Source organism: Euprymna scolopes, chromosome 6, assembly GCF_053919585.1.
Source record: "Euprymna scolopes isolate OS-2025 chromosome 6, ASM5391958v1, whole genome shotgun sequence".
NCBI lineage: Eukaryota > Metazoa > Mollusca > Cephalopoda > Sepiida > Sepiolidae > Euprymna > Euprymna scolopes.
This window is the reverse complement of record NC_136487.1, coordinates 120,998,474-121,142,652: the sequence shown is the minus strand read 5'-3', so window position 1 is coordinate 121,142,652 and position 144,179 is coordinate 120,998,474. Positions and strand designations below refer to the sequence as shown.

At 35.7% G+C, this 144,179-nt stretch overlaps 2 protein-coding genes across 3 annotated transcripts; both read left to right on the top strand.

Moving 5' to 3' along the window:
- The first annotated feature begins 17,919 nt into the window (after positions 1–17,919).
- Positions 17,920–18,363, top strand: LOC145278240 (uncharacterized). Its single transcript, XM_080130530.1, has one exon. It carries the CDS (start codon positions 17,920–17,922, stop codon positions 18,361–18,363), a length of 444 nt encoding a protein of 147 aa, XP_079986656.1.
- Positions 18,364–39,005: 20,642 nt separating this feature from the next.
- On the top strand, positions 39,006–127,547 carry LOC145277922 (ubiquinone biosynthesis protein COQ9, mitochondrial-like). Of its 2 annotated transcripts, XM_080129990.1 has the most exons (9): positions 39,011–39,116; positions 88,615–88,678; positions 93,559–93,713; positions 95,602–95,752; positions 100,555–100,642; positions 101,199–101,303; positions 102,414–102,569; positions 105,249–105,302; positions 126,592–127,547. In XM_080129990.1, the coding sequence occupies exons 1-9, from the start codon at positions 39,059–39,061 to the stop codon at positions 126,628–126,630; spliced, it is 870 nt and encodes a 289-aa protein (XP_079986116.1). In that variant the 5' UTR covers positions 39,011–39,058; the 3' UTR covers positions 126,631–127,547. The 2 variants fall into 2 exon arrangements, with proteins under 2 accessions (XP_079986115.1, XP_079986116.1); XM_080129989.1 differs by lacking the exons at positions 88,615–88,678; positions 93,559–93,713; positions 95,602–95,752; ... (3 more) ...; positions 105,249–105,302; positions 126,592–127,547 and adding an exon at positions 63,167–65,198 and having other exon boundaries at positions 39,006–39,116.
- The last annotated feature ends 16,632 nt before the right edge of the window (positions 127,548–144,179 follow it).

The following is a 144,179-nucleotide window of genomic DNA, read 5'->3' as shown; positions in this document are numbered from 1 at the left end:
CTTCCGGTCCTTGAGTTTAGCGACTATTTGGCCGACTCTCCCCGCCTCGAGGTGGCTAGAGCGGCTAGTTGCGAGGGCCGGGTGACGGAGCGGGAGGTCTTTACTGCGCTGAAGCAGGTCAGCTGTGACAGATCGCCAGGACTTGATGGTCTGCCATACGAACTGTACTTGAGGCTGTCGCCCATGTTTCTGCCTCTTCTGACGGATATGTTCAACCATTGGTTTGCTCAGGGATCCATCCCAGGGCAGGTGACCAAGGGAGTGATCACATTGCTGAAGAAAGGTGACGGGCATGGAGGGGAAGAGTTAGACGACTACAGGCCCATAACTCTGCTAAACACAGAGTTGAAGATTTTGGCCAAGGTCCTGTCGAATCGGCTGCAGGTTGTTATCGACGAGTTGGTTGAACCGGAACAGAACTACGCTGTGAAGGGGAGATCGATTCAGAACAACTTGCACCTGATCCGCATGATCCTAGAGGGGGGAATAGATGACGACACGGAAGCCGCGCTGATAAACTTAGATCAGTCCAAAGCTTTCGATAGGGTCGACCATCGTTTCCTGGCATCTGTCTTAGAGGCCGCCGGTTTTAAACCGGACTTTTGCAAGTGGATCTCCATAATGTATCGACAGCCCATGGCTGTCGTGCAAGTGAACGGAAAGCGCTCGAAACCCTTTGTTATCTCTCGGTCGGTTCATCAGGGTTGTCCGCTGTCGCCCCTGCTTTATGTCCTGGCTTTGGAGCCTCTTCTCCGCAAGCTGAGACATGGGGAGGCAAATTCGGCCCTGCGCGGAATGGCTCTGCCTGGCGGCACAGCTGCCAAGGTATCCGCGTTCGCCGATGATGTCACGATCTTCGTGTCGGGCTTCAGAGACATTGAGGTCGTGTCGGAGGCACTCACACAGTACGAAAGAATTACAGGGGCCAAGATAAACCGCAACAAGTCGGTAGGACTGCGGTTGGGCGCATGGAGTGGCAACGCAAACCTCCCTGCGCCCTTCAGCTGGACAGATGGCCCGGTCCGGATCCTCGGCGTGTGGTTCGGACCGGGTCTCCAGCTTGACAAGAATTGGTTGGAGGTACGGTCAAAGGTGGAGGCTGCAGTCAATTCGTGGCTTCCTAGGAAACTTTCCTTAAAGGGTAGAGCTGAGGCGTGCGCCACTTACGTCTTTCCTCTCATCCTTTACCGACTGGCCGTACTTCCCCTGCCTGCACAACACCTAAAAGCTCTTGTCGAACTCTTGTCCTCGCTCCTTTGGGACAGAGGAAGACACTGGGTGAGCAGACAGGTCTGTATTCAACGTCCATGTGAGGGAGGCTTGGGAATGCCGGACTTGAAGTGTCATCGAGATGCTGAGAGGCTGGCCTTCCTGAGCCACTATATGCAGGATGACCAACCGTGGCACCCCGTGGTTACTGCCGCCTTCCCCGACCTCGTTCTCGACCCTTCCATCGAGAGCCGTCGCAGGCCGCGGGGAGAATCTGCCTACATGAAAGAGTGCCGAGCCGCGCTAAAACGACTACCAAGGTCCAGTGACCTTGTGACTGCTACCCGTAGGGAACTCCACAGGGATCTAGTGAAGGAGGCCGCTGACGACCCGCTATGCGCGCGTTTGGGGTGGCAGCAGAGTGAGATCCGCTCCGCGTGGAGCTGGGCGCCAGGTTCGAGTCATCTGAACAATTCGGAGTTCTCTCTGACCTGGCGATTGGCCCGAAATGCACTTCCACTCAACAACATACAATGCAGTTCTGGGTTTCTGGAGTCGCCTGATTGTCCCCGTTGTGGGACAACGGCTGTGGAAACTACGGATCACGCTTTCTTCGATTGCCGCGAACTCCGCCAGTACTGGTCGTATGTCAGTGGGGTGACGGCTCGCATCGATCCTGAGCATCCTCGCCCAATTACTGTATCCAATGTTGTGGACAACGTGAGGCCGCCGTGGGACCGGGAAAGACAAATGGTCTACGTTACGATTCTGGCCGTGGCGAGAATGGTGATTTGGACGTCGCGTCTGCAAGGTTGCCGGGGGGTGTTGTCTTTTTCTGATCAAGATCTGATCGCGTTCTTTAAACACCAACTACGGGTGAAGATCAGATGTGATAGAAGAAGGCTGCATCGCGCGGCATTTGACAGAAGATGGATACATGTGGCAAGTCTGTGTGTACGAAGAGGAGCCAAATTTGAATACGTGTTCCCCGCCTAGGTGTGGAACGCGCAGTTCTGTAAAGATAAATTAAACAAGTAGTCTCTCAGCTAGCTGAGTGTGTGTTCCATCCCTCCCCGATTAGGAAGCCTCCAAGATCCCCATCCCCTCTTACCTGCAATTTTTGTTTTCACCCCTTCCTCTAAATTTTACCCATCTTGGAGAAAAAGAAATACAAACTAACCTCCATCCCTTACCCACAAAATTTTCTTTTCTCCATTCACCCACATCTAGAGGGCATCCCCACCTAGAGACTGACCCGCAGAAGCGAGGTTCCTTTTACAAACCTAGTGGAACGGGCAGTCTATCAACTAGACGGGGTTGGGAGGGTCCTACTAATCACCTTTTGTTTTTTCTTCCCCCTCCCTCGACACAAATGAATTATTGTTACCATTTTATTGTTATCTTTTTTTGTTTTTACACGTCAATAAAAAATGTTTTAAAAATTGGGAGTTACTAGGACATCCCCCAATATGAAAGGGTGAATGCGGTATTATGGTGAAAGAAGATACTAGCTGGGAGAAACTTTTGACTTTGTTTAGTTCTGGAGTGACAAGGATGACCAACGACCCCCAAAATCCCCCCTTTTGAGTTGGCTATGTGCCTAAGTTTTTTGTTCATCGTTGATTTTTTTTCTGTATTTTTTTAACATGAATAAAAGATTTAATATCTCAAAGTGTAGTATCTGTTCCGGCAGATGCTGCACTTAAGATAGTTTGTACCAGTCAATGGAGGGGAGACCCTCTATACTGGGAACCGCCTGGGTAATACCTAGGAGGTCCACCCTCCCAGGCCTTGCCACCGGGCTTTCCGGTGGGGCAAGTTTATTGCTTGCTGCCTGAGGCGCCCCGACCGGGGAATGCCGACGGGGTTACTCAGGCAATTTTTAAAATTGCAGGAGTGCCCCTCCTTTAGGGGAGCCTGCGGGGTTCCCACTTTCCGGCCTTGTGCCACATAATGCTGATGTGGGCAGCATTTAAATAAAAACCCTCTATACTGGGACAATTATTATTTTTGGTAACCAGAGTGACCCCTTTTAGGGGAGCTGGTTTTTACCTCACATTAAAAACGGCCTTGTGCCTAATTTGCTCAGTGGGGGAGCAAATAAATACCATCTGTTCCGGCAGATACTGCAAGCTATGACTAGCAAAGACCAGATGTGGGGGCAACCCCACATGCTTGACCTTTAACCAGCTTCCATTTCCCACCTCTCGGGAGCTGGTCCCCTTTTCCCTTCCCCCTCCCTTCACTCCTCACATTAAAAATTGGCCTTGTGCCTAATTTGCTCGGTGGGGGAGCAAATAAATACCATCTGTTCTTCAGATGCTGCACTTGCATTTCTTGTTCTCTTTCGGTGGAGGAGAAATCCTTCACGACTGAGACAATTTTTATTTTTGTACCTTTTCTCCACGTTAAAAAACGACCCTGGTGTCTAACTCTGTCCCGTGGGGAGGCATAGTAAATAGGTACAATTTAAATTAGTTTTATTAACAGTTTATAATAAAACATGGTCCAGAAAGAATTATAAAAACAGGGATATAAAATAGGTTGATTCAGTCGACATGTCTGTACCATAGGGATGGAATTGAGTCTGTTAGTTTCATCCTGTCTAGCAAAGCCAGATACAGTAAAACCCTGGGATACAGTGTCCCCAGGATACGTTTTTTTTTCAGGTTACGATGTGGAATACAATGTTTTTCCTCCCCCTGGTTATGGTATTTGCCCTGCCTTGCGGTGTTATTTATAATGTTATTTGATTATATACATGTGTATCATATACTGTAGTGTATTTTGTTACTAATTTTTAATGCCGTATCCGGGGCTCTACTGTATGTATGTATTATAGAGATGGAATTGTGCACTAGTTTCATCCCATCTAGCAAAGCCATTACTGCTAGAGGTGAGAAGAAATCTATGTTTTGTCACATTTACATTTCAAACAGAACTTTTTGTATTTCGCAAGAAACAGACTTGGGTGGAATAAAAAAAAAAACATCTACACGAAAAGTGTTTTTATCATTCAAACATGATATATGGTCAGTGGTGTACCTATGTAAAATGGCGCCCATGGCAAAGTTTGAATGTGCGCCCCTTCTTAATAATTTATACCTTAGATATACCTAACCTACATAATATTATAATACAGACACAATTTTAACGAAAGATAAACCATGAAATGAATGTTTTAATAAAGTAATTATATGGTTATTCTTGCTTTAATTTTTGTCAAGCAATTTTTGCGCCCATGTCAGAGTGGCGCCCATGGCACGGGCCATGCCTGCCATACCCTAGATACGCCACTGTATATGGTTAAGTTGCAGTTTTAGTCATTTCGAACTGCTTTAAAGATCCACCGCTCACTCATTTTTGGACCAAATTTCAAATAATTATTACAGTTTATAGATCACCTTCTTAACTATATTGTGGAAAAAAGTTTTCAATTTTCTTCAGTAAAACAAAAAGTCTGATGAATTTTTTAGTGTTCACAATCGTAAAAATATGTAACGAGGTGAGCGACGCTTTTTATGACTGGTTTCCATAGCAATTACGTCGCTTCAGCGACTAGTGTTGCTACTAATTCACTGCTGTCTCGAAAAGAGAAGTAACAAGTGAAACAGAGAGAATGAAAGCATGAAAGGGAGATAATTTGGGGGATTTTATTGAAAGCAGACGAGTGCCGTACATTGTTATTACATATGTGTTTATGGGGGCAAAAATATAAGACTGAAATTAAACAAAGAACAAGTGAATTTATTGGAAGCCTGGAAAAATAGAAAAATGCGAGCATGAAAAGTAATATGGTTAAGCTTTAACATGGAAAAGTAAAGGTCTAGTTGTTAAAACTGGAAAAGGAAAGTACAAGATATTCTAGTCAAAAATATAATAAATTTATAGCTTAAAATATTGCAGCAATAAGAATTTTTTTAATTCAATTTCTAACATTATATAATCAATTCTTAATGCTGCAATATTTTAAATTATAAATTTATTATAGTTTTTACTAGAATATCTTGTCCTTTTCTTCTCCATGTTTAAGCTTAACCATATTATTTTTCATGCTCGCGTTTTTCTATTGTATCATTATGAATTAGAACATGTCGGTGTGTTCCTACTGAATCACATACTTATCACTTCGCGAATGAGAATGTATAAAAGATAATAGATTGTGATTCACTGTTACAAGATATTTTATATTTACCTTTTTTGTTTGTTTATATGTTAGAATGGATAAGAAACCAATATTTTTTATAGTTTTATTGCAAGCTATCTTCTTCAATCAATAAACCAAGTTTCATCAACACATAAACCTAATCTGAAAAAAAAAGAAGGTGCTTGTTAAGATAGAGTCGACAGATCAATTTTTTAAACATGTCCTTTAAGTAAAAACAATGTTACTTGATTAATTATCATGTCGAAAATAGTAGTATATCTAAAAATTACGAAAACTCATCAAGTAGAACAACTGATATTGTGTTTTTAGTAAAAAAGAAGTTTGTCAGTATAAGTCTAAAATTTTGGTTGCCATCTCAAATATGCGTATATGTAATCTCAAATAGGCGTTCTGAGTTATACCCCCCCCCCGTGTGTGAACTCTTCATCGTCTACTTTATAACATCTAAGAAAAATCCGATTTTACCCAATTTTCTGTAAAAATCACTTTCTTTTTTTTCTTTTTTCTTTTTTACATAGGCATCACCACTTATCCAGGCCTAGAGGTCACTCGAGGATAAGGGTTAAAGAGTGTACAGTAGTCAATTGGACAATATGCTAATCCTTAGTAATGGAAATTCGGTAAATTTGTTAACTTAAGTGGAACAGCTCATCAAGAACTTGTTTATGTTGGACTTCAAGACAACCATATTGTAGTCAGATGAAAAGCAGGAAGACGGAAGAGAGTTCCACAGGCGTGCAGTTCTAAGAAAGAAGCTTTGTTCATGGAATCTACGTTTAGATTTAGGCACAGATAAAGAGTGGGGGGGGGGATTTTTGATAGTGTTTTCAGGTAGACGAGTGTTTCTTGTAAAAGTTTGGTGAGGAAGGACCATAGATTGAAGCTCAGTTGAGCACTTGCCATGAAAATAATGATAAAGCAGAGACAAAGTCGCAACATCTCTTCTGTGAGAAAGAGGTTGCAGGGAAGAGAAAAGGACATCTCCTACGAGACTACAAAGTCTATTTTGAACTCTATCAAGGCAGGATAGGTCCTTTGTAGCAGCTCCTGCCCAGACGTGGCAACAGTACTGAATCCTTGGACATACCTGGCTCTTATATAGATAGAGAATTGCATCAGCAGTGAAATATCTACTGGATCGATAGAAGGATCCCACCATTTTTCCAGCGGCCTTGGCAACAGAATTGATGTACATGTTCCATTTCAAATCAGGAATAAAGATCAAGCCCAGAAGCTTTTCAAAACATGAGGCCTCCACAAGATGAGAGCCATTCATTTCAATTGATGCCAGATGAGGATCAGAGCGTTGATGATGTAAAGATAAAAGCTTGATTTTAGATGCATTAAAAGTAACCAGCTACTCCTTTCCCCATTGTACCATGTGCTCAAGATCAGAGGAGAGAGAATCGGAGAGAACTTGGTCATTTACGGTCTTAGATGTGATACCAGAGATGATAGTGTCATCAGCATAAATGTCTACGAATAATGTAAGAATGTGATTTGGAAGATCATTAATGTAGATCAGGAATAGAGTTGGGCCCAGGATGGACCCCTAAGGGACTCCAGCATTAATTTTGTGGGCTTCTAATTTCTGCCCATCGACTACTACACTTATTAACCTATCAGAGAGAAATGATTTAATAAGTGAGCTATATCATAGCTGGAGATCTTGTGAAGTAAACCTTTATGCCATACCCTATCAAAGGCCTTTGATATGTCAAGAGCAATTGCCCTAGAAAGGTTGCCTCCATCGAGAGATTCGCTAATCCTATGAGATATAACTGTAAGCACATCTGCTGTAGATCTAGCAGAACGGAAACCATATTGCATGTCACTAAGAAGGTTATTTTTGCTGAGATGGTTGTGTACTTCTCTATTTAACACAAATTCCAGCAACTTACTCATGACGTACAGGAGACTTATTGACATGTACTGTGAGGGAGATGAGCGATCACCTGAATTCTTAAATAGGTGGCATACTGATGAGATCACGTACAGATATTTGTATATCACATAGTGTGCTTTCTGATACAGGAGGAAATATTGGGGGTTAGTGGTCTAAGTCGCAAAGGGTAGAATTAGCTGCAAAGTTCTTGGCAAAGAGTTTGGCTTTGTCTGATGCTGACGAGATTACCTCATGTCCATTGATGATAGTTGGGATAGAGCACAAGCTTCTGTTCAGGATTCTGTTTGCTATTTACCAAAACTGGTGGGAACCTAACCGCTGCTCGGCTACTTTGGACTTGACGGACTGAGCATACAACTCTCTTGCATTCTTTATTACTTTTTTACAGTGGTTGCTGGCAGTCCTGAAAGCAGCTTTAGTCACAGTACTTCTATTACGTTGGAAGCAATGGAAAAAGTGATTTCTGTGCACAATGGCACCATCACTTTCTGGAGGGAACCATGGCTGACTGTTAGGTTTTGAACTGTACATAACTTTTTTACTCAATGAATTTTCGTAAGTTTTGAATATATTACTATTTTCGGCATGACAATTAAGTAAGTAATATTATTTTTCCTGAATAGGACATATTTTTTTTTAAATCGATCTGTCAACTCTATTTTAACAAGCAGCGAAAAAAGTTATAAAAACAGAAATGTAAGTTAGGTTGGTTCAGCCGACATATATAAATTAAAGAAATGGGATTGAATCAAGATCTGTTAATTCGACTCTCGCCAAAGTTCCAGCTAGAGGGGAGCAGAAGATTTGATATAATTTCAACATGACATTCTAAGTTTGACTGTTTGTTAAAGGTGCAAAACAACGTTGGGCAGTGTATTCTAATCATCCGATGTATCACTACACAAGTGAGAACATACCAGTGTCTTCTTATCAAAACATGTACTGATCACTCTATGAGCAATAAGATTAAAGTGCAAGAGAAAATAGATCTTAATTATGTAATTGCTACAAATCAATTAGAATGCCTTTCCAATTCTTTCACAAACAAGTCAACCATGTTAATCTTTCTGTTAACAGTTGAAAAAAAGAAATTACATCATGATCTATTAAAATTTGGATTTCTTTTTTTTTTTTTACTTCTGTTTTCTGTTTAGTGTGTCAACGTGATGTTACGCTGTGTGTATGAATACTTTCTATAACGACGTACATGTTGAATAGTGGGGTTTACCTTTTTCTGTATATTCATGTACATGTAAATGCGTGTATGCATATACGTCGTATCATTTAGTTGATCATCTAATATGTATATTTTAACATTTATGCAACAGTTCTAACAGGAAACGATTGACGTGGACATATCGAAACAGTTGCAGACAAACAGTTTTTGTTAAACAGATGCAAATAACACAACACATACCTGAATTATTTACGAACATTTATTTTCATGATCCAGTCGACATCTTCAGAGATTACACGTTTTTGCATCTTGGCTGCCTGAGATGACACCACCCCTTGCGCCATGGAGAGACCAACTCCCCTTTTTGAGTCGTCCATTCTCTCTGATGTCCAGCTAACGAGTCTCGAATCTCCCCAAATCTACATTTCATCACGTGTCTCATTATGTGTCTCAGACCAACAGCTGATGTAACCCCAATCTAGTTATTTGTTTATGCAACCCAAAAAATCATGTTTACATCTATTTTCTATTTTCACATTCCTTTTGCGATATTATTATATTAATGTCAATTATTTTTTTCCCAATTTAATTGTTTATTTTTCTAATCATAATAATTGATCTAGCAACCCACTGTCACTCAAATCAAGTAGTAGTAGTAATAATAATAATAATAATGTTTTGACCCTTGGCCCTGCTTGCCACAGTTAACACAGATACTACGCTATGATCACAACCCAAAGGGTCACAATATTACAATGATTGTGCCGTATATGAACACTATTTCTTCTCTAAATCAATGATCTTTCAAAGAATATTATTCATTTCTAAATTAGCACTTATTCTGATGATACCATTCTCTATTTTGGTCTTGCTTCTTGCTCATCTCCTTTGGATCAGTTAAAATATGCAGTTAATTTCGGTTCAGTTGCGAAATAGGATACGAAATGGTTTGTTTCATTATAGGCAATACTGCTTGGAAATTAGTCAAAAACAATCCCTTTTTTGTTTGTTTGTTTTATGGATATTGTTCCAAACAAGGCATGCAGCCACTTAATGTAATGAGCCAACAAGAACAAAAAATGATTATTGCAAAGACAGAAAATGTCTATTGACTTTAGTCTGAAAAAAAAACAAGGTTATAAGTAGGAGGAAAACAGTCAGCACGAAGAGAGGTCCACAAGCCAGCAGTTCTTGGAAAGAAGTTACCGGAATATGAAACTGTATTACAATGAGGTATCAAAACAGCAAATTGATGGAGATCACTGGACCAATCAGTCAAATGAATTGGAGCAAAGGAAGCAGGAAATACATCAGACAATTCTGAAGAACACATACCAAACTAGTATTTATAGAAAAGATTGAGACTAGCAACATCACATTCATGAGAGAAAGGTTGCAGAGAAGAAGAAAGGATGGCGCTAATCAAATTGCCAGTACGTTTCTGCATTTTATCACGAACTCTGGAATGACAGAGATTCACCAGTTCAAATACGACAACATTACTCCACACATGGTCTGATAATAGATTTGTAGAGATAGAGAATTGCCTCAAGTATCAAAAAAGTGTTTAGAACGATAGAGAGAACGGACTTTGCGAGAACCTAAAAGAGCAATGGATATAATATATGTACCCCAAGAAAGATTTGATTTAAAAAAAAAGACCAACAAGTTTTAGAGTCAATTTCTTAGCAGGAGCAGAGTCATCCATAAGAATCTCAGGAAGAAAAGGGGCACAATCATGGTTGAAAGACACAAGCTGAGTCTTAACAGGATTAAACGAAAAAAACTATTTCATATCCCATTTTGCAACTGAACCCAAATTAGCTGCATGTTTTAACTGATCCAAAGGAGATGAGCAGGAAGCAAGACCAAAATAGAGAATGGTACCATCAGCATAAGTGCTAATTTAGAAATGGGGTTTGTATTACTGTACACATAGATTCAAAAAAGTTGTCAAAAAACAAATATATAACAAATAAATGTTATCAAAGGCAAGATAAGTTACTTTTCCACTTAACTGGATACGTTTTTAGTGTTTTTATTTGATGTAAAATGTTTATTCAGCTCAAAAAATATATTGAAAAATTTAAAATGGCGCCCGACTCTCTCTTGAACACGGTAAGTTTGGGAAAATACTTTAAAACTAAAAAACTATGCAAAATACTGTTAGAAACTCACCGAATATATGTCAGCCTCTGTCACGGTAACATATTGAGCGAGTTTCTAACAGCATTTTGTATAGTTTTTTAGTTTTAACTCATTTTCTCAAACTTACCGAGTTCAAGAGAGAGTCGGGCGCCATTTTAAATTTTCCAATACATCAGTAAACACTGTATGTTTTCCGATCTGAATTAACATGTTAAATTAAATAAATTATGGAGGATCAAGACACAGTTTCCGCTTCTTCATAAACTTTGATTTTGTTTTTTTGTAAATATTCAGATACGTTACAACAGAACACCGACCACTCTAATTTGTTTTTAGAGGTAATCGTGGTCGCTGACAACGAATCTGATACTCAAACCGGGGGCAAATTTACCGTTTGCATGGTATTAACCCCTGAACCCACGAACTACTTTCCGCCATTTTACAGCTTCCGTTTACGCTACGCGCGTGCGCGCAGAAACATAAAAGACGGCTTGCTTTGCTTCACCTAGCAAACTGCCTTCTCGATAACCCTAAAAAATCAAATTAGAGTATTCGATGTTCTGTTGTAACGTATCTGAATATTTACCGGTTTTTTAGTTCAAAACAAAAATTCTTGATCAATTTACGTGATTTTTAGAATATAACAGTTTCGTTCCGAAACATCATAAAGATTTTTTTTTTTTTTTTAATTAGGTTTAATTCTGGACCTGCACCAATATTAATTATATATTCAACGCAAATACGTCACAAACGAGAATGTAAAGAAAAATAGATAGCTTTTGACTAATTTTCCACGGTTTTGTCCTTTTAAATAATTTGTGCCGCTAATAGACATGATTTACTATTTCAAAAGTTGAGACAAGTCATCTCCCTTGATATGACGATTTTGCCACTCTAAATTAAAAGAGTCCAAAATTTTGAATAATAAATTATCGAGAATAATCATAATGCGCGTTGATTTTTTAGTTGACTAAAGTTTATCTGTCAATAAAGTGCAAATTAAGTGAAACTTTCTATTTCTAAATAGATATATTCAACATCCACTGATGAATGACAAAAATATCTTAGTAGAAATGTGAAAATAGAAGGGAGATAATTCGGTTATTAATGAAATCTCAGTAATGAATTATCTCCCTTTGACTTCTCAGTTTGACAAATTCCGTACATGTTGTCAGGGGAGATAATTCTGTTATGTACACGAGTTACTGTTTTGAAATATCTATCATTAAATCACAGTTACACATTGAACAGTTTTGTCTTCGAAACTTTTCGGCAATAAATTTTCATATTATAAAAAACGAGCAATAATGTAGTTTAATGTTAACCGTCGAAAATAAACAAAATTAATATACCAATAATGTTTAACAAACGCATTAAAATGTAATTTTCGATCAACTTACATAGTTTTAAATTTCCGAAATTGTTAGTCAAGAAAATTTTCTTCATTGTTTATATTCAACCAAATTCGTTAGTCTAGAAGGCGTCGAGTTTTTAGGTGGTTACTAATTTTAGGTTTTAGAAAGATTTATAAAAACCCTGCATAATTTAATCTGACTGTAAACAACCACCGGGCTTAGGGGTGATGTTACTGTAATGGCTTTTTAGCCTGTTGCGGACCAGGATATAATACCCTAGCTTGCTACAAGAAAATAATGAAACGAATGGAATTGAAGGAAACAAAGACTCAATTGATGGATAAGATAAACGTCGTTTATTTACTGTTGAAAGAATTAACGTTTTCGTTATAACATGCGTTTATGTCCACGCGTGTGTAACCAATGTTCGTTGCGGGACTGGTGTTGTAGAAAGAAAAGGAAATGTGTGTTCTCTCAAGTTCGGGTTACTATCGTTTGTTCACACGTGGGAAGAGAAGTGAGTGTTGTAGTGGAAATTGGAATGATAGTCCAGCGTGTAGACAAAGAAGAGGATATGAGAGTTGACGTCAGTTAGCAGTCAGCTACGCGAAGGTGTTCTCAGGGACCAGTAGTAGATATAGAGAGAAAGAGTGTAGGTACTGTCTGTTGGCCTTTTGTCCCACATAATAGTAAATAGCAAGACGCACGCGATCGAAAGCTGGGCCGAAAAGAAAGAGCCGGTTGTTACTCTTTGTTTTATACTTGTTTCCGGTGGTCTTTCACATGTGTGGATTTCCTTTGAAAGCGGAAGTGACTTGTCCATGTGTGCATTCATGTGCGCGTGTGTGAGTACATGTGTGTACGTTAGTGTGTGCGCGTGTGTGAGTACATGTGTGCACGTAAGCGTGTGTGTGTATATATACGTAAATGTGAGTGTACGCGAACGTGAATATATGTACGTGTGTGGACGTGGGTGTGTATGTTTGTGTGCGCGTATGTATGCGACAAGTAATATAGCTTGAAATGTGAACGTGTGTTTTGTGCGAGCTTTTTCTAGTCTCGCACAATACTCCCCTTCCTAGGAAAAAAAATATATGCAGTGTATATATATTTATATATATATTTTTTTTTTGTGAGTAATGTTTTCAGCAATTGATTTTTCGTCCTTTTTTTTTTTAGTTGGTGTGGTTGTTTGAAAAAACGTGAAAAGGAACGGAATGTCAAAAACAGAGTGTGTTCATAAAAAAAGTATTTACTTATGTGTGGAAAATGCGTTTACTCTTTTTTTTTTTAGGCTGACATTTGTTTGTTTGTTTTTTTTTGGGGGGGGGGGGTTGTACTGACATGTGCAACGAGTTGCTTAGACAGAGAAGTGAATTGTTCGTTTGGAAGGAAAATTTTTTTGTTTCGTGTTGACAGTGTCTCTGCAAGTGCGTCTGCGGTAATGTGTGCACATTGTCTGTACGGGCGTGTGTCGTGCATTCGTTCATGGTTGAACGATAAGTTTGGTTGCTGGCTGTCAACGAAACTTCCCAGTTGTGAGTTTATCAGCGTGCGTGGTGCATCTCAACTCGTATTGTTGATTCAACTTCTTTCTATGTGTTGATAGGGATGTCCTGTTTTTTTGTTGTTGCATCTGCTGTACGGGAGGGAATTGCATAGGCCTATGTGATTTTGCTCCTTGCGTTTGTTGCAGGATAATGTCAGGAAACCGTGAAAAATGTTTGTCGAGCGCAAATTTTTTATTAAATTCGCTATGAAGTCGACAGCTCCATGTTCGTTTTCTGCTGAGTCTGACGTGGGTTTCATCATTGTTGTTCGTTGAGGTCCTTGTCGGTATCAGTTTTCTTGTTGATAAGTTCGTTTTTTTCTTTATCAAATAAAACGCGCGTCTCGCTCAAAAGAATTAATTTAAAAAAAAGTAGGGTCACCATGCTTGTTCGGTCTGCATCAGTCGAGCGCCAGTTTGTTGTGGACTTGTGGCATAGGAGGCAATGCTTGCTCGTCTCGCGTTTGGTTGTCACCATTTTGTGGTGGTGGTGCAAAATAGGGAAAATGAATTGTCTCGAGGAAGAAACGAACGACGTGTTAAATTGAATTAAACGAATAGGAATTTCTTTCGTGAAAGAAACAAATGAAAGTAAAGGGTACCACACATGTTTAGTTCGCCATGTGTCTCTCATTGTTTACTGGAGAGAAGAATAGTGTATTGTTTGGCGTGCGTCTCTCGCTGTTAACTGGTGAGAAAAAGTCTATAGTTTGCCATGCGTCTCTCATTGTTAGCTGGTGAGAGGAAGGTCTAAAGTGTGGCGTGCGTTGTTTACTGGTGAGAAGAAAAGCGTATTGTCTGGTGTACATCTCTCATTGTTAGCTGGTGAGAAAGAGTCCATATTTTGCCATGCGTCTCTTGTTGTTAGCTGGTTTATTGTTGTAGAGAGAGAGTCTGTGTGTGTATGAATGTTTTGTTCAACCTCATCCATTTCATTTTAAAATAACGGGGTCACCAGATATGTAACGGACCAGTGTATAATACCCTAGCTCGCTACAAGAAAATAATGAATCGAATGGAATTGAAGGAAACAAAGACTCAACTGATGGATAAGATAAACGTCGTTTATTTACTGTTGAAAGAATTAACGTTTTCGTTATAACATGTGTTCATGTTCGCGCGTGTGTAACCAATGTTCGTTGCAGGACTAGTGCTGTAGAAAGAAAAGGAAATGTGTTTTCATCTCAAGTTTGGGTCACTATCGTTTGTTCGCACATGGGAAGAGAAGTGAGTGTTGTAGTGGAAATTGGAATGATAGTTCAGCGTGTAGACAAAGAAAAGGATATGAGAGTTGACGTCAGTTAGCAGTCAGCTATGCGAAGGTGTTCTCAGGGACCAGTAGTAGATAGAGAGAGAAAGAGTGTAGGTACTGTCTGTTGGCCTTTTGTCCCACATAGTAGTAAATGGCATGACACACGCGGTCGAAAGCTGGGCCGAAAAGAAAGAGCCGGTTGTTACTCTTTGTTTTATACTTGTTTCCGGTGGTCTTTGCGCATCTGTGGATTTCCTTTGAAAGTGGAAGTGACTTGTCCATGTGTGCGTTCATGTGCGCGTGTGTGAGTACATGTGTGTACGTTAGCGTGTGCGTGCGTGTGAGTACATGTGTGCACGTTAGCATGTGCGTGTGTGTGAGTACATGTGTGCACGTTAGCGTGTGTGTATATACACGTGAATGTGAGTGTATGTACGCGAACGTGAATATATGTACGTGTGTGGACGTGGGCGCTTATGTTTGTGTGCGCGTATGTATAGCTTGAAATGTGAACGTGTGTTTTTGTGCAAGACTAGAAAAGGCTCGCACAAGCCTGAAATTAGAGGTCTGTAGCAGAAACAAATAGAATTCTTTTCTTGTGCGACAGTGCCTCCCCTGACTGTGCGATATAGCACATACTGACCAATCAGCGCAGGCATAGCGCAGGGATCTTCCTTACTCCCTTAAGGAACTATAACTGCTTCCGTCCCAGATGAGAAAAACTCTACCCCTTTTCCAGTGAAGAGGACTAGGATATATAAATCCTAATCCTGTTACAAAAGAAAAATAATGAAACAAATGGAATGAAGGAAACAAAGACTCAATTACTGGAAGAGATAAACGTGCCGTTTATTTACTGTTGAAAGAATGAATGTTTTAGATATAACATGTGTTCATGTCCACGCAGGTGTAACCATCGTTTGTTGCAGGATTGGTAGTATAGAAGGAAAAAGGAAATGTGTGTTCATCTCACGTTCGGGTCACTGTCGTTTGTTCGCGTGTGGGAAGAGAAGTGAGCAATGTAGCGGAACGAGAAATGGCCGTCCGGCACGTAAAAAGAGAAAGAGAGAGAGTGAGAATGTCAATCCAGTTCATGGAGAGAGAAAGCATATAAAGTGTACGTACTGTCTGTTAGCTTTTTGTCCCACATAGTAGCAAGTTGTGTGAGGCACGCGGTCGGTCCGTAGACCGACCAGCTCGAAAGCTGGTCTGAAAAGGCTGGAAACAGCTTGTCACTTGCTTTTATATTTGTTTCCGCTGGTCTTTTGCGCATGTGTGGATTTCCTTTGAAAGGGGAAGTGACGTTGTCCATGCGTGTGTGTATGTGAGTACATGTGTGTACGTTAGCATGTGTGTATATACATGTGAATGTGAGTGTATGTACGCGAACGTGAATATATGTACATGTGTGGACGTGGGCGCGTATGTTTGTGTGCGCGTATGTATATGACAAGTAATATAGCTTGAGATGTGCACGCATGTTTTTGTATGAGACTAGAAAAGGCTCACGCACCAGCGAGACGTCAAAGAGAGCGGACCTATTTCCTCACACACTCTCTCTGTGCCTTCACCGGTATCTACAATTCCCACTTGGGATTAACTACCGGGCAAAGGCAGACGAGTTCTATCCTAGCTATCAAGCCCTTGCTTCAATAAACCTTTTCCTTGCAAGTTTTATGAAGTCGTTTGTTTGCTTATTCAGTAGCTTGTGTTGAAATATTTATTTTATTAGGGAGTGCCCGAAAAGCATTAACTCAACTCTCTAAAATGGTGACCCGACGTGTATACAAGTTTACTAATGGCGAGCCGGACTTCTACCCCATCTAAGCAAGGAAAGGGGCAGTGAGCAGAAATTCTTGAAATACTTTCCTCAAGAAAAGTAATACTACGGACAAACTTCACACCTCTAAGAAGGATATATATATATAAAAAAAAAAAAAAATTCGTCACGGAAACATTTTTTTTTTCTTCGTCACCGTATAAAAAAAAAACGAAAAAAGAAGACATTATTTCCTGCACCAGACTCTTTTGACCCGCATGGTGGATATCCTAGGAAAAAGAACGCGAGAGACACGGATAGCAGTTCGTCGTAAATGACTTGAAAACCAAAGTGACTAAAAGTTTTTTTCACCCTCCTCCTGGGGAAAACGACGCCAGAACGCACACACATGCAGACAGGAGACAAGTAATTCAAGGGACAATTAATTCCGCGAAACAAAAGAGAGAACTTTTACTAAAAAAGAAAAAAAAAACTTGCTTTCACGTATTGGCCAAAACGTAAATACCCATTTAAAAAATTCATTTACCTCCAGGTTATAGGTTACACACACAGGCACACACACACACAAAAAAAAAAAACACCCGCACACACATATTGTCCAAGGATGGAATACTGTTGCCATATCTGGGCAGGAGCGGCCAAAAACAGCCTATCATGCCTTGACAGAGTACAAAATAGACTTCGTGGCTTAGTGGGGGATGCCCTTTTCTCTACCCTGCAACCTCTCTCCCACAGAAGAGACGTTGCGAGCCTATCCTTGTTTTATCGTTATTTTCATGGCAGGTGCTCGTCTGAACTCCAATCTCTGGTCCCCCCTCGCCAATCTTTCACGAAAAACACCTGTCTAGCTGAATCCACTGTGAAAAATTTCCCCCACTCTATATCTGTGCCTAAATCAAAATATGAATTCCATGAACAAAGCTTCTTTCTTAGAACTGCACGCCTGTGGAACTCTGTTCCGTCTGCCTGCTTCCCTCCGGACTACAACTTGGATGTCTTCAAGTCCAATGTTAACAAATTCCTAATGAACCGCCCCCTTAAGTAAACACTTCATCAAATTTTCACACTAACGTAATGTACTTGCAATAACCCTTATCCCTGCGTGGCTTCCGGGCCTTGATAAGTGGTGATCAATGTGTAAAAAAAAAAAAAAAAAAAAAAATTTTTTTTTTACCATTGCTCTTTTGAACCATTTTTCTAGTTTATTTTCTGGTAAAAAATTTTTTTCTTCTCTTTTTTGTTTTTTAGCCTATTAAATATTTTTCTTATTTTTGCCTCGGCTAAATATTTTCCTTTTTTCTTACGTGGTCCTCCGATAATGTCCTAGCATCCGGATCGTTTATTTTATTTTTTTTTTGCCTATTTTCCTCTTAAAATGACAACATTGCCCGCCTTTGCCGGTGACATTCGAGTTTGGTTTGCCCAACTCGAATCATATTTTGCTGCGAACAACGTTTCGGAGCAAACACAATTACATATTTTATTTAGTGCTTTCCCCACGTCTTTGACTCCTGTTGTCAAGGACTTAATAACTGACACCTCTCTTAACGCTACATATGACAGCATGAAGCGGGAGATTCTGCTCCGGACGTCTGTGTCGGCAGAAAAACGTTTCCAGACGTTAGTACATGATGAGCATTTAGGGGACCGCAGGCCAACAGATTTACTCCGCAGAATGAGGGAGCTGGCAGAAGATGTCCCCCCTGACAGTACCCTAATTAAGCAGCTTTTCTTTTATACTGCCAGCGCAAGTAAAGGCAATACTAGCGCCTATGATAGAGAAGCATTCCGTCGACGTAGTAGCAGCGTCGGCGGATAAAGTAATGGATTTTGTGAGAGGGCCTACCACCGCGACGATCCTTCAGCAACAGGCTGAAGTACCTGCTGGCCCTGCGGCGGATAGAAAGGTAACGCAAGAAAGGTAACGCAAGAAGCAACATCAGTGGTTATACTTACAGCCATCAAACGCCTCACCAGAGAGGTGAGTAAGCTGAACATGAGCCGGCCACATTCGACCTGATGCCACTACAAGAGCCGTTCGCCATCCCCACATCACCGCCGTCACTCTAGGAAACCAGGACTATGCTTTTATCATAGTCGTTTTGGCAAGGACGCACGGTGCTGTAAAATGCCCTGTTCGTATTTGAACTAGGGAAACGATTGTCTGGAGAACTGAGCATGGCACATTCTCCACAGACTACCCACAACCGTGCCTATTTTATCATTTACTCCTTATCCCAAGTGCATTGCTTGGTTGATACAGGAGTGGCTTGCAGCATTTGGCCCCTGAAACTCCTCACAGAGAAGCCGCCAGTTTCACCCATCACACTGCAAGCGGTAAATCATTCCCCTATCCCCACATACGGTTAAATTTCACATTCTCTGGACTTGGAATTATGGAGAGGTTTTTACCGTAGCAGATTTATCTTACCCCATCCTAGGCGCGGACTTCCTGCATCATGTTAATTTAATGGTATACATTCGCAGACGCTGGCTGATAGATGCTAGTACGGAACTTTCCGTCCCTGGCATAATGCGAAATGTCCCGTCTATCAGCCCGGTATTTTTCATTGCAGCTTCAAATGATCCTTACGAGTTGCTACGCTCCTACCCAGAGTTAATAAACTTAAATTACGTGTATGATGATGCTGTGTGTATGTTGGAGGAATGTGTGGCTCATGTACACCACAAAACATCACATCGAGACCATAGGTGCTCCTGTGTTCTCATGCCCTCATCGCCTCCCTGCTGATAAACTTAAAGCAGCGAAGGCTGAATTCAATCATATGCTACAATTGGAAATAATACACCCCTCGTCCAGTCCATGGGCTTCCCCTTTGCATATGGTCCCAAAACGTGATGGAGATTGGCGTCCGACTGGGGACTACCGACAACTCAATGCCATGACGGTACCTGATCATTACTCAATCCCACATATACAGGATTTTGCTTCCTCGTTGCATGGTTGTAAGACCTTTTCCAAACTAGACTTGGTCAAGGCTTACCATCAAATCCCAGTAAATCCGACCGACATACCAAAGACGGCAGTAACAACTCCATTCAGAGTGTTTGAATATTTAACTATGCCATTTGGTTTACGTAATGCCGCTAGTCCTTTTCAGTGCTTCATGGATGAAGTAGTGCGCGATTTGGACTTTGTCTATAATTATATAGACAACATTCTTGTGGCAAGTGTGTCACCTGAAGAACACGTCACTCACCTCCGCCTATTGTTCGAAAGGTTTTAACAATACCAGGTGAGGATTAACCCTGGTAAATGCGTTTTCGGTGCTTCTCCACTAGTTTTCCTGGGCCACATTATCAGCCCAGACGGTATATTTCAGTTACCGGAAAAGGTGAAGGCTCTACAAGATCTTCAACCACCTACTTTACTTCGTCAACTAAGGCACTTCCTCGGTCTGTTGAACTACTACAGACGCTTTATCCCACACTGTGCGGACCTTCTAGCTCCTCTTTCCGACCTGTTACGTAACAGGAAGAAGAAAAATGAGCAAATCTCACTTAATGAGGTCCAGCTAAAAGCTTTCAATGAAGTGAAAACAAAACTAGCGACAACATCTTTACTTGCACATCCTGTACCCGATGCCCAGTTTTCACTGGTCGTTGACGCATCAGACACAGCTGCAGGTGCAGTGTTGCAACAGCAGCACCAACAACAGTTACAACCTCTCGCATACTTTTCGTGACAACTGAAACCGGCAGAACAACGTTACAGCACGTTTGGCCGTGAACTGCTGGCAATGTACCTCACAGTAAAACACTTCCAACATTCACTCGAGGGTCGTCAATTTGTGATCTACACTGATCGACATCCACTTACATATGCACTTCGTTCTAAGCCGGATAAATATTCTCCCCGCGAAACACGCCACTTGGATTTTGTTTCACAATTTACCAGCGATATCCGACATATCTCAGGTGAGCAGAACGCAGCGGCAAATGCCTTGTCTCGCCTTCCCACTAATTCTCTGTCCTCACCATCGGATATCGATTTACAACAGATGGCCTTAGACCAACCTAGTCTGGACACGTTGGATCTATTGTCACCTGAATTTGCGACTTGCAAATTTGCATACCTGCCCATACCTACCTCGGACACGCAGATCATCTGCGACACCTCAATGAATTCACCTCGACCATTTGCTCCAAAGACTCCTCGTAGAGTTGTTTTCGACACTTTACACAACCTGGCACACCCCGGATGCAAAGCCACAGTGAAGCTGATTACAGCTAGATTTTTCTGGCCAAATATGAGGCGCGATATCACTGCCTGGACACGTTCCTGTGTATCTTGCCAAAAGTCAAAGGTACACGAGCATATCCGTGCACCCCTTGGAACATTCAGCACCCCAGACGCTTGGTTTAGCCACGTTTACATAGACTTGGTTGGACCTTGGCCAGTCAGTCAGGGATTTACGTATCTCCTGACCTTTATAGACCGTTTTACACGGTGGCCTGAAGCCATTCCCCTCGCAGACATTTCGGCTGAGTTTGTAGTGCGAGCCCTTATATCAGGCTGGATATTACGTTACTGATCGTGGTGTACAATTCGAATTCCACCTATTCCGGGAACTGTCCAGGATCCTAGGGATCACACGGATTCGGACAACGAGCTATCACCCAGCTTCTAACGGGATAATAGAACGCTTCCATCGCCAATTGAAAGCAGCATTACGCGCTTACCCTGACCAACAGCGATGGAGCGAGTACTTATCGGTCGTCCTTCTTGGCTGTCGTGCCTCAATCAAAGAGGACTTCAGATATTCTGCAGCTGAACTAGTCTATGGAGCACCTCTATCGTTGCCAGGTCAGATGCTGACCCCGATAGAGGATACAACAACTGACTCAGCTCTGTATGTCAACAGACTACGAGCCTATCTCAGTAAGCTACTACCAATGCACCCTAGGGAACAGACCATAAAATCTTTGGTCCTGAAGGACATATCAACATGGACCCATGTGTTCCTTAGAAAGGACGCAGTAAAAGCTCCCTTAACTCCACCCTACACTGGCCCTTATCGCATGCTTTCATGCACTGATAAAACTTTTATCCTCAACATTAGTGTTAAAAAAGAGACAGTTTCCATAGATAGGGTAAAAAGAGCCTTTCTGGACACATTAATACATGAGCCACACATTCCTCCAACATACACACAGCATCATCATACACCTGAGGTAAATGCTCCACATGAGAACAGTTATGTGACCACTACACATAGTGGCTGATGGGTACATTGGCCAAAGAAACTATGCAAAACTGTATATGTCTGTTAAAAAAGAAACTTTTCTTTCCCTCCTTTCTACAAAAAAGAACGTTTTATAAAAAAAAAAAAAAATATTCCCCAACTTTTTACAGAAAACTAAGAACATTTTTTTTTCTTCGTAAAAACAAAAAATAACGTGAATAAATTGACATTTTTATTTAATTTTTTTTTTTTTGGTATTCGTTCTGCTACCTTTTTCTCTGTCGGCTTTCAGCCTAAGCCGGGGGTTATGTAGCAGAAAAAAATAGAACTCTTTTCTTGTGCATCAGTACCTCCCCTGACTGTGCGATATGGCACATACTGACCAATCAGAGGCATAGCGCAGGGATCTTCCTTACCCCCTTAAGGAACTATAACTGCTTCCGTCCCGGACGAGAAAAACTCTACCCCTTTTCCAGCGAGATGTCAAAGAGAGCGGACCTGTTTCTTCACACTATCTCTCTGCCTACACCAGTATCTACAATTCCCACTTGAGATTAACTACCGGGCAAAGGCAGACGAGTTCTATCCTAGCTATATCTAAATGGCATCATGCCCTGTCTTCAATAAACCTTTTCCTTGCAAGTTTTATGAAGTCGTTTGTTCGTTTATTCAGTAGCTTGTGTTGAAATATTTATTTTATTAGGGAGTGCCTAAAAAGCATTAACTCAACTCTCTAAAGGTCACTTCCAAAAGAATTTAAAGCCATTTTTGATAACTGGTGTAACATCAATTGAAAGTAGTAAAACAAATTTTGACATAACAAAATTTACAGATTCAGAATTTTAAAACAGTACAGGTAGATAGAAAATTTAATTCTGTTGCACTTAGTTGGATATTTAGTTTTATGCTTATTTACACTTTATAATTATTTACTGTATATTTTCGTTTTTTCAACCAAACTTCGTAAAAAAAAAGTAATCCATTTCTAAAATTTGATTGATTAAACTTTCTATTTGTATTGTGGACAAGCTCCCGATAGAAAATCTTTAATTTGACAATTTCAACGTGAAATTAACTGTTAATGGTCCCTAAAAATATATCTGTTTTGATATGTGCATCGTTTTTATCTATTTTTTTTTTTTTTTTTTTGTAATGGACTTAGGATTAGTGTTATTATTTATGAGTATGCGTTTACTTGTTTTGTTCATTGTTTTTGTTGTTGTTGTTGCTGTTTGCTTTTTTTGTTTGTTTCTGTTTCTTTTTATTATTCAACAGTTTCCAGACTTTTTTCGCATGGGCACTTTTATTGATAGTACACACATGAAACTCTAGTCCCTTTTGAAATAATCTTATCTGGCTACAATGCACTTGTTGTACCACTCCAAAAACTACTGGAACGTCCAATGGAAGACCTCTTGTGTGAGTGTGCCAATGACCCTCGTCACAGCCTCTTTCGTCTTCTCAATTGTTTCATGACCACAACCTCTAATGTTTTCCTTGAGCTTAGGAAATAATGAAAAGTCACAGGGAGCGAGTCTGGGCTATATGGAGGGTTAGGAATTGTCTTGATACCCATTTTGATTAAATAGTCTGATCTTTTCTGAGCGCCCTTGGGACAAACTTTGCACAAATCTTCAGCATCCTCAATTCCTTGCGAATAATTGTGTGTACAGTTCCCACACTGACATCAAACTGTGCACTTATTGTCTCTATAGACACATGACAGTCTTTATCCATGAAATTCTTTATTTGGCCAATCAACTTTGGTGTTCTGAATTCCTTACTCCTCTCACCATCCCTTATAGACTCCTTGCCTTCTTTGGATATTTTTTCTACCTACCTATAAGACGTTTTGTCGTGTGGTGTTGGTGATGATGATAACGTCACAAAAAAAAACAACAACGCTTGTTATATATAGAAAAGAACCAGGCGGGGGGGCGGCAATCAACACTGCCAGGTGTCTCGATTCTAAGGATGGGACCAGAGGGCGCGGCTTACTCAACTCACCAGTATCGCCGGCCGACTACTCTCTTGCTAAAATCTGCACGTTTTTTTATATGATTTCTGTCACATTCGCCCAGAGACTCCAACCTACACGTAAGCGTAACTCGATCTGCTAGATACTCGATTTCGTTGACATAGAATGATCGAATATCGACCGAGACATTCCATGCATTGTTCATCTGATTTTTATTTTTTTTGACGTGAGTGTTTTTTTGTTTAAATTAAGAAAGATGGACCTTATTTTGCATGTTTCCATATTTAACAAACAAAAATGTAATTTTGTCGTTTTTTTTTCGATTAAAAAAAAACACCACCAGCGCCAATTCCGCTTTTTGGGCCGCACTATCTAACAGTGACCATCATTCAAAATCAAGATGCCTGACCATGTCACATCACTCCCCCAACCATTTGTCCTTTATTTATAAATGACATCAACCTCCCTCCCCTGAAGGTGGAGATGGTACAACTGAAATGGACAGTCCTGTCTTGGTCAATGCATGCAATTTATATGTCTTTTTTTATTTTTTTTCCAGAATGTTGGAGCTCTAATCACTCCTTACTTAACACTTTATTCAAAAGAAAGTCTCTTTTCTTTTTTCCAAATCGGAGCCATAATAACTCCTTACTTAATAGAACACTAAAAAGGAGAGTTTCTCCTCCTTTTTTTTAATTGGAGCCCTAATCATTCCTTCAGTTCTTGTCTTTCCTTGTCATTTTTCCCTTCGGGACCGCGTTTGGTTTCTCCTTCCAGATACTTGGCTCCACCGCTGGGCACTCCTCCTCACCCAGAGATATGGTGACCTGTTCTGTGGCAGTCTCGTAGGACCTGTCGGGAAAGAGAACACCCTGTGGCTTCCTTATCTCACTCTCCGCCCTAGCTACCAGTCTCCCTTTCCCAGCCGGTAGTAGCCCGTACCTCCTCAGCACACATCCTGCCGAGACCATCAATAACACAAGGGCGACAACGCCAAGTGTTACCGACCAAATGATAACTTGTTTCGTGGTATCATTTTCTGGCTCATCAATCTTGATTGCGTCCAGCCTATCCCTCAATCGATCTATGTTGATCCTCTCAACCGATCTCAACAACTCCGGGATTTTCTCCAGTTTCCTTTCTGGAAATCTTTTAATTATGGGTTCCCATAACTTAGCCCAAACACTCCCATTTTTCTGCATTAACTTTTTAAACATCCCCCTCCCCTCAAATTTCTCTTCCATCTAATAGTATGGGGGAAGGGAAATGGATACTCCGAATGCCGAAAAACCCATGGGTAACTCTACCATCGTTAAGGGAGGTACTATCCTTAAAGTCTTGGAAGGCTTTCCACCACATACCCGTGTTAACTCCAGCTCCTTCTGTGTGGCTGACGCCCAGACTCCATCGGCTATACTGATCGCCCGGGGTAACACTGCACTTGTGAGTATCTCTACTCGGCAGTGTTTCCTAATTTTCTCATCTTCTCCCTTAAACAACAACTCGAGGACACACAAATCATGATTTCCCGTTACATAAATCGGACTCGAAGACATACATGCCCCTAGTACATCACCCTTACAATTTCTGGCTTCATCTCGTGTGAGAAGCATAAACTTTGTTCTCGCTAAGTTAAGGGCTAGATATTCAGTCTTGATCCGGTACTTGGCAACCGCCTCCACCCTCTCCTGTACTCGGGGGTAGGGGATGGGTAAATTTAACACCTGATAAATCTCAAATAATCCATTCCGATCCAACAACGGTAAGGATGTGACTGCCAGTAATTTGCTACCTTTCAACAGCGTGACACATCCCAACGAGCTGTAATACTTCCATAACCCCTCTGTTAGATCAAGCGGTAGCCTCAGATGATGAGGTAATTCTGTTTGTATCCTTAGTAATATCTCCCTAAGGTGGTTGGGAGTCACAACACTTGGGGACAAATGTCCCAGCGACAATATGTCCAACTGTACCCTTACGTGCTCCAACAAGGTCAGTAAGGTTTGTCCCGTGTGGCGCACCCTGTTTGTCATCATTAATAACTGGAAAACCTATTGTACAAAACCCCCCAGCTCTCGCAATTCTTCTGCTAATTCTATTGTCGCATTATTCACCTCCTCCCGTAGCGAGTTCATATTTAGTATCAACCCATTTATGCTGGCCCGGTTTTGGGCCAATTCCAACCGGGTTACGTTTAGTATGGAGACACTTTCCCTAGTTACCTGGGCTAACTGTCTCTGTCCCTTTTTGACGTCCGTTAGTTTCCGCTTGATTAACTTCATATCCTCCACAGTCACAGTCCCAAATAGTACACTTAACACCTTGCCAACGATGGGAATCACAGCCCTCTTATCCCAGGCCTTCAACAGTTCGATGCCCCTTAGATATCCACTCATTTCCCTCATTTGAGAACCTATCATCGAGATTTCCTGATTAAACGAATCCAACCAATGCTGGTATTTTCCATCGGTCTCATGTTGTCTAGATGTTACATGATAAGGGCTGTCCCCTTTTCATGTAAGTATAAAAATAGAGAGTTTAGTTAAAATGAAAATGAAATAGCAATAGACGAAATTCGAACCTCGTAATTTAGGTTTAGAAATAGATTATGTGTGAGAGTTAAAAAGAAGGAATGTAAAACAAACGATTGTTTAGAATAGAGATAAAATATTTCAACAAAAGAATGTGCACTGTCAAGTTTGTTATGAAATTTTAATTGAAAGAATGCAGTTATAAGATAATGTTTTTAACATATTGGAAAAATAGGTTACTGAGTATAGGTTAAAATTCCTTTTGTAGAAAAAGGAAAAGTTTTGGACACGCATGTCCAGAACACGTGAAAGAAGGCACATGTTTTAACATGTGTATGACGTCACGGAAAATAGAAAGTTCTAGGGAGAGAGAAAAAACTTTAGAGTAAAAGAAGACAGAAACTGGGAGAAACTCAGAGAGTCTGGAGTTTGGAATTCGAACGTCTAGAAGCGAGACGATCACTTTTAAACTTAATACGTGAAGCTTTGAATTCTTGATGATGAAAATCACGGCCGGTCGTGTGAAGAATAAACTCATCTGTGTTTTTGTAAAACGTCGTCTTGTCTTATGATTCTACAAAAAGGTAAATTGAATTGTTATTATATGTCTGTGTTATAAAATGTCGTGACATACACATCTCACGTCTACACAATGTCTGAACAGTGAACACTATCTCCTCACTCCAAGAGCTTCTCTTCCATTCTACACATAAAAAGTATGAACATTTAATATATAACAATCTCTCTCTCTCTCTAAGACTCTCTCTTTTAATGAAAAACCTATATGTAACATAGATAGCTGCCCTTTAATGTTGCGCAATTTCAGTACTTCGTTCTTAAGGTCATCTAGTAACCATCTATACAGTTTTAAATCGATCACTAACATAATCATCCATCTCGATCGAGTTATGGTAGCCTCACTGGTCTTCTTGAATATAGTATTCTGGCTGTGTTCCCATGCATCCGCCATTATTAGTAGTAAGACTATCACCCCTAGAGATCTCCGATCCATTCCTGCAAGAAATGCAGAAAAAAAAATCCTTTTACTTTTGGTTTGCTTGTTTTCATCTAAGTTTTAATCCTCCTCACTACTTCCTGAGGCCCAGAGAGGATGCCGAAGGCAGATCCTACAACAGTCTCCGGCCCCAACATACATGTGAGAGGCCTCACCACATACATGCCAATGCCAACAACTGAGAAATATGAGTGCCTATCCAACAACACCCTCCTCACTTCTATCCCTGCTATCTAGATAACCTACGGTTGTTTGGGATCCTTTCCCATCGGGATGGTCTCTGCTCCAGTCAGTCACACCTGTGCGTTTGAGGGCGTCCCCTACTATCGAGCAATAATGTAACCATCCGGAGCCAAGACTTCACCCTCAAAGCTATACCCACAGCTACATCTTCTCCCAATATGATTCGCGACTAAATAAACCTTTCAATCGACAGTTAAATACTTCAAGTAATTTATTTAGTTTAAAAATGTTGTGCTTTTTTTTTCAGTTTCTACTTTCTGTCCTTTTCTTTTCTTTCTTTTTCTCTATAAACAAGTGTAATCGTTGATCTCTTGTCTAAATAAATTGTAACTGATAACCAGAATACATAATGTAAACAATTTACGTTACTCATTTACTCGCTTGCCTATTTTAATTGATTAGAACAACGATTTATATGTACATATATGTATATATGTTTTCTTTTTCCTTTTTTAACTCCGAATCGACGCTTCACCGCATGGGTAATGGGAGCTAGGCTTTGATACCTCATCATGAATTTAGCCCTGCCCTTTCACTATCCCATACTAACTCTTTTATTCCCTCGAGTCGTCCCCTCTTCTCCATTCCTACCGGAGCTCTGCTAGGGGTATGTTGTCTTCTCTGTCCCATTTCGCCTTAAGATCCGCTAAAGGTATTTCATCTTCCTCATCCCATTCCTTGATCTCTCCTTCCTTTGTTCGTAAGTTTGGTCCGAGATCCAATTCTGCCTCACTTGAGGTTCCTATCCCCCCGGAAGGCTCCCGAGCTCGTCCAGGTAACTTTGGGGGACTCCTAATTCTCTCTTCGTCACTCTCACTCTCATCACTCGTTTCCAGTTACCCTTCTCCTCCTCCCTCTGGGAGGCTCTGGTTTTGTTGGTTCCCAGTTATCTACCTCTGCCAATTTGAGGTCGGTTGCATGTGCTCTTTTAACTTTCCCGGACACCTGGTCCCAGATTACAAATGATACTGGTCCTGTCTGTTCAATTATTCGGAAGTATAGTTCCCGTCGTGGGTCCAATTTTCCTTCCCGCAAGTGAATTTTATAAAACACTGGGTCTCCCATGCCCAATCTCATGTCCTTCCGCCCTCTATTTGTTTGCTCGTTTATTCGTTTTTGGGCCCTTCTAACTCTCCTTCTAGCCTGCACAAACACTTGGTGTTGTTTCTGGGGGATTATTTTATGATGGTTTTCTCCCATATATTTCCTCCTAAGCTTCATCAAATTGTCCATGGGCAGTACCACATCTCGGCCGTATAACATGTAATAGGGGGAAAATTTCGAGGTCTCATTTTCCGAAAATCTCACTGCCACCAAAGTCTGGTTGAGATAGAGGTCCCAGTTTTCCTTGTCCCTGCTGGTTAACTTACCTAGCACATCGGCTAATGTCCGGTGGAATCTTTCCACCTTGGAGTTGCTTTGAGGGTGGTAGGGAGAGGTGGTCACGTGTTTCCTGTTCATTCCTTCCACCGTCTCCCTCATCACCCTGTTTATGTTTTCAGGCCCATTGTCTGTGACCAATACCGCTGGAGCCCCAAACCGAGGGAACACCTCAGTGAGCAACAATTTTGACACTGTTTGCGCCTTTTTGTCTTGAACGGCGAACGCCTCCGGCCAGTTCGTCAACCAGTCTACGATACTAACTATATACTTATTTCCCCTTGGGGTCTCTCCATACGGCCCTGACACATCCAGGCTTATCTTTTCAAAAGGGTAGTTGGGGATGTCTGTCTCCACAAGCGGTGCAGCTTCCTGTCTCCTACTCTGGGCCTGACAAACTACACAACTATTTACGTAGCTGGTAATCTCACGATACAACCCGGGCCAGTAATAATTACGCCCCACCAACTCACAGGTTTTGTCTATTCCCATGTGACCCAATTGTTCATGGCACTGCGCCAGTATCTCCTTTCTCAAGTTCTTTGGGACCACTAACCACATTCGTAGTTCCTCATCCCTTCCTCATAAATAGTACAGGATCCCTTCCTGTATTACATACTTGGAGGTAGTTCCCGACTCTACGTTCGCTCTAAGGGCAGCAATTTCCTCGTCTCCTTGACCTTCCTTAATCATATCTACCCAATGGGGATCCATCATAACTTCTGGGTCAGGTTCGGACTCATCCTCTCTAATAGGGCGCTGAGCTAGTCTATGGGAATTTATTACTCCAATCCTATAGGCCCTATCATCCACTCCTGGCTCTAATAAAATCGATTGAGCCTCCAATTGTTTGGGGATGCAGGATAACAAATCGCCACAAGTGTTGTCTCTGCCTGCCAAATATTCTATCTTACAGTGGTAGCCGCTCAACTTCAACGCCCACTTTTGGATCTTTTTGTTCGTCCACTCCGCCTCCAGTAAATACTGGAGTGGCCTGTGATCTGTCTTAATCGTGAATACTGCCCCATGCAGATAATAGTCCAATTTTTGGACTTCATACATAATGGCATAAGCCTCCTTTTCGATTATGGGCCATCTTTGCTGAGTTCCCGATAATCTGTGGGACAAAAAATACAATGGTACTTCTTCGGGTATACATGGGACTGACCCCCTGTTTTCAGGATATGTCTGGGTTAAGACCGCTCCTATGCATGCATCGCTTGCATTGGTGTAAAGGATCATGGGCTTGCTCAGATCGGGATAGGATAAAAGTGGCACCACAGTCAACTGCTCCTTCATCGCCTCGAAGGCCCTCTGGCACTCATCCGTCCATTTAAAACGAGCATACTTCTTTGTAAGCACAATCAAAGGACCAGCCAGCCTAGAGAAAGCAGAGATGAACCGCCGGTAATACCCGATTGCCTCTATAAAACCCCTCACCTGTCTCACGGTGGTGGGTTCTGGCATAGCCCTTATGACTTCCACCTTGTCTATATCGGGCTTAATCCCAGTCTTGTTTATGACGAAACTCAGGTACTTAGTTTTGTCCCTCATGAACTGGCATTTGGGTAGCTTGAGCTTCAATCCATGCTCATGTAGACAATCAAACACTGTCTGCAGGTGTGCAATGTGCTCATCCACAGTTCTCGAGAACACCAGTATGTCATCCAAATAGGCTATGGCAAAACCCTCTAAGCCACTGAGCACTATGGCCATCAACTGTGTAAAAATATCAGGCGTGTTCGCCAACCCAAAAGGCATCACCCTGAAATTGAACAAGCCTAGATGACAGGCGAAGGCCGTCTTCTCTTGGTCATCCCTATGTAGGGCGACCTGCCAATACCCGGACCTTAAATCCAAGGTCGATAAGTAAGTTGCCTTTCCGAGGAGGGCCAAAATGTCATCAATCAAGGGCAGGGGCACCGCCAGAGGTTTTGTAATGGCATTTAATTTTCGGAAATCCACACAGAATCGGTGTCCGCCATCCTTTTTCTCGACCACCACAATCAGGAAACTACACGGCAAGCTAGACCGCTCAATCATTCCCGCTTCCAACATGTCTCCAACGGCTTCCTCCACCAGCCGTCTTTTATGGATCGGTGTTTGGTAGGGTCTCAATTTAATTGGAGGATGATCTCCCATGTCAATCCTCATCTCAACTGTCCATGTTTGCCCCAACTCGTTATCACTGTTCGCGATAACTTCCCGATTAGATCTCAACAGCGGTATAATCTTCCCTTTATGTTCCGCAGGGGCTATAATCTCATCATCCTTAATCTCTCCCTCTTTCGTATTTGCAGACCCACCTTCATGTAACTTAATCTTGCGGACTCGTCTAATGAGCTTGGCTCGTCCTAGTTCGGTTCCCTTCGGTATACTTACTGTTTTAGCCGAGCCATTCGCTATAAACAGGGGTACTGTTTGTGCTCCCTTTACTACTGCCTCGCATATGGCTATCCCATCTTCGCCCCCGTCAAACCCATCTACTGGAGCTATTTCATATATTTCCGTCTGAGTGGTGGGGCCGACATCCACCACTCCCTCAGTTGAAACTACTACTCTTGGGGGTAATGTAATGTGCTCCTGGGCCACCACTGCCAATGTCTTATTCGTCCCTTCGCCCAAGGGTACTTCGACGCCGCCAACAATCAGCGTGGCAGGGTCAAACTTCAGTTGGGCCTTCTGAGCTCTCAACCAATCCTCCCCAAGGATCAGACCACCAATGAGCTTTGGTGTGACATACAGGCGGTGTCTGCTCATCAAGCCACCGATCTGTATCGATAAATCTATCATCCTGGTCAGTCTCATGCCGGTTCCGTCCGTATCAACGAGACTGATGCTCCTGTGTCCAGCAGGGCCCTCATTGGGCTCCCATTTACTTCGACCTCGCAGGTCAAGTCGTTGTCTTCTGATAGCACCGTACAGACCCACGCGATTTTATCAGGGCACACTTGCCTTCTCATTACTCCGCTAGGTGTCGGCAAGAGCAGCTTCTCGTAGGCCTCCTCGTGTCCATCCTGTCTGTACCGAGCTGTGGGTCGCTGCCTACTAAGGGCATAACAACCCAGACCCCCTGTGTTCCAACCTTTCTTCATGGCCCTTCTGATTCGGCGCACACCCTGCCTCCTGGCTGGACAATCCCTCTTTGGATGCCCTATCTGTTGGCAGTGCCAACACCGCCATTGTGCCTGTCTTTTTAATAGGGTCACCCTGTTATTCTTTCTGCGGGGGTGGCCCAGTGGCGTTTCCCAACGGCCTACGGGCAGTCTGCATTTGGGATCTTTGAGGAGTCTTCCGTTTATCTAAGCACCACCGGGGATCATGGTTCTGTTTACCATACTTCGTACATGGGGGTCCCCTGGGTTCGCGCCCCCATTTAATGAGACACTCCACCACTCTGTGACCTTCGTGGCCACAGGTCCAGCAGACCACCCTTTTCCGATCATCCACTCTTTCCGGGTGGGGTTTGCACCCCCTTCCTAGTTTTCAAGGGCGTCTGTAAGGTTATCTTGGTGCAGCCCCTGATGGTCTATTCTTAGATCTCTCCTTATCTTGGGTGTCCTTGGACCTTACCCTTTTCCAATACCTATCTGCCCCTACTGCCATATCTACCACCTCGGTAAGATTATGTGAGGCACCCCAGATTATGTCTCTTCTGACATCCCCATTCCCAAGGGCATCGATGAATAGGTCTACTAATTGGGCCTGAATTACCGCCCCCTCTCTAGTCCTTTCATCGGGGTAAGCGATCCTTGCTAGTTCTGCCATACGGTCACCCAAATCCGATGTTGATTCCCCCTCACTCTGTTCGACTTTCATGAGACTTCTCATTGCCTCTATTGCAGTACGTTCCGTAGCATACTGCCTTTCTAATGCCTCTTTCAGCCACACCCAACTTATTCCTGGGTCCCCCTCGTATATTTTTCTGATAAATTTTGACACAGGCCCCACCGATCCGTCATATGCTAAGAGTACCGTCTCCATATCCCTCAGCCCGTAAATTATCCTTTTTTTTTCAATGGCCCCAAGCCATTCCTGCAATCCCGAGGAATTTCCCCCATAACTAGGGATCCTCACTTTCCCCAATACTTCTCAGAGTTGTTGAGTCGGTGAGTGCTCCTTGCCCAACTCTTTCCCCTCACTATTCATGGATCCCTCACTTCTTAAGGACATACTATCTCTCTCTCCCTCTCTCTCTCTCTCTCTATATATATATATATATATATCAGGGCTAGACGAAAAAAAAGAGACTGGTAGCTTTTTAGGAATTAATATTAACAACAACAAAAAAAAACACACACACTCGAGCGAGAATTAAAAAAAAAAGTGCAAGGAAGCCAATAAGGTGGTTCTCTTACCTTCTGGTCCTTTTGTTCTAGCTGACATACTGTCTGTAACGGACCAGGATATAATACCCTAGCTCGCCACAAGAAAATAATGAAACGAATGGAATTGAAGGAAACAAAGACTCAATTGATGGATAAGATAAACGTTGTTTATTTGCTGTTGAAAGAATGAACGTTTTAGTTATAACATGCGTTCATGTCCGCGCGAGTGTAACCAATGTTCGTTGCACGACTGGTGTTATAGCAAGAATAGGAAATGTGTTTTCATCTCAAGTTTGGGTCACTATCGTTTGTTCGCGCGTGGGAAGAGAAATGAGTGTTGTAGTGAAAAATGGGAATGATAGTCCAGCGTGTAGACAAAGAAGAGTGGATAGAGAGTTGACATCAGTTAGTAGTCAGCTACGCGAAGGTGTTCTCAGGGAACAGTAGTAGATAGAGAGAGAAAGAGTGGGAATGTGTACATACAGTCTGTTAGCTCGTGCCCCATACATAGTCGCAGGGGTGTTGATGCGCGCGAGCGTGCGCCTCCCAAAAGGGAGGCGGCTGGTTAGCCCAACCTCTCTCGTTGAGAGTTGGTCCTAAAAAGGATTAGAAATAGCTTGTCTCTTTGTTTTATACTCGTTTCCAGTGGTGTTTTGCGCATGTATCTTTCCTTAGAAAGCGGAAGTGACATCGTCCATGTGTGCGCATGTGTGAGTACATATGTGTGCGTATATACACGTGAATGTGAGTGTATGTACGCGAACGTGAATATGTGTACATGTGTGGACGTGGGCGTGTATGTTTGTGTGCACGTATGTATATGACATAGCTTGAAATGTGAATGTGCGTTTTTGTGTGAGACTTGAAAAAGGCTCGCACATGTCTTTGTGTCTTTGGCGATTCCTTGAATGTTGGGTCCAGAAACGCTATAGCTATCAAATAAACGTCCGTGGTTCACTAGCTATCACAACACAGAAGTAATTATCAGTTCTATCAGTTCTTCTTGTTTGTTTCTTTACTTGTTTTTCTTTCTGTTTTTTTTTTTTTTGTTTTTGCTTTGTTTATTTGTTTTCTTTTCCTTTTTTTTTAACCGTGGGCGTTAGCTTTTTTTTGTTTTTGTTTTTTTTCTACGTTGGTCCCCTCTGCTGTGATCATGATTTTTTTTTTTTTTTTTAACGAGAAAGAAAATTTCGTCTCTTCCCTTTTTCGTTTGTTTTTTTTTTTTCTTCCTTTCACAAAAAAAATTCTCGTTGCTTTTGTTAATGTGTCTACAACCTTTGAGTCGTATCCAGGTCAGGGACACCAGTTAGGACGTTTTGTCGTGTGGTGTTGGTGATGATGATAACGTCACAAAAAAAACAACAACGCTTGTTATATGTAGAAAAGAACTGGGGGGGTGCAATCAACACTGCCAGGCGTCTCGATTCTAAGGATGGGACCAGAGGGCGCGGCTTACTCAACTCGAGGTGATTGTCTCTTCACCAGTACCACCCGCCGACTACCCACTACCCACTCGCTAGAATCTGCACGTTTTTTTATATGATTTCTGTCACATTCGCCCAGAGACTCCAACCTACACGTAAGCGTAACTCGATCTGCTAGATACTCGATTTCGTTGACATAGAATAATCGAATATCGACCGAGACATTCCATGCATTGTTCATCTGATTTTTATTTTTTTTTTTGACGTGAGTGTTTTTTTGTTTAAATTAAAAAGGATGGACTTTATTTTACATGTTTCAATATTTAACAAACAAAAATGTAATTTCGTCGTTTTTTTCGATTAAAAAAAAAAACACCACCAGCACAATTCCGCTTTTCGGGCCGCACTATCTAACATTGACCATCATTCAAAATCAAGACGTCTGACCGTGTCACACCTATATATCTATCTATCTTTCTTTAACTTCTATAAATTGGTGTTTCTTTTGTGTGAATTGATATTCATATTAAAAACCCTCTTTTCTATTTATTTAAAAAGAAAATACAATTTTCTTATATACGGGTCATGGAATTGAATTCATCTGTAAAAGATCTAGCTAATTTGCACATTCTTTTAAACATTCATTTTAATTAAATCCATATTAGTTTTTTCGGTTTTCTTATGGGATGAACATCTTTAGTTAACTATTATGTGTAATTATATTCATGCAGATATTCTACATGATTTATACTTGCATAATATTTGCGTAAAAAGTTTACAGGACAAACAATATTGTTTCCATATATATTTATGTGTACGTATATATTTTTGTTTAATCTATCAATCTATCTATCTATCTATCTATCTATCTATCTATCAGTCTGTCTGTGTACATTTCCCTACGCAATAACTCTGTCAATTATAAGTCTACAGATTCGAAATTTGATATACAGGATACTGAGATTTGGAAAAATCAATGTGACCGGTTTTCAGCCATAAATTTGGCGATTAAGAGGTTAAAGTTCAACGATTTCACCTTTGAGAACTCTAACAAACTCCACCGCCAATTTTGGGTCTAGACATTTGAAATTTTAGATATAGGTTCCTTTGACATGGATCTAACTTTATAATTTGATTTGATCCCAAAACAATAAATGTTAAGGGGTCATAGTAGGGGCAAAAGTTTTTTTAAAAATTGACCCTTTTTTGGGGGGATTTTTTTTTGCTTAACATACACCTCCAAACACCCGGGCAACGCCGGGCCGAAATGCTAGTATATCTATAAAAGTGAACGTGTCTGTTTGTGTGTCTGTCCGTCTGTGTGTCTGTGTACATTTCCCTACACAATAACTTTGTCAATTTTTAGTCTACAGACTCGAAATTTGATATACAGAGTACTGAGATTTGAGAAAATCTATGTGATCGGTTTTCGGCCAGAAATTTGGCTGTTAAAAGGTCAAAGTTCAACGACTTGACCTTTGAGAACTCTACCAAACTCCTCCGACAATTTTGGGTCTAAACACTTGAAATTTTAGATATAGGTTCCTTGGACATGGATCTAACTTAATGACTCAACTTGAACCCAAAACAATAAAAATTAAGGGGTCATAATAGGGGTCAAATTAAAAAAATTGACCGTTTTTTTTTTGTTTTTTTTTTGCTCAACATACACCTCAAAACACACGGGCAACGCCGGGCACCCATACTAGTATATCTATAAAAGTGAAACTATCTGTCTGTGTGTGTGTCTGTCTGTGTACATTTCCCTACACAATATCTCCGTCAATTCTCAGTCTACAAACTCGAAATTTGATATATAGAGAACTGAGATTTGGGAAAATCTTTGTGATCCGTTTTCGGCCAGAAATTTGACTGTTAAGGGGTCAAAGTTCAACGATTTGACCTTTGAGAACTCTACCAAACTCCTCCGACAATTTTGGGTCTAAACCCTTGAAATGTTAGATATAGGTTCCTTGGACATGGATCTAACTTAATAACTTGATTTGAGCCCCCAAAAAATAAATGTTAAGGGTCATGATAGGTGTCAAAGTTAAAAATAAATTGACTGCTGCGGTCTCTACCAAATCACTCAGACAATTTCTGGATTAAACATTTGAAATTTTACAAAAAGGGTATTCAGAGATAGGCCAAGCTTTTTAATCGGTTTGGGTCGAAAATTTGAGCTACCAATATATAAATGTATGCATGTATGTTTGCATGTCTGCCTAAAACTTTTGACTGAGGCGACGGATTTTCACGTGTTTTTCCCATTCTTTTCCTCCTTCGCGGTACGGGTTCGAGCTTGCCTTCCTACTACCACTTTTTTTTTTTGCTCAACATACACCTCCAAACACCCGGGCAACGCCGGGCTGAAATACTAGTATATATATAAAAGTGAACGTGTCTGTATGTCTGCTGTCTGTATGTCTGTCTGTCTGTGTGTCTGTGTACATTTCCCTACACAATAATTCTGTCAACTTTAAGTCTACAGGCTCGAAATTTGATATACAGGGTACTGAGATTTGGGAAAATCTATGTGATCGGTTTTCGCCCAGAAATTTGACTGTTAAGGGGTCAAAGTTCAACGATTTCACCTTTTTTTTTTTTTTTTTTTACAAAGGCATCACCACATTATCAAGGCCAAGAGGCCACTCAAGGATAAGAGTTAAAGAGTGTACAGTAGAAATTGGTCAATATAGTAATCATTAGTAATGAAAATTTGGTAAATTTAATAACTTATACGGAACGGCTCATCAAGAACTTATTTGAGAATTCTTCCAAACTCCTCCAACAATTTTGGGTCTAAATACTTGAAACTTTAGATATAGGTTACTTAGACATGGATCTAACTTTATAATTTGATTTGAGCCCAAAAAATAAATGTTAAGGGGTCATAATTGGGGTCAAAGGTTTTTAAAAAATTGACCTCTGCAGTCTCTACCAAATAACTCAGTTAATTTTTGGTCTAAACATTTGAAATTTTACATAAAGTGTATTCAGACATAGGGTAAGCTTTTTAATCGTTTTTTTTTTTTTTTTTTTTTTTTTTACTGAAAACTTAGCTCCCAAGAGGCCAAAGTTCCAAAGATTTTACCTTCACGGTCTCTAGTAAACTATTAAGCCAATTTTGGGTCTAACCATTTGAAATTTTACATAAAAGGTATTCAGACATGCAGCAAGCTTTTTAGTATTAATATTGTAACCTAACGCAAGACTACAGACTGACTAATCATCAGAAATACCGACAACCTCCTTTACTAAGGCCTGGACAATTGGCGACGAGATTTCCAGAACTCATGAGGTAAAATCAAACTTTTAAATACTCCAGTGTTCCCACAACACCTGGTGCCTGGTGATAAGGATTCGAGAACGAACGTTGAAAAGTCACATTTAAAGCACCTCGGTGTTACATAACAACTACATTCGAAGTAATAACGTTGTATTGCAAAGGACCCACCTCAACAATATCGACCTTCCAAAAACACTAGTAACATATCATTCAGAGGGTCAGAGCACCGTAGAACCGCATCCGCGCATCGCGCATCACTAAACGTTTTAAGGACCAGGATGCAACTCTGAACAAAAAAAAAAGTAATAATAAATCGAAACCGCTGTATTGTTTTTTAAATGTGGTCTTTCTAAGGTTTGACAGAATTGGCCTGTTTAAGGCTAAATTTGGCCTTTTTTTTACGCACATTATCACAAAAAAATATGACTGCCAAAAACATAGTTCATGCAAGAACGTAAAAAAAAGGCCAAATTTGGCCTTAAAAAGGGCAATCTGCCAAACCTTAGAAAGGCCAAATTTTAAAGGCCTCGGTTGTCGTGCATTTAGTCTAATAAAAAATGTTGAAAAAAAAATAATAAAATGAATTCTTGGAGGGTTTTTTTTTTTTCCGTCTTAGCGTCTAATAATGTGTTTTATATAAAAAATAAATAGTTTTGATAATTAAATTTCTTCTCCAGGACTTTCTTCCTCTATAACAACAAACTGAAGAAAGAAAAAAAAAACTACGAACTGACTAACTAACTACCCTGATGAAGCTATTTTTTAGCGAAATATTGGACTTACAACACCAATGTTTTTTTTTATCATTTTCCTGACACCTAAAGTTTTAAAATATTCAAATTTCTATAAAAATAAATAGTTTTGATAATTTTTTTTGTCGGTCAAATGATTTACGCCGCTAAACTACACATTTGCCTAAGATCCTTCTAACCGTTTCTAAAAGAATAAACCTCGAACATATTTTCTGTTTGTTTAGAGCAGAAAATAATATTCGTATCGAAAGCTTTTGCAGTGAATAAAAAAATTAAAAAAGAATAATAAATAAATAAATAAAAATTGCGAAGTGTGGTAGAGTAATCTCCCTTGTGTTTTTCATTTCTCCGTCACTTTTTTTGGGAGATGGCGTCACTTGTCTACTCTACATTTCTCGTTCGGACGAGTTTAAGAACGTTCTTTGGTGAGTTTTCAAACATCTAATATTTGATTCAAGTTTTAAAAAAAACTTTAGGGTTAGTAATTTTCTAATTCTCAAGCAATAAGTCTTTCAATGTTTGATGTAGAACATTGCTCGAAAAAACCAAAAAACAAATGATCTTTTTTAATAAAATCATTTGGTAATCTTATGTTTATTTATATTTTAAAAAGCCTTCTTTAAAAAAATGGAAATAATGATCCCTCCTTATTGAACCGTGCTGAAATAATGTTATTTAGAAAGCCATTCTTAACGTAGGGAGGGAAGAATGTTTTGTAACTATTCAGTAGTACCTAACAACTTAATAAAAAAAAATTTTTTTTTAATTTGAAACTTGAATTTAACTCGAAAGTACTTTTTTTTTTTTTTTAAATCGCGCTTACAATAAGTGCATAAAACACCAAAAAAAATCTTTAAACAAACAAAAAAAAAAATAGAATGTAGAATGGCGTATCGGTACGGCACAGGCTGTTCTGTTCAGTGTGCCGGATTTTCCGTTTCGTAATCACTTTCCTTGATAATACCCTTGATTAAGGCATGAATCCATAGGTTATCCCCAAGTTGCGCGTGTTTTTCTACTTCCGGGTTTTACTAACCGTTTCGTTTCACGATTAATCCTCTAGAAAAATCCTATTACTAATAGTATTAGAAAAAAAGAGGCCAATGTGCGCTAGAGTACCAACTAAAGACTTACCTTTAAAATTTATATTTAGGGATATTCTACTGTTTTGAACGAATATCACATTTAAAATTGTCGCCGACAAGTATTTTTGTATGATATTAAGATCATTTGTTTTCAGTGGTGGCCATGTTTGTTTTCGCGAACGCGCAAAAAAAAAATGATCGCGCGTATGAAAACAAACATGGTGGCCAGTGAAAACAATAGAGAATACATTGGATAATAATAGTTTGAATATCGTAAAAAAATATTTGTCGGCGACAATTTTAAATGTGATATTCGTTTATGAAAAACCCGAATACTCCTAAAAATCAACTTTTTAAAGGTAAGTTTGGTACTTAAGGGCACATTAACCAAAATAAGCAAACGAACTTTGCTGGGTGTTTTTTATTTATTTTTGTTTTTTTTTAGAATAACATAATAATTTAAAACTGATAAGCATAACTTTAATCGGCGCTTCTTCACTATTGAGACGAAATTTCGGAAATCGTAATACTGAATAGTGAATATCACATAAAAAGAATGGTATCTCTCTACGTATTCCTCGTATTTTTAAGCTTATATCCAAAAATTACGAAAATCGATAAGGTAGAAAATAAATTAAAAAAATAGAATTCGATGAAAACGATCGTAAGACACGGTTCAACAGAAGTAGTTTTCCGTTTCGATTTAAACAAGATGGCGGTAATTTTTCACCTGCTACCACGATTAGCTGTGTTTTGTTTGTTTGTTTTTTTTTTTTTTGTTTTTTATCAGTAATATTCAGGTAATTTCGACTACATAATTTGGAAGCTACCATTGTAACTTATTAGAATTGAAAAAAAAAAATCAGTCGAAATCATTGTTTTTTTTTGTTTGTTTGTTTTTTTTTAATCTGAAACTCCATTTACCGACTACAAAATCTCGTCTCAATAGTGTAGAAGTGCCGCTTTATCAGAAGGGGCTTTTCCAGGGCATTCCTCATTAATGGGATAACCAATCCATCTTCGATTTTTGGATTAAATAGTAACGTAGATTAGACTTTAAATTTTTGGTTGTGCAACTAGTCTTTGAAAAGGAAACTTAGAAATCACATTAGTATTTCTTTGCTTATCCCGGCAGCGGGCAGCGCGGCAGGGGCAGCGCAGAGCGCTTCTAATCGGGTACTTATGCAGTTTACAGGCCGTGATACGTTTTAGATATGATTTTCAAGTTAAATTCAATTTTTGTGGTATCTCTTGCTTATCAAATTGTTAGGTGAAAGTATAGAATATTTTAAAACAACAAAAAGCACCCTTCCACATGTTAAGAATGGTTTATTAAATAATAACGCTATTATTTAAACACGGTTCGTATTCATCAAAAGTACCAGTGGTACTTAGTACCACTAGTCCTAATCTTCTTGGTACTAAACTGAGCAATTTCGACCAAGGGGAAGTGCGGTTAAAGTTGCGTAACCCTTGCTTCTAAACTCCCTTGCAGAGATATCCTTTGTTTCTTTAGAGAGAAAGGTGTTCCTTTCATTTTTAATGTAAATATTGCAACAAAAAAAAATTATGCATTCGTTAGGCTAAGTATTGTTTTTAAAATTTCCTAATTTATAAAGAAAAACGGTAATACTAATACGATACATAAGAATATAACTCGTGATTATTATTCTATTTTTAAGGAAAGTGCTTCTTCAGAATTTGAACCGAACTAAAGCTAAAACTTGGATTACTATTTTTGGGGGCGCTTCTACAGAATTGAGATTTTGTAGTCGATAAATGGAGTTTTCAGATTTAAAAAAAAACTGGTTTCAACTGATTTTTTTTTTCTTTTTTTGTCAATTCTAATAAATTACAATAGTAGCTTCCAAATTATGTAGTCGGAATTAACGGAATATTACTGAATTATTAAACAAAACAACTTTGTGTTAGCAGGTGAAAAATTGCCGCTATCTTGTTTAAATCAAAACGCAAATTTACCTCTCTGTTGAACTCTGTGTCTGTTGTTTTTCTTTAATAAATAATTTTCTACCTTATCGATTTTCGTAACTTTTGGATATAAGGATATAATAATGGTAATCGTGAAGAAAGAGAGAGCCTGTTTCCTCCGTTTGACTATAGGTGGCGTTAATGTCTGTCCACCCAGTTACGGAAGTACAAAATGTATATAATGCACCGTTGAAATAAAAATAAATGTTTAATTTTAAACGTTTTTTTTTTGTTTGTTTGTTTTTTGCAAACATATTTAAGTTTGTTTTTGTTTTGTTTTTTTCAAACATATTTACGTTTGTTTTTTTTGTTGTTGTTGTTTTTGCAAACATATTTAAGTTTTATTTTTCCAAACATTTACGTTTTGTTGCTAGTTTATTTTCAAACATTTACGTTTTTTTTTGTTTTTACGTTTTTTTTGTTGTTTTTTTTTTGCAGGCATAAACTAAATATTTTTGAAATATTTTTCTTTTAGAAAAGTTTGCTTATGCACTTATTGTACCACGTTATTTTTTTTTATTTTTTATAGTAGTTTCAAGTAATATTCAGGTTTTACAATATCCCTTTTCAAATATATATATAAATACTCGCGGAAAAAGTAAAATAAGTCCAGAAAAATTAAGAAAAAAGAGGGGGGGTCAATAAAAAAAAGATAAAAGAAAAAACGTTGACTTTTTTTTTATTATAAGAACGTAAAAAATACTCGCGGAAAAACGGTTGTACCCATAAATATGTTTAAAAGAAAAATATAGCAAAAACATTTAATTTATGCTTGCAAAAAAAAAAAAAAAAAAAATTAAAATTAAAACAAAAATAACGTAAATGTTTGAAAATAAACCAGCAACAAAACGTAAATGTTTGGAAAAATAAAGCTTAAATATGTTTGCGAAAACAAAACAAAATAAAACTTAAATATGTTTGCAAAAAAAAAAAAAAAAAATGTTTAAAATTAAAATATAATAAAAACATTTATTTTTATTTCAACGGTGCCATTATATACATTTTGTGCTTCCGTAACTGGGTGGACAGACATTAACGCCACCTATAGGCAAACGGAGGAAACAGGCTCTCTCTTTCTTCATGATTACCATAATAATCATCCTAAGATACCATTGTTTTCATGTGAAATTCAGTATTACGATTTCCGAAAATTTGCCCCAATAGTATAGAAGCGCTCCATTTTTTTTTTTTTTTTTTTTTTAAGTGCGGTTCAAATTCTTTAGAAGTGCCCCCCCCCCAAAAAAAAAACTTTCAATTAATGAAATGACGTGTAAACTTCGAAATAAAATTACCCCCATAAATAGTGATCGAGATCGACTTATCCTTTTGTCGGTTTGTGGTTGCGAAATACGTGCATTTATGTAGTTAGTTAATGGTTGCTTTTTTTTTTTTTTTTTACTCAATTGACAAAACATCGTATGTGTTTTTTGCCCTTACATAACTTCGATATCGAATACACATGGAATTTTTTTTCATTTACTATCAATTCGAATATTAATTGAAATAAAATAGAAAACCAGTTGCTTCTCCGTTGTTAGAGTGTAAATCGATATATTTAATTTTAATTAAAACCAAACGTATCTACTTAATTGTCATGTCGAAATTAGTAACCTGTTTAAAAACTACGAAAAACGATAAAGTAGAAAACTAGGTTTTGTGCATACTGCATCTCACGCTGAAATAATAATTAGGAAACCATTCTTAACATGAGAGGGTGTTGTGTAACGAATTTAGGAAAACTCGTCCCCCGAAAACTCGTCCATTAAACAAGATAGCGGAAAACATATTTTTGTAAAAATGCTTGCGCATACAATGGCCACCAGTACCACTTATAACATAAAGAATTGCGTTGCTTAATATCCCGAAAACTACTTATTTGCAGAAAGTTTAAATGCGCTATTCGTTTTCAGCATGCCCAAAAATCTTGCGTCGTCATTTTAAGGGAAAATGTTAAGGTGGAAACCAAGTAAAATTTTACAAATATGAACACCACGATATTCGTTTTCAGCATAGCCGAAAACTCATAGAAAACAAGTCTTTAAAGGTATGTTTTTTGTTGGTCTACCAGGTCACAGTTACGTTTTGAAGATTATAAAAATATCCATTAATTTAGGTAATCCTATTCTGTTGTAATAAAAAGTGCTTATTTATTTAGAATATTTATTTACTTTTTTACACGATGACTCGATTTATTCTCAAACGTGTTGTAACGATGAATTAAATCAATCCTTTTCAAAATAAAGTGAATTTTAAGTGAAAAAAGCCAGTTAAAATCACTGCTTACACTGACATTGAAAAAATAAGCAAAAACAATTTATTAATAACTAGCAGGGCTACCCGACATTGCTCGGGACCATATAAACAATGAGAAAATTGAAATTGATTTTGAATATCTGTTATTCTTAGGATAGAGGAATTTTTAATGTCTATGTATCATTTGCCATTTGGAGAAAAAGAATATTTTATCTACCCTAGAATGGGCATTACACATGTATGAAATAATTGTACCTTCCCTAGGATAGGTAATTTACAGCACGTATATGAAATAATTTTACCTTCACGAGGACGGGTAATGTACAACACATGTTTAATATAATTTTACCTACCTTCGGACGGGTAATTTAAATACATATATGAAACAATTTAACATACGCTCGACAATTATTTTACAACATATATGAAATAATTTCTTCCCACCAAGGCAACCATAATTTTAAAAAGATGAAGTCATTTTTAGCAGATGAATCATTAAGATTTCCAAATTGATACATAAATACATTGTCTTGGTTAATGATTAGGCAACCATTGCTTCACCATAAATTTCAACATTACTGGGTTTCTTTCCTTCCTCACAATTAACATAATTTTAAGAAAAATTATGTTTTTGGAAGATTCCTCAGCAGGAGTTTCAAATTAATTCATAAATACATTGACATGGTTAGTGATTAGACAACCCTTGCTTCATTATACAATTCCACATTAGTTTCATATTCTTTCCCCACTACTGACGACAAATTTTTTTTGAAAAAAGGCGTCATTGAAAATTCAGAAAAATGTGGATGACCCCCCCCCCCAACAGAAACTTGCCCAGTTCACCTTCACATAAGACATTTCTAGTGGCTTCATGCCTTGTCGTGAGCGATTTAAAAAAAAAAAAAAAAAAAAAAAAAAACACTTTCCTTGTCTGGACCAATTTCTATAAAAAATGTCCAGTGGCTTCATGCCTTGTCTAGAGCGATTTCCATAAAAAATTTCCAATGGCTTCATACTTTGTCTGGAGTGATTTCCATAAAAACTTTCAAGTAGCGATGCTGGGCCTTCTGCTAGTATATATTTCCATCTATCTCATTCAATGATGAGTGACGTCGGGCCTTCTGCTAGTATATATTCCACCTGGCTCATTCAAGCCCGGGCAATGCCAAGCCTTCTGCTAGTATATGTTTCCATTTATCTCATTTAATACCGGGCAACATCAGGTCTTCTATTAGTATATATTTCCATCTATTTCATTCAGTCCCGGGCAACGTCAGGTCTTCAGCTAGTATATATTCTTATCTATCTCATGTAATCCTGGGCAATGTCAGGTCTTCTGCTAGGATATATTTCTTTTTTAAACTAATACTAAAAGAAAATAACCTGTCAAAATGTAGAGAAATTACCTCATTTCTGGTGTAATGACTCGGCAATTTTCAGTTCATATTAAAATCCATCATTTTGTTTTGTAAACAAGGCAACTTTTTTTATTCTTTTTATCTGTAAATATTTTCAATCATTTTTTTTTTTTCTTCCTTTATCGTTTCTCTTGATTCTTAGATACTTCACTATTTAAAACGCAATAATCACATAGGACCCATTTTTTTTTTTTTTTTTTTTACTTGAAAGTCAGTATTTTATTCTGTGTTATAATGTAGACTCACCCTAACCTAGTCTTTTTATTAAAGTATAAAAAAATTGCCATTAACGAGAGCTGACATTTCCGGCGACATGAATCAGCATTTTTTCCAAAATATAGAAAATACATTGAAAATGTTTAAAATTACATAGAAATAACATTGGATTATTTTGGAATATTTATGACCCCTATTGCAAAAAATCACTGAGTTCACCCAGACAAAATTAATCGTGGCCAATTTTTCGATATTTTTTTCCGAGAGTCTGATCTTTCTAATGTTATCAATTTTGTCATTGTTTGACTCATCTGTCGAACGTTTTTAGCAGACATACAAACACGCAGACGTTTGCTCTATATATCATAGACTGGCTTGGGTTCCCGGGTGTTTGAAGGTGTGTGTTGAAAGAGAGAAAAAAAAAATAACAGGAGGGCAGGCTCGAACCCGTACCGCGAAGGAGGAAAAGAATGTGAAAAAAAAAAGTGACATCTTTGCTGTTGCGCCCATCACCAAACCAGAAGTGACAAATGTTTAAATTAAGGCTAGTCAATCGAAAAGAGGGGATGACTTTCGAAAATATCAGCGAAAAAAACAACACCTCTTTGTAGAAAAATTCCCAGTTGAGGGTGAAGTAATTAATGTTTTTAGCCAATTTTTCAATATTTGTCATCCGAAGGGTCAAAATTCATAACGATTCCAATCTCCTGAAAATCCGTCGCCTCTGTCAAAAGTTTTAGGCAGACATACAAACACATTTAAACAGACAGGTGGGATTTATATTATAGACTAGCAGGGCTAGCAGTCGCAATTAAAAATGCGTGATAAAAACTTGAATAATTAGACTTATTATATTTCAAACCTTATAACTACTTGAAAAATGTAATTTAAATCCTAATTTTTTTTTCAATTAAAGGAGCAAAGACCAAATTTTAAAATAACAGGTTTAATGGCAAAATATGCAATATTTGTTTTTTTTAATTCTGTTATCTTTAAAAAAGATTTTAAGAAAATCAACAAATTTTAACTTCAAATAAAATAAATATCTATAAATTCCAAAAAATCACTTACCTATAAAAAATACTAATCAATGGGTATTTCCATTCTTCATTGTTAAGAATTTATCCATATTTATATGTCATATTCCATGTACTTTTTAAATAAAATAATTTTTAAGCAAGGATTCAAAAATACCATGACTTTAAATTGTATCAGATTGTCACAGAGTGGTTTGTCTCCCTTTCTTTGAGAACTACGGTTGCCTAAAAGTGCCATAATTAATCTCCCCTTTCTATTTCTGACATGTTTGCTGCCAACAAAAGTTAGTCAAAATGGGTCACCGTACTTGAAAAATGATCACATTCACTCATAAGTAAGTTTACTTTTATAAACAAACCCCTCGACAAAATTTTCGATTTTTTTTTTTTTTTTTTTTTTTTTTTTTTTTTTTTTGTTAAAGAAATGCATGAGTCTTTGATTTAAAATATTTTATTTCTTTTTTACGGAATGATTTTTTTTTTTTAAATATCTAAAATAAAATAACATTGAATGAAAAAAAAAAAAAAATTATAGTAAGTGCTTAATATTTACTAGACAATATTTTTAAAATATGAGGTTCCACTAAAAAATCAAAAAAAATCAATGTGGTTTTAAAAAAAGGTTTTAAACTTTTGATTTTACAGGTAAATTTGCACAAAACTATTTTTTTTTGTTTGTTTTTGTTTTAAATTAGATTATTTTATTTATTGATCTTTATCTTCAATTTGTGATTATAAATCTTAGTTGAGAAAATTAATTATTTTCATTTTAATAGACATTTCAAAAGGGTGGGGCGGTAAATTAAAAAAAAAAAAAAACGTTTGTCTAGAATATTATATTCGGTTTATTGGAAAGAGCATAACATTTCACATTAAACCTGAAAATATCTTAAAAATTCAGCCAATAGAAAAATTTTGATAGATTTTTAAATTGAAAAAATTGAAAAAAATTTAACTCGTAAAATTCAATTCGTTTCATTACGAAGAAAAAATGGCTGCATGAGCACGCGCAGACACTTTGTAAACACTGTTTTATAAAAAATAAAAAATAATATTTCTATTATTTTTCAAAAAAGCTTTAATAGTTTATTTTGGAAGTATATTCCACAAAGAAATTAAACAAACCACTTTAAAAAGAGAAATTAGGAGTTTTGTATATTTTATTCGCAGTTTTGTGTTAAGGGTGTCAAAATTCCCAAAAAATTCTGACACACCTATAGCAGGGCTACCCGGCGTTGCTCGAGACTGTATAAAACAATGAGAAAATTGAAGTTACTTTTGAACATGCCTATTATTGTTAGGATAGAGGAATTTTTGGTGTCTATGTATCATTTGCTACCTCGAGCAAAAGAATATTTTACCTACCTGTATGAAATAATTGTACCTTCCCTACGATAGGTAATCTACAGCACGTATATGAAAGAATTAACTTCGCTAGGATGGGTAATGTACAACCCATTTAAAATAATTTTACATACCCTCGGACGGGTAATTTAAATACATCCTATTATAAATTTTCGTATTGTCTGTGTGCGTGTGTGACGCAGTTTGTCTCGGCCTATAGGCAATCCACTCAGGCAAGTTAGGTACCGAAATGAAGCTTATGGCCCAGCGGATGTTTTAGTGATATTTATATCCATGTTTGGTGTATGGAAATGTAAAAAAATAACGATTTACTAAACAACGTTTTATTTATTTATAAAGTTTAATGCTTTTTTTTTTTTAATACGCATTTTTTTTTCTTTTTTTTTTTTAAAGTCATAAATTTAAGGATGGGTGGAAGGTTGAACATAATAGTTGTGTGGGTGTGTTTTATTTATTTATTTTTCATTTATTTATTTTTTAAGGATGTGTGTCTTAAAACAACTATTTAAACAAAATTGCGAAATTGATTCCAATTATTTTTCTCTAAACCATCCACTGGCCAACACTGAATAAATACACTGTAATAACTAAGGAAAAGTACAAAATTGAGCTTTATGATTCCTGTAGATTATATAGTGATTTCTAATGGTCCTATCACACATCGAACATCTAAACAGTTTTTGTATTTAAATCTTGTTTAGTTAAATCTTAGCCATTTCCTTAATCTATTGAATATCAATTTTGTTGGGAGAGATTTTTTTTTGTTTCTTTCTTTTTGTGTATTGTCACCTGGACTGACGGTTAGTGGTCAAATTATTTTTTTTCTTTTTTACTACCTTGGACTCCGGGTTTAAGGGAGGATGTGTCATATATTATATATATATATATATATATATAACGTTACCATCAACTTCAAATGATCCTTTACTGGTTTTCAGAATGTGATCATATGGTTCAGAAATCGGTGATCATTTTGTGTTGAAAAACTGATTCCCATATTTAAGTTTGAAAATAATTGTTTGCTTCTGTTTTTATTTTCATCGTCGGGTTTTCCAAGATGTTTACATGGAATCACCTAAAAAAAAAAAAAAAAAGTAGAATCTTATTTTTACGTGAATTAGTGTACTTATATAAATTTACCTATTTCTTATTTTTTTATTTATTTATTTATTTATTTATTTATTTATTTATTTTGTATTACGACCACGATTTCGGGTTAAAGATAGGTATGACACTAATTTTGAACACCCATAACAAAAAATGGTAATTGTACATAAAGCCAGACCTGAACTTTCAAACATGCTAGAAGCTGGCATCCGCATCTGAGTTATGGAAGCACAAAACGGATACAATGCTTGTGTTATTCTTCAAAACTGCTTGCTTATATATTTGGGCGAAATATTAAGATATATTTTTCTTAATATATTTTTTCAAATATATTTGCGTTTTGTTTTTTCAAATATAATTACGTTTTTATTTTTAAATGTACTTTATTAAAATATACTCTTAAAATTGCATAATCTATTACAATCTTTCTAGGCAAAAACTAAAATTCACCTTTTTGAAACTGCTAAAACTGTAAAAAAAAATATGACACATTCATTTTTTTTTTTCATGTTTCTATAAATAGATATATCTTTTAAATATCTAAATAGTTTAACAAAATACATAACATTAACTTAAACGTAGTTATTTGAAAAGATATGCGATTAATAAATATAAGATTAATTGATAAAAAAGTTTGTATTTTTATATATTATTATAAGGGGGTGAAAAAAAAACATAAAATATATTTGAAAAGTTTTTGTTTTTTGTTTTTTTACACAGGCATCACCACATTATCAAGGCCAAGGGGCCACTCAAGGATAAGGGTTAAAGAGTGTACAGTAGAAATTGGACAATATAGTAATCATTAGTAATGAAAATTCGGTAAATTTGATAACTTATATGGAACGGCTCATCAAGAACTTATTTATATTAGATTGAAGACAACCATATTGTAGTCAGCCAGAAAGCAGGAAAACGGAAGACAATTCCACAGGCGTGCAGTTCTAAGAAAGAAACTTTGTTCATGGAATCTACGTTTAGGTTTAGGCATAGATAAAGAGTGGGGGGAATTGTTGATAGTGTTTTCAGCAAGACGAGTTTATCCATTCTGTGCTTCCATGCCTCAATTGAGACGCGAGTGCCAGCTTCCAGCATGTTTGAAAATTAGGGTCTTTTTTATTACCCAAAAAATACAAGTAAAAACTGGTAAAATGAAATTAATTCATTGTAATTTTTATTCTGTATTGTAGAAGGATCAGCGTTTAAATCGCATATAAACATTTGTTTTAAACTCTATAAAACTGACAAAACTTGATTTGAACATTACAAAATGTTAAAACCTTAAAAAATGACAAAAAATAACAATGTCGGCAATTTTTTCATAATTACAAGAAAAACAGTCAAATTAAACATTAAAAAAAACTTAGTACGAATATACATTATACCTTGTTAAAGTTTTGGTTTAATCATCAGTCAACTAAAAGTCTTACCATTGGCTTGAAATATTATGAAAAAGACTTAGATATGTATATCAAGAAAACATCACATTTTAGCAGACAACACCTTCCGCTTTCTATGGACGGCTCTAAGTGACAAACTTTCCTTGTTGATAACAATTTATTCATTTTCAATATGGTAATTTGTCGCCCGATAAAAAGTAATATTTAAATTATTTCTATTAAATTTCTCTTTATTTTAGGAAATATTAATTTTTAATTCCTAAAACTTGGCATTATTTAAATTTTAACTAAATCCATAAATTAACTTTATCAGAAACTTATTTTTAATTCCAAATTTTTGTATGGAATTTTAAACTATAAGGCACTTTTTTATTCAATCCCCACGGATTATAAAATCAGCGGTGCATTAAGAAATTTAATTAACTCTGAACTCATAATTTGTTTTCTTTTACAAGGTAGTCTCTACTTTTCAAGGCCCGAAGGCCACTCAAGGAGAGGGGTTAATGAATGTATGGTGGTAGTTTAGTAATCATTAATGGTGTAGATTGTGTAGAATTTGGATTATTGAAGGGGACGACTCAACAAGAACTTTTTTTATGTTGGGTTTGAACGCTACCATATTGTAATCAACCGGGAAGCAGACCAATGGAACAGTGTTCCACATGTGAGCAGTTCTAGGAAAGAAATGGAACAGTGTTCCACATGTGAGCAGTTCTAGGAAAGAAACTTTGTTCATGGAATCTGCATTTAGAATTGGGCACAGATAGAGAGTGGGTGAAATTGTTGACAGTGGTTGTAGCTAGACAAGTGTTTTTTGTGAAAGTTTGGCAAGGGAGGAGGGCATAGATTGAAGCTCAGACGAGCACTTGCCATAAAAATAATGATAGAGCAGAGACAAATTCGTAACATCTCTTCTGTGGGAAAGAGGTTGCAGGGAAGAGAAAAGAACATTGCCTACTAGGTTTCAAAGCCGACCTTGAACTCTATTAAGGCAAGATAGGGCGCGCCGAGCAGCTTCTCAGATGTGGCAACAGTATTACATTTTAGGACATTTAACTCGTACAGATAGAGAATTATATCTGCAATGAGATACCTACTGGAGTGGTAGAATGATCCCACCATTTTTTCCAGCAATCTTGGCAACAGATTTGATGTATGTGTTCCATTTCAGATTAGGAGGGAAGGTAGTCCGAGAAGCTTAAGACATGGTACTACCCCAAATTGAGAGCCATTCGTTTCAATTTGGGCCAGATGGCAGTTAGAGCGATTATGATGAAAAGGGAAAAGCTTGGTTTTCGATGCATTAAAATTAATCACTCACCCTTTTCCCCATTGCACCATGTTCTCAAGATCAGAAAAGAAAGAATCAGAAAGATCTTGGTCGTTGTTGACCTTTGAAGTGTTGCCATAGATTGTGGTGTCGGGTGTCGTCTGCATAAATGTCTACAAATGACCTAAGAATGTAATTTGGGAGATCATTGATGAAGATCAAAAAGATTTGGCCCCAGGATGGACCCCAGAGGGACTCCAGCGTTGATACTCTCCTGATTCAACTACTCTTATAAGCCTATCAGAGAGAAAGACTTAATAATTAAGAGAACATTTCCAGCTATTCCATAGCTGAAAATCTTGTGAAATAGATCTTTTATGCCATACCCCATCAAACACTTGGATATTTCAAGAGCTATTGCTCTAGAAACAAAGCCCTGATTGAAAGATTCACTAATCCTGTGTGATATTGAAATAGATCTAGCAGAACGAAAACCATATCGTATGTCCCTGAGTAGGTTATTTCTGCTAAGATGGTTGACCACTTCTCTATTTATCACAGATTCTAGCAACTTACTGAAGATACACAGGAGACTAATTAGTCTGTATTGAGAGGCAGATGACTGATCTCCAGAATTTTTCAATATGGGGCAGATTGAAGTTTTTCAGGGTGTTGGGAAGCATTTCTCCTTAAGGCAACATTCAAACAGCTTTGTAAGTATGGGAGCTAGTTCTGGTTGAAGATTTTTAAGCACTATGATTGGAATGCCGTCCTGGCCAGTTATTTTAATGAAATCAAGGTCTTTAATAAGCTTGGTAACAGCATGCTCAGATGTTTGTATGTTGCATAGCATACTTTCAGACACGGGGGGGGGGGGGATACAGGGCTCTACGGACAAATTTATCTTTAGTTGACCTTTTGACAACTAAATATTTTCGTTTACTAGCCAAATAGAAAAGTGACTAGCCAAACCCACATGATTTTTAGAATATGACATCTTCGTTCTTGTGATGAGTATGTACATCATAAAGATTTTTCTGTATTTTTTTTAATAAGTGTAATTCTAAATATGCAACAAATTTTATGTTGATACTTGAAGGTATAAACATTCTGATTTTTTTCAGATATTTTTTTAAAAGGCCTTTGTTAAAAAAAAGTGTATATATTGTTCTATTAAACTTTTATTGTTTTAATAATTTTGTTTTATTAAAAAAAAAAAAAAATGAGAATATATTTTTCACTTAGTGGTGAGCTTTGGAAGATTGTCAGTGAAAGAAATGCAATTGCCAAAAGATAATCGTTTCATTATTTCTAGTCGCCATTTTGAAAAGTCACTTGCAAATGCGACTGTTTCGCTCGCAATGTAGAGCCCTGAAATACGATGGATAGTTAAAAAGGGTAGAATTTGCTGCAAAGTTCTTGGCAAAGAGTTTTGCTTTGTCAGATGCTGATAAAATTATCTCAGGTTCATTAATGACGGTAAGGATAGAGGACACATCTATTTTCAGGACCCTGTTTTTATTTGCCAAAACTGGTGAGCATCACGCCACTGCTCAGCTAATTTAAACTTAACATACAGTAATATATTTGATATAGTATGCGACGTGGAGTGTCTACCCTACGGATAATAATGAACTCTTTCAATTGAAACGGAGCCATGGAGGCTATGTAGCAGCAACGGTAGCTCATGTATGCAAATGACCAAGTCGTAGTGCGAGTTGTCGTCACAGCGATGGAAGAAAAGAAGAGAGAAATTCGGAATCATCTGAATGGCGACAGCGAAGCACATGCTGGCGAGACAGATATGAAAACCCCACGTGACGGGGGACTGAATTTGAGCAGACGTGTCGACGCGGAAAGAGAAAAGGTATGTGCTCGGCACGGCAGAGTTTTGTTAACCACGTAACGAAAAGATATAAACTTGTAAAACCAAGATTTGGAGTTTGGAATAAATGTCTTATTTCAACTAAAACTGCCAGATCGAAGTTCTTTTCTTTGTGAGATAACAATGTCAATATTTAACTACCGCGGTATATACTTACTATAAAGTCCGGAGGAATATGTTTCTCGGCGGTTTGTACTAATTTAAACAGAACATAGGAATCTCTCGCATTCTTTATTATTCTTTTACAATGGTCGCTAGCAGTTCTAAATGTGGCTTTCATTTCATAACATCTATTTCATTGAAAGCAATGGAAACCGTGCTTTCTGTGTGCAATGGCAGCGGCACATTCTGGAGTGAACTACAGCTGGCTATTAGGCTTTTGCTGGAATTTCTTGGAGGTTATGAAGCAGTCTATGCTGACAATTAATCATTCCATCAGGTCAAATACTATAGAGGATACATTCTTTTTGAACATGGAATGCAGAGGTATATCTGAGATAAATGTTCGGGAGTTATCCCAATCAGTCATGGAGTATTGATATACAGTACGATGGAGAGATACATCTAAGGACGTTTTACATTTTGTTTTTATCTTAACCGAAAAAACTGAGTGACCAGAAGATCCCAATGGAGACAGAATGGAGGATGCGTACAATTTTGAGCAATATGTAAAAAAAAAAAAAAAAAAAAAAGGTCAAGGAGACTTGCAAACTGTCCATGCATATCAGGCATACGGGTGGGTTCGTGAACAATGTGTTAGTTGCATAAGCAATTGAGAAATCATGACTGTACCTTTCCTCGTCATCCTGTTTTAGTGCGCCAGCCACTCAACATTGTCAACATTAGCCGACGGATGAGTAGACAGAATGTGCTCAAGTTTTTTCGGAGATACTCTTAATAGTAACTCCGCTGTTATGGAGACACTAGAGGGCAAATGCGGTTCTGTGAGCCAGTCCTACTTTGAATCATATTTAGAGTAATTTAGGATCTCCTCTGGAGATGTCCCTACCACATGAAAAGCCATCTCTAATGTAAGCACATTGTTTCAGTTACTTGGTTTAAAAAATGTTCTAACAATGAAGAAACAAGTAATATAGGTTACGCAACAATTTTTATTAGTGAGATGCGAAAATGAACAAATTGGCCTACCATAGAAATTCAACCATTCAAATTTCATCGCTTACACTTGCATCTTACTTTAAAAATACTATAATCAGGAACCTAAAAAAAAACTTTAATGCGACCATATAAATATTTACAAATAAATATTTACAAAACATAAACACTAGTCATCATCATCATAACATTTGTTTTACATACTGGCATGTGTTGGACGGCTTTAAGAAGTTGACTTCCAAAGTAACCTATCTTTGGTCAGGTCTTTATTGATCCTTTTTTCTTTCAAGTACATTTTTATCCCTTTCTCCACCCCCCCCCTGCTTTTTTGACCTTCCTCTAAACTGAAACTTCTACCTCAATTATCTTACATCTACTAACGTAGGATGTCTCGTCCATTCTTCCGTGGCCATAATCATTTAAGTCTACCATTCTATACATATCTTCTTACACTGTTCAGATTTAATCTTCCCCTAATTTTTTAAACGCATTTTCATTCAGTCACAGGTACATACATTGGTACTCATACAGTTTAATCAAGACATTAAAAAATGAAAATATTGAAGAAAAAAAATTGTATGTACTGGTTTTGGAATAAAGTTTTCATGCAAAAACAATTCACTTAAATTTGATCAAGCAGTTTTTGCTTTGTTTTTGTTTTTTGTTTTTTTTACCGATGAAAATCAAATTTTGATGAGATTGATCTGGTATCGGCCATCTATTTTTTCGCTTAAGAGAAGGGAGTCCCAGAGGGAGATAACTCCAATCACCGCTTAAAGTTTTTATCAAAATCTGACGAGATTATTTTGAAACATGAGCAGAAAAAATACTTAGATAAATATTTTAGTTTCCCCCCCACACACACACACACTGATTTTAGAGTTTCTGCATCCTTTTTTAATCCTTTTTTCATTTTGTCCTTTTTTAATCAATTTTTCGTTTAAAGGCACCTCCCTCCTCATGTCCGTAAACAGCTAAATGGCAATGATAGATCAATCTTATTAAAATTTGATTTTCCTCTGTAAAAAAAAAAAAAAAAACTACTTGATCAAATTAAATGAATTTTTTTTTCAGAGAACTTCATTTCATAACGGGTATGTACAATATAAATTTTTTTTCAATATTTTCATTTTTTAATGTCTTGATTAAACTGTACAAGTACCCATACATCATACAGATTTTTTTATTTTTTAATATAGGGGGAATTCTGGACAAGAACCAATTTTTCTTTTCTTACGATACAAAACTAGACTTTTGAACCTGTTTATCTATTTTTTTTTTTTTTTTTACAAGGTGGTCACCACTTATCAAGGCCTGGAAGTCACTCGGGGATAAGGGTTATTGCGTGTACAGTATGTTAGTGTTGAGATTTGATAAAGTGTCTTACTTAAGGGGGCAATTCATCAGGAATTTGTTTATGTTGGACTTGAAGACATCCAGGTTGTAGTCAGGTGGGAAACAGGAAAACTGAACAAATGGACAGGAATCCTACTTTATATAATAGAAAATGGATCCTGAATTTACTTTTGACAGCCATGTAGTTCTTCCTTTAGTTCACACATTTCATGAGTGAAATTTCTGACAAAGGAGGAAAAATTGCTGTTGGCTAGTTTTTGACCCTGAAGTATTTTCCTCTTTTGAGTTCTTTATATCTAGTGGCTTCATGCGTTTGAGCAATTTGCATAAAAACAAGGAGTTTGGCTTCAGACAGACAGTTACCAAATCTCCACCAGTAATCAATGTATTTCATCATCTCGCTGCAATTGTTTCATGGTGTCATCAAATAAAAATGTGTTTAATATTTTTTTTTGTAGCTTATTTATGAAAACAGATTTCATTCTAAAAAACGTGCAAAAGTTATAGACTTGGAATTTATGCTCTATTCCAAACTGATGGTTGAACATGATTAAATTTGTGCTCAATTTTGCATTAAATGCTAATCTCTTTTAATCTGTTAATATGCATCGAACAGATACAGTAATATATAGTATGTTGCACCTGATCCTAACAAAGATCCATATAAAAATTCAGTGAAATCGTATTTTCAGAAAAAAAATGGAACAGACTATGAGAAATCTAATTTATAAAACTTACTATGTCTGTATGTTTGTCTCCAAATTTTTTTTTTTTCCAAAGTGCATCTCCTCCAAGAAACAAGGTTGCAGAGCGGCTGTCAGCAGGTCAAATGATTGCATTTCTTTTTTTTTGTGGACTGTAGTTTTCTTGCTTTTTCAGCTGGTAAAAATAGCTGCTAAAGGGTCAAAATTGAAAAGAATTGGAACTTGACCGGCATAAGTCAACTAAACTTTATTTGTACACATGTGCAAATATACACATTTATATTGATTCTGACATAGCCCATCAGTAATGATTAAGGCTGGAGTGTTCTATGTTTTGGTCTCGATTTTGATTCTAATTGATGGCACACAAAATATTTTTTTTTTTTTTTTTAACTTTTGAAATCCCTACTACATATTGAGTACAATATAATATATAATAGTCACTAGAGAATTGACTCTATAATATTAAATACAAAATTATCATATTTAAACATACAGTAGAACCCCGGTATACGTCATTAAAAATTAGTAACAAAATACAGTACAGTATATAATACACATGTATATAATCAAATAACATTATAAATAATCCTGTAAGGTGGAACAAATACCGTAACCATGGGCCAGAAAAACATTGTATTCCACATTGTAACCTGAAAAAAACATATATACCACTGTATCCTGGAGGTCTACTGTATTTAGTGGCAAGGAAGGACCCAAGATTGACTGGAAACAAGGCCAAGATAAGCGACAAGCACATACAGCATCTGGAATTCCCAAGTGGTCACCCATTTTAGTACTGACTAGGCTCAATGCTGCTTAACTTTAGTGATCTGATGAGAATGGGTGTGGCAACATAATTATGCCGTTATTCATATATATATATATATATATATATATATATATATATATGATTAGTTTTTTTTTGGAAAAAGAATTCCAGCAGAGTGCTCAATTAAAAGGAAAATCCAAATTTTAAGAGCGTACTTATATTTTGTGTACAGAAAGTTGTTAGTTGAGACAGATCATTGGTACCGTCGGTTTCAAGCCCGATAATAAGGCCCGTTTAAGGTATCCGTATCAAGCTCTCTTGGCGAATATTGGCTGAAGAGAGCTTGATAAGGATACCTTAAACGGGCCTTATTATCAGGCTTGAAACTGACGGTACCAATGATCTGTCTCAACTAACAACTTTCTGTACACAAAATATATATATAATTATAGTTTATATTAGTGTTGGGACGATTCCTAATTTTTATACGATTCCGATTCCAGGAAAATATTGATTAACGATTCCGATACCAAGTACGATTCCGATTCCTAGGGAATTATTGTTTTGAAATATACCAGGTAGTTTTATACTTATGGTCGGTAGTTCCCAAATATGTTCCCTAACTTTGGAAGAGATATTTTATGTCTACACCGTCGTGTTTTGGTTTAAATAAAATTATTATATAGTAAACTAAACGGAAAAATTAGCAAAATTTATTTTAGAGAAAATTTATTTTACTTAATTGGAATACAGAAAAAAAACTCAAAGAAAATAGAATTTATCCTTCAGAGAAAAAACAAATAAAATAGAATTTATATAACAGAACAAAAACAAGAAAATTAGAGAATAAATACACACGATTCATTATTTTGGTCCTCATAATTAACAGATTTAATGAATTAAATAAAAAAAATATAGCGGAAGAGAAAGAAAATATATACTAATTAAATATAAAAAAGATAAAAATTTAATAATTTATAAATGAACATGCGAAATGAAAAAAAAAACAATATACCATGTGACATGACGCCGTAGATACAAAATAACCTTTCCAAAGTTAACGACCATATATGAGAAATACCATTAATCGAAAGTTTTTGTGTTTTATACCAACAAGGTAGGTATAGCGAAAAGTTACAATTTAAGGAATTTCAAAAACGATTTTTTGTTTGGTTATTGATAGTTGTATTTGTGACGGCAGTTCTTCAGACCTCCATAATTCACAAGGAGTAGTTAACACCTATTATTTTTTCTTACTTTTTCATTACTTTTACACGTTGTTTCTAACGTGAAGAATAAGTTTAGCCAAACTAATTTTGAAATAGGGTATATCAAAGGAACACATATAAAAATGATACCACTATAAAAAACAAATGAAATACTAGATAAAATTGAGCAAACATAATTACCAAAATTACAGAAAAAGATAAAAAAAAAAACAAACAAAAAATGGTGAAGTTTGTTGAGTGAAATGAATTATTGAAAGAAAATTAATTGAACTAATAGAAATGTTAAATAAAAAAAATGTCACATTTCAATATTTTTTTAAATTCTCAGGGTTGTCGAAATTAAAAATTAAGTTATTTTTTTTTATTAGACTTCTTTCGAAGCTTGTTACCTTGAAAAATACATTTAAAACCCTGTTTTGTTTAAATAAATTGAAAAATAAACGCAATTAATAAAAAAAAATTTGATTGATAATTGAAACTTTAAAAACATATTAAACATTGAAAAATTACTTATCTCACAAATTAACGTCCAATAAAGTAGATCCAGTCTTCATAACAAGAATTCGGTTATAATAAATATATCTTTCCCAAACTTAAAAATTAAATCTTTTTTTTTTTTTTTGAGAGAGAGAGTGTTTTTAAAATCGCCGGGGAGTGCCGCCTAAAATTTTAAAGAAGTAAATTTTAGGAGTTTAGTGCCTTTCAAAGACGGTTATCATAATTTATTATCATCATTTAATTTCCTTTTTTTTCCTCCCCCCCCCACACCTTTCCACGTGGTTCAGTAGTTAACCAGTGCTCCTGTTGCTGTCAGTCAGCTATCTTTACCTAAGTTTTAATTTCTAGTTAAAAGAATTTTTCATGAATGGAATCAGCATTTTTAAAAATTATTTTTTTAGTTGTATATATTGTATTTACTCTTTGAAGTTAAGGAGGGTTAAAAAAAAAATGGTGACACCTAGATGGTGACGTAGGCAAAAAAAAAAAAAAAAAAAAAAAGACACTGCGATTTCGACCCTCACTAATAAAACTGCTCTGAGTGACTAGTTGGTAATTTTTTGTTCTTTTTCTTTTTTATTTTGCTCCTCCAATTTATTTGGATGCTACATAGTTAAATGTTTTAACATGTTGGTTGTGGTCATGTTAGATGGTTTTATTCCTCGCGATATTTTAATTTGACAGACTTTGCAAATGGCTTTCAACTCATCATCTTCAAAAAGACTTTTTTTGGACTTTGGGCCATATTAGAAAATTCAGTTTATCTGTAAACAAATAATTTACTATTAAATTTTGTTTTAAAGCTAGTCACTTATTTGGATAATTAATTGAAAATAATCCGCTAAAAAAGACAAAAAGAAAAAAATATAAAGGGATGGGGCGGTAAATTGTACCAACCGGTAGTTAACAAAAAAAAATTATAGAATTTAATTTTTGAAACCAATGTATAAAAGTTTACATAATGAAATGCAAATATGCATTTTCGGGTTTGTATTACTGTACACATAGATTCGAAAAAGTTGTCAAAAAACAAATATATAACAAACAAATATTATCAAAGGCAAGATAAGTTACTTTTCTACCAAACTGGGTAATTTATTTTGTTTTTATTCAATGTAACATGTTTATTCAGCTCGAAAAACATGCAGTGTTTACCGATGTATTGGAAAATTCAAAATGGCGCCCGACACTCTCTTTAACATGGTAAGTTCGGGAAAAGGTGTTATAAATAATAAACTAGACAAAATACTATTAAAAAAACACCGAATATATGTCAAAATATGTCACGGTAACATATATTGAGCGAGTTTCTAGCAGTATTTTGTATAGTTTATTATTTATAACATCTTTTCCTGAACTTACCGTGTTAAAGAGAGTGTCGGGCGCCATTTTGAATTTTCCAATACATCGGTAAGCACTGTATGCTTTTCGAGCTGAATAAACATGTTACATTGAATAAAAACCCGAAAAATATATCCAGTTAGGTAGAAAAATAACTTATCTTGCCTTTGATAACATTTATTTGTTATAGATTTGTTTTTTGACAACTTTTTCGTATCTATGTGTACAGTAATACAAACCCGCATTTTCTTTTGAATTTTTTTTTTGGTTGACTGTGTTCAATTCACACATGGTTGATGCGGTTCAATATTGCTAAACTATAAGTCCTTAGTAAAATTCTATTTATAAATACTTTTTAAAATGAAATTATTTAATTAATCGTAAATATTATTTAGACATAAAAATTAATTGATTACAAAACCTTTTAAAAATATATATATTAATTTCTTTTTCGTTCGGCAAAAAACTGCGCAAAACACTTTTAATTTTCAATTTAAAATTCTAGAAAAAAGATTATATTATTCTGCTTTTAATATAATCAAATTCAGGGTTTTATCTTTCTGGAGAAAAAAAAAAATAATGGATTTTATTTCAATGAAATTAAAAAAAAAAAACTTGACTGAATTGAATTAATTACCCTTAAATTAACGAAGGGGTTATTTAATAACTTTAGGTTTGAAAGAGATAGGTATGGGGTCGATTTTTTTGAAACTTCAAAAGAAACCACTACTGTCAAAACTTTACGAAATAATACAACGTGATCAATTTCATTTTAGAGATATTTCTTTCAAAAGCCTTCTTTTAAAAAAAGAAAAAAAAGTATATTGTTCTATTAAACCTTTTACTGTTTAAATAATTTGACTTTGCTCGTTTTATTTTAAGAAAATATAAGTTGAAAAAGCATTTTCATTCACTATTAGAAGATTTGTCAGTAAAAAAAAAAAACAATCGCCAAAAAGATAAGCGTTTTTTTTATTTTTACTCGCAATGTAGAGCCCTGCATACTTCTTTTCAAGTTAACTCTTTTGTAGTTTTGATTACAATAGATCTGAATGAATGAACCTTGTAAGGGAGGGGCACTAAGCATTGCCCTGTTAATAATGAATTTCTTTGGTTTCTTTTTATTTCTCTCTTGCGGTTAGAAATATCAGGAAATTTTTTTCTTTTTTTCAATATCAGACTAAAAGAATCGTAATGAAGGAATCGGAAAATTAAGGTATTTTTTAACGATGCGATTCCGATTCCGATACCTCCCAAAATACACGATTCTTACGATTAACGATTCCGATTCCGATTAATCGTCCCACCACTAGTACATACCTTTATAAACATTTGCTAATATTTTCTCTCCTATGATGAGATGGTAGACATCGAAACCCTATAGGTTAAGGAGATTGATTTTCTAAAGTATTCTTTGTCTTGCTTAGAATAATAAAAATCTTTGATATGAAATTCAAACACTTCATTTCAATAAGGGTTTTTTGAAATTCATTGAATCACAATTTAATCTATAATATAAAGCTGTGTGTGTGTGTGGTCACAAATAAGCTCCTATATGGTTGACTATTTTTAAAAAACTGATTACATATGATGATAGAAGATGTATCGAGACACAGGAATGGGTATGTTTGATCTGGCAGAACGGTGGTTTATTAAAATTGTGGGGTCCACAAAGTATGGAAATAAAAAATTAAAAAAAAACGTTTATAAGTGTTTTTGATATAGATGTACATAAGAATACTTTGATAAGTCTGTTTTATCTTAAATAGGGATGGTATAATAAAATTGTGGGGTCTGCGTTCACGCCTGGCCTCCATAGAATTGAAATAGGCACAAACTTTAAAAACTTTTCATATCTATCTGCGTAAGTATACTTTGATAATTATGTTTCAGTTTGAATAAATCTGATATGATAAAATTATGGGGTGTTCGTTCGCACTTGACCTCCATAGAATGGAAATATGTCACAAAGTTTAACAAGGTTTTTTAATATAGATCCACAGAATATTGTGATAAGTGTTTCAGTGTGAACAGGTATGGTATAATAAATTATGGGGTTTATCTATTTTATTTTTACTTTCACCATATTTTGCTTTGGTTTTGATACCCCCAAATTCAAAGCTATCTCTTTACAACCCTTCCTTTTCATAACCTATAATACTTTCATAAATCAGAGTCCATTTTCTGTAGGCTGTTTTTGAGCCCAGTCAACAACAGGTACTTTTGCTAGTATATACACACACACACACACACACACACACAACCATCCTGTTCCCTCCTCCTCGACAGATTTGGTATCTCCGAAGAATACATAGCCACATACAAACTAATGAGAAATATAAGACATTGTAGTTTACAGCATCTTTTACTCTTTAAACCAATCGTGTCATTCATGTGTGGACCCAACTTTGATCTCTTGTGTTTTGCTTTTCAGATTGCTGTGTCGTGTGAACGCATAAATTTTAGTGAGGTTAGTGGTGTTTACAATTCTGTTAACTATGGAGGACAGGACACTCGAGGCTTCTGCCAAGTTGGACAATCCGGATCTCTTATACCACCAAATCAAAGAATGCCTCTCCTCCAAGGATGCAGAGGGGCTGACCACGTACGTTCTTGAACGCAAATACTCTGACCAAACCATCTTTTTCGATGTAGCTAGTGACATTGTGCAATGCCTCACACAGGCAAATCTTGAAGAGAATCCTGGATTCTTTGAGACTTGTGAACGTTGTTTGAAATATTTGGTGCAGACTGGAAAGCCTCGTCTTCTACTCTTGGCCATATTAGAAAATTGGGGCTACTTGGTGGATGACACTCAGTTCAAGTCCGTCCTCGGACCGCTCCGTGATTGTCTTCTGGCTTTCCCCAAACCATGCCAGGTTTCTCTAAAGGATAGTGTTCAGGCTGTGTATAGTTATGTTTCTCAGATTAAATTACCTGAAGATAATATCCTCGATGGGGACGAAAAGCAGCTACTGGACTGCGACCCCACAGTAATCCGGCTGATGGACTTAAGTCTTGCAATGCTCAGTTTTTTAGAGCCCTTTGTGGAAGCTGCCTCTTCTGTCAAGGATGCAAGCGGCAGACGTCAATCTCTGCCTCACCAGGCGACGATACTCAGCAAGCACCTGCTGCTGTTGCTAAACAGACCGCTCATCTATATGGATCTTGCCCCACCAGATGTTGCAAAAAAGATGAGGGCAAAAACAGAGAGCCGTGTCTGTGCAGAATCTGCTGTATCTTATTTAGAAAAGTTGAATGTCAACTTTTTCTCACTGGTCGAACAGACTGTCGCCAACAACATGAACCGAGAGAGGAAGAAAAATGAAAAAGAGAAGAATGGTTTGGACATAGGACAAGAAAATAAGGAGGAGAGTGATGATGATGATGATGAAGTAAATATATCTAATTTATCTATTAGCTGTCTGTTGTACCTTGTGTTTACAGAGCACCAGGGTTTAGATAGTGTACCCTGGGTATACTCTCCTCATCACATTCTTGAATTTTGTCTTCCTTATATAATTTATCTCCTAGACCGAACAGAGTTTCTGATCCTCTACAAGGGTGTTCATCTCCTTATCACCTGTCTCCAAAACATAGAATCCTCTTCGCTTTCCATCTTTTATCTTGAAGATGAGATCTATGTCCAATTGCTCTCAAAACTTACTCGGGTCATGTTGTACTGCCCTGTTGCTAATATACGGAAACTCAGTGTAAACGTCTTCACAGATATGATAAAAAAATTTGAATGTCCAGGTCGGTGCCGTTTATACGAATGCATGTTTGCGACATTCGACAACCCTGGTATCTTGGGATACTGCATCCAACTCCTCAAGGAGGAATTAAACGTGTGCTTACAGAGTGAATCCGTCGATAACCAAATATTCTTGGGTAACAAACTCCACAAATTGCTGCGCCTGATCCTGCATTTGCCCAATGCTGAAACTACTGACCTGCTGCAGAATTCTGATCGAATCATCAGTGCCATGAATTTTGTTCGATATCTGGCACTGAGAGACCCACCCCACCTTAATGTAACTGGCTTCTGGACTCTTCTCCCCGAGGTGGAAAAAAAATTCCTTACCCCGATGCAGACAGCTGTTGATATGTCGAGAGCTCACTACAAACTAGAGTTGAAAAATATGAAAAACAGAGAGAGTCAACCACAGGAAGAAAAGGGGCCTGAAGTGACTGTGAGCATCCGCAATCAACAAACCCCAAAGATGCCGCCGGAGAGACAAGAAAAAGATATAAATGTTGCCCTCAATATGTTTGATGTCATGGAGAGTTTGATGTGTCGGATAAGAGAAATATTTCAACAGCAGCAGCAAATGACAGATTCTTGAAACCAATATTTTCTAGATTCAATTGTTTTTTTCTTTTAAATCATTCTTTTATTGGTTTGTGGTTTTTCTTTTTTTGTACTTGTCGTATAAATTTCTGAACTAATAAATGAATAAAACCAATTTTCTTGTCATATAATTGAGTATTGAATAAAAATGTATTGGTTATATTTGATTGATTATTTCATATTAAAAACAAATTGTTCCCTGGTCTCATTTGAACTCCCAACCTCAACTGCAAAACTGGTCTGTTGCCTCTTTCTGTCTTAAGCTCCTCCTTACACTTTGGCCTCCTCTTTTCTGCTTTCCACCTTTTTTCTTCCTGGAAAGTGCAATCTGTTATTTCTCCTACCAGAGAGCTCAACTCATATGTAATGATCATATACAGGGTGGTCACTAGAAAAATTGTATCGCATTCTTATGATTTTTGACTCTTAAGATGAGAGATGCAACCTTTTCCTAACCATATTTAATGGCAACTTGCCCTTATGTCAATGAGACGTAACTGTTTTGAAACCAACACAGAATTATATCAATTTATAAAAGTGAGAAAACCTCATTCCAGCACCTTTGAATGTTAGTAGAACTTTACAAAATTAAAACTTTACCAAGGTCATAATTTCAAATCGATAATCTCTATTTAAAATATAAATTAGCATATTCCTTCGTGACTAGAAATATTTTGGAGTATGCTCTCTTACATTTATGCTCCAGGATATCCTTCATTATGATTAACCCGTTTTTAGCCAATTTTCCAGATATTTTGTGTGTTCATTTGATGCTTAAAACAGTAAAGCAACAACTTTATTGTTTCATTTGATGCTTAAAACAGTAAAGCAACAACTTTATTGTTTCATTTGATGCTTAAAACAGTAAAGCAACAACTTTATTGTTTCATTTGATGCATAAAACAGTAAAGCAACAACTTTATTGTTTCATTTGATGCTTAAAACAGTAAAGCAACAACTTTATTGTTTCATTTGATGCTTAAAACAGTAAAGCAACAATTTTATTGTTTCATTTGATGCTTAAAACAGTAAAGCAACAACTTTATTGTTTCATTTGATGCATAAAACAGTAAAGCAACAATTTTATTGTTTCATTTGATGCTTAAAACAGTAAAGCAACAACTTTATTGTTTCATTTGATGCTTAAAACAGTAAAGCAACAACTTTGTTTCATTTGATGCTTAAAACAGTAAAGCAACAACTTTATTGTTTCATTTGATGCTTAAAACAGTAAAGCAACAATTTTATTGTTTCATTTGATGCTTAAAACAGTAAAGCAACAACTTTATTGTTTCATTTGATGCTTAAAACAGTAAAGCAACAACTTTATTGTTTCATTTGATGCTTAAAACAGTAAAGCAACAACTTTATTGTTTCATTTGATGCTTAAAACAGTAAAGCAACAATTTTATTGTTTCATTTGATGCTTAAAACAGTAAAGCAACAATTTTATTGTTTCATTTGATGCTTAAAACAGTAAAGCAACAACTTTATTGTTTCATTTGATGCTTAAAACAGTAAAGCAACAACTTTGTTTCATTTGATGCTTAAAACAGTAAAGCAACAACTTTGTTGTTTCATTTGATGCTTAAAACAGTAATGCAACAATTTTATTGTTTCATTTGATGCTTAAAACAGTAAAGCAACAACTTTGTTGTTTCATTTGATGCATAAAACAGTAAAGCAACAACTTTATTGTTTCATTTGATGCATAAAACAGTAAAGCAACAACTTTATTGTTTCATTTGATGCTTAAAACAGTAAAGCAACAACTTTATTGTTTCATTTGATGCATAAAACAGTAAAGCAACAACTTTATTGTTTCATTTGATGCTTAAAACAGTAAAGCAACAACTTTATTGTTTCATTTGATGCTTAAAACAGTAAAGCAACAACTTTGTTTCATTTGATGCTTAAAACAGTAAAGCAACAACTTTGTTTCATTTGATGCTTAAAACAGTAAAGCAACCATTTTATTGTTTCATTTGATGCTTAAAACAAAGCAACAACTTTATTGTTTTATTTTACTTTAATCAAAGTTCTCAAAAATCGGGGTAGGGGACTTCGTGGTGCTAACACTTGAACTCTATATGAGATACATAGAAATTCAAATATTCCATTCTGCCTTACATCTCAAACACTGAATTAGTAAAGAAGTTGAGAATATCATTTTCCTCTCCCCAATCGACCATTTAAATATGTTATGCCTTTCTTGTGGTCTTACTGGATTCCAGGACAAGAATTTATCTAGCCTGGTGGATTATCCAGCTTCGTGTTGTTAATGTAGGTAACATCACTTGAGGAATGTGCACCATTCCTCGTGAGTTATCCTTACTGAAGAGGTTTTATTTGGGCCACAAATACTCTAAGGTTTTGAATATTTAGTCAGCGTTTACTTGAAGGGAAAAGTATCCTTATGCCAGGTTTACCTGACAAACCCCTGTACAGAGAGCCCTTAGACAATCGAGGACAGTGTTTAGGAGACATTTAAGTTCTTTCCAGTAGGCATTATTTGTCCATAAATGTTGCATGATATAAGAAATGTTATGGATGACAAAACATGGTGCAAAGGCTCACACACGGTAAAAGTTCCACTTCAGTTTCTTCAGCAATCTACTCCTGATTTCCTTCCGCTGAAGGATTGACCCTCAAAAAGCCCATATTTAAATATTGATTAATGTGTTTAGAGCTGATTGGTACCTCAACAAATGCATGATTGAACCTAGTAATTCACTCCCATTCATCCGTTCTTTGTTCACACCTTCAATTTTTTTAAAATTTTACACAAACATTAGTTATGGTAAAAGTAAATTTTTGCCAGAACAGATTTTCTGGGATAACTCTGGTCACCCTCCTAGTTATTAACAGAAATTCAAAAATATTGATGCAGCATAGGCTCTATTACTGATTTGACAAGAGCTTGGAATGATATATCATAACTTACTCTTCAAATCGCCACACGAGCTAGAATTTCTAGGTTAGTATACTGCTATGAAGTGCATGGACAACATTTTGAGAATCTATTAGTGTATTATAATATTAGTCTTTAAAAAAAATTTTTATAAAACTTACCATTTGAAAAATTTCTCGCTTTTCTAGCGACCACTCTCTCTCTCTCTCTCTCTCTCTATATATATATATATATATATATATATATATATATATATATATATATATGTGTGTGTGTGTGCATATGAATATTATTGCTACATATTTGATTATCTAAGCTTCTTTAAGCCAAGTTATTATGATGAAAGTAGATCAGAATGAAATAACTGCTCAAAAGGGCTACAAGCATTTCTTTATATTTCTACATGGGGCATCGGGATGTATTGAAAAGAAATCAATAAATTGCTTGATCACAAATGTGAGCTAAAATTCAGAATTTAAAAACTACATGTTATATTTCAGAGATGTACCATGGTTTTATTTATGTGGAGTGACCTTTTTACCATTCAAAAGGCCATTAAAAATCCATTCAAATCATTAGCAATTTATGTAATGAAAACAAATATAAAAATTGACTTGACAAATTCACTGGAAAATCTTCAAAAGTGAATTCACTTAAGTGTTCCTTTTGAAGAAGGTACCATTTCAGTGGGGTTGGACTGTGTGTTAATATGGCTCTTAATCATAACTAAGTACTGTTTACAATGACATAATTATTGATAATGAATGTTGTATGACGTTCAACACTTAGGTTGTGTGATCATTAGTCTTCACTAAAAATTAGAATATCCATCCCAGAACATGTAAAATGAATTCTCTAACAGAACAGCTTTTTGCTTTTGTTTTAATTTTCTTATCACTTTGTTTTTGCTGGGGATGGGGCATTCTACCGGATGCCAAACATTCTCCCATTAGTTTAATTGCTCCAACCAAGAGATCTTTTTAAGATTCTAACCGTCCCTTTAAATGCTATTGTTTGTATATCTCTTGCACTTGGTTCACTGGGTATATTCGCCAGATAGATTTTGAAATTCTTTTTCATTAGCCCGGTTGCTCCTATAATGACTTGTATGATTGATATCTTCTTAAGATTCCTGTTTCTTTTCATGTCGTACATAAGTCCTTGGTATTTTGGTATTTTCTTCCTCTCAGCTCTGTTAAGTCCATCATCATTAGAGACGCTTACATCAACTAGGATTGCCACATGTCCCCTTATGAAAATTAAAATCAAGATAAAATGATACTAAACCTTGCGTTTAGAATCCTTATTCCAGATTATGTGATTTTAATTATACAAAATATAAAAATTTTAAGGCTTAAGCTTAAGAGCTCTTGGGAAGAAATTAAAATTCAGTAAATCCCATTCAAAAAATTTGGCAAAAAATAAAACAAGCATGCTTTCACTTGGGAAAGGATGCAAGAAATGCACACATAAGAGGATGTGGTACTTGTTATGATAGTCGGCAAATTGATTTTTTATATATATATATATATATATATATATCAGCAAAAACAATATTATGCACTTAATTGTCATGCCAAAAACAGTAATATATCTAAAAGTTATGAAAAATCATTATGTAGAAAGTTATTTATACTTAAGTCATTTTTACAGAAAATTGTGTGAAATTGCATTTTTCTTAGATCTTATAAAGTAAACAGTATGAATCTACATACAGGGGACATAACTCCAAAAGGAATATTTTAGATTACTTGTGTCATAGTTGCAATATTTGTTGTCTATAGCAAGATTTTTTTTTTTTTTTACTAAAAACACAATAACAGTTGTTCTACTTTTTTTTTTTGTAATTTTTGGATATATTACTTGTTGCAATATTTTGGATTCTAATGGGGTATGATCCCACACAGTCGGACGATTCTATTTATAAACGATGCTGCTAAGAACTGACGAATCAAATTAATTCACGTTCTGCTACCAACCAATCAGAAACCAGAATTGCTTCATAAATATTAAACCTTTTCTGGAGCAATTTCACATGTTCTTTTCCCGGGTTTCGACACGGTAAGAATATTTTGTTCTGTGGAACTGTCTACTACAAACAAGTCACCTCCCAGGACTTGTGTGTAACAGCGAACCATCTGAAACTGTTCTGAAACTCAAAATGGCTTACACTTCTAGAGGTTATGCGCCCAGCGTGCATCTTTATTTCGATGGATCCGAATCCAAATTCGAATTGTGGCAAGTTAAATTTCTGGGATATCTACGAATCCAAAAGCTACACAAAGTACTACAAACACAACCTGAAAACAGAAACGACCCCGACTTCATTGAAAAGAACGCAACTGTCTTTGTGGAATTAATACAGTGTTTAGATGACCGAAGTCTATCACTGGTAATGAGAGAAGCCCTGGACGACGGCTACAAAACATTAAACATATTGAGAGAGCATTATTTATCAAAAGGAAAACCAAAAATTATTTCTTTGTACACTGAACTGACCTCTCTAAAACGAATGGAAGCCGAAACTATTACTGATTATACTGATTATATTATAAGAGCCGAGACAACTGCAAATTCTTTAAAAATCTCTGGTGAAGTTATAAGTGACAGTCTGTTAATTTCCATGGTCCTTAAGGGATTACCGAGTGATTTCAAGCCATTTACCACCGTGATAACCCAGAAAGAAAAACCCATGACTTTTAGCCAATTCAAAGTAGCACTCAGAAGTTACGAAGAAACTGAAAAAATGATCACAGAAAAAAACGAATCCACAAATATCATGAAATTTAAAAATACACACATAAAACACCAAAATCGAATTATACACATGCCAGGAATAAAAAAACGCAACTTTGCCAAAAGCAGGTTTTTTCCCAACAAAAGTACAAAAATTATTTGCTATAATTGTGGACGACCTAATCACAAGAGTCTCCAATGTAGATACAGGACTCAAAATGGCGACTACATTAAAAATGTAGAGAGCTCTGTTAGCGAACATACATTTATCTTTTCGTGTACATTTGATGCTTCAACAAACAATAATAATTTTCTTGTCGATTGTGGGGCCACGGCACATGTGATTACAAAGAAATCTGATTTTATCAATTTTGATCCCAACTTTAGGCCACAAAATCATTTTGTAGAACTAGCTGACTGGAGTCGAGTCAATGATATCGTTTTGAAAAGAGGCAATGCGAAAATCTCGCTAAAGAACAATAAAGGTGAACTGTGTTTCTGTATTCTAGAAAACGCTCTTCTAATCCCAAAATTTAAACAAAATATATTTTCTGTACAAGCTGCCACAAAACAAGGTGCAAATATAAACTTTAGTCTCAATAAATCAAAACTAGTATACCCGAATGGAACTGTATTCGACATTAAAGAAAATGGAAGACTATATTATTTATATAGCGTAGTCCCATCAAAAACCGCCTGCCATGATCTACAGACATGGCATAAAATTCTTGGACACTGCAATATTCCTGATATCAAAAAGTTGCCGACTGTAGTTGATGAAATGCAAATACAAACATCAAAAACCTTCAACTGCGACGTCTGTACGCAAGGGAAAATGACAAACTATCAAAACAAGATACCAGACAAAAAGGCCAAAAAAATCCTATCAATGGTGCATTGTGACTTGAACGGTCCCGTAGAACCGATGGCCAGAGAACATTATAGATATGTGTTGAATTTCGTAGATGACCATTCAGGTTTAATAATGGTTTACTTTTTAAAGAACAAATCTGATACCCTGCTAGCAACTAAGAAATATCTAGCCGACATGGCCCCCTATGGTGAAATCAAGTGTATTCGCTCTGACAACGGTACGGAATTTACCAATAAAGACTTTGAATTTTTACTAATTAACCATCATATCAGGCATGAAACATCAGCTCCTAGATCGCCACACCAAAACGGGACTGCTGAATGTGCGTGGCGGACACTTTTTGAAATGGCAAGATGCCTACTCATTGAATCAAAACTCCCTAAAAAACCTCTGGACGTATGCACTTATGGCAGCAGCCTATATACGCAACAGGTGTTTTAACAAAACACTATCTAAAACTCCATATGAATCTTTCTGCGGTAAAAAAACAAATTCAAGCAGAATGCATATATTTTGTTCAACTTGCTTCGCATATATAGAGAAAAAGAGTAAATTGAATATTAAAGCTGACAGAGGTATATTTCTTGGATACGATAAAAACAGTCCAGCCAATTTAATATTTTTTCCCGAAAAAAATAAAATAAAAAGAATCCGGTGTGTAAAATTCACAGACACATTTAATTTTACAGACGAAAACCCGTCATATGAAGAGGATCAAATTATATTACCTCAAATAATTAGAACAAACGAAAACAATAAAAATGACGGAGAGTGTCCATGATGATGATTATGATGATAAAGTCGAGAGATATCCCAAAAGAAATAGAAGACGACCCGATTTTTTTGTGGTCGACAATATAAAGGATTATCAAATCGACTATTGCTGTTCAATGAAAAATGCGCCAAAAAGCTTCAACGAAGCAATTAATTCAGAACATTGTGATGAATGGAAAATTGCCATGAAAAAAAGAAATAGATGCCTTAACTGAAAATGATACCTATACGGTAGTGCCTCTCCCAAGAGATAAACATGTTATTTCTACCAGATGGGTTTTTACAAAAAAAGAGTACAGCACCGGGCGTAGAACAGTGCAAAGCAAGATTTGTTGCTAAGGGGTGTTCTCGGATTTACGGTGAAGAATACTTTTCTACGTTTTCACCAACCACAGGCCTAACAGCAGTCAGAATTTTACTGCAAGTCGCATCACAATATGACCTAAACATCCATCAAATGGACATAAAAAATGCTTATTTGAATGCCCCAATAGACTGTGAAATTTATATTACCCCTCCAGAGGAATTTATAATAAAAAATAAAAATAGCGTGTGGCGACTTAACAAGTCATTATATGGTCTAAAGCAGAGTGCTCAGTGTTGGAACACAGTATTCCATGATTATATTATTAAACAACAATTTAGACAATGCGCTGTAGACCTCTGTTTATATACCCAACACAAAGACGATAAACTACTGATTTTGGTTTTGTGGGTCGATGATATTTTAATCGCATCAAATTGTGACATAATGTTAACTGATATTAAGAATAAATTAAGTAAAAGATTCAAAATGACCGATCTTGGCAAAATATCCTGGTTTCTGGGGATAGAATTTACTCAAAGCAAAGGACTTGTTACGATGACTCAATCGAGATACATCGACAAAATACTTTTAAAATTTGGAATGGGAGAGTGCAAGAAACGCTCTACACCAGTCGAAAATGATATTAATAAAAATATACACACAGAATCTGAAATAATAACTGACACACAATATCGCAAAATTATAGGTAGTCTTATATATTTGATGACTGCAACCAGGCCCGACATATGCTATACGGTAACAAAACTGTCACAAAAATTATCACGGCCGACAATGAAGGATTTAAACAGAGCTAAACAAGTCCTACGTTATTTAAAAGGAACTAAAGAACAGAAGTTCCACTTATGAGAAGGCTCTTACTTTTTTTGCATGAATATCAGCGGAAAACCCTAGGGGTAATGCTCAGAGCATATAGATTTCTATATATCAAAAAAAAAAAAATAAATAAATAGTCCTGGACAAGACGTTAAACTGTATCCATTTTTATTTGTATTAACACTTTAACCTACTAATGCGTAACTAATACTTTTGCTTTAAAAAAAAAAAAAAAAAAAAAAATCTTTGTAATTTTCCTTTTTGACATTTGAACACAATTAAAAATGGCGTCTTTTTAAATGCTAAAATTCTAAGATCCAAATGATTTCTAATTTTTGTTATGTCTAAGTAAATATAAAAATATATATATTTTTTTGAGCAGAACAAACACAAGGGACTTCCCCATTATAAAAAATAGGGAGGATGTTGCAATATTTTGGATTCTAATGGGGTATGATCCCACACAGTCGGACGATTCTATTTATAAACGATGCTGCTAAAAACACACAAATCAAATTAATTCACGTTCTGCTACCAACCAATCAGAAACCAGAATTGCTTCATAAATATTAAACCTTTTCTGGAGCAATTTCGCATGTTCTTTTCCCGGGTTTCGACACGGTAAGTATATTTTGTTCTGTGGAACTGTCTACTACAAACAAGTCACCTCCCAGGACTTGTGTGTAACAGCGAACCATCTGAAACTGTTCTGAAACTCAAAATGGCTTACACTTCTAGAATAGCAATACAAGACTCCATAACGTTCAATGTTGGACAAGGCAGATACTGTTACCTGATTTAACACTCATAGTCTTTAAATCAGTAATAAGTACATTTCTTCTACCTCTATCAAAATAAAACTTATATGACTGGATTCACAATAAAATTTGCTTTTAAAATGGTATTTTAATATTTTTGTTGTGATTAGTATATTCAAAGAAATCGCTATTTAAATCCGACTATTAATGACGAAACCTGTCAGCATAGCATGCCCGCTGGCGGTAGATCACTTTTTGCAAATAAGCGGTCAGGGTGGGTTAACATAAATACTCGAAGTGGAAGTTGTATCCATTGACAACGTTTCCAGTTGTTTTAGCTAATCAGGGAAAAGAATTGTCTTTGCTACAGAATTTGAACACAGCACGTACATCTTTCCAGTCAAAAGTTAGAATATCTCAAAGTTGATGCTTTTAGAACAAAGATAAGTAAAGATAGAAACTGTGTTCAAACGCTATTTAATAGGGAATATATTAATTTCTTTTGTCCTAAAATTTGAAAAGAATTGGATAAAAACTTTTTATGCACGAGTTGATAGAAGTGGTGACAACTGCATATAAACATGTGAATATTTTTGTGTGTCGAGACACACAAAAAAACATCTGTAAACAAAACGTTCGTCAACTAACTTACGAACATAAAGTCTTCATTTAATGTTTGTTATTATTTAGAAAACCTAAGTTTTTAATTATGGAAAGGAAAAGAATATTTAAAAAAAGTAAATTTTTTGAAAAAGAATGACAGACTATGACTACACTTTTAAATGAGTTAAAACGCACAAACCAATTATCCAGTTAAGTAAAAGAATAACTTTTATTGGGTTCGTTTTACAATCCACAGAGGTATGAAAAGTGGTCGAAAAACAAATATATAACAAATAAATGTTACTAAAGGTAAGTTACTCTTCTACCTAGATAAATTTTTGGCGTAAATGTTCTGTTCAAAAATAAGTGTCGAGCGTTACATGAGAACAAGAAAAAATGGCCACAATGTCTTTTGAAGGCTCGACAATAACTTAAAAATAAAAAATTATACAAAATAGTGATAGAAACTCACCCGATAATTGTCATGATAACTTGAAGCCGTTAAAATGAAATTTAATTATCTTAATTAGTTTAATGTACTTAAAAACATTATGATTGTAATCTGCACAAAATTTCCTTTCATTTCATATGCTACAAACCATATTTTGTTAATTTCTTTGACTCATGTCGTGGTAGCCATCTTGGAATTTTCATGGTGTAATGATGACAAATGATAATGTCCATCAGAATAATATTTTGCATGATGATAAAGCCTTACCTCACATTTTTTTAACTGTTTTTTATGATGCTTCAACTTAAAACTTAAAATGAAACTTAATTATGCTAATTAGTTTAATGTACTTGAAAACATAATTCTGATCTGTACAAAATTTCCTTTAATTTGATATGCTATAAGCCATATTTTGTTAATTTCTTTAATGGCCATCTTGGATTTCCTGGTTGCCATCATGAATTTTTCATTCAATGACAAATAATAATATCCATCAGAATAATACTTCCTATGATGATAAAGCCTTACTTACCATTTTTCTTAGCTGTTTTATGATGTTTCTACTTAAAACTGTTAAAATGAAACTGGAATATGCTAATTAGTCTGTAAGTTAATAATTGAGATGCTTGTAAATAATGCCAACTAAACCTTTGTGGTATTAATGATGTGTTCAAAATTTCATAATATCTTAAAAAGATCTGAAGATGCAGCTTTTCAAAGGAGGGTTAGTCTGTAAATTGTGCAATTTTCCTACCATTTTCAGTCACAAACTTATATGCATTTGAATAGGACAGACTTCAGGCAAAATGTCCAGTAAACCACATTTTTTGATACTTTGAATGGTCATAACTTCAGTTCTAATGGGCCGATTTAAAAAAAAACTAAAGATTTTTTTATCCTCTTTTCAATAATGCTTGATTTGAGATTATTCGATCTAAAGAAAAAATGGCGTAGTAACTACAAGGCGGAATGATAAAAGTGTCACCCTAAAGAAAAGAACACTACAGGTGTATTTTAAATTTTTTATTAAAAACATCAATTCAGGTAAATTGATTATGTAGTAGAGCTGACATCTATTCAATCTGGCCGCCTTTATCCTCAATTACCATCTCGACATGGGTTCAGAACTGGGAGCATACTCTTTCCACAAGCACTGGTGAGAACTCGGCAGATAGTAACAATCAAGCTAACTTTGGTGTTATGGGAAGTCATGTTGGCAATGTTCTCGACATATAACCAAACGAAGATCCAGGTTAGGGGAGAAGGAGGGCAGTGAGAGAAGGGTACAAAGTCGTAGCACTCCTTCTGAAGCTAAGCCTGGGTCTCTTTGGACTTATGGGCCAGCACTGAGTCCTGCTGCTACACCCAGGTTCTGCCAGTGACCACCTGATTGTACCAGGGGATCACTACACTCTTTAGCACATCTATGTACACTTTGATGTTGAACATTCTGTCACTTTCAGACGTGGTAGAAGGCTCCTATCGCTCTGGGGATTTGTACACAACAGGCCAACTAGTAGATGGTCTGCACCAAAAAAAAAGAAAACCGGTTTTCATCAAATAGAAATGGAATCATGTCATCTTTTCTCAGGATTTAAAAAATCGATTTATCAACTATATCTTAACAAGCACGAGGATGCAATAGTCTGGCACTTGTCCAATTTTGCCCTTAGTCTTAATTGGTGTCTAATGACTATGGATCAAATTTAATGCAAATCTGAAATATTTGAATTTTCAAATTGAAAATTTTGTCACTTTTATGCCTTCTATAACTCCTTTAAATAATCCAGAGAAACTAAAATTTTTCACATTGCTCAATCTTAAGCTTAATAGCTGTTTTAAAATTCATAATGATCGGTTAATTAGTTTTGGAATGAATTATGTATATAGAAATATATATATTATATACGCGCATATATAAATAAACACATTTATATAAAGATATCTTTATTAGTCTGTTAGTCCATTTTATTTTTTCTCAGAAACTACTGGTCCAATCAATCTGAAATTTTGTATAAACCTTTATGATAAGGTGCAGCAAACTAAGTATTATGGTATTCATTTGATGCACATTTAGGGATTAGTATTTAATGTAAGAACTGAACACAAATTTCATGAAAAAATTAAACAAAAAATTAACACAAACATATTCAATCATCAATTTGGCATAAAGCACGCAGTTTAAGTCGATAGGTTATAACTTTTGCCTGTTTTTCACAGGTAAAAGGTTTAGTATATCATATACACATACCTAACTTTATATAAATATAGATTACTAGCAGGCTGACTTGACGTTTCCCAGGATTGAATAATGATAAACAAATGTTTCATACTCCCATATTTTTATTGTCATCGAAATTGATGAAATAACCCACTTTTTCAATCAAATTGATTGATTGATCAAAACAAAAAAAATAAGTGAAGTAATAATCCTGTTTAAATATTATGGAAAAAAAAATAAACGAACGTGATGCAAACGAACGATGTTAAAATTTCTTAAAAGCGGAAAAACAAAAACTAAAAAAGAAAATGCGAACGTGATGGGAAAAAAAAAAAAAAAAAACGAATGTGGTGCAAAACGAACGATGTTAAAATTTCTTAAAAAAAAAATCTGAAAAATAAAAAGAAAAAAACAGCGAACGCAAAAAATTGCATAAATAACCCTGTTTCAATATTAAAACTGTAGGTGTGTGGGGGAGGGGGGAGATGGAAACTAAAAGTAATAATCCTTTTTTAAATATTGAAAAAAAAAAATTAACAAAAAAACAGCGAAAAAAAGTTTGGGAAGGAGGTAGGCTCGAACCCGAAGCCTTGAGGTTAATAGTCTGATGACATAGCATGACTTTAGAAGAGTCGAAAATAAACATTTAAAAACCCTGGTGGTTTTCTAGGTCAAATATCACGCCATAGCAACAGCAGCAGCAGCAGAGAAAACAAATTCACAGCGCGAATTTTGTAAGATAAAAGTGGCTGAAATAAAAAGATTTTTAAGATGTCGTTTCATAAGTGTTAGATATTATCATCTCGGTAGCATATAAAAAGTTATAAGAATGAGCGAGCAAGCCGAGAAGCAGCCGGAAAAAAGCCTTTGGCAGACATACAGAAAAAATGCACACACACACACATCACACATACATTTTCGCTTTTATATTTATAGACTAGCCTGGGTGCCTGGCATTGCCCGAGTGTTTGGAGGGGGGGGGGGTCACAACAAAAAAAAAAGATGTTAAACTTTTTTAAAAATCGGAAAAACAAAAAAAACTGCCCCAGTGTCACCCATGTGGTAAAAGAGGTAAAAGAAAAAAAAGTCTGGGTAGGTAGGTAGGATCGAATCTGGAACCTTGAGGTGAAGATGGAAAAAAAAATCCTGACATGTAATCCACTCGCCCACTACGGCAAAGTAATAGAAATGTAATGTAATTTAACTTAAATGCGCGATTTTAATGATAATGAGATCAAACATATCCCGCAGTCAGCTTTCGCTGCAAGACTTTTTTTTGTTTTCTTTCCCTAACTTTGGCGGTGTTTGTTTTCCCAAGATGTTGGGGAGGGGGAAATCAACTCCCTTTAAAAAGGGGAGTGTCCCAATAAATAGCAATTGTCTGATATAATCCCCCCCCCCCGCATTGATCAAACTTTATTGTTTTTCTGGACAGGGAACTGCTGATACAGATTCAGTTTCGCTTTTTTATACTGAAAAGCGAAACAGACGTGGCGATCGAAAAAAATCTCAAAAATAGCATGTAAAAGTCGGGCAAATTAAAGATAGATGCGACCTCCGTTCATAACTCGTATATATTATGATTTAGACAGTATATAAAAAGTTTTAAGAAAGCGTGACCCGACCGAGCGCCCGCCCCCCCACCCCCCACCTCCAAAAGCCTTTGGCAGACATACGCAAAAAATGCTCACACACACACTTTTGCTTTTCTATAATAGACTAGCAGGGGAGGGGGGACCGGGTGTTGGGGGGTGCGGCTTAGAACAAATAAACCCTGTTTAAAAAAAAAAAAAAAACGTTCGCGTTTAGAGGTGTAAAAGAACAAAAAAGTTTTAGTAGGAAGATAGGCTTGAACCCTTGACGCGAAGGTAGAAACGAAATAGAGAAAAACCCTGAAACTAACCATCTCAGCCACGAGGGGAGAGGAAGCGATAAGCGTCTTAAGTTAACGATTATGAAGTGAAATTGACAGATGCAAGTAAGTTAAGTCACGTGATGTTTGACCTTGAAACATGACGCGGCTGCAAGCCAGTTTTCACTTTTTTTATAATCGAAAAATCGGCAATATCAAAAAAAATCTCGTAAAAGTCGGACAAATTAAAAATGGATGTAAGTCCACCTTAACCCATAGCTGTGATGATACACCATCATATTTGAAATGATTAACCTTTTCAAGAATGCCACCATTGAAAACGATGGGTATTTTGTCTGAGTGAATCCAGCTGTGAGTATTTTTATCTTCCTTTTAAGGAAGTTATTGGTTTATTTATTTTTTTTTTAATTTTCTTATTTTGTTCTAGTTGGGGTCAGGGCATCCTACTGGATGCCAGACATTCACCTGCTATTTTAGACATTCCAACAGAAAGATCTTTTTAAGACTTTAACCATCCTTCTAAGTATAATTGTTTGTATCTCATTTGCATTTGATTCACCAGGTAGTTTCCGTTTCAACTCTGTTTGACCCAGCATTATTGAAGACACTTCTACTAGTGTTGCTTCTTTCTCTTTGATTCATATCACTGTCAAGTTTAATAGTTTCGTTTTCTAGGTATGTAGTTGTAGAAATTGCATATGAATAATTGGTGGTGTATGACTTATTCCCAAATGTTCGTTCTGGTATGTGTTCCCAAGACTTTCTGCTACATTCGATATTCAACTTTTTACAGATGGTCCAATGGAGACACTTCATTGTGTCGCATTGCATAGTAACTGTTCCCACATAACTTTACAACTGTATATAATGCCCGGATGTATGCATTTTAAAATTACAAATATTGGAATTTATACTAATTTTGCCATGGCACATAAATATGAAATGCATTCAATGCGTTGGTTTCAAGATCACTAAAGCAAACAAGTACCATAAATTTAAATGTGATTTTTTTTTTTTTAAGTGTGTATGTATTAATGCGTGTATATATATATATATATATATATACCAGGTAGAAAAATATTTAAAAATTAAGAATAATTGAATTTCAACAAGGGTCGTTGATAGTGCTCAATCAAAGAGAGCAAATTATTATTATTATTATTTATGTAAATACAGTCATATCTTGCTACGATGTGGAAACCAGTTCAATCATATTTGATTTCATCAGGCAAGAAAAATTAAAATACAAAAATTAAAAATGTTCAAGACCTTTTAAAATTTGGAGGAGAGAAGATATGCCATGACTGGCATGAAACAGGGCTAAAGTTCTTATGGGTTAAATTAATTACAAAAATCAAATTTTCGTCAAAGAAGTGGGGGGGGGGTTTAAAAGGATAGTTTTAGGGAAAAGTTAGAGAATGATAAGGAGAGAGGGGTAGTATAAAGATATCAAGGCAGGGGTTGGTGTGTGTGTGTATATATATATATATATATATATATATATATATATATATATATATTTACTAGGTTATTTCCCTTGTCTCTTAAAATAGACCGACCATTGTCGATTGTGTTAATAAATTACTTTCCTTGTCTTGTGCAAAACAATTCTCTTTGATAAATCAACAGGCACATCATTTTGGCAGGATAGATGCAAAAGGCCCCGTTTTCTTTCATTAGCCTTCATATGAACAGGGCGTATTTACAGAGCTGTCTTGACCAGTCGTTAAAAGGAAACCTCTTAAGTGCTGTTATACTTGACTGGACACATAAACACAATATCAGATAAGACTTCTTTTTTTTTTAATTTATTTTATTATGAAACTACAAACTAATTTTGTTTGCAAAACATTTCTGGCATTATAATTTTAATACGTATGAGTATATCATTAATCGCTGTTTTGTAAGTCTTTTTAGCAAGTTTTCATTTCATTGGATCTTTTGACTTTTGTCAACCAAAACTAACAAAGCAATTTTGCAAGAAAATCCCTTCAATGCAATCCTCTATAATCTCCATCTTCCTGTGAGTTATTTAATCTTTGGATTGGCCTTGTATGCCCCAAGCCCATCTATCGTAATAAAAAAAGAAAATTCTCTCTCTCTCTCTCTCTCTCTCTCTCTAAATCTCTCTCTCTCTCTCTCTCTCTCTCTCTCTCTCTCTCTAAATCTCTCAAACTACTAAAGATACGTTCACAATTGCCTAGGCTATGTCCAAGGGAGATAACTTAGAAAATTTTACAGCTAACAATAGTATACATTTTTTTTTCCTTGCTCTATGATTACTTTAACAAGAGTGCATATTTTGAATTTTTTGTTTAAGAAAAAAGTCGATTATTTGCAGTTATCAAAGATTAAATTAGGGTTAGTAAAAAAGCCCCATAAACAGATTTGCTTAATCATGTGATATTGGAGAGAATTGAAACCAAATTCAGTTGCTGCCAGAATTTTAACTAAGCTACATATTATGTAAGGTTTTGAGTAATATGGCTACCAACAGCTTCCCTGAGTAATAGGGATCCTTTCGCTTCCTTTATGAACCAGGACTGTGAAGTCAGTGACCTGTACACTGTACACTTCACAATTTGAACCCTTCATGGACTGGGTGTTCAAAATTACCTAGAATACCAATGTGGTCCACATGGACCTCATTCTTTTAAGTCGGATAAATACATAATGTATAAACTCACCATTGTCAAACTTTACATGTGTATTCTTCAAGCTCATTTGTGATTAAAACCGATACTGTTTTTTATATCAAGATCTTCAAAGCTATCATCACTTGTATCATTCCTATCATCATTTTTTTTTTTTTTTTTTTACATAGGCATCGCCACTTATCAAGGCCAAGAGGCCACTCAAGGATAAGGGTTAAAGAGTGTACAGTAGAAATTGGGCAATATAGTAATCATTAGTAATGAAAATTTGGTAAATTTGATAACTTACATAGAACGGCTCATCAAGAACTTATTTACGTTAGACTTGAACACAACCATATTGTAGTCAGCCGGAAAGCAGGAAAACGGAAGACAATTCCACAGGCGTGCAGTTCTAAGAAAGAAGCTTTGTTCATGGAATCTACGTTTAGGTTTAGGCACAGATAAAGAGTGAGGGGAATTATTGATAGTGTTTACAGCTAGACGAGTGTTTCTTGTGAAAGTTTGGCGAGGGGGGACCATAGATTGAAGCTCAGTTGAACACCTTCCATGAAAATAACGATACATCAGAGACAAACTCGCAACATCTCTTCTGTGAGATAGAGGTTGCAAGGAAGAGAAAAGGACATCTCCTACAAGGCTACGAAGTCTATTTTGAACTCTATCAAGGCAGGAAAAGTCCTTTCTAGCAGCTCCTGCCCAGATGTGGCAACAATATTCCATCCTTGGACGTACCTGGCTCTTGTATAGATAGAGAATAGCATCAGCAGTGAGATATTTACCGGATCGATAGAAAGATCCCACCATTTTTCCAGCGGCCTTGGCAACAGATTTGATGTACGTGTTCCATTTAAGATCAGGAGTAAAGGTCAAGCCCAGAAGCTTGTCAAAACATGAGGCCTCCTGAAGACGAGAGCCATTCATTTCAATTGATGCCAGCATCAGATATTTCACTGTTTACTTTTCCATTATTTTCTTAACCTGTATCATCACTATGGCTATGACAAGAGAATATTCTTTTCATTGTTTTGACTCTCGAGTATATATCCGACACAGATAATCAAGAACCACATCACTCTATCTAAAAACATAAGATATTAACTGATATATACTCAAGAGTCAAAATAATTAAAAGAATATTTTCTTGTCATAGCCCTAGTCATCACCCTGTGCAGCAGCACAATCACATTGACACTGGTTCTTGCCAGATCACCGAAGTTAAGCAACATTGAGCCTGGCCAGTACCAGATGGGTGACCATTTGGGAAGGTAAGGCGCTGTATGTACCTTGAGGTAAAATACCAGGTTGAGAAACTGGCGCGGTCTATCCTTCTTTCGAGGGTAGATGGGCCTCTCTTAAGCCGTGATAGGCAACCTATATAGTAATGGCGTCATGATAAAAAATACCCTTGATAGGCCTGGCGAAGCATCAAGTATTCAGCTACAGACAAAATTTTAATTACACTACAAACTTGTGTAGTGAGTTCAATCTCAACTGCGGCCGCATGTTACGTTACGTACTGCAGCCGAACAGACCAAACATGCGGCAATATGCATTCACATTGGACCCTCTGCATAATCACATCAGTGTTTACTCAAAGATGTACCCGTGATCTCTTTTTGCAGTGTGTCCTGCAGTCCTGAACATGCTACCTCAGAATTGTGTGAACATGTATCCCTGTCACATATTTTGGAGTTCTGTGCTGGTTAACAATGGTGATATTCCTAAGTTATTCCTTAATTCGTTTAGTAGTCTCTGTCTATTGCTAATGGTTTTATGACCATGGCGTAATAAAGGAAAAAAAATCTCTAATGTCCATTAAGTATTTTACCATAAAACATAGATGATAGTCGTATGTAAGAACTTTATCTTGTTTGAAAATAATATGTAATAAAAGATTAATATTATAAAAAGTCATAATCAAAGATTATTATTGCATTTACACTAAATCCATGCAAAAATAGTATTATTAAATTACGTCAATAAAAATAATATGAAAAAAATAAATAAAAACAATTATTTGATATGCAGATGTTGCAGAATGATCTAATCTTGAAAAAACATGCACTAAAACAAGATAGAAATTAAGTGAAGATATGGAAGCCTCACAGGGTTTCAAACGTCCTCAGAGTTATATTATTTGGTTGTAATTTCATTGAAATTGATTATCCCAAACTATTGATTTTTGGGATGTTCAAAATTACCTAGAATACCAATGCGATCCACATGGACCCCATTCTTTTGAATCAAGTAAATACATAATGTATAAAACTCATAATTGCCAAACTTTACACGTGTATTGTTCATATATTTTTGTGATGAAACCCTATATTGTTTTTGTATACATTTTAACATTTTTCTTATGTGTGTAAGACATGAATAATATTGAAAAACGCTTTTATTTTTTAATTACATTTTTTCTAAACTGATTTCCAACTAAATTCATGCAGAGAAAGCATTAATAAATTATTTCGATAATAAAATACAACAATTATTTGATATGTAGATTTTACAGAATGATCCAACCTTGAAAAACACAGTTTTAAGAATTGCACCAAAACAAAATAGAAATGAAGTAAAAGCACAAAAACCTGACAGGTATATTTTTAGTTGTAATTTCATTGAAATTGATTATCCCAAACCATTGATTCTTGTAAATACAATGAATATTTTCCTCTGTAAATAGTGAAATATATTTAAATACCACATGACTCACTAGGGTTTCTAGAGGCCCCATCAGAAGGGTTAGATAATTCGACCTAAAACAATCTTCCACTAGTAATAATTTATACATCTACTAGCTGTACCTGGCCATGCGTTGCTGTGGCTCAGTTTGTTAAAATGGAACACATGTGAAAGTAGAGAAAAGTTTGATTCTTTTTTTCAAGAGAATGTACAAATTATTTATTTTTTTTAACAGATGTTAAGAAAATAAACAGAAAAATACTTCCATCATTAATTATGCAAAAAAATAAATAAAATGTTGATTTAGTGTTTCAATATGCTTATAAATTACGATAAAACTTGCTGAGTATGCACTGTTTTACGGTTGTTGGAAAAATGGAATGGAAACTTAAATTTCGCTTCAGTTTAATCTTTCTTAATTTTTTAATTGTGCCCCCCCCCAAACGAATATAATCAAAAGTAACATTCAACAATTGTACTTTATGTATATAAAACACAAAATGGGTGTTTGTATTACTGTACACATAGATTCGAAAAAGTTGTCAAAAAACAAATATATAACAAATAAATGTTATCAAAGGCAAGATAAGTTACTTTTCTGCCAAACTAGATATATTTTTTGTGTTTTTATTCAATGTAACATATTTATTCAGCTCGAAAAACATACAGTGTTTATCGATGTATTCGAAAATTCAAGATGGCGTCTCACACCCTCTTTAACACCGTAAGTATGGAAAAAGGTGTTATAAATAAAAAACTATACAAAATACTATTAAAAACCTGCCGAATATATGTCAACCTATGTCATGGTAACATATATTGAGCGAGTTTTTAACAGTATTTTATCCGGTTTTTTATTTATAACATCTTTTCCCACACTTACCGTGTTAAAGAGAGAATCAGACGCCATCTTGAATGTTCCAATACATCGGTAAACACTGTATGGTTTTCGAGCTGAATAAACATGTTACATTGAATAAAAACACGAAAAATATATCCAGTTTGGTAGAAAAGTAACTTATCTTGCCTTTGATAACATTTATTTGTTATATATTTCTTTTTGGACAACTTTTTCGAATCTATGTGTACAGTAATACAAACCCCACAAAATATTTATTAAAAAAAATTTTTTTTTTAAAAAGTTAATAGCGAAAGGGAAATAATTCCATTTTTAAACGAAAAAGTCAGTTTACCTAACTTACTGTATTAATGCTATTTTTTTTTTAGCAAGAAAAAAAAAGGTAAATATCCAGATACGCTACTACAGAACACCGACCACTCTAATTTGTTTTTTTATAGGTAATTGAGATCGCTGACAACGAATCTGATAGTTAAACTTGGGGCAAATTTACAGTTTGTATGGTATTTACCCCTGAACCCACGAACTTCTTTCCACCATTTTGCAGCATCCGTTTATGCTACGCGCATGCACACTGTAGCATAAACGACGGCTTCACCAAGCAAGCTATGTTGGGGGGAGGGGATTTTTTTTTCCAGAACATAGAATTTTCTAATTTTCAAAAATACATTATAGCGGTTTTTGGGTGGAAAATTTAAAATTAGCTGAAAAAGAAATAAAATAAGAAAAGGAAAGCACACCAAGTTGGAGATGGGGGGGGGGGGTAATTTATCTGTTATTTTTTTTTTTTTTTACATGGAACATCGAATTTTCAAATTTTCCATAACGCACCGACATTTACCAATTAGAACACCATTTAACATTTTCCGAAGATTTTACTTTGTACATTGGGGGCGCGATCGGGGGGGGGGTGCGGATGTGATGTTGGCGCGCGCCCCAACATCACCCCCCCCCCAAACAAATTAGAGTGGTCGGTGTTCTGTAGTAGTGTATCTGGATATTTACCAAAAAAAAATATTTAGGTTTGGCTATAAATTCCTAAACTCATTTCACCCTAAATAATTTAGGTGACTGAAATAGGAATCTAATTGAATCTTTAATTTCCTGAATAGTATCCGATAATTCATTTTTCTTCGAGTTATATCGAATACATTAATACGGACTTTAGGGGTTTTTTCGTAATGTTACTGTAAAAATTATTTTTTATTGTTACAAATTACGATGCTTTAAAAAAAGCAAAAGTAAATTCTTGCGTTTTTTATTTACTACTGAAAACCATAACTTTAGTAAAGGTATTTTTTGTTTAAACAAAATAAAACATTTTCACCAAGAGTTAAGTAAAAATAATTAGTTCATTATATTCTGCGATCATTATTTGAAAAATACTGCAATTTTCATTAAAATTCGTTAATTTCCTGATTTTTGGTGAATTTTTAAGTAAAGGGAGAAATCAAAATGTGTATACACTTTGAGCGTCGGCATTCATTTTGCGACCACGTGTGGTTAATTTAAATTAAAGTTCAATCACATGGTTACATTATCAATAAACCCATTGAAAATTTACCGATATTGTAAACACATTCTGTTTACATTAAGCCTGTGGTGTTTTTTTAGTGATGCAATGTTGTCAACTGAGATTTAAAAAAAACCCGCGAGATCAGGAGAAAGAAATGTCCAGAAAATCGCTAGCCAGTTTGGCAGAAAAGTAACTTATCTTGCCTTTGATAACATTTATTTGTTATATATTTGTTTTTTGACAACTTTTTCGAATCTATGTGTACAGTAATACAAACCCGTGTACAGTAATACAAACCCCTTCGGGGAGATTGGAATGCCCCCTCCCCACCTAAAATGTACTTGGAAAAATCGATTTTATAGTGAGATTTAAGAATGGTTAGTCGAAAAAAAGGTGAAAAACAAAACAAATAATCAATAAATAATTGTTACCAAAGGCAATAAATGCTACTTTTTTTTTACTTACATGAATGAGTTTATTTTATGTTTTAAAGTATTTTCAAGCAATCTAATGCAGGTGTCTGGGTGCCAAATACCTCCAGATTTTCTAGAATTTCCCGCTAGATTGTAAACGAAATCTCCAGATCTAGCAGGAAAACCGCTAAATTGTAACACTGGTCACGTGACAGGAAGCGGGAATAAATAATTGTCCCTAAATAAAAAAAAATAGCCTCTCGGTACAAAGAAATCCAGCTATTTATCATAGCAAAATTAAGTATAATGTTATAATTAAAAAGAAATATATAAAAACACACATGGATATAGTAAACATATTATACCAAAACGTGGAAGCCATCCGTCCAGTGGTTTTTTAGACAATTAACTCTGAACGAACCAACATTTACATTTTTATATATATATAGATATAATAAAGTTATGGTTAACTTAAAGCTGCCATTTTGCATATTGTATACTCAGTGATAACACTCATTTGTCCAAAGAAAGAATAAAGGACACCAATGAAGAAACTAGCTGGATTTATATACACATTTATTCACAAATAAACATGATATACTCAAAGAGAGCAATCGACTTTGGTACCAAATAAAGAATGCATCACTGTCCAAATTCAGTAAATATAAACATGTCAGGATCAAAGATAGAGAATATATATAAACAATATATAAATACATGTTGCTTACTTTTTGTTGCGTTTTTTTTTTGGGGGGGGGAGTCCATGCGACTGCTACTAGAGAAGTCGCCTAACACACAGCATCAGAGTTTGTACAGACAGCCTAGCAGACTGTGTCCAACAGCTTTGAAGGACAAGCCAAAAAAAGGATAACACCTTTTTTCGTTTTTGCACATGCATTGAACATGTCCTCGTAACTTTCAAACTCTCCCTAATATTGGTTAAGATATATCCAAGGGAGATAACTCAGAAAATTTTACCTCTACAATAGTATACATTTTTTTTTTCTTACTCTATAATGATTACTTTAACAACTGTTCATAAGTCGATGTTTGTTATTGCAGGTTGCCATGCCAGCAGACGACTTTTCTTACGGAACCTTAGTACAGATGGACCATCTCAACATGGGTGAGTTTGAATAAACAAATAGTTTGAGAAAGTAGAAGTATTTCTTATGTTATCATCTTCAGCCAATTAAAGCCAAAATGTTTGAAAACAAGTACAGATATTATGTGACAAAAACGGGTTACATGACTGAGGTTATGATAAGGGAAGATAATGAAGTGAAAAGAATTTATTTTTTAACCAAAAGAAATGAATACCTTTGATTGAGAAAAGAAAATTCACTAAAATTCAGAGAATTTTCAGATCTTAATGAAAACTTTAGTGTTTGTTAGTAAACCAGCATATTTACATTGCTTAGTGGCATGAGCAGCATAATAAAAGTGCTTAAAACTTCTCTCTCTGGCGACCGGAAAAAAATTTTGGACGAATTATTAAATATAATAATACTACTATTACTAATAATAATAAGATTTTTTTTGTATCTGCATTAGAAGTGAAAGAAATTCTTTATTTTCATTATTATTATTATTATTATTAGTTAATTTTAAGATTAAGCTCCTTAGCTCATAAATTTAATATGTCATTAAAGCTGACTGGACACAAGTATGGTCACTTTTAGGTACTCCTGCAGTATTTTACCCACCGATTTCACGATCTTAGCCGAGCGTTGATCGACATCCGTCGGAAAACGCCGGAACATGGCGAGCGGTACGATACTCTATCAGCCAATCAGGGCGCTTCAAACGAACGCGCAGCAGACGAATAATTTTCATTGAAATTACACACATAGCGTTTCATTTCAGTTATTTTATTGTTCAAAGTAAAAATACACAGCCTTTCATTTCAGCTATTTAATTTAGCGATAAAAAAAAAAAACGGGAGCTGTTGGAAACATATTTATGCGAATTTATGTGGAGACAAAAATTTGGACACAACCCTTTTGTCTCCATAATAAATCAAATCGCGGAAGGCTACCCGGTTGGGAAGGAGCTTCTTTCCACATCCTCTGAAAACCCTTTGCTCCCTACTTTGCCTCTACAGTCAGTAGAAAATCTTCCAGTCGGAACTAAAGATAAACAGTAATTGTTGTCCCCCCCCCCTACAAACATTACTGGGAAAAAAAAAAAAAAAAACATTGTTGTTACTGTTTAATAACGTTTTGTAAAAAACAAACAAAAAAAAAAAATTGAAGTGTTTATTACTGTTGCTTCCCCCCCCCCAAAAAAAAAGCTATCGGAAAACAAAATGAACCAAAAAAAAAAAATATTCAACAAAATAAATTTATTTTACTTTAAAAAAACTTACGGTAAGTGTTTGTGATTTATTTTATCCAAATTTTTTGTATTAATTTTATCCATTTTTGTTGTGTGTGTGTAATATCTTTTCCTTGTAATGTTGTTGCTATTCACATACTTTTAGCGTTCTTGCACCGTAGCTCCGAATTCTCGGCTTTCGTCGGCGTTAACGCCGAAAGCGTTCGTCAACGCTCGGCTAAGATCGTGAAATCGGTGGGTAAAATACTGCAGGAGTACCCACTTTTATTATAGAGGCGAATGTTATTATTTTATTTTAATAAAATGTACATATATAAATACACATTGCTCTTTATTATAGTGTAAACATCTCAAATAAATATGTTAATCATAAATCAATTCATTTGTTTACTAAAGTATACCCTCCAGGCAAGAGTAAATATCTGCACCCAAAACTACAAAATTGTTGAGTAGAATTTTAATTTAAAATATAAATTTGTTTTATCATGTACTAGCAGGGGTGGCCGGTGTTGCCCGGGTGTGTGTAGGGGGAAGGAAATACTACAGTGGTAGTAGCGGAGGAGGGGGGTTGGTGATCAAAACAATAGTAGGCAGTTTGTTTGGAGAGAGGTGTTTGAAAAAAATTAAAAAATGGTAGTAGGCAGGCAGGCAGGCAGGCAGACTCGAACCCGTAAGATAAAGGAGGAAAAGAAGGTTTAAAAAAGAAGAAAAAAAAAATAAATAAAAGTCTTGCCCAATGTCTCCATCGCGCGACCGGTAGCCCTGAGCATTGAAATTAAGCATAGTCAATCCAACCAAGATGATGACTTTGCGAAAATGTTGACGCAAAAACTGACCCCTCCTTGTAGAAAACTGCCCAGTTGAGGGTGAAAGAATTAATGTTTTTTTGCAAATTTTTCAATTTGTCATCTGAGACGTTAAGAATCCGTCGCATCTCGTCAGGATTTGTTGCAGCTGTCAAAAGTTTTTGGCAGGCACATTTATTTGAGATTCATATTATAGATGTGTGATCGGCAATCTCTAACAATAGCGTTCCCAAAATTAAGACAATGGAAATGGATACAATCGATGTAAATATGTTGGAGAAGTCACAAATTAATTAAACGCTATGATAAAACTTGTAGAAGACATTCTATCCAAGAATTAAAGATATATTAAAGAAAATTTATGTAAAAATTAAATTTAAAAAAAAAATTATTTTTTGTCGTAAAACAAGAAGTGTTTAAACTAAATTATTTTTTGAAATAAAATATTTCTATATGGTTTCATATTTCGTTTCATGCTTATTGACTTCTGTTCTATATTTACATCAACTGCATCCATTTCTGCCGCCTTAATTTTGGGAATGCAATTGTTAGAGATTGCTGTGCGATCCTCCATAGGCATGAACAAATTTTAAGTCTTAAATTCAGAAGAGTTCTGTATAAGGGGAGATAAGTCAGTTTGTCATTTCTCATCTATAATATAAATTTCCCCTGTCTGTTTAAATGTATGTTTGTATGTCTGCCTAATACTTTCAACAGAGGCAACGGATTTTCACGAGATCCATATCGTTTTGTAGCTCAACCCTTCGGACGACAAATATCGAAAAATTGGCCGAAAGCATTAATTCCTTCACCCTCAACTGGGCACTTTTCTACAAGGAGGGGTTGCTTTGAGTCATACATTCTTTTCAATTGATTAGCGTTAATTTAAACCTTTGTCACTTCCAGTTTGGCAATGAACGCAACAGCAAAGATGTCGCATTTTTTTTTTTTTTTTTTTTTTCACATTTTTTTCCTCCTTGTTCGAGCCTGCCTGCCTACTAGCATTTTTTTTTTTTTTTTTCTCAACACACACCTCCAAACACCCGGACAATGCCAGACACCCAGGCTAGTTAAAAATGTAAATGTGTTTGTGCCAATATAAAATCCAAAAGATACAGTAAATTTTATTTTTTATGTAAAAATTAAATTACTTCTCCAACATATTTACCTCGATTTATGTTTTTAATTAAAATTCTACTTGATAATTTTTTGTAATTTTTGGTGTAGATATTTATTTTTGCCTTATATGGTTTTCTGTTGATTTATTTTCTACTGTCCTATTTCGCCTATGCATATCTACCTGCAAACACCAAAAAAATATTCAAGAGCTTCTGACACTAAGGAGGACATCAGATCAAAGGTGCTGAGTTTAGCTCTTAGATCAACCAGAAAATGGTGATCAGTTTGATGTGTAACAGAGGGCTGGGAGGGCCTTACTAACATGCATCACTAGCATTTTTTTTTTTTTTTTTTTTCATTCTTTTTGAGTGTTTGTAGATCTTCATATTTTCTATCATCACTATATATTTAGAGTATATATGTTTATATGTAGTATATTTGTTATTTATAATATATATATATATATATATATATATATATATATATATATATAGTGGAAATGGTAGTTAATAAAAACTGAAGAAAGTGCTCAATACTGTTGTAGAGCAAATATGTGTTTTATTTTTTATCACCGTATCTTTCTGTTAAGTTACATTATTGTTTCAGCTACTCGGCCAAGACGCATAAAAACTTTAACATTAAGACTCGAATTTTAAAGTAACCCCTCCTCCTCCTCCTCCTCCCACCCCCACATATTCCCCTCCCCTCCATGTATCCCTATGCTCTCAGCCACACCAGAAATGAACTTCCCAGACCCTCCCCCACAAGTTCCTTAAACCCCAAAACTAAAACATTATCGACATACCAAGCGCCCCCTCCCACCTTCCCCTTTGTTCCCTTCCTCTCTTTCTTCCACCCTCCTCGCACCCCCCCTGACCTCTTTCACTCTTTCATCCCAAAATAGCGAACATTTCTGTAAAAGTCTGAGGAAGCTACAGACGGCCAAAAAAACATCCGAGTAGCTGAAACAATAATGTAACTTAACAGAAAGATACGGTAATAAAAAATAAAACGTGTATATATATATGTATATATATATGTAATATATGGCATAATCACATTGGCACACCGGTTCTTGTCAGATCACCAAAGTTAAGCCACATTGAGCCTGGTTAGTACCAGATGGGTGACCATTTGGGAATTCTATGTGCTCTCTCCACTTATCTCGGCATTTGTTTCCAGTCATCCTGTACATACACTTCACTTGCCACTGGTATTTAACAATGTCGACTCAGGAGAGGGGTGGATTGAGACTGTGAACCTCCTGCCACAAAAATTTCACGCGCAAGTACCCCTTCGTGGGTATCCATAGTCTGTCAAAGACTGAAAGAGCCTGTGCCTGTGTTATATACTATATTTATATATTTCTAGTATATATATTCATTTCAAAATAAAATTACATCAAAACCATTGGGGATCTTTTTAAGTAGGTTTAAAGCTATGGAGTGAATGTGATGTTATTGGTGGAAAACATGTAGCTAAGAATAAACAAAAGGTTTTGTCAAAAAAGAACGACACTCAACTCCCCCCATCTCCCAAAATCAAATGGGACATACTGCTTAAGTGAAATAAAGATTTTGTAATTTTTTATTTGATTAAATAAATTGGCTTTTAGATCCATCGTTTAACTGTGATGCTATGATACACATACATATAAATTTGCTTTATATATAAAGATTTATAAAACTTTATTTATATATATATATATATATATATATATATATTAAAATGTTTTCTTTTTTAGGTCTCCTCCTCCAGGTGGAGATGGCACTGAAGGCACAGCTCCACCGCCCGAAATGAATACTGATGACGCAGATGAAGAACTCCGTGAAAGAATATTGCGTTCATCACTTCACTTTGTCTCCGAACATGGTTGGACTCAAAAGGCTTTGTCATCAGGTAATAATAAAAAGAATTTTTAAAAAAATGCAATGATAGTTCAAGAGTACAGAAAATATAAAGTCAATTAATATTCCTGCCATAACAAATATAACGTCTTTAAATACCATAGACAACCTGTTCATATATTTGTCGACAAACTAGAAAGAGGGTCACCGTAATGGTTTATGACAAATTAAGGCACAAAAAATGTACAATAACTGCTCCTGCTGATTCTGTTCATATGTTATTTAGACACAACAAATTTCAAAATGACAAATTAAAGCACAACAAATTGTTCCTGCTGTTTTTTTGTTTTGATTTTTAGTTGTTTTTTTGTTTTGTTTTTTGTTGTTGTTTTTATCACTAAAAATTTTTGTTGAAAAAGAACTTTTTTTTTTTTTTTTTTTCCAGATTTTGGAGAACTAAAAAAAATGATATGAGTCAAACAATGTTAAAAGAAAAATATTTGTCCATTGTTTTTTTTTTTTGTTTTAACTAATAAATGTTTGCAAAAAAAAAAAATGAGAATGAAAAGTAAATATATCAACGAATTATTTGATTTCCCCTAAATCTCAGCAGAAGAAAAAAAGTTTTATTTTTTACAAAAATTTGTAGCAAAAAAAAAACAAAAAAAAAAAAAGATCAGTTGGTCTAAATTAAAATCGGTTGCTTATTGTAATCTGGCCGTTACTCTTTACTTTAGTAATTCACAAAAATAAAACTAGAAATAAATAAATGGGTTTGTATTACTGTACACATAGATTCGAAAAAGTTGTCAAAAAACAAATATATAACAAATAAATATTATCAAAGGCAAGATAAGTTACTTTTCTACCAAACAGGATACATTTTTTGTGTTTGTATTCAATGTAACATGTTTATTCAGCTCGAAAAACATGCAGTGTTTACCGATGTATTGGAAAATTCAAAATGGCGCCCGACACTCTCTTTAACATGGTAAGTTTGGGAAAAGGTGTTATAAATAATAAACTAGACAAAATACTATTAAAAAAACACCGAATATATGTCAAGTTATGTCATGGTAACATATATTGAGCGAATTTCTAACAGTATTTTGTCTAGTTTATTATTTATAACATCTTTTCCTGAACTTACCGTGTTAAAGAGAGAGTCGGGCGCCATCTTGAATTTTCCAATACATCGGTAAACACTGTATGCTTTTCGAGCTGAATAAACATGTTACATTGAATAAAAACACGAAAATTATATCCAGTTAGGTAGAAAAGTAACTTATCTTGCCTTTGATAACATTTATTTGTTATATATTTGTTTTTTGACAACTTTTTCGAGTCTGTGTACAGTAATACAAACCCAAATAAATAAATAAATCCAGGTCGGCATTTTTTTTTTCTTTTTTAACAAAAACATTTATTACCATTACTTTCAGCACCACTTAAAAAAAAGTCCCTTGCTACCACATGTCCATCTGGCCAGGTTCGCGTTTCTCCTTCCTCTGACCACATGCCCATTCTCATCCTCAACTTTACACATCCATTTTCTTTGATGTCAACTTTCTACCTAAGCACATGATGCATTTTTTCCCCTTTTTTTTTCTTGCGCACACTTCCTAATTTGCATATGCCTTTTTTTTTTTTTTGGCTGCTGCTGCTGCTAATCTCTTCACAGCTAGCTATCTTTCGCTGCTGCTGATACTTTTTTACACGCTCATATGCATGACGTTCCAATATTATTGTTCTTGACATAAGAATCTCAAGTTGGTTGAATGATGTGCTTAAATATCACACAAATAGAGAATCGGAGCAGATGGTGTGCCTTAATTTGTTCGTCACTTTAACCAACATGAAGTGTGAATAAAGAATCTTAATTCCACTATGCATTTCTGCCGTGTCTTCATATGTTTTTATTTCTTCTGCATATTTATAAGCTGCTGAATCACTGGGTATGCCAAGTGTCGCCCACGGGATGTTCCCAAAAGGAGGAGCCGAGCTGATTAATTTTTTTTACAAAGACTGCAATGCTCGCTTATCGGAGCAACTTGCACAGAAAATCGAGGAGAATCTCTTGTTGGAAGACAGGTAAGAACAGAAGGCAGATACATATTTTTTTTTTTTTTTTTTTAAATAAAAGAAAGAAAATATATGTATATACTTTCGACTATAAAAATCTGGAAATTTCTAAATCGCATCTCTTCTAGTGACACTCTCCCCTCCTTTCCCATAAAATTGAGAGATTTAATGCAATGAATGAAGGTGTATACGTTTTATATTTACTTATCACTTTGCCAGATTCAATAAAACTATCTTATTAAGGATTGGTTGGAAACAGATCTTAGAGGGGGAGGGCATTCATTTCGCTCTTAGCTATTATCAAAGTTTTCTTTTAGTTATTACAGCATTATTCGTGATTTGTCTCACACCATAGAAAAACTGTTCTGAAACTTTGGGGGGGGGGGGGTTTTGTCAACCTTTAAATCCGTGACATCATGCATCATGCTGACTGACGTCTTTTTGTTTTTCCATCTACTTTTGACCTATCGTCTATTTGATCTCACTTTATCTTTAAACGGCATCTCTTCCTGTTCATCTTTCATGGGAACTAGTTTTTTTTCCTAAACTTTAAGTCACTTCAACTTGCACTTAATTTAATCCTTGTCAAGATTAATGTATGGGATCACTGTCCGATATAAGGCCATCCATTATGTAACATGAATAAACAGTTGCTGGTTTGAATCCTCTGAAGAAATTTTCGTTCTTGTCCAGAATACCTTTAATATTAAGAAACGAAAACTTTTTAAATCTGTATGATGTACATAACTGCAATGGAACGAAAATGTCATATTCTAAAAATCATGTGAATTGATCATTTAGTATTATTTTTAACTAAGAAAATCAAATTTTATGAGTAAGCAAAAAGGTATTCTCTTGCATCGCCATCTTGAAGAAGTAAGAACAGATAACTCCACAATAATTCAAACTTGGGAGATCAATCTTGTTATGTCTATGATTTCCCACTAATCGCTTAAAAATAATTTGCTTTATAAAAATAAATATCAATTTACGTTATTTTTGGAATATGATCTTTTTGTTCCATCACTCATATGTATATTGAAAGTTTTTCTGTATTTTTGCTTTTTTTAAAATGGGGGAATTCTGAACAAGCACTGAAATTTTTAGTTGACAATGATTGAGAAACCCGTGTGTGTGTGTGTACAAAAAAAATGATGGAGGATGATTCTAAAATGGAACTAAACATTGCTCTCGACTGAGCAATCAATGCAAAATAAACTATATATAAAACTGTGGAATCCTTCTTTGTTAAGTTTTGAGACATTGTGTTGAACAAAGATGGCGGCATAGTTCAGATCAGTAACCAAGATGGCGGCCAAGAATCAAATGCGGTCCGTGGCGTAGTTAACGGCGAACTGATTGAATTCAAAATTCGACAATTTTTATAATTTTGAAACGTTTTCATTGGTTGTTTAGCACAGCCGGTGTTTATAAAAATGATTGGCGAATCCATTCGTCTCATACCCCCGTTAGGAGTCAAAAACATGTTACATTCTTCCTCTATTTTTGCTTTCATTTATAATTTAATTTTTTGTGGAGAGAGGAGTAGTGGTGACTGCCATAAATAAAAATGACCGTCCCCCTCCCCACCGCCTCTAAAAACTTTCCTTCTGCGGATGAGACTTTCCAATGGCGAATTTCCCCACAGAAAAAAAAAACAACCTAAAATGAGACTGGCCGGGTTGAAAAAAAATGGGCACGACAGTTGGCTGGAAATTTAAAAGTCGTAAAGAGAGTTAATATTTGATATTAAATTTTAAAAAAACATTTAAAACTACTTAAAAAAAAAAAAACAATGATGCAAGTAGGTTGCAAAGTAATTTTTATTGGCTCTGGTAACATTTATTTGTTGTATATTTGATTTTTATTATCACTTTTTCGAATCACTGTGGATTGTAAAATAGACCCAAAATTTTATTTTGAAAACTTGAATTTTGTCTGGAGAAGACCTTCAAAAACTTTGAAAAGTCTTTGAAAATGGACATTAAAAATATGTACGGATGCTGTTCAAGCTGACAATATGATCGTCTTCAAGTCTAATGTGAACAAATTCTTGTTGAGCCATTCCCCTAAGTAATCAAATTATACCACATTTCCACTACTAACGATTACTACACTATTGTCCCAGTGACTACCGTACACTCCTTAACCCTTATTCTGAAGTGGTTTCCGAGCCTTGATAAGAGGTGACTCCTTTGTAAAAAAAAAAAAATAAATAAATAAATAAAATAAAAACAATGCAAAGGGAGATAACTAAATCATTTTAACTTGCATGATAATAAAATATAAAGAAAATTTCTTTTTTTCATCATCTGCTTAATCGCCTGATTAGCGTTTGGGAATTTCTCATATTTTTATCTCAATTAATATCTCTCCTGTAGAACATTCACATAAGATAAAATATCAAAGTGGGTTGTGTTCCCTCTCCCATTATATTTTCAAGAAATAAAGTTTGAATTTTTGGTTCTTATCCAGAATTACCCCTATATTCATCATTTTTTTTTTTTTTTTTTTTTGTTAATCTGTATAATTTACATAGCTGTGACAGAACAAAAATCACACAAATAGATCAAGTAGCTTTTATTTTTAACTAGCGGGGGTACCCGGCGTTGCCCGAGTGTTTGTTTCCGGGACGGGGGGGGGGAGTTTTAAAAAATGTTATGGTAGGTAAGTAGGAAGGATCAAACCCGGAGTCATGAGTAAAAGTAGGAAAATAAAGTGTGAAAAAAAACAAAAAAAAAACATCTGCAACGTTAACAGTTCGGCCACCAAAAAAAGTCCATTCCAGTTGTTTAGGAAAAAAAAAAAATTTAGGAAAAAAAAAAAAAAAAAAAAAAAATGACTACGGTAGGTCGGCGCGAACGTGAAAATATAATGTGAATTGTCCAGCACGCTAACCACTACGCCACAGAGCACTGCAGCTTAGTTTAGTGATTTTAAATAACTTCACATGAAAGAACTACGAAGCCAAACCGGTGTTCTCTTCTCAACTGTTCCTTGTGAACGATCCCCAAACGGTGTTAAGTGGTGGCAGGGGGAGGAGGAATTTTTGGCCGTGACTTCTCAGCAGAAAAAGTATAGAAATCTAAGATTATCGAGGAATTTGAGAAATAATAAGCCTATAACACATCTCAGATATTGTTCTGCCGTTTGTGCATATTATATTTGCATGAAATATCTTGATTTTTAATCCTATTAATGTCAAAATCCGACGGGAAAAAATGAGTTCATTTTATTTATATAGAGAAGATTAAGAAAATCAAATTTGATGAATAAGTGAGGATCATCTCATTTTGCCATCTTGAAGAAACAAAGTGAGCTAACTTGGCAATAATTCAGCCTTGCGAGATAAGCCTTGTAATGCTTATGATTTTCCATTAATCACTTTAAATCATCTAAAAATGATTTCCTTTATAAAACTGAAACTACGGAGTGGAATTATAAAAATGTCCCTCCAAAGAAAACAGTGCTACAGCTTTATTTTAAAGCTTTTATTGAAAAAAAAATCAATTTAATTCAGGTAATTTGATTATGTAGTAGAACTGACATCTATTCACTGTAACTGCCTTCAGCCTTAATCACTGCCTTGATATGGGTCCAGAACTGGGAGCATGCCTTTTTCGCAAGTGCTGGCAGAAGCTGAGCGAATACTCGGCAGATGGCGGTGATTAGGTTGGCTTTGGTGTTGTGGGAGGTCATGTCGATGATCAAACGAAGTAGTTCAGGTCAGCGGAGGAGGAGCGCATTGAGAGAAAGTTACAAAGTCGTAGCACTCCTTCTGAAGCCAAGCCTGGATCTCTTTGGACTTGTGGCCAGCGCAGAGTCCTGCTGCCACACCCAGGGTCTGCCAGCGGCCACCTGATTGCACCAGGGGATTACCACACTCTTCAACACATCCAGGTACACTTTGGTGTTGACTTTCAAGCCGACTTCGAAGATGTGAGGTGGCATGATGTGGCCCTCACTTGAAACCACACCAAAGACCATAATCATCCATCACTGTGGGCATGTCCCTGTTATCTGGATTAGCATTTTGAGGGTGCTGGCAATGGTCCTGCTATCATAACTTGGATTGGTAGAGAGCGTAAGTTGTACAGCGGCACATCTCCATTCGTTGAACATTGTGTCACTTTCAGACATAATAGAAGGTTCCTATTGCTCTTGGGATTTGTACGCAACAGGCCAGTTAGTAGATGGTCTGCAACAAAAAAGGAAACTGATTTTCATCCAACAGAAATGGAATAATGTTGTCTTTTCTAGGAGGACAATTTTATTGTTCCACCCTGTACTTTATCAGTTTACGTGACTTTTGGAATATGATCTTTTCTTTCCATTGTAGCAGTTAACAAACTATTTACTATAAGCAGATCAATGCCCGGTGCCAAAGTGATTCGACCACACTGACCAATCTGCGATCGCCAGAGAGATGCCAGCAAGCGATCTATACAGACCTCTCTCCCTCACCCCTCCCACTGCTACTTGTTGATGACTGCAGTCTGATGGCAGACGACACCTTCAAACAGACATTTACACTTTCTTTTTTTCTCTTCAGTCTGAGATACAATCTCGCCTTTTCTAAATAAACCTTTTATTATTGTTTTGTTAAAAGCAATGTCGTTTGGCCTTGTGTTTATTTAAGTAATTATTGGGAGAGAAATGCACAACATTTCCCTCCTATACCATCATGGGTACATACATCATAAAGATTTTTTCTGTATTTTTGTTTTTTAATATGGGGGAAGTAATTGTGGATAACAAAAAAAATTTTATTTATATATTTGTTTTTTTTTTTTTTGTTTTTGTTTTTTTAGCTCTAGACCCTCAACTCGAACATTCATACAAGAAGCTGTCCAGTCACGTCTTCTGATGTTAGTTCCCTATCTTGAAAAATGGCCTCAGGTCAGTCATAAGCAGTTTTGTTATACAATAAACAGAGGAGAATATTCTAATATTTCAGTGACACAAATGCCACTTTTTTTTTTTTTTTTTTTTTTTTTCCATCAATTCATCACTGGTTAACTCCTCTTTAAAATAACTCTTCAGAAATAATTAAAAATAAGCCTTGTACATCTTTTGTAATACCTCCAAATTTCTATTAATCGCTTAAAAATGATTTTATTTATAAGAATAAAACTTCCTGATTAATTTACATGATTTTTAGTGTACACTATTTTCTTTTCGTCATAGGTAGGTACATCATAAAGATTTTTCTTTATTTTTGTTTTTTCAGGAGTGGGGAAGGGTATAGCAAGCACTATTGAGAAATATAGAAATTAAAAAATAAGAATAAAAATAATGGTATCATGTATTTGGGCTTGGAAAGAAGTCCTTATTAATTCTTAAGAAATGCTTGGTGTCACTTTTATTACTCAATAAATGAATCCCCTTTTAAAGTCTTTCTTTTGAATTTTCTCTGCTAGAATTAGTTCAATGATATTTTTTTTGTTTGTTGCAGGCAATGGCCATCCAGGCACAACCAGCAAATTGTTGTCAGGCTTTAAACAACCTTGGTCAACTTGTAGATGACATCTGGTATTATGCAGGAGACAAATCTACAGATGTAAGTTAACATCTTTAATGTTACAACAATTGGCTATTGTTTGGTATTTTCAAGAGGAATAAAAATTATGCTAAACAGTGATTAATTTGAAGGATTTTAAATTCTTGAAAAAAAAAATTTTTTTCTACTCCTCTTCCTATGGGAACAAAGTTGGACCCAACACCGATTGATTTTTTTTTTTTTAATTGATTTTTTTTTTATGAAAATCAAGCTCCCTAATATTGAGACAAGAAGTAAAATTGCTTCAGTTGAGAATAATTTCTCCTCGTTCTGACAGAAAACAAAACAGGTACTACACTTTCATCCCAAGTTTGACAGAGGACAGACTGCCTTTTTTAAATTGTTTAATCCCAAACTTTTATCTTGGGGATAAAGAAGAAAGAATTTAAAACAAAAAACTATTCTTTCTTGCCTGTTATATACTTTGGAAATTTTATTTCCTTCCCTCATTGGGTAGTGCTGGGAGGAGTGGAGGCGGGGGTGGGGGGTGAACATTCGCCCCCTGTCTTATGTCTTGATTTGCTTATGTCTGGGGATGGGTGGGATTATGTTGCAGTCAACTACTGGCCAAATTGTACTAAGGGACTCCCTTCACCTAAATGAGTCATTGTGACCTCCACCCCTGTCGGCTCTTTGCGGGCTTCTGCTGGACATTTGAATTTCAGTACATAGAGGCAGCACATAGAGGTCGACACTGAAAGCCCATCTTTGAAAAGAGAAAAGGTCTCTAAAGAGAGGTAGCTGTTGACTTGCTGATGTATTTCTTTCCCATTCCTTTTTTAAAGAACAAAGCACTAAATAAAACCTCCTTTTTTTTTTTTTTTTTTTTTTTTTTTTTTTAATAGTATCAGGTTTTAAAAAAGATTCATTTTATTTGGCAAGGCCTGTGCATCATCTTCTCTATAATCTCTATCACCTGTGTCCATTCAATAGGTTTGTTCAGAAATTAAAATGCTATTACAAACTCTAGCGTGAAAAGAAAGTGCTTTTTCAAATGTAAATGTGACTGCCTGCTTTCAAAACAGATAAAGCTTCTTAAAGAAATTCTAAGATTCATGATTTTATTTGTTTTTTTATTATTCTGATCATCATTTTTTTGTTCTGATGCAGGCTAACTGGTACTCCAAACGTCTCCTCCTTGCTGGGATCTACAAATCGACTGAGGTCTTTATGCTGCAGGATAAGTCCGAAGAGTTCCGAGAGACATGGATCTTTTTGGACAACAGGTTCAATAATGTGGCGTTCCTTGGAAAAAATGTGAAAAAGGTAAGATGAATTTATAAATTATTTTTTCTATGATTACCATTATTTTAGTGTAACTTGCTATTTTTACCAACTAAAAACCAAATCAACTTTGTTCCACAGGTCCAAATCCCCTATATATCAAGTTTCAAGTCTGTAGACCAAAAATTGACAGTTTGGTAGACCATTCTGCACACAAACAAACAGACAGACAAGATCACTTTTATATATAGAGATAATGGAAAAGAATTATAATGTCACAGCATATAGTTTAAATTCTCATGCTGGGATACTCCTAATATGAAGGGGATATGCTCAATATTTTTAATGTGACAGTCATAGTAAAAAAAAAAAAAAAAATGATATATGAACAAAAATGTTTCAATTCAGTTTGTCAGATTTCTTTATTCCTGGAGTTTCCGAGCAGTAAAAACAATAAAACAGGAGTATCGCAAGTACTAGATAAAATTCAGTTGTGACACTCTTTTAAAGGTTAAAGGTTCCGTCCTCAGTGTGGGTAATACAAAGAATATGATTGTGATTACTTAAGATTTCTACTCAGTCATGGCTGACGGAACGAGAGTATGTTATCCTTTTGGATTAAAATAAAGGATTCTGTTCTAAAAAACATGCAAATTCCTGAGTTTGACAAAAAGGTCTCTGAGTTTGACAAGATAGACCTGTAGAAGGTCGGAGGTTACATCAGCTGTAATGTAATGCAAATAACACCTAAAATGAGAACAGTAGTGTGAATAATCCAAATAATACAAATCAACCCAAGTTCAATGAATAAATCTAAAAAAAAAAAAAAATGAAACTAGTGTTATTTTTTTCCTAGACAGTCATTATGCAAATAAATACTGCTCGCATTCTGTATTTTTAGTGCTGCAATTTTGCTAACAAATGAAAGGAAAGAGTTGAGTGTGATATTGAATGTGTTAAGAATTCTGGGTAAAGTTTACATGCCACAACCTAGAAACAAAATGGCTGACTGAGTTTGAGTTTTATGCAAAAACGGAAACTGGGTGAAACTGAACCAAAACACAAAGCTGGTATAGAAACTGAAGCTGATGATTCCACTGTGAACATTCAGTTTATTGAAAACACATAGATGATGACAAAAAAAAAAACCTACAGTGTCGATACGGTACATCTGAAATTCTATTTTCTTACCTTCAAGAATTTATGTAGAGAGAGTTGGGTTAAATAAATTTTGCATAACGTTATGCTGCATAGCATTCAGTTATTCTTTTTAATATACTTTTCTTTTGTGATGTACAGTCTTGTGTAATTATTTACAAAGTGCTAATTTATTAGAGGTGGTACCAATTCGAAAGAAGAATTCAGGATACTATAACCTATACAATTGAAAAAGGGTTTCTTAAAAATGTAACCACATGGTGGACTGAGCAACGTCAAGTGGCCTTGCTTGCTGGGTTAGAAAGCGGTCAGCGTCTGAGTGGTCCTTTTGACACAAGTTGAGGGGATTTTACACAGTGATGATGATGATGGAAAGAAGAAATCTGTTTTCTTAACAGATAATAAAAATGACTCCCCCCCACACGCAAAAAAAAAGCAAAGACAGACAGTGAATTTGAGGCCAGTTTTCAATTGTGTGGGATTTAGTGTACCAAATTCATCTTTTAAATTGGTATCACTCTAATACATTAGCACTCAAGAATTTTTTTCTAAATAAAACTAGCAATGATGCCTGGGATTGAATAATGACCAAATGTGTCACACCTCCATATTTTTATTGTCATCAAAATCGGTGAAATCACCCCTTTTTTAATCAAATCTGCACTAATTGGAGATCCATCATGGTGCACCAGGAAGAAGTTTCACACGCCTCCCCACAGAGACTTGTAGTCTATATTTCACTGTAGAGAACCTACTGTGTATTTTATAAAATTATTTTTATTTATAATGGCTCAAATTTAAGTTTAAAATGCAAAAGTTATTGATCATGGTTCAATTGTTCTCTAAACAGAAACATTAATTTCAAACACACCCTTGTCATATCAAAGAAGTTAGTGTTGATTTTCTATGCCTGGCCTTTTCGAGTATGCAGTGATAATGGCTTGAATTTAAGTTTTAGTATCCTGTTTCAATTATGCTTTAAGCAGAAACATTCATTTCGAACATGCCCCTGTCATATCAAAAAAACCTTCTGTTGATTTTATTTGCTGGGCATTTCTGCTTGCGTGATAATAAAACTTCTAAAATGCACTTGGGAGGTAAGGCTGTGAAAGGTGCTACAATCAAAATCGCCTGTTCTTTTTCATTGAATTTTTTCGATTATCAACACTGCCAGGAATATAAAGTATGTTTGTGTGAAATTTCATAAAAATCGGCCCGGCCATTTTGGAGCCCATAAGGAACAAACACGCACACACACACACACACACACACACACACAAAGTTCCTTTTATATAATAGAGGAGATAAAAATTTTCTTTTGAATAAAATAGTTTTTTTTTTAAATAATTAACACTTTCGTTTTTTTATTTCATTTCAGTTTCACTTAGCTTGTTTTAGTGAGCGCACTGGTTTCTTATTTCATTTCAATTAGTTCCATTTTTATATAAAACTCTCAGCCAGCCATTTTGTTTTCAGGCTGTGACTTATAAACTTTACTGAATATAGTGCTAATGATGAATTTGCATTTTCATGACCATATATTATATTTTCATTTGTTTGTAGTGTAAAAGTACAGCAAAGGCAGTGGCAAACAATGTCTGGGGAATCTCCTTGATGGTAAGTATGGTCAAGGTTGATAATAAACACATTAACTTTTTTATATTTATTACTTCCTGGATCAGGGGTCAGCAACTCAATCGACCCTGTGGCCCAGATTGCATTATAATGAGGAGTTGCAGGCCTGACGAAGGTCATTAATGAAAAACCAAGGAAAATTACATACGCAGACCACTGTCAATCTAAATATTTAAGACCATAATTAATATAATCATTGAGAAATCAGAAAAACTAAAGGAAATCTAAAATTAAAATAAAAAAAAAACACATAACAAAACTTAGTTTTTTTTCAAGGAATATTAAAATACTTCAAACTGAAAAAAATCACTTAAAGCGAAATGGATGAATTATGATGTGTATGTTTGAAACTGTTATTGAAAAGATAAAAACATGGCCCATTAAAAGATTCCAGCAATTAACGTAGGGTAGGTGACAAGGGTAAGCAATGGAGATTCATTATTGAAGGAATGAAATAGAAAGCCGACTGAGACAAGACTGTTCCTTTGAAACTGTCCCCGCCTAATGTCTGTTGCCGGTCAGTCGGTTAAATTGGCTTTATGTTTAATTTTGTCATTTTCTTACACAAAAATGGAGGTTGTTGGGTTTTGATCTTTTTTTTTTTAAGTCATGATATTTAAATTCTGTTGAGTGAATCAAAGGACAATAGCAGCAGGCTTTTTGTTCAATTCAAAAGCCTCATCTCTAATGTTAAAAAGTAGAATCATTGGTAATCAGACTTGTGGCCAGTTAAAATATCTTTATGGTCCAGAGGTTGCCGATCCTTGTCCTAAATAATGGTCATACAAATTTCCACTCCTCTCCTTGCACAGTGTTTTCTTAGTTTTTATTATCATTTCTCTTCTGAAGAGAGTTAGACGAAATGGCCTTTTTAAGAGTTTTATTATTTTTTCCATTGTTTTTCTTCCCTCTTTTCATTGATAAAATGTTTCCTCTAAAATTCATCCCATCTTTCTGTTGTACCAAGAATCTGTTTACATAGATACTTAAGTGTAAAGAGAGAAAAGGAATGCTATATTTAAATAAAAGGACTGAAGCAGCAGCAGTATAAGTGGAGGACACAAATGAATGAGGATGACATAAATGAATAACATAAATAAAGAAGAAAAGGAAACATATCCATATATTGTTGATTTCAAACTATGTAATGTATAGACTGATATCGTCCTAATAAATAAATAAGTATATTTTACTTTTGATATTCTCCAAATATATAAGAAAACAGTTTTAAAAAAAGTTAATTATTTAGCATTTTCTTTTGCTGCTATACTGAGATTTAGCAAAAGAAAATTCAGGCTAAAATCAGCAGTATTGAGATCATGCTGCTGCAATCACAGCTACATTGGACTGGTCACATCTCCAGGATAGGAGACCACCACCTTCCCAAAATCACCTTGTGTGGCAAACTTTCCACTGACCATGAAGGAGCATCAAAGAAATAGTCCAAAGACTGACTGAAGAAATCTGCCAGTAACAACCATTGCAGTGGACTGAGGTGTTTGATGGCACACCATCCATCAAGCAGTCTTCTTCTCCAAGAACCCTAGGCAAACTTGTCTGGAGGACAGAAGACTCAGAAGAAAGGAACGCTAACTAGCCCCAGCTCCAAACCCAGCTCGACCCTAACCTGCAGCTGTTGCGGGCGAGCCTGCTTACCTCGCATTGGACTGATCAGCCATGAGCATGTCTGCAGAAAACATGGACAGGCTCCTTCCTAGATCTTCGTTCAAGAAGCCAAGCCATGATGATGATACTGAGATATACGGTAGGGTGCTACTTTTCTTGGATTACTCCACTTACCCTTGATTCATGCATTCTAATGTTGAATGTTTAGCAAGGAGATATCAAGTATCATTTTAAGTTTTTAGTATGAATCTACTGAGGGACAAACCTCCATTTCCCAGCCCATTAACAAACACTACTCAGATTTACTCTCAAGGAGGCCGTCCTTTCAGCAGGTGCAAAATACTAAGGCTGCCGTGTTGCCATTTGGTGAATAGTCTACACAATGCAATAGATTCTGATGGGGCTTTTCGATGCCATATTAGAAGGAATTGCTACGGCTTTTCATTTCCATTGGTCTTCAGAAGCCTTCATTCTTTATTTATTCTCTTCCCTATTCTCTCTTTCTCTCTCTCCCTCCCCCCTGCTCTAAAAACAACTCTGCTGACCTCTACCACAAACTCCTCAACCTTATGAAAAATTTCAACAAACAAAACAAAACAAAATTCAGTACACCACCTTCTTCCAACCTAGACCCCCCCTACAAGGCCTTCTCTAATATTGGGTCTATGTTCCAACCTTCCTGTTATGGGAGACCACACCTGACCTGTTGTTCTTGTGTGAAACTGGTATTGGCTCAACTGTTTCCTTAACTGATTTCTTCATCAAAGATTATTCTAACTTGACTTCCAAATCCGACCCTCAAGCTAGATATGAACATGAAATATATGACTACATTAAGGAAGACTTCCCCTGTGGTAGGGACATCTCCAAAGAAAACCCTAAACTTCCCTACATGTGCTTCCAAGTAGCGCTTACTTAGAACATAGCATTTATATTTGCACTCTACTGTGTGACCCCACAATAATAGAGTTGGTGTCTTTGAGAGTAACACCGAGAAATTTGATCACACTCTGCCTGCTTATCCCTTAGTTAACATTCACATTTCTGGAGATTTCATCAAGTCCAAAGTGGAAGAACAGAAGCTTGGTTCTCATGAGTTTTGACAAATAATAAACAAAGTCCTGAAAAGATTCATGTCCTGTATCTCAACTATCATCAATAGGCCTTAATGTGATTTTTGTCAGCATACGACTAAGCTAAACTCTTTGCTAAAAATTTTGTATCAAACTCGACCCTGTGTAGTCAAAGCCATCTACCGCCTGAAATTCTTCCAAAAATAAAATTTAAAAAAATTGAGCAACATCCGCATTTTTGTTTGTGAAGTTGCCAAACTTATCAAGAACTTTGATGCCAGCAAAGCAACTGACAATATTCCAATAATAGTACTCACAAACTGTAATTGAAACTAGTTCCCATTCTTGCGAAGTTGTTCAAACGTTGCCTAAAGGAGAAATGCTTCCCAACACCTTGGAAAACCTTGTTGATCTGCCCAGTATTTAAATATACTGAAAACCAGTTTTCAGCATCTCAGGACAGACCAATTAGTCTTCTGTGAGTTATGAGCAACTTGTGACAAGCAATATGGCTTCCGTCCTGTGAGATCTACAGCTAATGTACTGACTGTAATTTCACATCGGATCAGGGAATCTATTGATGCAGGGGTTTTTCTGTAGACAATAGCTCTTGACATATCAAAGCATTTGATAGGGTTTGACATAAAGGTCTACTTCACAAGATTTCCAGTTATGGAATATCTGGAAATGTCTTTTCACCAATCAAATCTTTTTCTCTCTGATAGATTTATACAAGATGCTGTGGATGGACAAAAGTCTGAAGCTCAAAATATCAATGCTGGCATCCCTCAAGGTTCCATCCTGAGCCTAACTTTCTTCCTGATTTTCATCAATGATCTCCCAAATCACATTCTAAGATCAGAGCACTCTTTCCTGCCTTGACAGCATTCAAAACCAGCTTCAAAAACTAGTAGATGCTGACCTCTTTCTCACAGAAGAGACGTTGCTAGTCTCTGCTTTATCATTATTTTCATTACAAGTGCTCGACTAAGCTTCAATCTATAGTCCCTCCCTCACTGCAAAACATTCACAACACACACTCGTCTAACTACAACCACTGTCAACAATTTCCCTCGCTCTGTCTTTTTTTTTTTTTTTTTACACAGTGATCACCTCTTATCAAGGCCCGGAAGCCACTCAGGGATAAGGGTTATTGCAAGTACATTACGTTAGTGTGGTGATTTGATGAAGTGTTTACTTAAGGGGGCGGTTCATTAGGAATTTGTTAACATTGGACTTGAAGACATCCAAGTTGTAGTCCGGTGGGAAGCAGGCAGACGGAACAGAGTTCCACAGGCGTGCAGTTCTAAGAAAGAAGCTTTGTTCATGGAATCCGCGTTTTGATTTAGGCACAGATATAGAGTGGGGGAAATTTTTCACAGTGGATTCAGCTAGACGGGTGTTTTTCGTGAAAGATTGGCGAGGGGGGACCAGAGATTGGAGTTCAGATGAGCACCTGCCATGGAAATAACGATAAAACAAGGATAGGCTTGTAACGTCTCTTCTGTGGGAGAGAGGTTGCAGGGTAGAGAAAAGGGCATCCCCCACTAAGCCACGAAGTCTATTTTGTACTCTGTCAAGGCAGGATAGGCTGTTTTTAGCAGCTCCTGCCCAGATATGGCAACAGTATTCCATCCTTGGACGTACTTGGCTTTTATATAGATAGAGAATTGCATCAGTAGTGAGATATCTTCTGGAGCGGTAGAAGGATCCCACCATCTTTCCAGCGACCATGGCAACAGACTTGATGTACGTGTTCCATTTCAGATCAGGAGTAAAGGTCAAACCCAGAAGCTTGTCAAAACACGGGGCCTCACCCAGACGAGAGCCATCCATTACAATTGATGCCAGATGGGGACCAGAGCGTTGATGATGTAAGGATAGGAGTTTGGTTTTGGATGCATTAAAGGTAACCAGCCACATCTTCCCCCACTGAACCACGCGCTCGAGATCAGAGGAGAGAGAATCAGAGAGAACTTTGTCTGTGCCTAAATCTAAGTGTAAATTCTATGAACAAAATTTCTTTCCTAGAACTGGCCACCTGTGGAATTCTATACTGCTGACCTGCTTTCCAGCTGACTACAAACATGGTCATCTTCAAGTCCAATGTAAACAATTTCTTGTTGAACCGTCCCCTTAAATAATCAAATTTTACCCAATTTCTACCACTAATGATCACTATGCTATTGTGTCACTGACCACCATACACTCGTTAATCCTTATCCTCAAGTGACCTTCAGGCTTTGATAAATGGTGACTCTCTTGTAAAAAATTAAAAAAAATGATGTGAAATGCACCTGTAGAAAGGCCTTATTTTCTAAAGTCATGTCTACCTTATTAATAATTTTACTATTGTACCTTATATTATTGAAACCACAACCTTCAACGAAAACATAGCAAACAGCCTTAATTCTACCATTGTTGAAGGTCCTGGATTTGACCTAAAACTATATCCGATGGTGAGGCCCCGCCTTGCGGGTCTTGGGGAGTGTGGAGCCACCCTTTAATTGCCATCGCTCCCAGGTCCACTCTGACCCGGAGTGGTAGTACCTGTTAGGGTCCCAACTATGGGTCAAATAGAATCTGACTTAAAAAAAAAATATATACTCCATTAAAAATCGTTCCTCAAAATAACTAGATTGATATGCCGTAAAACAAAAACAGCCAACCATTGTTGAAAGCAACTTAAAGGCAATTTTTTCACTAACTACTACACCAGTATGTAAGGGACGATGCAACTCATTTTCCTGGATTGCTCCACTTAGCCTTGATTTTCATTTTATAATGCTGAATGGTTATCACAGAAGTACCATTTTTTTTAGTTTTTAGCATGACTTGCTAGAGGATTAAATGCTGACTTCTCAGGCCATTAGCGAACCATTACACCAAATAATGACATAAATAAAGAACAAAACGAAAAGGTTAGTAGAGCAGTTTAAAGAGAATGGGGGGAAATAAATAAATAACATAAATAAAGAGGAAACCGAAAATGAGAGATATACATATATTGTTATTTCTGAAATGAAATGCATTAGTTGATTATTTTAGATAACGAAAAGTAAACTCACAGTAAATAAACCTTATCTTTTTGTCCTCCTCCCCTCCATTTAGCCCCCAAAGTCTCCAGGGGACGTCCTGGTGCTACCAGATCAGGCTGCCCTGTGGCTTCCTGAGACGAAATGCACCTACATTGACGTTTTTTTGTTTTCTGATCTTTTTTGTAAAACTTAATTATGTTCTGCAAAACCAAAAACAAAAATAACAGCCTATTCCCCCCCCCCTTTTTATTTTATTTTTTCCTACCTTACTCCCGGTCCTGGATATGACCTTAAACTACATCCGATGGTGAGGTCCAGCTTACGGGCTTGGGGAGTGTGGAGCCACCTCTTAATTGCCATTGCTCCCAGGTCCACCCTGACCCGGAGTGGTAGTACCTGTTAGGGTCCCAACTATGGGTTAAATAGAAACAGATTTTAAAAAGGAAAAGAAACAACAAAAAAAGAAAGAAAAAGAAAACAAATATATTCTATTAAATTATCTATTTATTTATTTATTTTTTTGCCCTGTCGGTAGGGCATGAGAACAAACCAACTGTCCCCCTGCAGAGGGTAAAAATCCCTCAATGGGGCAACCAGTTAGCCGTGGGTTGCTACCCGTAAAGTCTTAGGACGTGATCCTGGTGATTGAGTGAACCTAAACCAGGATACATAGAAGTTTAGGCACCGCAACACATTACTTTGGCCCTTACTTCGATTAGACGGGCGGTCGGAGAGGCCCGATCCGACCAATCGGCCAGTCACGCCAAGCCCCACCATATATTGCCCATTCCAAAAACCCACTACTAATACAACACATCCCCCCTCTCCCACAAATAACCCTACTCCCTAATATATGATGGAAAGCGGTGGCTGAGGGTCAATCGATTAGGTGTGAATATCGATGACGAGGCTGTAAACCCCTCAGGATTGCTACAGATCCCATAGCAATATCAAGAGAGAACAGATAATCATTATGATACCACCAAAGTCGGTTATATCATCATTGTATCCCTGTAGAGGCTGGGCGAATGGGTTTCCCCCCAGGCTCTTCCCAAATAGGACTCCGAGGTGGGTGGGGAACAAAGATGACGAAAAAAGAAAACAAAATATATGGCTTATTCCTCCCAAAACACACCCAACCACCCAAAGAGAACCCACTCTGATGTCTCTGACATCAGTAGCTCTGACGAAGAGACGATAAAACCAAGGAACTCAACATTCGTAGTAATAGAATCAATGGAGGAAACTCCTTTGAGCAAACTATCACCTTTTAAAATTGAAAAAAATCTTAAAACTCTAAAACCAAAGTCTATTAAAAAACAATTTAACGGCAGCCTACTAATAGAAACCCATAACGAAGAACAAACTAAAGAAATATTGAAACTAAAATTATTTGAAAACATCAAAGTCAAATGCTACAGACATCCAACCCTAAATACCTGCAAAGGAGTAGTGAAAAGCCACGAACTTGCACTTTGTCCCTTGGAGGAAATCCGGACAAACTTACAGAAACAGAATGTGTTAGATGTTCGCAGAGTTCAAATTAAAAAAAACGGTGAGAAAATCGATACCAATACATATATACTAACTTTCGATTCCCTCACCATACCCAAAGAAGTGAAAGTCGGATATATGAAAATAAATGTAGAAATTTATATTCCAAACCCCCTCCAATGCTTCAAGTGCCAGAAGTTTGGACACCATCAAGATCGGTGCACACGATTACCAGTGTGTGGAAGATGTGGAGAAAGTGGCCCACACATTGACTGCAGAAAAGATTTCAAGTGTGCCAACTGCCTGGGAAACCATGGCGCTGGCTCTAGATATTGCGAAATATGGAAAAGAGAAAAAGAAGTGACCAAACTAAAACATATAAAGAATATATCCTACCCAGAGGCCAGGAAAATCATCGAAACTAAAACATATGCAGATGCAACAAAAAAAACTAATCCAATCAACAATCAAAATGGTCATATACATGTAACGGATACAACTGACAAGAAAATTGATGTCCTAAGCAAACTAATAAAGGAAATGAAAGAACTATTAGAAGAAATGAGGAAAATGAATAGTGCAATGTCTGCAACCAATCCAAGGATAATATTAAGTAAAGACACTACTGAACCACAAAAAGAAACAAAACCACAAACCATTTCTACAAAAACAACCGAACAACCATCAAACACATCACAAGCCAGAAAAGAATAAAAAATCCCCCCAGACAAAAAAAAAAACAAACAAAAACAGGAAAAGAAAGATCCCGATCTATATCTCGAACAGGGACTCGGACAGAAAATAGATTTGAGGGATTGGAGACGATGGAAGTTGAACACAATTCCAAATGATGAACAAAATATTACAATGGAATATCAGAGGGATAAAAGCAAACCAAAATGAACTCACATTATTAATAACAAATATGAGCCCAGCACTTGTCTGTCTACAGGAGACCTTTCTGAAAGAAAATAATACCATCAACATAAAACACTACACATCTTACAACTACATAAATAAAGATACGGACAGAGCTTCTGGAGGCACATCAATACTTGTGAAGAATGAAGTCCCTCAAAGACAAATAAATATAAACACAAACTTGCAAGCAATTGCAGTTTCAGTGACTCTACATAGAACTATAACACTTTGCTCAATATACATCCCTCCAAAAGATACAATCAACGAAACTGAGATAACTCAATTAATAAAACAACTCCCTAAACCCTTTTTTCTACTAGGAGATCTCAACAGTCACAATGTAATATGGGGAAGTAAAGAAACAAATAAAAAAGGAAAAGAAATAGAAAACATAATAAATAAAAAATAATCTATGCCTCCTTAATAATCAAAACTACACCTATATGTACCCAGCAACAGGTACTTTCACCGCCATTGACCTTACCTTATGTGATCCTTCCATATATATGGACTATGACTGGAAAGTACACAATGACACCTGTGGGAGTGATCATTTCCCAATCATCCTGGAAAGTCTAAGTACTAGCACTGAACAAAAAACACCCAAATGGAACCTACATAAAGCGGATTGGGAAGACTTCCAGGAACAGTGCAAAAACCAATTAATTATCGAAAAGAATGATGAAGATGACCATTTGAACTACTTCATTAAAACACTCACAAACATAGCAAATAATACCATACCGAAAACAACCAAAACCAACAATCACAACAAACCTTGGTTCACAAAAGAATGCAGAAAAGCCATCAGAGCTCGACGAGCTGCCCTGAGAAAATTCGAAAAGTATCCAACAAGCGAAAATCTGGATTTCTTCAAAAACAACAGAGCAAAAGCCAGACGAATCATAAAGGAATCCAAAAGAACAACCTGGAGAAATTATATATCCAAAATTAATGTGAATACCAAGGCGAAAACAGTTTGGAACATGATGAGGAAAATAGAAGGAAAGTGTAGTAGTACACCAATATCCCACATCTCTAAAGGCAACAAAATATACACCGATCAAAAAGACATTTCCAATAACCTGGCAGATAATTTATCAAAAATTTCATCATGTGACAGACAAACAGAGAAATTCAAAAAGATTAGAGAAAAGGAAGAGAAAAAGAAAATTCTATTTAAATCACAAAATACTGAAAAATACAACCAACCTCTTACCTTGCCTGAATTAAAAGAATCGCTAACCAAATCCCATGACACAGCTACAGGGCCCGATGAAATTCCATATGAAATCCTCAAAAAACTTCCAGAAGCCTCAATGAAATACCTACTTGAAATTTTCAATATTATATGGTCCAGTGGAAACGTACCCGAGACCTGGAAAGAGGCCACAATAATACCAATCCCCAAATCTGAAAACTCAAACATCCAATCCCAATCAAGTAACGTCTCAGATCCATTGAATTTCAGGCCAATAGCTCTAACAAGCTGCATTTGTAAGACCATGGAAAGGATTATAAACAAAAGACTAATCTGGTTCCTGGAAACAGAGAATCTTATTACAGAATTTCAAACAGGATTCAGGAAAAACCGAAGTTCAATAGACCACATAGTCAGACTTGAAACCTTCATCAGAGAAGCCTTTGTAAGGAAAGAAGATTTAACAGCAGTGTTTTTTGACATGGAAAAAGCCTACGATACTGTGTGGAAGTGCGGTGTTACAAGGGATCTGAAGGCGCTTGGACTAAAAGGCAGAATGCCAATTTTTATTGAAAATTTTTTTTAAAATAGACGGTTCAGAATAAAGGTTGGCACAGCTCTCTCGGACTTGAAAGAACAAGAGAATGGAGTACCTCAAGGGAGTATACTGTCAGTGACCCTGTTCAGTATCCGAATTAACAACATTGTAAAAAACCTTAACCCTGGGGTAGATTGCTCCCTATATGTGGATGACTTCCTAATATGCTGTAGATCTAGATATATATCTATAATAGAAAGGAAGCTTCAATTGTGCTTAAACAAAGTAATGAGATGGACGGAAGAGAATGGATTTAGATTCTCCAAAAGAAAAACGAAATGCATGCATTTCTGCAAACTAAAGAACATGCATAATGATCCTGTCCTAACCATGGAAGGAATGCCCATACCAGTTACTGACCAGTACAAATTCTTAGGGATTTTATTTGACAAAAAGTTAACATTCATCCCACACATAAACTATCTGAAAAAAAAATGTAACAAAGCTGTAAATCTTTTGAGAGTGGTAGCACATACCGATTGGGGTGCAGACAGGGAAACACTCCTTAAACTTTACAGAGCACTAGTCCGCTCAAAGCTAGACTACGGTTGTTTCATATATGGATCAACCCGAACATCATATATAAAAAGCCTAGACCCTATTCACCATACTGGCCTAAGATTGGCCCTAGGAGCATACAGAACTTCCCCCGTGAATAGTCTATACACGGAAGCACACGAACCCCCACTAGATCTAAGGCGAGAAAAGTTAGCCCTTCAATATTTACTGAAACTGAAGTCTTGCCCAAACAACCCTGCATACCAATGTACCTTCTATCCTAAATATGAAGAACTCTTTAACATGAGAAGAAAAACTATCAAAACGTTCGGGCTCCGAATGAAGGAAAGCATTGAAGAATCGAAAATTCCAATCTCCAGCATTCACAACTTCATACTGCCTAAAACACCCCCATGGACCATGAAACAAGTTGAAATAAAACTCAACCTAAACAAAAAGTCCAAATCTACCACAAACCCTATTGAATACCACGACGAACTTCAACATTTAAAATTACAATATTCAGACTACACCTTTATCTACACAGACGGGTCTAAAAGCAACAATCACACTGGATGTGCAGCAACGTACCATAAAACCACAATGAAGAGAAATCTTCAAAATGAAGCATCTATATTCACTGCAGAGACTATAGCTATCGATCTAGCACTCAACATAATTTCAGAGGAAACCACCAAAAACTTCATCATTCTCACAGATTCTCTATCAGTCCTATTATCTATACAAAATCAAAAACAAGAAAATCCACTAACAACAAAATTAATAGAAAAAATCAATATCCTTTCAACTACTAAAAACATTATTCTTGTCTGGATCCCCAGCCATGTGGGGATCAAAGGCAATGACAGGGCAGATACAGCTGCAAAAAGATCTTCTCACCTTCCAACTGACAATTTTAAGATTCCACATACTGATCTTAGACCCCAGATAAAAGCATACATACAGAAAAAATGGCAACTGCGGTGGAGTCAGCAAGAGGGCAACAAATTATACTCAATCAAACCTGAACTTAAGGAACGATGTCCGGACATCAAGAGATCACGCCGAGAAGATGTGATACTGACTCGGCTGCGCATAGGGCACACCAACTTTACTCATTCTTATATACTAAATGGAGAATCGGCGCCAGAGTGCATCCCATGCCAGGAGACACTCACAGTAAAACATATCCTAGTTGGGTGTGATGACCTTGCCCCAACTAGAAAATTATATTATACAGAAAGCAATATGGAAGACCTTTTTGAAAAGGTCAACTCAGCAAATATTCTAGCATACCTAAGGAAAGTAAATTTATATAAGAAAATTTAAGGAAATTTAAAGTCATCCAAATATACACATCCATGTATAAATACAACATTTAATTTCTTAGTTCAATTTTATAAAAAAAGGGAGGAAAGGCTGAAAAAGTCATTCCCCCCCTCCCAATAAAAAAAGTTTAAAAAAAAAAAAAAAAGGACTCCGGCATTAAATGACCACATAGGTTGATATGCCGTAAAACCAATCAATCAATCAATCAATCAACCAGGGGACGTCAAATCCTGGTGAAAATGAACAAACGGTGCAGTTTTAGGCCTTAACATATGTAAATTTGAGTTCTGCACCATGCAAAAAAAGAAACAACTAAGTTCATCATTTGCCCCCCCCCCCCCAACTCCATTTAGCCCCAAAAGTTCTCAAGGCCTTAACATATTTAAATTTGAGTTCAGCACCATCCAAAACTGCTAAATAGACATACACAGAATATTTTGGACAAATATGGTAAAATGATCCCAAAAATGAAGTGTTTTTATTAGCCCTAAGAGAGCCCCCAGGGCACACACAAGAGTTATCGCAAAGTATAGACAAACAAAATCATATAGAAATCAGTTAGTTACAACTTTTCAGAAATCCAAGGCATCAATTTTTTTTAATAAGTACAAAAGTGCCAATTTGAGCCATTTTAACCTGAAAGGCACCCCTGAAGGGGCAACCAGAATTTTCCCAGAAAATTCGTTCTGTTACTTTTTTACTCATATTATGTTTAATGTTTGTGCAAAATTTTTTTAAATTCCAAGGCGTAGTTATTGAGAAAAGTGTGGACAGACGAACAGACAAGGGTGGATTTACAGGTCCACCCTCCTTTTGTCAGGGGACCAAAGAAAATTTTGTTAATTTCAAACTGTAATGTATGTTCTCATGTACAATGTACCAACATTGACCCAACATGTTGTCTAATCTATATAAATAAAATGGTAGGTGTATCTGTAAATATTTAACGGATAAACATTTAAACTACTGATCACATCACATAACACTGAAATTAACAGAAATTAGTAATCATACACCAAGGATGGTTTATAACAAGTAAAATCTTTATTTGGACGGATGAATAACGCATGCAGAAATGTCAGCGAGGTAAAATGCAAAAGTTCATTTCAACTTGTCGACATATTTCTATTACTTTTGCGCATGTGTAAATTCATTCATAGATTGAAGTGGTTTAATTTTAAATCTTTATTATCTATCTGTCGATAGCTTAAATGGTAGGGAATGCAGCTGGAGTGCTAAATGTTTTGGTTTCGATTCTAGCTGATGGCATCCAAATCATTTTTTTTTTTTTTTTAAGTTTTTCAATCAGTGCTCTCTCTCTATCTATCATATATATATATATATATATATATATATATATATATATATATATATATATATATATAATAAATATGTAATCTGTATAAATTAAAATGTATTTAAGCATATTTTACTACCGGACAACTGGTGCTATCAGATCAGGTTGTCTGAAGATATTGGCTTCCTGAGACGAAATGCACCTAACATTGATGCTTTTTGTTTTTCTACGTCCTTTTGCAAAACTTAATTATGTTCTGCAAAACTAAAAACAACCCACCTTTTTCCTTTTTCCATCTTCCCATTTCCCCTTTCTCTTTCTAGCTCTCCCACTTCCTGACTGGTTTCCTAACCTAAAATGTACCAAACATTAATACTGTAACCCCTTTTCTCTCTCCCATTGCAAAACTCATTCATGTTCTGCAGGTGAGGGAACAAAAACGATAAAATCCACTATAAAGTAACCAAACCATAATGCTACAAACAAGTGATTGAAGATACAACCAAACAAAACCAAACTACTGGACAAGGCTGGGCACACACACCCCTACCACTAGTTATTAAATAAAATAAGTATATTTTACTTTTGATAATTTTTAAGAGTTTGATAGTTATTCCCAAATGATGTAGCACAAGATGGTGGCAGAAAAATTTAAAGACAATCAAGAATGTAGAAACAATTAAAGAATATATATTCATTTGTACCTGCATTGTTTTGAAAATTTGGAGATGAAAATTGATAATTTGTATTATTTTGATTACTATTTCATCTTGGTATTTTAACAATGTTTCCATTGATGTAACCTTTTATGCAACTACCTGAGCGATCCACGGGCATCTCTTTAAATTTGGAGGTTGAAGGTCCTTACTGCAGATAAGAATTACGTAAAAGTTAACAGCTTCTACTGGGTCATGGCTGACGGAATAAGAATAATCTATCCCTGTAGATTAAATAATTAGTTCAGTTTAAAATTCAATATAAGTTACTTAGTTTGACATGGACATTCACAAATTCAAAAAGATGCACCAAGAAAATTTTTATGCTACATTAGTTGAAACGCGAAAATAATAACGGAGATTAGAATAGTAATTTGAATAATACAAAATAGCTATATTGTTTTTGGCTCGATCTGATCATCTTGTAAACTAGTATGTTAGGAATCAAATACTGTTGATTGTTTTGTTTTGATAAAAAAAATTTGGTGAGCCTTTAGCAGGTTCAGCTAAGCAAAATAAATTCCTGACTTTTTTTCTCCACCCGTTTTGCTTCACCCTTTTCTTTCTTTTTACTTTATTTTCGTTTTTCTTTCCTTTCTTTAATCCCTCAACATTTTTCTTTCTCTTTTTCTTTCCTTTTTTCCTTTCTTTCCTTTTCTTTCTTATCTTTCTTTCCTTTTCTTTCTTATCTTTCTTTCCTTTTCTTTCCTTTTCTTTCTTTCCTTTTCTTTCCTTTCTCACCTTTTCTCTTTCTTTCTCGTTATTTCTCTTTTTCTTTCCTTTCCATTTTTTCCTTCCGTCCTTTCCTTTTCTTTTTTTATATGCTTTATTTTCTTCCCTTTCTTTGCTCCCCTTTATTGCCTTTCCTTTCTTCTCCTTTTCTTTTTCTTTATTTTCTTTCTTTCCTTTTAATTTGTTTGCTTTCTTTTCCCTTAAAAGTATATTTACATAAAAGTGGAAAGTGAATTTCACAAAATCATTCTTTATAAAACATTTACAAAATCAGGTCATACGACCAATTTACAATTAAAAAAGTAATATAGTGTTTATTAACCAATCAGAATGCTTCAGGCACAATTTATCAAAACAAGTGTCTCCACTTTGATTAAAAGAACAGTTCATTAACAAAAAGCTCCAGATGCAAAAATCAAGATATAATGCAATTCAAATAATAAAAATTGCCATTTGGGCTATTAAGTGATGAAATATAGTACTGTTTTCTTTCCTGTTTTTTCCTTTCTTTAAAAGCTATGGCTACATAAAAATGAGACGGGGAAATCACATAAAACCATTGTCTACAACTATGTCCACCTAACCAGGTTACATGACCAATTGGCAATGAAAAATAATCTAGTATTTATTAGCCAATCAGAACGTTTCTCAAGTAATTTTAAAAATATGTTTATGAGTTTCTCCACTATAATGAAAAGAAAAACAGCTTGTTAACAAAATTTTGCAGAGAGTCAAGATTTGATAGAATCAATGTCATTTCGGACCAATATGATCTCATTGCCATGGTCAGGCACCCACATACCAATGTCAGCACCACAATTTTACAGCTTAAAAAATGCACGCACACACATGCAGCAATGAACACTAAAAGAAAATTAAATCTTTTTTTCTTCTTAAAACTATAAGTGGAAAGGGGAATTTCACCGAACCATTCTTTTACAAAAACATCCACAAAATCAGGTCACATGACCAATTTACGCTTAAAAAGTAATCTGGTGTCTATTAACTAATCAGAATGCTTCCTGCATAATTTATTAAGATAAGTCTTTTCACTTCAATGGAAAAAAAGAACGGTTTGTTAACCAAAAGTTCCAGATGCAGGGAGTCAATGTTATCGGACCGATATAGTCCCATTTCCATGGTTAGACACATACACACACTAATGTCAACAATTTTACAGTTTCAAAATAACATGCATGCTCGCATGCAGACACACTATTGATAGGACGATTCCAATATTTTACCAATTCAGATACAATTACCAATTTCTTTACTAAATTCCCGATTCCAATTCTTTATAGACCTCTTAATATTTACCTATAGAGTCAGTATTTTTTCCTGATTACTGTAAAAACATGCATTAAATGTGCAGATATTTTCTCATGGTTAAAAACACACTTGCTGGGGATGGTCTAGAGATTTTAGTTTACTGGTAGTTAAAAATCAATAAATATTTAATATTGCTTCCAACAATGGAAGATTTTGCTTTAGACAAAATCAAGTAAGAAAGGCAATCAAAAGAATCGTTCTTGGTATCAGAAAATAAGCACAAATTTTTTTAATACCGATTCTGATACCCCTGAAAATTCTGATTTTTCTAATTCCCAATTCTAATTCCGATTAATTGTCCCAACACTAATACACACACAGCAAAATTCCATGGTTTTATGTACATGAAAGGAAACTAGTATCTTAAGAAAATTTCCGTCATTGCAGTACTCATGCAAAAAGAATTTCAAAACTTACCTGACAGATATAACCGGTGAACCAAGTGCAAGAGATATAATCAATTATACTGATGGACAGTTAGAATCTTAAAATTAATTATTTTTTGCATAAAATCTATATAAATAAAGCTGTAGATGTATGTATGTATGTGTGTGTCTGAAAATTTAACCACTAAACTCTTTAACTACTGGTCACATGATACTGAAATTAATAGGAAATAGTAATCATACACCAAGGATGGTTTATAACGAGTAAAATCTTTGTTTGGATGGATGAATAAAGCATACAGAAATATATCAGCAAGTTGAAATACAAAGTATTCATTTGAACTTGCCAACATATTTCTATTTTGTGTATGCGCAAATTTATTCATAGTTTGAAGTGGTTTGATTTTAAATCTTTCTTATCTATCTGTCAATAGCTCAAACGGTAGGGAATGCAGCTGGAGCACCAAATGTTTTGGTTTCAATTCTAGCTGATGGTACCCAAATCATTTTTAAAAACTCTTTTGAAACCAGTACTATATATTAGGTACAATATAATATTCAATAGTGAATTGGCTCTGAAATAATAAATATGAAATCTGCACGAATTAAAATATATTTAAGCGTATTTTATGACTGATCAAAGCTGGATGCCCCCCCCCCCGCCTGTAATAAGTAAAATGTTATTGTTATTGTTTCACTGTTTTTAATTTGTTTTTAGTATTATAATTGGAATTTCATAGATTGATTAGTGTGGTTGTGGTCCCTTTTAAGAATTTCATTAAATCCATACAAAATCGCTGATCCATTAGGGATCCCATGAGCCTACAAGAATACTTTAGGGGTCCCGTAAGCTTACAAAACACAATCCTCATGTAACTTTGGTCTCTCTGTACAGGAGTTGTCTGGAAAACTTAACATGAGGATAACTCGCCTTTAAAAGTAAGCCTTAACCAAATAATCAAAATAACATTGTATTCAAAGCTGAAATAAAATTCCTCTAGCACTGCCATAAACTAACTCCTACAAAGAAAGATGCATCTTTTTTTAGTGATGCTACCTCAAATAACAAAACTTAGTTGAATACTCCACCAGACGAGATGAATTGTTCATATTATTTGAATCATTCAAACTACTGTTCTCGTCTTGAGTGTTATTCACACAACATTTCAGTTGATGTAACTTCAACCTTCTTCAAGTGTATCTTGTCAAACTCAGAAATCTGCACAGAATTTCGAACAGAACCCTTTATTTAATCCACAGGCGTAGCATAGCATGCTCTTGTTCTGTCAGCCGTGACTGGATAGAAGTCTGAAGTAATTTTCAGTTATATTTTTAGTGCTGCCCACACCAAGGATTCAACCTCCAGAAGAGTGTAACTTACAGCTGATTTTACCAGGTACCTTATCCACTGTAGCACGGGTCCTTACATTCGAAATTCTATACAGATTCCCTGAGTTCGCCAAAGATGCACCTAAAGAAGATCGGAGATTTCATCGGCCAAAACATAGTGAAAAAACACTCAAGATGAGAACAGTCTGAATAATCCAAATATGAATTATTAATCATCGTCTCAAAAATTCAGAAATAAGATTTTTGTCTGGAAATCTGACAAAACCATGAAATGACCACAGTAAAGATGAGCATAGTCAATTAGAGAGGAAAATTGATCTTCTTTACTCACTCAATACTTGAGAGGTAGAGGAGAATCTTGATTGAACATTTGGATATTTATGTATCCTGTAAAGAATTCAAGTGTTAATCCCAGAAAGGTGGATCTTTGATTTCTGTTAGTTGTAAAATAAATGCATATGGCTTCCATTTTTTTCCACTATTATGGTCAATGTTGCTTAGATTACAGTTAACTGCATTATGACACAAGCCTCAGATAGCTATCACAAACAAAGCCTTCCACCTACACGTAGGTACATTGGTGTGACGCTGGAGCACTACCTTCTCATCAAATGACCTGGATGAACTGAGCACTAAACGATTCTTTTGTTGCTGCTGAAAGTCTTTGAACACAACTTTGATGTCAGATAGAAGTTTATCACTTAGTGGAACCTCTAGTTTGGATGAGACGTGTTTCACAACTTCGTCGAAGTCTGGCTCTTTGTCGAATCGAGATCTCTTGCAGTTCTTGAAAATCTCAATGAGAGCAATGTTTGTCATGGCATTCATTATGATTGTGTATCGAAAATAAAATAAAATGTGAGATGTTCAAAAATTGAAAATGAGAAAAATGGAAATATTCAATTATAATGGATGAATTTTTTCTGGTTCACAGCCAATATTTGACTGAAAATAGCTTAAAAAAGGGTAAAATAAGGATTTTCTAGAAAACAGTGCAATTTCATGGTTTTCTGATGCCAGATTTGGATTCTGCACCCCCCCCCCCCCAAAAAAAAAAAACATAGGAAAAGTGGTCTGGATGATGAAATTTGAGTAAGAATGACAAGAATTATCTGGATTAATGGTTTAAACGGTCATTGTGGGTTGTCCAAAATTACGGAAAAATGGACAAGTTCAATTTTTTTCAGTATGTTAGAATTGAAATGGTTCCAAGAGTGATTTTTTTTTTTTTCACCCAATTGGATTATGATAGCTTTCTATGTCTAGATTCTTATTTGTGAAGCATGAGAAATTTCATCTCAGAGGAGGGGGGGATGTAATCTTTTTTTAAAATATACCGTGCGGGGGCAAATTTGAGGCTTTATTTCATGGAAAAAAAATGCTCATTTTATGGTAAATTTTGTGACCCACCCCACCCCAAAAAAAAAAAAAAAAAAAAAAAAAAAAAACAGGTCAAAAACTTGTTCATATGTTCCATTTTTTTTTATGATGAAATAATTTTATGGCATTTGATATTATCTAGGGGGCTTATAGGACATATTTAGGGGTTTCTGGAAGAAATTTGGAGCCATTCTTCAGGTGCACCCAAATTTAATTTGTAAAATCACTGTAGTCGCAATTTTGCAAAAATTTGAAATTCATAAACTTCCAACGGGCATATCTTGAGAAATAATTGGAGTTAGAAAACAAATGAGCCCATTTTTTTTTGCAACCTCAGACTCTGCACTATTCAAATATATAGGTTTCATGATTTAAGGAAGTTGCTAAAAATCCATATGTCCCCTTGCCAGCTCACTGTGTTACGATTTAAAAACCAACAACTATTAACTGTTAACTGAACACCGCTTAACCCAAGATAAATTCTGTGTTTTGCAGTGTGGTTTTTGTCCAAAATTTACCCTGTATAAAAACAAAAGTAAAAAAAATCTGTATGATGTATGTACCATGATGAAACGAAAATATCATATTCCAGAAATCATGTAAATTGACCAAGTAGTTTTATTTTTAACTTAAATCAAATTTTATGAGTAACAGAAGAGTGACTATCTTGTCTGTCATTTCGAAAGTAAACTAAAAAAGAAAAACAAAGGAAGATAACTCGATGTTGTAATGCCTATGAATTCTCATTAATCCCTTAAAAATTACTTTATGAAAAATAAAATTATTCAATCAATTTATGTAATTTTTATAATATGATGCTTTTGTTTTGTCACAGGTATATACATCATATTAATTTTTCTCTATTTTTGTTTTTAATATGGGATAATTTTGGATGAAAATCTGCTGTTTGTATTGCATTCTATATTGTTTGCCTAAGTTAAACTTCAATTAATATACATGATTATTATTCCTTTTCTTCAAAAGTTGTTGCTTCATTTCAGCTTTTTGCACTTCAAACACAATTCCTATTTTTTTTTTCTTTTGGGGATAAGTCAGTGCAAGTCCCTAACTCTTCTCCCACACCCCAAGAAAAAACAAAAATAAAGAAAAATCTCTACGGTGTATGTACCACCCATGATGGAAAGAAAATATCGTACACTAAAAGTCATATAAATTCATTAGGTAGTTTCATTCTTATAAAGGAAATCATTTTTAGTGATTAATGGGAATTCGTAAGTATTACCGTGATGTTACAAGATTGATTTTAAACTCTTTTTCTGAAGAGTTATTTTAAGGGGGAGTTAACCAGTGATGAATTAGAGTTTTTCTAATGCCCTCCTCTCCCCATTTTAATACAGTAGAACCTTGAGATACAGTGGCCCTACGATATGTTTTTTTTTTTTTTTTTTTTCAGGTTACGATGTAGAATACAATGTTTTTCTGGACTTTGGTTATGGTATTTGCTCCACCTTACAGTGCTATTTATAATGTTATTTGATTATATACATGTGTATTATATACTGTATTGTATTTTGCTAATAATTTTTAATGCTGTATCCTGGGGTTATACGGGAATGATTTTCTAAAATCTTGCAAAAGTTTGAATTTTTTTTTAAATTATCTCCATTGCCTTTCAAATTATGTGCAAAGTAGCGTCAAGAAATCGTTGATCATCGTTTAGCCATAAAATTTTCTTTTCTTTTTTCTAAAATAAAACTAACTGATCAATGTACATGGTTTTTGGTGCACAATATTTTCTTTTCACCATGGGTACATATACTAAAGATTTTTCAGTGCGTCTGCAGATTTGAAACGAATGCATTACAAGTAAAAACACTATTACATACTTATCTGTAATGTTGAAATTAGTGTAAATTCCAAAAATGACAAAAAATAATCCAGTAGAAAAATAATTACAAGCAAAAATAAAATTTATCGAATTATCGAGTTTTATTGTATGCATTCATGTGGAACAGTTCTTTGTAGCCAATTCTGTTTGACAAACTGACTTACCTCCCTTGTTTTCAATTAAAATCGACCATTTCAAAATACAAAATGTCGACCGGTAGTATGATGTAAAACTAGATCTAACATCTTATAATAGATGATTGGGGGGGGGGGAATTTATACTAATTTCATTATGACAAGTGTAAGTGTTTTTACTTGAAATGCATTTGTTTCAGAAGCACCAATTTTTTTTTTGGGGGGGGGGTATGGACTTGCACCTAAAATTCCACACAATATTTGTGAATTCCATCATTCCGGAGTGATTAAAAAAAAATTTTTTTTGTTTTTACTTGCAGATACAAAACATACTTGGTGTGAACAGTCGAGCAAGATAACTGAGCATTATGAAGGCATCCTGGTTGTTAGGTGCTTTTCCTCCCATAGAATCAAGTTAGAGTTAGTCGTGTGATTCCTACCAGTAGACATTTCAGTTGTTGCCTAATTAAACAAAAAACAAAAATATCTTTATGATGTACGTAGCTGTCACAGAACAAAAATGTCACATCCCAAAAAGCATGTAAATTGATTAAGTAGGATTTTTTATATATAGAAAATCATAATTTTTGCCATTTTTAGCAATTAATAGTAATTTATAGTCAGTACAAGACTGGTTTCGATCTCTATTTCTGTCTCTGTAGTTCAAATTGAGTTGTCTTCCTTTATTTATTAAATATGACATAGCAAAACATACCATCTTTTGCTTTCTCATAAAATTTGATTTTCTTAGTAAAAAAAAAACTACTTGATCAATTTGATTTTTGGATTGTGACATTTTTATTCCATGATGGCTACATGCATCATAAAGATTTTTCTGTGTGTTCTTCTGTTTAATTAGGTTGAATTCTGGAGAACACCCAACTTTTCTCATTCTATTTGATTCTTACCTAAACAATTACAAACTAAGCAAAGAAAATAATGTCAAATTAGGCTTGGGATCAAAATTTTCAGGGTAACATTGTTAAATTGAAAAAGGTAAGATTTGCGGTAAAATTTTACTTTTTGCCTGTGTCAACAGAAAAAGTTTCTCTTTCTCTTTTTCTCCCCCATACAATTACATGCTATCATCTTAGAAATAAGTGAAAAAAGTAAAAAATGAACAAAATATTTCGGGCTTTATGTCATGTAGTTATGGAAAAGTAAAGAATAGGTTTGTAAAATGTATAATGTTCAGAGTTCTTAACCACATAGTGTAGGACAGAATGAATAACTATTTTGTTTTGGTCACAATTTTGGGCACGCAAAACAAAAATTACTACTCTTTCTCTCCTACTTTATCTGCTCAAGAATTTCTGTTGAATTTGTACGTCCGTATTAATAATAATCATCTCTTTTACGTACGTCAACAAAAAAAAAAATTCTGCTCAGTAAGACCAGTTGCAGACATACATTGAAGTAGAGGAAAAGGGAGTATTTCAGTGCTAAAGGGCTGCATAGGAACATATTGCATCTGTTGATCAAGAAAGAGGGAGGCACAGAAGTTGGCAGTGAAAATATATAATTAGGGCAAACCATCAAATATTTGTCAGTTCAGGAAATGCGTTTGCCTTTACTGCTTAAATCAAATTTAGGTTATGCTGGTTTTTGTCTACATCTAGGTTTTAAATAACAGTTTAAAATGATATAATAAATAAAATGATGATATAATAATAGATAAAATGATGATATAATAATAGATAAATGATGATATTCAATGATAAATGATGATATAATAATAGTTAAAATGATGATATTCAATAATAACTCAAATAATGTAAGGGAGATAAGTTACAAAAGTTTATCTCTCTTACATTATATGAGCCATTCTTTAAAATTGTCACCTTTGTAACAATCTTCCTACCCCAAAATAATTTTTTAACTGAACCAAAGACATTTTGAAAAGAAAATACAAATTAGTTAGGCAGAATCAATGCGCCAGATGTGATGCTGTTTAGGTCTAAATTCTAAAATCTGACAAAATAACTTAATGAATATATATATATATATATATATATATATATATATATATATATATATATATGATTTAATAACTTTTGCTCAACTAGTCCTGAGGTGGTGGGGTGGGAATCACATTGCACTGGAACATCTTAAAGAAAGGTACTAGTGCTTAATTTTGCATTATTTATCCCATCCATTTGAGTATTTCTGTTTGATAATAAAATATTGCAAAAAAAAAAAAAACTGATTTATTTTACTTCTTTTGAAACTATTTTACAAGCATTTATTCATATAAAATATAACCTTGCATATTTCTTCAACTCTCCTAAACACTGTCAGTCTAACAGTGTGCAACCACGTTCTTCCTCGCTAGCGCAACAACAATTGTCGACTCTAACACTGTTTCCGTGGTCTTCTCTTATGTCTTCTCTTCTAGCCATGTCATCAGCTTTCACATTAGTAACTGCCGAGGAGACACACAGTGGTTCACAAGTATAAAAAATAAACCTATCAGTTGGGCTCAAGTGTGTGTAACACCATCATGGGAAATGACCCTCTAAACGCTAACGTCCACATCTTAGTCGTTTGTAGAGGTGTTTTTGTTATCAGTTGACGTCAACTCATCTCAGCCTGCTAAAGCTCTTCCAATCTTGTCTAAGCTGCCACTTATCTTCAACTGTCCAAAAATGGAAACTGTCCTCAACTGCTGCAAATTATCTCTGTTATCTTTGTCTGCCACACGTTGATTAACAATTCTGTTTCAGATAGCCTTTGTATACCTTGGTGAACCACTTCCTTTGTTCTGCTGATAGACTTATTTTCTTATTTTTTATTTTTTTTCCACTTCCTAACATTTGAGGTGCGGGGGGCATAGTATCACAATAGTATTAAACCAGCAATGATAATGATATACACATATTGCATATACTCTCAATGTTCTAACCTAGTTTCTGCTATGACTTAAAAATAGCTTGTGAGTTCTCTGATGAAGGCGTCTATCACTAAAAAATTCAAGATTAAAATAATAAAAAAAAGAATATCTTCATTGTATGGCTTCTATAACTGTGTGCATTCACTGCACAGGCCATGATTGTCCTACTCGTTGTGCCGTTCCAAAGTTGTTGTTTAATTCAATCAGTTCTGCAACAAAGGAATTCTTTTTCCAAACAAAAACAAAATCTCCAGTTTTATTTTTCCTTGGCGATTAAAATGATACTAGTTTTCTTAGTTGAAAAGCAGATGTGCAAAATAAGATTTTTATCCTAATCAAATGGAAATATAAGTCCAATAAGCACAATCCTTTAGCTTAGGGTCTGCCTTACCTAAGAAGGCATGCTGACCCAACTGACCCAAAGAAAACAAAAAAAAAAAAAAACTACTGCTTGTTTCATGCCCAGATTGCTGGTTCTCATTGACCCCCCCCCCCCACCCCCCGCCCATCTTCTGGAATCTTTTTATTCCCAACTGGAAATCTTGTATTCTGACCTTTGTCAGTGGTCACCATTCAACCACCCAGAAGCTGACTACTCGAGATAAAGGCTAGAGGGTGTCCATTCAAAAGAGGCTTATCTTATCTTTTCTCAAGTGGGTTGCTCTCAGTCTGAACCCATTTAATGGGGTACTTATTTTATTTTAAAAAAAAAAAAAAACATCACCGAAATAGACTCCAACCAGAGATATTTTCAATCCTCTGTGCCTTAGCCATTTTTCCTTTGACTAAACATGTATCATTTGTCATTCATATGCATCACTAAAACGTGCAGCTCAGCGCATGTTTACAATTGCTTTTGTTTCATTGTTTCGAGGCTACTAATGAGTTATGATGAATAAAGGCTGAAAGCTACTTGAGAAAAAGGATTAATGAGATAGATTGACAGTTGAATGATGATCAATATTCTGAGAGGATTAAAAATGAGAAATGGAATGAATACAATTTGATGACTTATAAGAACAGTTTATGACAAGCATTTATTAAGATTAAATTTAAAGATCTTGTGACTATTAGGGAAACAATCTTATGGCAATGTGCTTCATGGATCATGGAAATTACGTTTGATGTTAAGCACATGTCAGAAAAAAAAAAATTCTTTGCAACTGTGGAAGAAAGAAAGTTGCTGTTAAAGTTTTACAAGAAAAGATGAGAGTTTGAACCTTAGACGAACACTTTCTATGAGACTAGTCTGAGTGCCCGGGGTTACCCGGGTGTTTGGAGATGTGTGTTGAGCAAAAAAAAATTTTTTAAAGTGGTAGTAGGCAGGCAGGCTCGAACCCGTACCGCGAAGGAGGAAAAGAAAGTGAGAAAAAAAATGTGACGTTTTTGTTGTTGTGTCCATCACCAAACCGGAAGTGACGTAGATTTAAATTAAGGCTAAACAATCAAAAAGAGGGATGACTTTGGAAAATTTCAGCAAAAAAAGCGACCCTTTCCTGTAGAAAGGTGTCCAGTTGAGGGTGAAGGAATTAATGTTTTTGGCTAATTTTTTGATATTTGTCGTTCGAAGGATCGAGTTTCAAAATGATACCGGTCTTGTGAAAATCCGAAAGTTTTTGCAACATACAAACATGCATACATTTAAACAGGCAGGTGAGATTTATATTATAATAACGATCAAGTAGAAAAAGACTAGCAACATCTCTTCTGAAAGAAAGAGACTATAAGAAAAAAAAGAGATCATTCTCTCACTAGATTTCAAAGTTAATTTTGTATTGTGTCAAAGTAAGGAAGATTGTGCTTAGCGGCACCTCCCCACATGTGGCAGTAGTACTCTATCTTAGGTCATATCTGGCTCTTATACAGATAGAGAATTGCATCAGGAGTTGGGTAAAAGTCTAGAATGATAGAATTATTCAACAATTTTTTCAGTAACTTTAACAACAGATTGGATATGTCATCCATTTTTGATCTGGAGTGAAAATAAGTCCTAGGAGCTAATCGAAATAAAAAGTTTCCTCAAAGAGAGCTATTCATTTCAGCTAGAGCAAAACAAGGATCTGAGTGTTGGCCATGAAAGGAGAGAAGCTCTATCTTAGTTAAAGGTAACAAATCAGTTTTCCCTCATTATATTATATACTTCCTATCATGAGAGAATCTGATTCTATAGGTTGCTCCCATCACCATTGCCAGGAGAATAGCTAAGAAACAAATGATAAAAAGATCAGCTGATCTGTTGTACTTCATAGACTGTTGAGAGCATGACAAGTATTTGTTAACGTTCTCCATGGCCAGGTAACACTGGAGAAACTAAGCTGAGGCAAAGAAAAACGATTTTGCCAGTTTCTGGTAGTAAGCAGAGAGAGACAATCTGAGGTATATGATTTTTGGTTGAAAATAAATTGTAGTGGACTGGTGGATATATTATACATATCCCCCAGTCGTACAAAGTAGGAAAAATAATTTGAATTGGGAAAGGAAAAATGAATTGCTTTGAGGAAGAAACGAACGCGTTTATTTGAAGTAAACAAACTAGAATTTATTTTGTGAAGAAACACATGAAAGAAAAGGGTACAGCACGCGTTTAGTTTGGCTTGCGTCTCTCGTTGTTTACTGGTGAGAAGGAAAGTCTATTGTTGTAGAGAGAGAGAGAAAGAAAGTCAATCCAGTTTGGTGTGCGTCTCTCGCTTTTGGCTGCTGAGAAGGAAAGTCTATTGTAGTATAGAGAGAGAGAGAGAAAATGAGAAAAAGTCAATCCAGACCATGGAGATAGAAAACGTGTAAGGTGTACGTACTGTCTGTTGACTCATGCCCCCACACATACAGTAGCAGTGACGTGCGGGCGCACGCCTCCTGAAAGGGAGGCAGCTGTTTCGTTGAACCTCTCAGCTCGGAAAAAAGGAGGACGCAGCTTATTGCTCTTGCTTTTATAGTTGTTTCCGGTGGTCTTTTGCACATGTGCGGATTTCCTTTGTCCATATGTGCGTACATGTGTGTATGTTAGCGTGTGTGTATATACACGTGAATGTGAGTGTATGTACGCGAACGTGAATATATCTACTTGTGTGTACATGTGCGCGTATGTATATGACAAGAAATATGGCTTCAGATGTGAACGCGTGTTTTTGTGTGAGACTAGGAAAGGCTCCCACAAAATATATTTTGGGAATACTAGCTGTTGAAGAGATTGGCAACTGAGTTTGGCTGAAACCAGTCAGAAGTCGAGTAGGGTCAAATGATAGAGCTTATCAAAATAAAAGGTTTCCTCAAGGAGAGAGAGATATTCATTTCAACCAGAGCAAAACAAGGATCTGAGCATTGGTAATGAAAAGAGAGAAGGTTGGTTTTAGAGGTATTGAAAGTAACAAGTTATTTTTTTTTTCATTTCACCCTTTCCTTTTTTTGCACTGGTGTTCTCTTCATTCCTTCTTGTGTTGGCTTCTTCCTGGGGTTATAGTTAGCTAACGTACTTCCTAACTTATGGCATAGCGCTACTGGAAGTGGTGACAAGCAAATTAGTTCCTTCACGTTTTTTCTCTCCTGCCATATCTCTCCTGTGCATGTACTCTTTTTTTTTTATTGTTTTTTTTCTTTACGATCATTCTTTATTTATTTAAAAATCATTGAAAAGTGTTTTTGGTTTTATTTTAATTAAAATTATTTTATTGAATTTATTGAAATTATTATTATTATTTTTTTTTTTTAAGGAATTATTGAAATTATTTTTTTTTTTTAAAGAATTATTGAAAACACTTTTTAAAATCTTTTAAAACTATTTTGAGAATATCATTCAAACACAGTAGTGTTTTAATATATGGTTAAGTGGCAGTTTTAGTTATTTAGAACTGCTTTAAAGCTTCACTGCTTACTCATTTTTTGACCAAATTTCAAACAATTATTACAGTTATAACACATTCTCAACTATATTGTGAAAAAAAGAAAATTTTCATTTTTCGTCAGTAAACCAAAAGTTATGAATTTTCTGGTGTTCCAAATCCTAAAAATATGTAAGGAGGTGAGTGACGTTTTTATTACTGGTTTCCATAGCAACCACATCGCTTCAGCGACTACTCTTGCTCCTAAGTCAAAAAGAGAAGTAACAAGTGAAATAGAGAGAATGAAATCATGAAAGGGAGATAATTGGGGGGATTTTATTGAAAGCAGACGAGTGCCGTACATTGTTATTACATATGTGTATGTTATGTTTATAGGGCAAAAAAATAAAGCTGAAATTAAACAAAGAACAAGTGAATTTATTAGAAACCTGGAAAAATCATGGATTACAATAGAAAAATGCGAGCATGAAAAGTAATATGGTTAAACTTAAACATGGAAACGAAAAGGACTAGTTGTTAAAACTGGAAAAGAAAAGGACAATATATTCTAGTAAAAAAATAATAAAGTTAGAACTTAAAATATTGCAGCATTCAAAATTTTTGTTTTAATTCAATTTATAACATTAAATAATTAATTTTTAATGCTGCAATATTTTAAGTTATAAATTTATTATATTTTTTACTAGAATATATTGTCCTTTTCTTTTCCAGTTTTAACAACTAGTCCTTTTCGTTTCCATGTTTAAGCTTAACCATATTACTTTCCATGCTCGCATTTTTCTATTGTAATCATGTATTGGACACGTTTTTAATGATGTTTGAAAATTTGTTATTTTGATTTCAATAATTTTATTTTTATACTTTTATAAACATATATCTAATATATAAATTCAAATTAAAAAAAATACTTATTTTTAAAATTCAGACCAAAAATCTTTATAATTTTATAAACATCTATTTCTTATAAAATTTCAAATAAAATAAAAACTTATTTTTAAATTATTATTAAAAGTACAAATAAAGACTAATTGTGTTATTTTCGTCTGTATAACTTTGTTAAATTTTATTGTATATTTTTCAATAATGTCCTTTTTTTTATATTTTATTTCAATAAATCGCTTCACAATAGAAATACTGAAGAAAATTTGCTCTTGACATATCTAAGACCTTTGATAGGGTATGGCATAAAGGTTTACTTCACAAGATCTCCAGCTATGATATAGCTGGAAATGTCTTCTCAATTATTAAATCATTTCTTTCTGATAGGTTCATAAGAGTAGTAGTTGAGGGGCAAAAATCAGAAGCTCACAGTATTAATGCTGGAGTCCCTCAGGGGTCCATCCTGGGCCCAACTCTTTTCCTGATCTACATTAATGATCTTCCAAATCACATCCTTACATCATTTGTAGACATTTATGCTGACGACACTACCATTTATGGTAGCACATCTAAGACAGTAAACGACCAAGTTCTCTCTCATTCTCTCTCCTCTGATCTTGAGCACGTTGTACAATGGGGAAAGGAGTGGCTGGTTACTTTTAATGCATTTAAAACCAAGCTTTTATCTTTAGATCATCAACATTCTGATCTACATCTGGCATCAATTGAAATGAATTGCTCTCGTCTTCAGGAGGCCTCAAGTTTTGACAAGCTTCTGGGCTTGACCATTACTCCTGGCCTTAAATGGAATATGTACATCAAATCTGTTGCCAAAGCCGCTGGAAAAATGATGGGATCTTTCTATCGATCCCGTAGATATCTCACTGCTGATGCAATTCTCTATCTATATAAGAGCCATGTACGTCCAAGGATGGAATACTGTTGCCACATCTGGGCAGGAGCTGCTAGAAAGGACTTGTTCTGCCTTGATAGAGTTCAAAATAGTCTTCGTAGCCTCGTAGGAGATGTCCTTTTCTCTTCCCTGCAACCTCTATCTCACAGAAGAGATATTGCGAGTTTGTCTCGGATGTATCGTTATTTTCATGAAAAGTGTTCAACTGAGCTTCAGTCTATGGTCCCCCCTTGCCAAACTTTCACAAGAAACACTCGTCTAGCTGAAAACACTATCAATAATTCCCCCCCCCACTCTTTATCTGTGCCTAAACCTAAACGTAGATTCCATGAACAAAGTTTCTTTCTTAGAACTGCACACCTGTGGAATTGCCTTCCATTTTCCTGCTTTCCGGCTGACTACAATATGGTTGTGTTCAAGTCTAACGTAAATAAGTTCTTGATGAGCCGTTCCATATAAGTTATCGAATTTTCATTACTAATGATTACTATATTGTCCAATTTCTACTGTACACTCTTTAACCCTTATCCTTGAGTGGCCCCTTGGCCTTGATAATGTGGTGATGCCTGTGTAAAAAAAAAAGTGAAGGAACTGATTTGCCTTGTCACCACTTCCGGTAGTGCTACACTGGAAGTTAGTGTGTTAGCTGACTATAACCCTTCTCAGTAGTCATTGTATTTTCTAACACATTTACAGACGCCTGTCCTTTATATAAGTTGATATCTAATGCTAAAGTAAACATGTATGAATCAGCTTTTTTGACTGGCTTGATTCTATTGTTGGCATTGGTTACCTCCTTATTTTTCTAGTTAGAATTCTTTGTAGAAAAACATTGGGTACTTATGGGAGGAACCACGTGAAGGTTGCCAACATCCTAAATGAAATTAATTTTTGTGGAAAGAACTGAATTCAAACTGGGAACACCCAGTTCGTCAGTCCATGTTGTTAACCACTTGTCCACGGACACCTCTCAATATCTGTAATGAAAGTGGTTCAATTTTTTTTTTTTCTTTTTTACAAAGGAGTCACCTCTTATCCTTGAGTGGCTTCTGAACCTTGATAAGGATTAATGAGTGTGCAGTAGTCAATGGGGCAATATCATAGTAATCGTTAGTAGTGGAAATTTGGTAAATTGGATTACTTAAGGGGACGGTTCATCAAGAACTTGTTTATGTTGGACTTGAAGACGACCATATTGTAATCAGCTGGAAAGTAGGTAAATGGAACAAAGTTCCACAGGTGTGCATTCTAAGAAAGAAGCTTTGCTCATGGAATCCACATTTTGGTTTAGGCACAGATAAAGGGTGTGGGAAATTATTGATAGTGGTTTCAGTTAGATAAATGTTTTTCGTGAAAGTTTGGCAAGGGAGGACCATAGATTGGAGCTCAGACGGTTTTTTAACAGATTTTGTTGTTGATATTGTTTTTCTTTCTAGAATCAAGTACTTACAGAAATGATCACATGAAGTTTGATGACATCTATCTATGAATGATACCATGATCCAAGTGGACTTTGCATGCTCTGATAGTTAGTCAGGTATCCACTCCATCACCATCACACATCTAATATTCTACATTTATTCCCCCATTGGTACTGCAGGTTTAGTATTATTAGACCAGGTTATTCTTCAGGAGAAATGAAGAAGAGTTATAGATTATTTGGACTATTTGTAACTCTAAAAATATTAGGACAATAAAACTATGACTAAAGAAACTAACTCCTTGTTATGTGAGTTCTCGCATGGAGACACAAGAATGGGACGAGATAAACGCTGGCAGACACCAATGAGAAAGATAACTTTAAATCCAGACAAATGAAGATAGAGATATATTACTTCTGTCTGTAGCTGTGACATACAAACTCAAGTAATAACAGACTAAAACTGATAGATATAGTTTGTATCATTCTATGCGTTACTATACTCCCTACTCCTCCAACAGTGTCCAGTTCTTTTCAGTTTTTGAGCAGCAATTCTTACCACTTGACATCTTTCAGAAAACTGTCAGCTGTGTCTCATTCCAAATATCGATCAAGATCCTAATGTTCTGGTTATGATAATAAGAAAAATAGCTAAATCTTCCCCTGAAATCAGCTGACAGGACCATCCTCAGTGAAAAATGCTTAATGCATCTGGATAAAGACCATTACTTTTTATGAAAAACGTCAGCCAATTTTATTTCTTTAATTCCTCAAAAAAGCGAATTTAACAATGCCCTCTCTTCATTATCAGATCAATATTTCTTTCTATGAAAACAATTAGCCAATCGCATTGAGGTGTTTCAAAATCACATGATGTGTTTCATTACGGGACATCGCCTGATCAAAAAAAAAAAAAAAATATCCACCCTCCGTTAAACTACTTCCCTACCCCCTCTATTTGGTAAAATTAAAAGTAAAACCCTTAAACTTTTTGGCCATGTCAAACGATCAACCGCTGGCTTGTCAAAGTTATGCTTAGAGGGTATGTTAGAAGGTAAAAGAGGTAGAGGAAACCCAAGGAGAAGGTGGAGAGAAAATGTTTTTGATTGGACATCTCTGAACACTTGGGCGTTCATCAACCAACTTGCCTTGGATCAGAAGGAATGGCGAAAAATAAGTCACACCAAGTGGAAGATACGTCTCATGATGATGATTTCTTTCTATTGCCCAAAATAACTCAAAGGTTTTCTTTGAGAAGAAACAGAATATTTTTTTTATCAATCCTTTTTTGTTTTGATCTCCCTCCACACACAAGCACTTAATACAGCTCCTGAACATTTTTCTTTCTTTCCCTTTCTTTTCCTGCATTTTCTTTTTATTCTTTTCCACTGGCTGAATCCGGCATAGCAACCCTTTTGATCCATCAACATTGTCACATTAGCTACTTTTAAATAAAATGTCTACACACAAATTCGTTTTGAACATAATCTTCTACAAAATATTAATAGTTATGATATGTCAACGCTTCCATTCATAACATAAACACAATTTTATATTTTCTCTTTATAAAAGTGCAATTCTTTATCTTATGTCATTTATAGCCATTTTATTCTGAGTTACTTTAAATTAGGTTACATAAAATCAAATAATAACGGACTAAGACTGATAGGTGTAATTTGTATCATTCTATGTGTTACCTCCTTGCAAATAAAAATGTCTATGTCAAATCAATTGTGAGTATCCTCATTTGTTCCACTACTTTCTGTCATTCATATGCTGCACACATATGCACACATATTCGTCTTTGGGTATAATCTTCTAAGCCTTAATAGTTATAATTGAAGAGTGTTGACATGTCATAACATTAAGTAAGAAGAACGAATTTTCTGTTGGAGAGTAAGTTAGAGGTTAGGCTGATGTGTACTAAAAGTTACACTATGAGAGGAAGTACGTGGCAGAAAAGCAAAATTGATTCTGCCTATAATTCAACATCAATATAATAGACATCAGTTTCCAGGGCACTTCCAACCAGTCTAAGAGTGTTAGCTGGAAAGATGCATTTGAAAAAAAAAAAAATATTGCCATTCAGATGAAAGAGGTTACTGTGATTGGGGTCAAATTTATAGTGAGCATCCTAAGTGGGCAGTTGTGTAACAAAATATTTTTCCACATTACATTTAAATTTCTGCATGTTGATATAATCAAGAAAATCAAGAGCAGGGAGGGAATTCCAAAGGCAAGCGGTCTGAGTAAAGAAGTTATTAGAGCAGAAAGTTATCTGGTTTCTGTGAACCTCTACAGCAAATGGATGGAATTTTGTTACTAGTCGAATTGATCGGGGATATTTACGTTGGAGGAGTACAAGTGCAATAGGTTTACTGGAGCACGTTCTACAAAAGTACTTCATATGCTATACAAATATACACACACACACACATACACACACACACACATTCGTTTTGGGGCATAATCTTCTGCAAAATATTACTAGTTATGATATGCCAACACTCTATGGCTGACTGACTGGGATAGCTTCCGTACATTCATATCTGATTTACCTCTGCACTCCATGTTTAAAAAGGAAGTGTCCTCTATTGTATCAGATCTGACCGAATGGTTAATTGTAGGCATAGACCAATTCATACCATCTAAAAAGTTCCAACAAAAACCTAACAGCCAGCCATGGTTCTCCCCAGAATGTGCTGCTGCTATGGCGCACAGAAATCACTTTTTCCATAGTTACCAACGTAATAGATGCACTGAGACTAAAGCTGCTTTCAGGACTTCCAGCAACCACTGTAAAAGAGTAATAAAAAATGCAAGAGAGCTATATGCCCAGTCTGTTAAATCCAAGGTAGCTGATCAGCGGCTTGGTTCCCACCAGTTTTGGCAAATAACAAATAGGATCCTGAACAGAAGTGTGCGTTCTATCCCAACCATTATCAATGGACCAGAGGTCATCTCGTCAGCATCAGACAAGGCCAAACTATTTGCAAAGAACTTTGCAGCTAATTCTACCCTATGCGACGAAGGCCATCAGCTCCCCATATTTCCTCCTATAACACAGAACAAGATAGATAACATACAAATATCCGTGCATGAGGTCGCCAAGCTAATCAAGAACCTAGATTTCGGTAAAGCAACTGGCCCTGATGGCATCCCAATTATAGTGTTAAAAAAGCTTCAACCAAAAGCTTACGAAACTATTTAAGCGCTGTCTTAAGGAGAAGTGCTTTCCGACTCCCTGGAAGACCTCATCAGTTTGCCCTGTATTTAAGAATTCAGGTGATAAGTCATCTCCCTCTCAGTACAGACCAATAAGTCTCCTGTGTGTTATGAGTAAGTTGCTGAAATTCATATTAAATAGAGAAATAGTCAACCACCTCAGCAGGAATAACCTTCTTAGTGACACACAATATGGTTTCCGCTCTGCAAGATCTACCGCAGATGTGTTAACGGTTATATCCCACAGGATTAGCGAATCTCTTGACAAAGGCTTCCTTTCTAGGGCAATTGCTCTTGACATATCAAAGGCCTTCGACAAGGTATGGCAGAAGGGTCTACTTCACAAGATTTCCAGCTACGGTATAACTGGAAACGTTTTCTCAATCATTAAATCATTTCTCTCCGATAGGCTCATAAGAGTAGTGGTAGATGGACAAAAATCGGAGGCCTGCAATATAAATGCTGGAGTCCCTCAGGGGTCAATCCTGGGCCCAACTCTCTTCCTGATCTACATCAATGACCTCCCTAAACACATACTTAAATCATTCGTTGACATCTATGCTGATGACACGACCATCTATGGCAACACATCAAAGGCTGTAAATGACAAAGTTCTCTCTGATTCTCTCTCCTCTGATCTCGAGCGCGTGGTTCAGTGGGGGAAGATGTGGCTGGTTACCTTTAATGCATCCAAAACCTAACTCCTATCCTTACATCATCAACGCTCTGATCCCCATCTGGCATCAATTGTGATGGATGGCTCTCGTCTGGGTGAGGCCCCGTGTTTTGACAAGCTTCTGGGTTTGACCTTTACTCCTGATCTGAAATGGAACACGTACATCAAGTCTGTTGCCAAGGTCGCTGGAAAGATGGTGGGATCCTTCTACCGCTCCAGAAGATATCTCACTACTGATGCAATTCTCTATCTATATAAAAGCCAAGTACGTCCTAGGATAGAATACTGTTGTCATATCTGGGAGCTGCTAAAAACAGCCTATCCTGCCTTGACAGAGTACAAAATAAACTTCGTGGCTTAGTGGGGGATGCCCTTTTCTCTACCCTGCAACCTCTCTCCCACAGAAGAGACGTTGCGAGCCTATCCTTGTTTTATCGTTATTTCCATGGCAGGTGCTCGTCTGAACTCCAATCTCTGGTCCCCCCTTGCCAATCTTTCATGAAAAACACCCGTCTAGCTGAATCCACTGTCAAAAATTTCCCCCACTCTATATCTGTGCCTAAATCAAAACGCGGATTCCATGAACAAAGCTTCTTTCTTAGAACTGCACACCTGTGGAACTCTGTTCTGTCTGCCTGCTTCCCACCGGACTACAACTTGGATGTCTTCAAGTCCAATGTTAACAAATTCCTAATGAACCGCCCCCTTAAGTAAACACTTCATCAAATCTCCACACTAACATAATGTACTTGCAATAACCCTTATCCCTGAGTGGCTTCCATGTAAAAAAAAAAAAACACTCCCATTCATAACATAAAAAAATTTAATATAATATTAATAAGTGCAATTCTTTATCTTGTCATTAATAACAATTTTATTCCAGGCTACTTTAAATTAGGTTACACAAACTCAAGTAATAACGGACTGAGACTGATAGATATAATTTGTATCATTCTATGTGTTGCCTTCTTGTAAATAAAAATGTCTACATCATGTGAATTATTGTATGGAAATGCGAAATAGGATGAGGCAGACACCAATAAAAGGATGACTTTGAATCAGAGTAAATAAAGATGGAGATATATTATTTCAGTCCATGATTGTTATTGTTATATAGGGGGTCTTGGTAAAAGAGAGAGAGAGAAGTTGTATAAGTTGTTGTACGAGACTTAGAGAGATAGTTCATATTATAATTCTTAGATCTTGCTGATGGAAGAAGGAGAAAGCTCTTAGAGTGAAGGGATATAGTGTTCAGACAGTTCGGACATTGTGTAGACATGATGATGTTGAGACGTGTATGTAAAGACATATAACACAAATATATAATACAATTGGACTTTACCTTTTTTAAGAATCATAAACACAAGACGAGCTTTACAAAAAACACTTGATGGTTTATTCTTCACACGGCCGTGATTCCATCATCAAGAATTCAAAGTTTCACATTTTTTCTTGAAGTGACGTTTCACTTCCAGACGTCTGACTGTCCCTGAGTTTTCTCACTGACTGTCTCTTCTAACTAAAGTTTTTCTCTATTCCTAGAACTTTCTATCTTTCCGTGACGTCATACACATGTTAAAACATGTGCATTCTTTCACGTGTCCTGGACATACGTATCCAAAACTTTTTCTATTTCTACAAAAGGAATTTTAACCTATATTCAATATGTTAAAAACATTATCTTATAAGCTGCATTCTTTCAATTTAAAATTTCATAATAAACTTGACAGCTCACATTCTTTTCTTGAATATTTTATCTATATTCTAAACAAATGTTTGTTTTACATTTTTAAATTCTCACACGTAATCTATTTCTAAACTAGATTACGAGGTTCGAATTCCGCCTATGCTTTTTCATTTTCATTTTAAACTAAATTCTCCATTTTTATACTTACATGAAAAGGGGACAGCCCTTATCATGTAACATTATGACATACAAACTCAAATAATAACGGACTAAGACTGATAGATGTAATTTGTATCATTCTATGTGTTACCTCCTTGTAAATAAAATGTCTATGCCAAGACAACTGTGAGTAATCCTCATTTCTTCTACTTTCTGTCATTTATATGCTGCACACATACACACACATATTTGTCTTCTGTAAGTCGTTAATAGTTATGATATACTCATACCCCCATTCATAACAGAAACCGAAATGCTTTCTGGTGGATTTTAATAAATTAAAATTTATTTTTTAATAAGATCTTTTAGATTTCATTTATGATTTATGAAATCACTGTTTTGCGACCAAAGCAACTATGATTGCATGTCTTTGCTTTTTGTTAGGATGAGTGAACCACTATCAAAGGGAGCTAACTTCTTTGCTATTTCAGGTGGAGTTACGTTCCCCGCTTTTCACTCTGCTATTTGAGTGGAAACGTGAGAACATGACAAGACAGATGCTGGTAGGTGTATCAATGAAGGGATGACTTTGAATCCGAGTAAATAAAGATGGAGATATATAATTTCTGTTCATGATAGTTGTTACACACAAACTTAAGTAATAACGGACTAAAACTGATAGATGTAATTTGTATCATTCTATGTATTACCTCCTTGTAAATAAAATGTCTACGTCAAGCAAACTGTGAGTAATCGTCATTTATTCCACTACATTTTGTCAAGATGCTAAACTTCTGACTGACAAACAATATGGATTTAGACAAGCCCATTCAACAGCAGACATCCTAACTGAAATCTCAGAAAGTATATACCAGTCACTGGACAAAGCGGGGGGGGGGGAGAGGGTAGAGCGGTAGCTCTAGATATATCTAAGGCTTTTGACAGGGTATGGCATGAAGGAAAATCAGATCATATGGTATCACTGGAAGAATACATGACATAATTAAATCCTTCTTAGATAAGAGAAAAATCCAGGTTGTCCTCGACGGTCGTACATTTAAACAATACAATATAAATGCGGGTGTGTCTCAGGGGTCTATCCTGGAACCTCTGTTATTCCCTATATTCATAAATGACCTTCCTGACAAAATTGCCTGTGAGATGGGTATATATGCTGGCGACACCACACTCTATAACAGACACGGCAGGAAAACAAATGAACACATATCTAAAGAAATGGCAGAAGCACTAGAGGATGACCTCCGATCTGTAGTGGAATGGGGACATAAATGGATGGTCACATTCAATGTTGCTAAGACTAAACTCGTTTCCTTCAATAATTACAAGAAACTTTCTCTACCACCAATAGCAATGGCCAATGACTCTTTATCTGAAAGTACATCCTTTAAACTCCTCGGCCTAACGCTCTCAGGAACCATGTGTTGGAACAATTACATCAAGAGTATCGTCAAGACCGCTGCGAAGAAGGTAGATTCTCTCTACCGTGCTAGAAAGATACTAACGCCCGAAAGTATCCTATACCTCTTTAAGGCCACCATTCGCCCATGTATGGAGTATTGTTGTCATATTTGGGCTGGTGCATCTACCACTAGTCTCTCGCTCCTAGACAAGGTTCAAAAGAGAGTCACTAATCTGACAGGTCCTGAACTGTCATCTAAACTTCAGCCCCTGTCCCATCGACGAAATGTTGCATCCCTCTGCCTGTTCTACAAGTACTTTAACGGTGAATGCTCTGACGAACTGCAAGCACTTGTGCCCCCTCAACATAAATACCCTCGAAAAACCCGATAAGCAGCTAAATCCCACCCCTTCACAGAGATCCCTAGATGCAAGAGAGCCTTCTACTCCAGTAGTTTCTTCCCCAAGATAGCTAGATTTTGGAATTCCCTTCCGGGTTCCTGCTTCCCCAACTGTACCGACATGCAGAAGTTCAAGTGCAACGTGAACCGACATCTTGCTGCCCAACTCCCTACACAGTACCCTTGATGCCTATGTCCCTGAAAGTAGCCCCCTACAGCAAAGTGGCAATATGCCTTGTTTGGGGTGAAAATTTGATTTTAAAAAAAAAAAAAAATTGTGTTTTTATACACATACGCACACATTTGTCTTCGGGCATAATCTTCTGCAAGCATTAATAGTTATGATATGCCAACATTTATAGCATTAAGTCTGATTATTCTCTTCTCTGTAAGAGCAAAATGT

Bases quoted from the DNA above. Each gene is read 5' to 3' on its own strand.
- LOC145278240 (XM_080130530.1), top strand. From the start codon at position 17,920: ATGACAACATTGCCCGCCTTTGCCGGTGACATTCGAGTTTGGTTTGCC.
- LOC145277922 (XM_080129989.1), top strand. From the start codon at position 63,231: ATGGAGGACAGGACACTCGAGGCTTCTGCCAAGTTGGACAATCCGGAT.